At 46.3% G+C, this 121,896-nt stretch overlaps 1 protein-coding gene and 1 non-coding gene across 5 annotated transcripts; one reads left to right on the top strand and one right to left on the bottom strand.

Annotated features, from left to right (window-relative positions):
* Positions 1 to 344: 344 nt before the first annotated feature.
* On the bottom strand, positions 345 to 98,695 carry Ank1 (ankyrin 1). 4 transcript variants are annotated; one of them, XM_076853808.1, is made up of 44 exons: positions 98,238 to 98,695; positions 91,511 to 91,612; positions 70,968 to 71,066; positions 66,895 to 66,993; positions 66,186 to 66,284; positions 64,569 to 64,754; positions 63,392 to 63,490; positions 62,810 to 62,908; positions 62,418 to 62,516; positions 60,819 to 61,016; positions 59,130 to 59,228; positions 58,613 to 58,711; positions 58,001 to 58,099; positions 56,505 to 56,702; positions 55,662 to 55,760; positions 54,755 to 54,853; positions 50,617 to 50,814; positions 48,365 to 48,463; positions 46,346 to 46,444; positions 45,999 to 46,097; positions 44,836 to 44,928; positions 44,325 to 44,397; positions 43,539 to 43,562; positions 42,627 to 42,723; positions 41,490 to 41,568; positions 39,293 to 39,390; positions 38,979 to 39,203; positions 37,637 to 37,791; positions 37,068 to 37,279; positions 36,371 to 36,575; positions 35,881 to 35,977; positions 35,452 to 35,680; positions 34,804 to 34,929; positions 34,560 to 34,679; positions 33,225 to 33,303; positions 32,762 to 32,836; positions 30,888 to 31,019; positions 29,698 to 29,844; positions 17,012 to 17,570; positions 13,507 to 13,780; positions 8,795 to 8,878; positions 7,783 to 7,848; positions 7,345 to 7,477; positions 345 to 1,495 (listed from the first exon to the last, which is right to left on the bottom strand). In XM_076853808.1, the coding sequence occupies exons 1-43, from the start codon at positions 98,274 to 98,276 to the stop codon at positions 7,379 to 7,381; spliced, it is 5,655 nt and encodes a 1,884-aa protein (XP_076709923.1). In that variant the 5' UTR covers positions 98,277 to 98,695; the 3' UTR covers positions 345 to 1,495; positions 7,345 to 7,378. The 4 variants fall into 4 exon arrangements, with proteins under 4 accessions (XP_076709923.1, XP_076709924.1, XP_076709925.1 ...); XM_076853809.1 differs by lacking the exon at positions 43,539 to 43,562; XM_076853810.1 differs by lacking the exon at positions 43,539 to 43,562 and having other exon boundaries at positions 17,012 to 17,084.
* Positions 7,049 to 7,119, top strand: Trnag-acc (transfer RNA glycine (anticodon ACC)). The gene has a single exon. It is a non-coding gene; the product is annotated as a tRNA-Gly (tRNA).
* Positions 98,696 to 121,896: the final 23,201 nt, after the last annotated feature.

Below are 121,896 nucleotides of genomic sequence, written 5' to 3'. Positions count from 1 at the left end.
CTTGGCCAGCCCGGGGTCTCTTGGTGGTCAGCAGCTCCATCCTCCTTCGGCTCTCCTCCCACTGGGCACGTGGTCAGGAGCCTTGCGAAGGGGAGGCATTGGGGCTGGCCAGCCTGGAACCTAGAGCCTGTACCCCCAGCCTGCGGGCTGCCTGGACTTCGAGCACCAAGTTGGCTCTGGGAGACCTTAGGGTGGTCCTGACATCTAGAACTGGCAGATACATTCACTAGCCCTACTTCCTTCCTTCCTCTTTCACTGAAAGACAGCCTGTAGCTCCTTCTCCCGCAGCCTGGAGAAGTCCTCAGGAGCTGAGCTGTTAGTGCTTGGTACATACTGCTAAAGTGTTTCTATTGGTTTGCATAGTATTTATTGTTTTTCATATACACAAGGCTGATTACTGTACAGTTTACACTTTGAACACAGACTATGATAGAAGTGCTTGAAGATATAGAAAACCTCTTCTTTATTGGACATGCTGGTGCGACCCTGGGGCAGCCACTGGCCCTTCCCCAGCTGAGACCTTTAGGATGGGTCACTGGCTCCCTTTGAGCCCTATAGCTAAGCCTGGGGTCCTCGCCTCCAATTCTTAAGTCCTTAACACAAGGAACCCTGAATGCACTCTCAAGGTGATGATTTTCCATTGGAAGATGATTAATATTGAAACTGGCAGAAGAGAGAGAGAGAGAGAGAGAGAGAGAGAGAGAGAGAGAGAGAGAGAGAGAACATAAAAAAAATCCAGTTTATCCACAGGAGATTCTATACAGCTTCAGAGGTCACAGTAAAATCAGTATGTAGACAGAGTGAAGAGGAGGTGTGTGTGTGTGTGTGTGTGTGTGTGTGTGTGTCCTCTGAATGTCATGGAGAGCATTCTGGAAGGAGCAATCCACTGGGGAGTAGAGGGGTTGTCACGAATGGAATGGAGTTGGTGTGTGCAGGTGGGGATGGTTAGCAGATGAGGCCATGGGATGAAGATACTAAACTGATTTCATGCCTAGTTTTCTTTTTCTTCTTTTTTTCCCCCCCTCTCTCTCTCTTTTTATTTCCTTTCCAAAAAGCCCACATGGATTTCTCACAGATGAGGTTGGGGGAAAAAAATACCCTGTGCGAAGTCAAAATCAAAACAATTTTTTTAAAAAACAAAAACAAAAACCATCCCCAGCCACAAAAGAGCCCTTATTCACGTTTGCATCCATATGCTCTCTCTCGTACTTGTTTTCTGTCCTCTCTCTCTCTCTCCTCTCCCCTCTTGCTGCTTTTGCCCTGATTCCCGACAGAGATCCGTAGTCGACGGAGGCAGGATTGAAGACTGTAGGTCATGCGTCTACAGTCAGTCAGTCGTTCATGCGAATAGGAGACTAAAGGAAGTCCCTTACAGAGATCGTGCTGTGAGCCTAGAGGAACATGTGCAGCGCTTCTGTAGCCCTCCGGTCCAGCTCTCCTCCTGTGTGCATGGCAGAGTGTGTGGAGTTCAGGGGTTGGGTGTTGAGGTGTGATCCTGAGAGACACAAAGAAAGAAGGAGTCACTTAGAATTTAAAGGTGCAACTCCCAGCAACAACTCCAAACACAGAGTTTTTTGCTGGCTACTCAGATAGGGTCTGATTCAGGGAAAGCAGACTCCCCAAGCAAGGTGATGAGCAGTGAGCTATTGTGCTTAGGGACTTTGAACTTCCCGGAATACTGTCCACCCTTCCCTGGGGAAGGCAGCCTCTCCACACCACCCACGTTTCCACTGTTTTTTTGCACAGTGGGTGAATTTCCTGGGAAATCTGCATAGGGCAGGGAGGGTGCTGTGCTGCGTGCTCCCGAAGAGGTGCCAAGAGGCTCCCATGCCTGTGCAGCCACCTGGGGAGAAATCACTCAGTAGATCAACTCTCTGCTGAAGTTCTGCCCCCGTCCCGAAGACCTGACCTGCACAAAGCCTTCCTGAGAACTTCCTGAGAACTGCAGCTGCTCTGGAAGCTCTCTCTGCTCATACATACTTTTCATTTAAGAGTCTACAAAGTATAGTGATTAGGAGCAGGAACTCCTCAGCCAGATTGCCCAGTTACTTGCTGCCTGACCTTGGTTAAGTTACTTACCTGCTCTGTGACTCAATTTCTTTGGCTGTAAAATGAGGACAGTAATAGAACCTACCTTATTAGATCATTGTGATGTTTAAAAGAACTAATAAATAAATAAATTCCTTAGGACACTGAGCATTCCATGCATGTAAACTGTTATTGGGTTCTCTGGAAATGCTACTGTTATTGTTGTTCTTTGTTTTTTTTTTTTGGGGGGGGGGGGTGGTGGTACCAGAAATTGAACCCAGGGGCGCTGAACCACTGAGCCACATCCCCAGCCTCCCTTTCTTTTCTTTTTTTTTTTTTTAGTTGTTGGTGGACCTTTATTTTACTTATTTATATGTGGTGCTGAGAATTGAACCCAGTGCTTCTCACATGCTAGGCAAGTGCTTTACCTAGCCCTTTTTAATTTTTATTTTGAGATTAAGTCTCACTAAATTTCATAGAGCCTCACTAAGTTGTTGAGGCTGACCTCAAACTTGTGATCCTCCTGTCTCAGTCTCTTGAGCCATTGGGATTACAGGCCACCATGCCCTGCTGTTGACTTTTCTTTTAAACATCTGTGTTATTTCCCTGGCTGGACTATAAACACTTCAGGGGCAGGAGCCTCTACCTAGAGTTTCCTATAGTACGTAAGCACTCTTTGAACAAGAGACAAAGTGAAATCTGGAGCTCAGGAAAGACCCATTTCTGGCTCAGACCCTGGGCAGAGGAGAAAGTTAAAGCCTTGGAGATCACTGTGGTAAAACTACCCTTTTCATTTTTGGGTAAAGTGAGACTCAAGGGGAGCAGAGATAGGGCAGCTGGAGCAAGCAGCAGCCCGGGGTGGGAGAGCACAGGAGCTTCATCTCTGCAGCTGTTCCCCTGGGAAGGAATCACCTTTCAAAACTTAGAAAACAGCTTCCTTCATTCTGTGTGGTTGTGCCAGACTTGTTCCTTCTCTTATTTTCTCTCTGCACCGTAGCACCTGTCCCCACCCCTACCCAGTGCTTGTGGCTCTTTTCTCTCTCCCCTATACCCTAACTCTAATGTCCCTGCAGTGGCTGGCTATGAGGGTAGACTCATACCTCCCGCATACCTCCACTTTACCTCCCCCACTCCTCCTATCCAGACTACTGACTAATTTTAAACTTATTAAACTATTCTACTGTCAGCGTTAATGCAAGTCTTGCAACCACATTGTCTGAATGTAAAAGTATCCCCTAAAAAGAAAAACATCCAAAGGCAGTAGTCTTTTTCCTCCTGCAGCTTTGCAGAGAGCTCTACAAGGGAGAGTCAGGCCTGTACAGAGGGGTGCCAAGAACCACCAGAGCCCTGCTCAGGTTCCTGGTAATGCAGAGGCTATAGAGTTGCTTCTACTCTACTCCTTCCAGCTATCTGGCTCCACACTGTCCCTACAGCAGGACTGAAAACACTAATACTTGGACCTAAATACTTGGGCACAAAGAAAAACCCACTACCTGCTATGCTACTCTCTGCCCCAAACAATCATGCCTTGACTAAACAGCAATTTTTCAGCTTCTACACACTGCCAGGAAACTCCCTCACCCTGCTAGGCCTCCAACGCAAAAGCCTTCCCAAGGTTGGGAGTGGTGTGGGGGAATCAGAATGAGTGGCTTAGTCCATTAATTTCTACCCTTTGAGGGAGGGGGTTCCACATTTTTAATTGAACTAAAACCATAATTTGTCTGAGATCACATTTTAGACACGAAGTTACAACAGTCCACTTCACTTCTAGGAAGTTTGCAAAGAGAATTTTAAAAAGAGTCATCATAATTTAATATTCAATATAAATCAAAAATCACTTGAGCAACTTGAGGGACAGAATCCTGAGTTCTAGAATTATAATTCACCAATATTGGGTGGGGCAGGACTCACAGATATCTTTTTTTTTTTTTTTTTGGTTGCAGCTGGGCTTAGTACCCAGGGTCTCATACATGTCAGACCAGTGTTCTACCACTGAGCTACACCCCCAACCCCAAAATATATGTTTTAACAAGATTCTTGGATGACTGTAATACAGGGAAGCGGATGGCACTTTGAGAAAGAGCATAGTAAAACTTGCCAATTTATAAAGCCCTTTCATAAACATGAACTCATTGATCACCATAGACATCCTGGGAGGAAAAATATTGGCATTATTGCTTCTTTATAGATAAAGAACCTGAGGCTTAGAAAGGTCAATTGATTTGCCCTGAGGCATATTACAAATAAAATCCGCCATTGATTGAGTGCCAGAGTATGTTCTTATTTACTCTTTACATAGCTTTCTTTCCCCCTTATTTGTAAACCTTTGTATGTTATTGTTGTTTCATTTTATTGTTTTTTTTTTTTTTTTTGCAGGGGGTGTCTGGGGATCAAACCTAGGACCTTGTGCATGATAAGCATATTCTACCACTCAACTGCATTTCCATCCCTGGAAATTTCCTCTTCTTCTTTTTTTTTTTTTTTAAATTGAAGTGTAACTCATTTTCAGAAGGGACTATTTTCATCTTCTTTTGAGGAGTCTGAAACTCCAGGCAGTTAAATGACCTGTTTAAGGTAAACAGGAGGAGCTAGGCCTTGAATCTAGACTCCGAAACTCCAGTTTTCACTCTCTGAAACAAACAGAGCTGATTCACTATTCACTATTCACATGTAGTCATATTCTACAAAGTGTTTGTAATCACTGAATTAGTGAATGCTGAACCACCGTTCTTTAAGGGAAATACAAGGCTAGGTTCCTGTGAGCCTCTGGTCACATTTTCATTGACCAATAAACATATAACCCTATTTTATGTGGGATCTGTTCAAAGACACCTTATTTAATATATATGGCTAATGCATTCACATTGACCTCACCATCAATGGCACTATAACTGGTTTCTTCACGAAGCTTCTTACTCTCCTTCTGGTACAGGGGATTCAACCCAGGGGAGCTCTACCACTGAGCTATATCCTCATCCCTTTTTTATTTTTTATTTTGAGATAGATAGGGTCTTGCTAAGTTGCCCAGGCAGGCCTTCACCTTGTGATCTTTCTGCCTCAGCTTCCCAGGTCCCTGGGATTATAGGTATGTGCCACTGCACCGGCTCCTGAAGCTTCTCTAAAATGTATTCTCTCTGGAAGGCACATCACAGCCTCTTTGCATTTACAAACACTAGAAAGCCTTTTAGCACTGCCCTGGAAGAATATTTTAAACAGGAAAGTCACCAAAAAAACCCACAGAAATGCACAAAACATGGCACCAAATAGACCAATAAAAGGATGCTTGTTTGAACCGTGAGAGCTGAAATAAGGCAGAATTCTCCTTGCTCAGCCTCATCTGGGAATATGCATTGTCAGGCATCTCAAACTTTTCTCCCTTCTGTGCCTTCCTGTGAATGACCACAGAAGTACAGTGAGAACTGGATTTGGGTTACAAGTGAATTTTAGCAAGTAGGGGAATTTGAAAATGAACAAGGAGGATCTCCTGTACATCCTTGTGAGTGGGTGGTAGTAAATGTTAAGAATTAGAGTGCCTGCAGCCCCTTCACTATCTTCTCTGCAGCCTTTGCTCTCATTAGAAGGGTTCAGTATTTTATGTTGCTCCTTAGGCCCTTTGAGACACAGCCAGGAGCCTGCCTCCAAGCTCCCTCCCTTATCACTGTCACCCCTTATCCCAGGTATCCCCTTTGCCTTTTATTGGAAGAAGGCCCAGCACCGTCCTGGAGTCAGGCCGTTCCATGTTCCTGACACCCATGCACATGTGGTCTGATCCTTAATCACCTGTGACGGTGTTGGGTGTTGGTAGTTAGTGGGTTCAACCTCTTTGCAGATCATCTGTGGCAAATTAAACAATAAAAAATAATACTAGATTCCCTCCATCCCCCTAGCCCTCTTTCTGGGTTGCTTGCCTCCTGTTTAGGAACATTGGTAAAATCTGAGCCAAACAGAAGCTCAAATTCAAAGTCATTACTGCAGCTACTATAAGAAAAATAAGGCAGAAGAGTGTACTTTTCCCCTTCACTCTCCTTTTAAAAAATTTGTGCACCTTTGGATTAGTTCCAAGTCTGAATCTCAGCTAACCTCAGCCTTCGAAGCCAGGAGTGGGTGGGACCCCCCCAGCACCCCCCAGCAGTGCTGGGGTTAATGCTGTGACCTCCTTAAGCTGCTGAGGAGTCAGATCTAATTTTATCCTCTCACTGGATCCGCCAGTCCTCTTTTTTGCCCAAGTGCTGAGATATGTCAGGAAGCCCCAAGTCAGCATTTCTGGTGGCTCAGGACGCAGAGGGCCCCGCTTTTTGCAGAATGCAGAAAGCCAGCGCCTGCTTGCTACTTGGCCCCAGAGCCAGGCGTTGGGGATTTGGATGGCAACAACCCAGTTAGTGCTGTGCTGGGGCCTCAATGCTTCCTCGCTCCCGGCCGACTCCCACCCCGATGCATCCTGTACTGAGCTGCCCCGAGCTGGGCACAATGAAGGGCCTCGGGGCAGCTCAGTACAGGATCCCTCAGGGAGGGCAGATCATCAGAGCTGGCCGCTGAAGCCCCCAGCACTGCACAGGCCCACTGGAGACCCTCCCTGCACAGCACAGCACACACCCCTCCTTAGCGCCATTGCCCCATGCTCACACTCACCATGCACCAGCACCCTTCTCCCAACCCCATGACCCTCCTGACTTTCCAGGGAGAACACCGTCCACCCCTTGGGTCTGTTAACTTCAGCCCCTTCCTAGAAAGCAAGGGAGCAGCTTGGTTCATGAAACATCAAGGAGAACTGAAGCCCGGGTCCTGAAAGAACTTCAGTTAGGTTCCAGGTCCTAGAGACATCCCATCTCCAAGCCTTGGGGCTCTTTTGGGGAAAGTGTGTTGAAATATCACCGCCCAGAGTGTTTTTCCTGCACTCTCCACTGTCCTTGCCACCAACCCCTGGAGCCCATTGCTTGGTTTCTAAGATAGTGTGACTACCTTAGATGGACAGAGTGCTTTTCACTCATGAAAGAGTCCTTTTGAAACTGTATAGGGGTTAGGGGTGTAGCTCAGTGGTAGAGCACTTGCCTACCATGCAGGAGGCCCTGGGTTTGATTTCCAGCACCACCAAAACCAAAACCAAATTCTAAAAACCGCATTTGTACACTTCCTGAGAAATAGGTGCCTCTGTTTCCTTGAAGAGGAAACTGAGACTCAGAGACACAGTCACTAGGTTGGACCTCGAGAGAGGCTGGGTAGAGTGAGTACCCTAGGAGAAAGGGATGCAGGCAAAAAATGAGTAGCAACTCCACTGAGGGCCAGGCCATGCAGAAAGGACGAGAAGGCTTCTGTTACCTCCCAAGAGGCTACTCCGAGGAGAGACTGGAGATCACTGTTTGCCCCTTTTCAGGCTGGCCCGCTTCACTATCTGAGCCCCCTTTCTGCCCTCTATAAGGTCCGGGTGCAGGCCACTCCCTCTCAGCTCCACCTGGAGACAGCAGCAGAGACAGAAAGCAAGACAGATCACACAGACAGATGAAAAAGGAAAACAAAAGCTAAGGAAGGAAAAGGGACAGTATGGAGCTGGTGGAACACCATCAGGAAGAAGGTGACTGGAGGGACAGACGGTGCAGACTAGGCTGTGGCCGAGAGGCAGGCATCAGAGGAATTCCCTGGGGCTGCTCCGAAGAGTGAGGGAGCCCAAAGCCCCCTCAGTACCTTGGCATGCTTTATAAAGTACTCAATATCGGCTTCCAGCTCACTAGGGTCCTCCAGGGGCCCCTCAACAATCACCTCCTGGTGCTCCTGGGTGTCATCAGCACCAGACGAGTCTATCTGCCGGACAACTTTGCGAACGATCTGGAAAAAAGAGGTAAGGGGGAAAGGGCTGGTCAAACCATGAAGACAAAGTGTGAGAAAAGACTCAGGAGAGAGATCTGAGGAATAAGGGGCCCTACCCAGAGGGGACAAGAAAAGGGAGTGGCCTCTTGCTGCCATTACTTTATGGAAAAACCCACCCTGGACAATGTCAGAAAGGCTAGAATTTGTGGAGGGCTCTTGGCAGGTTTTGTTTAATGATCAAAGTCTGACCACATGTAAAGTCTGTCTCAAGCCTACTGTGCTTCATTCTGCCTTTTGGCATCCGTAGAAGCCAAAAGCTGCCCATCCTCCTGTCAGTGCCCAAGGGAGGAGAACATTTTCTTTTTATCTACAATAATTCCATTCCACCCAGTCCCTATTTGTTCATCCATCCAAACATTCAAATACCATTTACTCTGCATCTACTATGTGATCAGAGCAGGAGATGAAAACATAAAAGAACACGGACCCCGCCCAAAGGAAGGAGGAAAGACGGGGCAAGAGGTCTTGCTCCACCATAGTGCAAGCAGCGATCCTGAGATGCACATGCAAAATCCTCCCTGTTTTCTCTCTCCGGTTTCCCCTAGCTAGCATGGGGCCTGACACCCGACAGACAAAACCATGTCTAGTGAGTTAATATATGCTACCTACTTAGTGAATCTCCAGGTCCTTCTTATTAGAGGGGATGCCTGGTAGGCTGGGGACAGCACACTGCTCTATTTTAGAGGCTAAACATCAGGGACTAGGTTTGGACACAGAGGCTGTGAGAAAAGCCACATCCAAACTGCTGGAGACCAAGAACACACACCTAAACCGCTCCTCCCGAGCGCTGGGGTGGCCCATAGCCATGCCTACCCTGTTGGTGTGGCCCGAGTTATGCTCTTTTGCCATTTAGCTCCTAGCCCCAACCAGCCTCTCCCCAGCTAAAAGTATTCTCTGCACCCACCTTCTTGGTGACAATGTTGCCCTGCTCATCTGTGAATTGTTCCTCTGTCACCTGCTCCCCTGGAATATTCTGAAGCTCATTTCCCTGGAATAAGAGAAAGGGAAAATATATAAGATTGATAAATGGAGGTTGAGGACATAAAAGAGCTGTGGCAGCAACAACCACATCCAATAAATCCCCACCCTGGCAGGAAACTCCAGATCAGCAAGTAGCCGCAGCCAAACAGAGGACTCCTAGCACAGGGGCGGTGCCCCCGTGGGGCCACAAGGCCTGAAAACAGGATGGGCCCAGAGCTTGCAAGAGGTTGGTGTGCTTGATCTTTACAACAGCCCAGGAAGCCAGCAAAATAGGGATGATTATGCAAGTTGGATGGAGGAAACCCTGAGGGAAGAAGTGGGTAAGGCACTGTTTTATAATTTTTCCAGCACTCCACAGTCCAGAAGCCCTGCCACAGATCGCTAGCTACCCTGAGAGTGACTTGCCCGCAATTCCAAAGCTGGTTGGCAACAAGAACTGGATGAGAGAGAGAAGGCCCGAATCCCAGAGCTTTCTGGGCTGTCACCCCATGCTGGGTGCTGAGGAGAAGCCACACACAACTCTGGCTCCCAGTGTAGAATCCGATTCCCGGAGGCCTTCCTGGTCCTTCTCTTCCAACACATTTCCTGGTGCTTTCCCCCAGCTCCACACCATGCACAGCACAACAGTGTCCCCTCAGCCCTGGCCTCTGGTGCTCCCCTCAAGCTCCCATCCTGCCGCCTGCCTGGCCATTACCTGCAGGAGGACCCGCCGCCGGACCACCCTGGTAGAGATGGTCTCCTCGTCGTCACTCAGGCCCTCGCTCTCCCCCAGCTCCTTGTCCAGCTCCTGGTGGATGTGCTTCAGCACAAAGCACAGGGAGCCCTTGACAATGTGCATCACATTCTGACAGCTGACCAGGAAAAAGCCCAGGAGCACTAGGGTGACCAGGAGTTGGGTGATGAAAGTCCACATCCTCACCTCCTCTCACCAGCCTGACCCTCCAGGGACCAGGGAAACCGGGGCCCGACTGCTGCAGGGATCCAGTCTCTCATTCTCCTCTTGGACTCACGAGTCCCCCAGCGACCCCTTCCATCCTCTCTCTCTCTTTCTCTCTCTCTCTCTTGTTTTCTCTTTGTCTCTTTCTATCTCTCCAAGCAGGAGACAGAATGGGCCTTCTCCTGCTACACAGCCGGCCTGAGTGCCTCTCCTGTGAGCAGCCCCGGGATCTGCCCTAATTCCACGGTGACGTCAGGCTTCTATAATTTTAGCTTCCCAAACCAGCTGCTGGAGCTGTCCAACTGGGCTAGAAGGAATCCGGCAGGTGCTGTGTCCTGGACACAGAAAGCACATGTCAAAGTCACTGAAGACCTGGAAGGGGGGCCTGCCCACTAGCCTTTCCAGCCTGCCTGTCCCTATGGAAAACAGAGGGAGTTCTGCCCTAGGAAAATTTCTCATTCAAGGATTCTACAAAATAAAATGTTCCAAGAATGTGGTTGCTCATGTGTCTCCCTGGGCTGCTACTGCAGACATCAGAATGATGTTTGCCTGTGCTGGAGGCTGAGACCAGCTAATACCCTGGATAGTGAAGAGTTTATTTTAAAAATAGCCTCAAGGGGGAGTGATTTGCTCAGGCCCAGCCCAATGAGCAGGGCAGCAGTCCAGTACAGGTGGTGGGGCCACCTGGAAGCCGATCTGTAATTCCTATGAGCCCCACAAGCCCTCAGTCCCCTCCTTTACAGGGCATGACAACCCTGAACTCCAGTATGGAACTGGTGTGTCTATTTAAGGCCTGTCCTTAAAGGCTCTTCCCGTGCTAGGACACTGACGCCCACTGAGCAGGAACCACGCGTATTACACTTGCGTGCACAGAGCTGATTCACAAATGAAGCCGCAGCAGCTGGGGCTGGAAGGAATTTCACTTTCTGGGTCAGGTTGTTCCCCTTTTAAGTAGCAGCCTGTTGGCAGAAAAAATAAAGACCTGGGACACCCTGCACTCACTTACTGTGGGGTCTTGGGAAAGCGGGGCATCTTCTCAGTGCCTAATTTTCCTTATTCATAAGCTGGAAATTAATGTGCTTTTCTTACCCCTTCTTAAAATTGCTGTGAGGACCACAGAGTTTATGAAGACTGCAACTCTGGATAATAGTGGCATAGATGTACCTCACTGTGCACTGCTTTGCAGGCATTGTTCTATGTGTTTCACACATTAACTCAGTTAAACCTTACAAACAGCCTATAGATATGTGCTATAATTTCCCCATTTTGTATAAAAGAAACAGGCAAAGAGAATTTAAGTAACTTGCCTAAGTGAAAAAGTAAGTAAATGACAGAGTCAGATTTAAAACTCCTATCACCCCAAATATGACCTCATTTCAACAAGATAACGTCTGGAAAAACAAAAGCCCTTACTTAGCACATGCAAAGGAGCGGGTCATGGCCCATCATGTAGTTTTAACAAGGCTAAGACAAATCCAGGAACTGGGGTTGGGGGGGGGGGGCGGAATGTGGTAGAGACCTTGCCTGGGATGTGCGAGACTCTGGGTTCCATCCCTAACACCACATGCCAAAAAAGAGTCCACTTTCAGATATTTCCACTCAGATCCCAGAAGAATCAGCCAGGTTATATTCATTGCAGGCCCAACTCCCAAGCCCCATGTGACATGGCATCTCTCTCTCTCTCTCTCTCTCTCTCTCTCTCTCTCTCTCTCTCGTTTCTAGAAATTCAATGGTAATACTAGTAAATGGGGGGGAGCTTTACAAATCATTGTCTTCAATGGACCTCATTATCCTCTCTTGGGGTCTTGTCAGCTGATTACTGACACCTGATTACTGACTGGTCCACACATCCAGTCACTCTGAGGCTAGGGAGGTGATGGGGTTCTCCATTTTCAGGTTGGGCATGGTGGCCCTGATCACTCCTTCTGGTCATAAGAATGTGGAACTAGGAACCAAGTGATTGGGAGTCTCCTGTCCCTGATGTTGGTTCACTGGGTGACCCTGGACAAAGCCCTGGGCCTCCAAGGTCTTCAATTTCTTTCTCTGTAATCCAGGGACTTGGGTGGACAACCTGGAAGCATTCTCTCTGTGATTCCCTGGGGCTGTCCTGCTTTCTCCTCTGCTCCCCAATTTTCCTCTCACTAAGGGATAACTGCAGAGGGGCAGTGGAAAAGAACACCCCGACACCTTTCTCTTTTCCTGGGGATCCAGAACAGACCCAATCAGGATCACCTGTGCTCTGGGACAGCACTTCTTCCTGGGAGGAGCAGGGGTAGATGCCAAGGAACAGCCTGATGGAAAAGAATGCACTGGGGTGGATTGAGGTTAAAAATGAACACAACTGTCTGTCCTGCCCGAGTGCACATACTTGGCAGACAAGCTTTCTAAATAAAACCCTATTTAATTCCTAGCAGTTCTTTACAGCCAGTTGCTCCCAACCATTGTAGAGTCAACCTAGTCCTGGAGTCCTCAAAGGTTTTCTGCCAAGGCTAAGGTTCAGGGAGTAAAAAGGGGAGAGAAGGATAGAAATAGGAAGGACAGGCTGAGAAAACGGTTCCTGGATTAGGGAGTGGTGCTGGGTGAAAAGAGAAAGTGACCAAGATGCTCAGCACATAGCAGCTATATCCATATTAAAAATGCATACGTACAGAATGGCAATGCAGTTTTATAAGGATATATAAATCAAAAAGACACATATTAGTAAGATGTCTCAGATTTGCTTCAAAATAATGTGTGGGGGGAGAGGATTGCGGTTCCGGTAAAATAAGATTGGCCATGAGTGAGTAACCATGGAAGGTGGGAAGAGGGAGGGAGGATTGGAGAAAAGAAAGGGAGAAAAATGCAGGGAAAATCCAAAGAGAGGATGAGAAGCACAAGAAAGGAAGGGAAGGAAGGAGGGAAGGAAGGAGGGAGGGAGACACCCAAGAAAGCAGGAGGAGCAGAGAAGTGAACCATCTCTACCTGACCACCTCCCAACCCATAAGCCACCCCTAAAAGACACGGGATTCCAGAGCTGGATGAGCTCTGTGATATTCCAATCAAGTCCTCATTTACCCAAGAGGACATGGAGGTGCTGAGAAGAGAATGGCTTGCACATGGTCATACAGACCAGTCAGCCTAATGCCCAGTTCTCCCGTTTGGCTCTAAGCCCTTTCTAAAACACAATGGGCAACAAAAGCAGAGTAGAGTATAGGAAGGGGGCCAAGGGGAAGGAGGAAGGGAAAGAAAGAGGAGACACTGAGGGAAAAAATAGACCAAATTCTGTTACATGCACGTGCAAGTTCATAACAACCAATTCCCCTGTTACGTATCATTATATACCAATTAAAACAACTTAGCATGACCAACAAAGACAACTAACAAAACCCAAGGTATTGGGGTCACTAAAGGCTTAGCTCAAGCCCTCCTGGGCAAGTGAGGCCTTGGGCAAGCTTCCCAGCCATTCTGATCATCATTGGCCAAATGGGAATGAGCACCAGGCTGCCATGTTGTTGAGATGGATGACAACTACTCTGTGAGGCCACCCTTCCTCCAGCAGAGGTCAAGGAGGCAGAGAGGTGGACTGTGACCTTGAGTCCTTACTCTTAGAGAACGCAAGGTCTCCACTGCAACTTTTAAAGAAAGGACACAGCTTGCCTCAGGGTTTCTTTTCTGATGCTGGAAAAGAACAAGGGGAGGAGGCTCCCTGTGGGCCTCACCTGCATCACCTGGGAGAAGATGCTCCCCGCCGCCTGCGACCACTCCGTGTGGCCCTGTCGGCTCTGTTCCCTGTCTGCCTGGGAGCTCCCCGCCTCTGGCTGTTCCATCCGCATGTGTTCATACTCCTGAGACCCGCTGGGCTCCAGCCCTCGGACAGTGGTGATGGTTCTCTGGAGTGAGTGTGGGCCTTGCGTGACCTCCTCTTGCCAGGAGCTTTGGGCAGCATCTTGCAGGTATGTGACTATGGAGCCTTCTTTTTCCCAGTCGTGTGGTCTGGGGTCAAGGCCAGATGATTGATGTTCAGGGAGAAAGAAAGGACAACGGTCATCTTTCGGTCTGTACTCTCTCAGATGATCCCCATCCCCATCTAAGGCTCATCCAGGGCACAGCCTGTACTGTCTTCTACCTCTATGGAGAGCATGAGCAAGTCACTGAGCTGACCACTCTGGGGAGGAGGCACATGTGGCCTATTCCTGCCATCAGGTACAGAGGGCCACGGACACCAGAGCAGTGGTCCCTCCTCTTAAGTGCTCTCTTCTCTGGGCTCCTGAGGCACCTTGCTCGATGATGGTTCAGTTCCTGGGGTCTCCACAGCCATCATCTTGCATCCCCAGACTGTCTCCCACTCCACCCTCTAAGTCACTGGATAGTCCTTATCTGAAGGGTGATCACTCTCTCCCCTTCAAACATATCTTATGGCTTCCAGAATATCACATTTGCCTGGTCTCCCCCTCCCTCTAGCCTTTGCTGGGTCCCCCTAACTTCCAGGACTTCTGAGCACTGGAAGCATGGGGTTCCATTTGCAGATCTCACGGCTAGCTCCCTCTTTAAGGGAGCTTCTCCCGCTCATGGTGGGAAACCCTGTTCAGATGCTCATCATGCTCAGCTTGGAACCCTTTCTTGAACTTCAGATGCGTATTTGCGCGTTCCTTCCCCACATCTCTACTCTGGCTCTCCAACAGGATCACAAGGACAGCGGGATGGGATCCGCGCATTGAGGATCCAGCTCCACACCCGGTCCACCCAGTTGTCCTCACTACAGTCCTGAGGTTATGAAGGACGAAGTCACCTTCATCCTTGCAGTTGCCAGTTGGAGGGAACCTGCCCTCCTTGCCTCCTTTCTCCCACACTCCACATCATATTAATCAGCGAGTCTTTGGAGTTCAACTCTCAAAATATAACCTAAACCCAACCATTTCTCACCACACCCTGATGCCTCTTGGTCCACGTCACCATCAACTCCTGTCTCCTAACTCTCCTCCCTGCCCTCACCCTGGTCACATCAAGCTCTTCAAGGCAAGAGCCGGGGCATGCCACTCCTTCTGCTCAACGCCCTTCAGGGGCTCCCCATCCTACCCTGGAAAGGCCACTTTTCTTAGGACCTCAAGGCCCCACATGTTTGGCCTCATCACCCTGTTCACTCGGCCCTGAGGCTCTATGACCTTCTCAGTGTCCCCTGCATCTTACCCGGCATGCTCCAGGTCACAGCATGAGCACTAGCCAGGCCTTCTTCTGGGCCTAAGACACACTCCCTTATTTCCTTTAAGTCTTAACTAAATGTCCCTCCCAAGGGGCTCCCTGGCCACCCTATCTATAATTTCAACCCTCTGCCTCTCCATACAGATACCTATTCTCCTAATTCCCTTCTCTTATTTTTCCTTTTAGCACTTTCAGTATCCAACATTTCTATTTTCATTAAAGTCACCTTGATATCCAAGAAATCCATGAATGTTCAATGTTAGATAAAATGGCATAGTATTCAAATAGAACTTACACATATCCCTTTGCACATTTTAAATCATCTCAAGAATACTTATACTACCTAATACAATGTAAATGTTATGTAAATAGTTGCTATGCTATATTGTTTAGGGAATGATTATAAGAAAAAAGTCTGCACATGTTCAGTACAGACGCATTTTTCCCTAATATATTTGATCCATGATTGATTAAAACTATGGACTTGGAACCCATGAATATGAAGGCCAGTGGTACTTCTAATTTTATTTCCTTTTATCTTGTTTCTTGTCAATTTCCCCACTAGAACATAAGCTTCTTGCACAGACTTTTGTCTGATTTGTTCAATGCCATCTCATCAGAACTTAGCCACTTTTTACAGGTGCCTGGTACATAGTAGGTGCTCTATAAACATTGTTAGTTTGAGTGAATGAAATTCACGTGTTGAAGTGGATGGATGACCAAAGTCACAGAACCTGGCAGTGATATAACAAGGCCTAGAATCCAGGTCTTCTGACTCCCTGTTCAGTACTCCTGTTGTTACAACAGGAAGTGGCCAGCACACAGCAAGTGTTCCATAAATGTGCGTGGAAAGAATGGCCATCCAAAATGCCAGCATTTTACTCTGAACACTCGGGCTCAGTCTATCCAATTCTCCACTCTCATGGAAGGATCAGTTTAGGAGACAAAATGAATTCTTTGCTGTCTCATCTTTTAAATGGCTTTCTTTTCCCTCCCACTTGGGATGTGGTCAAGCCTACCTGAGTCTCTGAGGGGCCATGGAACAAGGTGGTGGGAAAAGGAAGTGAGAACAGTTTTCCCGTGCTCTCGCTATTCCTGAGCTCACTGGGTGGCCACAGCCTTCTTCTGGAAGCACGGGAACCATCTCCTTGCTTTAGGGAAAACTTATGGAGCAAAGCAACATGGAGGAAAGGGCCTTCATCCTTCTCTTCCTGTTCCAGTCCAGGGAGGCCAAAGCGATACCCAGATCATGCCTGCCTCATCTCTCTCTGGCACCGCAAGGAACTCTCTCACCTCTGAGCCCTTTTCTGTACTCGGCAAAGTTGGGGGTTCCACTGCTAGGACAGCGGGAGTTCAAAGGTACACTGGCTCCCAGTGTCCGGAGGGCACGAGTTCTCTTGCCTGAACTACTATGCTGCTTCCTTGCCCCTGGCACAGTGTCCTGCCTTCCCAGCACAGGATGCTTGGCAAGGAGAACCACCATTGCAGAGCCGTTGAAAGCTCTGTCCTGTTTAGATAAACCCATCAGACTCTTTCAGAGGGGATAAGTAGAAAGGCCACCATTATCAGTGGAATCACATGCAGGCTGTGTGACTGCACACAAATAACTTCCCTGGGCCCCAGGGCTTCGAGGTGTCTAAATATGGCCTTCAACAGCAAACCCGCAGTGGTGAGAGGCATCCAGAACACTGAGCTCCAGCAGCACCCTGCAGTCATGGGTCTTCCCAAGTCTTAGGATCCACCTCCCCGTCTCCCTCGTCCTGACACCTTTCAGGGTCTCTCCTTCTGGCCACACCCAGGGAGTGTCTTGGCAAGGAAGTGGCCTTTGCAGATCACAGCTTGATTCTCATGGACAGGGGCTTTGGGAAGCAAGCTGGTGCCCTGCTAAATGCACCAGGGCATTTGAACACAGGGTCCAGGATAGTAGCAGCACTTAAGCATTCCCTCTGGGCTCGCCGCCATGCACAACCTTACCCAGAAGCCCAGGAAGATGAAAGGGACCTCCGCCACCGCAGCGGCCCTTACCTGTCCTGGCTCCTCTCCAGCACCTGACTCACATGGGGCGAGTCTGTGATTCGGGCTTGCACCCTCTGCTGGCCTGAAACAAGAGACACTTCATTCTCTGAATCCTGCCCTGCACCTGTCGAGTCCTCCTGCCTCTTATAACCTGGCAGCTTCTCTTCTGACCTCTGACCTTCCTCCTGGTCAAGAATATCGATAAGGCCATTTGTGGCATCTGAATCCACTGTGTCGTCCTCCACAAGGTCCAGAGAGCCCAGCTCCGGGCCCCGCGGTTCCTCTGAGAGCGCCCCCTCCAACTTCCACTCGTGGCCGGTGGCATCAGAGTCCTCGGCCTTGCTGCACTCCAGAGAGGAGTCCTCAGCAGTGACCAGGGAGGGCGTGAGGCCCGCGGACCACACCTGCATGTCAGACATCTCCAACATGGTGTCATGCTCCGTGGCCGCCAAGGGGATGGCGTCTATGACGGCCACCTCGTTCCAGTACTGGTCTGCACGCAGCGGAGAGGGGAGCGCGTAGTGCAGGGAGGCAGGGGACAGCAGCTCGTCCTGCAGCGAGGAGTAACCTGGATGGGCAGACAGAGGGCAACATGCTCCAGAAGCGATTTTGGTCACACTCGCTTTCGTGCAAATCCACACACACGCGCACACACAGGCACGGCCACGGAGATGCATGCGCGGGGCAGGGGGCTTTCCAAGCTCCAAGTCCAATGCTCAGGCCTTGTGGCTGATGCTTGGGACACTGGCAAGAGAAACAAGGCTCTGAGCTGGGTAGGGGGCAGCCAGGGATTGAGGACAGAAGGCGTGGCAGGCTCCTTTGCTGGATGGCAAAGAAAAGATATTGGAATTCTTTCATATCCAATTCAGAGCACTAGATAAAGAAGGCTTTATCCAAAGGACTTGTGCTCCCATCTGTTTCTGATCAGATGAAAAGGCCACTTCTCCTTGGCTGGGCAGGAGTTAATGTTGTTCTTTGCTCAAAACTTCACGTTAGCACAGTCCTTAGGGTCCTGTTAGAAATGTACCTTAAAGGGAGGGTACAGCCCACCCAGGACCAGGGCCAGGAACCAGGCTGCCTTGGAGGGGTCTAACAGGGTACACTGAACATCCACAGACCTCAGTGCGGTGGTGAAATGGGAAACAGGCTTCTGGTTTGGCATGAAGTGACTTTTCCTCAAGATGCATATTGGTTCCAGAAACTCTGATCTACAGTGGCACAGGTGAGGGTTCTAAGGGTTCAAAAATGGGGGCAAGGTCAGAGGGCACCATGAGGCACCAGGTGCATCTGCCCCTAAGCTCCTCCTCTGCAGGCCCTGAGCTGCCCATCTAGTTCTGGGTCAGCAGTGACCTGGTGGGACTAGAACCAGCTAGCTCAGGCCCCCAAGTGCATGGCTCTGTAGTCACTACAGCTACTTCCCACACCTGTTTCTCACTGCCTGGCCTGGACATGAGTCTTTGACAGCATTCTGGCTGGCTTTGATAATGGCTCCTGATGTTCAGAAGTGACTACAAAACACAGTAAGCAGTGCATCTACATGTGCAGGGAATTTGTTTGGGGGGGGGTGGGATGTCAGTGCTCTTTCAGGGGGGTCTACAGCGCTCCTCTATCCAAGGGTCAAAAGGACCTTGATTTCCCTTCAGAGCAGCTGCCAGTCATCTGGGAGTCGGAGAAGAGACTAGAAGACAAGACTCTCCATTTGTCTCAGCTCATCCAGAAAGCCAGGGAGCAGGCGTGTGCCCAGAACCACTCAAGATGCAGCAGAACTGAAGGAGGTCCCTGCAGTGGGGAGAGATAAGCCTTGCAGAGTGTCTAGGGGACCTTCCTTGTTGGTCAAAGTGACACTCCAGCCAAGCTTCCAAATCTTCAATCTGCCAGCCACTCCTCCCAAACCCACAACCAACAATCTTCAGGTTAGACCTCTGTTCTATCTATCCTAACCAAGCGGGCTCCTGTCGTTTGCTCCGCCTCTGCTCTGGGTCACAGTGCCTGCCCTCCCCTTGCCTCTACTCTGACAGTACTACCTTTATTCATCTGCCTGCTCAACCCAACCATTCACCAATGTCCAATTACATGTGAGGCGCTAAGCTAGAGGCTTGAGGATTACAAACACAAACTCACACACATTGACAGGTTTTCTTTAACATATTTTCCCAACATCTATAGTTCATCTTGGTTCTCCCATCTTTGAACCTATCCTGTGGCCCCTCACTGAGTTGGCCAAAGGAACTGTTAACCTATGAAAACAGGGATGATGTCTATCCTTTCCTCCCACTTGCCCAGAACAGGGTTGCGAAGCCACTGGTCCCATGATAATTGGAGAGTTCTCTGGATTTGTGAGGGGACCCTGCAGCCAGAACAGAAAGACCTCACTGCTGTTGAGTGAACCACCACTGCTAACATTTACCTGTGTGTCCAGTGTGACATGAGCCAGGCCATGTGCTTGACATGCTTTAATTCTCTTAAAATTCCCAGGACAGTTTTCTTCCTGACTTATTTCTATGAAGCTAGGTGGCTTCAAGTCCCAAAACTAAGGGAAAGGGGAGAGACCATAAGGGGTGGCTGGGGGTCAGTTGCACGGTGGCTCTGGCCAAACTGGGAGGAACAAAAACTTGGCAGTAGAGTAGGTGAAACAGGTAGGTCAAATCTTACCCTGTTATTAACTCCAGGTCACCATTTGTGAAACTGTGACCTAAGGAGTTGGGAAACCAGGAGCAACAGCTTTCTGACACTCTGCAAACATGAGCAGAAAATTCTAGAGTTGTGTGATTGCTATTTTTCTTTTCTTTCTCACTAACATTATTATTCTAATCCTATAATCTATTGTGCATTTCTTTAGTACAAACATATATAACATTATTTCTAACTATTACAACTCTACAAGGGAAGTAATAGCATTTCTGCTTTATAGATGAGGAAACCAGAGGTTTTGCAACTTGCTTAAGATTACACAGCTAGTAAGTGCAAGGGGCTTCCAGTAGATTTTGCCATTAATCTCTTTTCAACATAGCTTTACTGAGGTTATAGTTGAATGTCATAAATGCCTATGTTTGAAGTGGATACATTCTAACACGTGAATGTGTCCATGAAGCCATCACCACAGTGAACAAAGAGGATGTACCATCCCAGAAGTCTTCCCATGCATCTCTCTAATCTCACCCTCCCTGGCTCCACCCATTCATTCCCTGGCAATCGCCAATCTGTTTTCCATCACCATTTGTTAGTTTGCTTCTCCTAGGATTTTATATAAATGGAATAAGAACAGTTCATACTCTTTTTTTGGGGGGGTCTGATTTCTTTCATTCAGTCTAATCATTTGGGTTTCATCCATGCAGTTGTATCAATAATTCATCCATATTTGTTGCTGAGCCATAGCCCATTGGACGGATATACCAGAGTTTGTATATCCTGCTAATGGACACTTGGGTTGCTTCCAGTTTAGGATATTACAAATAAAGCTGATAGTCTGTATAAATATATGACTTTCTTTTCTTTTGGATAAATACCTCAGAGTAGAATGGCTGGATTATAAGGTATGTATATGTTTAAAGTTTTAAAGAAAGAACCAATGTGTTTTTCAAAGTAGTTGTGTCATTTTATATTCCCAACAGCAGTATAAGAAAATTCTGGTTTCTCCATGTTGTCATTAACACTTGGCATGATCAGACTTTTTTTTATTTTAATCATCCTTATAGGCGTACAATGGCATTTCATTGCAGTTAGTTTTCTTTCTTCTTTCCTTCATCTCTCCCCTCTCTCCTTCCCTCCATTCTCCTTCCTTCCTTCCTCTCTCCTCCCCTTCCCCTCTTCTTTCTTTTTGGGGTGCTGGGACATTTCTTGGTGGTGCTGGAGAATTTGTAGTGCCGGGGAAGTTAGGAAAGCATTCTATCACTGAGCTACATCCCTGATCTTCCTTCTAGTTTTGTTTTCCCCAATGATTAATTATATTTAGCATCTTCTCATGTGCTTCTTTGCCATCTCTTTACATTCTGGGTTAAGTGTTCAAATCTTTCGTCCGTTCTAAAACTTTGGTTGTTTTCTTATTAATGTGATTTTTTTGAGGGGGAGGATGGGCATAGAGATTGAACACAGGGACACTTTACTACTGAACTACATCTCCAGCCCTTTTTATTTTGGGGACAGGGTCTTGCTAAGCTGCTGATGGTCTTGCTAAGTTGCTAAGGCTGGTCTCAAACTTAAGGTCTTCCTGCTTCAGCTGCTGAGGAGCTGGGATTACAGGTATGTCCTAGCAGGCCTGGTTTATTATTGAGTTTTGAAAATTCTTTATGTGTTCTGGATACACGCTATTTAATTACTTGCCAATATTTTTTCCTAGTCTGTACCTTGTCTTTTCATTTTTTTTACTAGTGTAGTTTGAAAAGAACAACATTTTAATCTTGATGAAATACAATTTGCCAACTTTTTTCTTCTATGGATTATACTTCTGGTGTCTTTATTTAAGAATTCTTTCACTTACCCACGATTCCTAGTTTTTTCTTATGTTTTCTTTAGTAAGTTTTATAGTTTTAGTTTTAATCTATGATCCATTTTGAGTTAATTTGTAAGGTATAAACCTAATTTTTGCATAAATGTTCATAAAGGTTATTGGCCTGTAATTTCTTTTTCTTGGAATGTCTTTTGTTTTTTTTCAATATCAGGGTAATGCTTACGTCACAGAATTAGCTGCAAAGTACTATTTCCTTTTCAATTTTCTAAGTTATTTCTTCCTAAAATGTTTGGTAAAATTTACCAGAGAAGCCACAGGGGCTTGGAATTTTCTTCATGGAAATGTTTTAAACCATAAATTTAATTTCTTTCATTTATATAAGGCTACTGAGATGATTCATTTCTTCCCAGAGAAGTTTTGATAATCTGTATCTTTGAAGGAATTTATCAATTTCATCTGGGTTTTCAAATTTATGACACAAAACTGTCATAAGCCCTTTACTAATCCTTTTGCTACCCATAGAATCTGTAATAACATCATCTCTCTTATTCTAGGTATTGGAAAATTTTGTCTTCTCTTTTTTTTCTGATCAGTTTGGCTGGAAGTTTATCAATTTTACTGATCTTTTCAAAGCACCAGGTTTTGGTGTCATAGATTTTCTCTGGAGTTTTCCTTTGGATTTCACTGATTTCCACATCTTAATTATTCCCTGCCTTCTCCTTACTTTAGGTTTAATTTGCTCTTCTTTTCTCATTTCTTAAGGTGGAAGGTGAGGTCATTAATTAGAGAACTTTTCTCTTTCCTAATGTGGACATTTAGTTACATAAATTTCCCCCTAAGCACTATTTTTGTGATATCCCATACATTTTGATATCTTGTGCTTTTATTTTCATTTGACTCAAAATATTTTCTAATTTCCCTTTTGCTTTATTCTTTGATTTATGGATTATTTAGATATATGTTATTTAGTCTACAATTAAAAGCATAAAAAAAAAGAGCCCACAGAATGAGTGCAAATCTTTGCCAGCCACTCTTCTGACAATGAATTAACATCCAGAATACATAAAGAACTCAAAAAACTTAATACTAAGTTGGGCACAGTGGTGCACGCCTGTAATCCCAGAGGCTCAGGAAGCTGAGGGAAGAGGATAGAAACTTGAAGGCCAGCCCTTGCAATTTAGCAAGGCTGTAACCAATTTGGTTAGACCCCTGTCTCTAAATAAAATACAAAAAAGGGCTGAGGATGTGGCTTAGTGTTTAAGTGCCCCTGGGTTCAATCCCCAGTACCCAAACAAACAAACACACAACAACAACAACAAAAATCAAAAAACTTAAATCCAACAAACAAACAAATAACCCGATCAATAAATGGGCAAATGAACTAAACAGTTCTCAAAAGCAATAATGCAAATGGCCAAAAAATGTATGAAAAAATGTTCAGTATTCTTAGCAATCAGAAACAAGTAAATCAAACTACCCTGAAACTTCATCTCTCCCTAGTCGAATGGCAGTCATCAAGAATACAAATAATAAGAAATGCTGGCGAGGACATGGGGAGAAAGGAACGATTACACATTATTGTTGGGATTGCAACTTAGTACAATCAAAAGATTGTACTAATTCCTCAAAAGAACTAAGAATGGAACCATCACATGACCCAGCGATTACATTCCTTGATATTTATCTAAAAGAACTGAAGTCAGCATATTATAGTGATATCTCCATTCCAATATTTATAGCAGTTCAATTCACAATAGCCAAGTTACAGAACTAGCCTAGATAGCCGCCAGCAAATGAACAGATAAAGAAAATGTGGTATGTATACAGAATGAAGTTCTACTCAGCCATTAAGAAGAATGAAATTATATCATTTGCTGGTAAATGGGTAGAACTGGAGAACATCACGATAAATGAAATGAGCCAGACTCAAGAAGTCAAGGGTCGAATGTTTTCTCTCATATGTGGAACATAGAAATAGGAGTTTAAAAAAGGGGATCTCACAAAAATAGAAGGGGTAATAGTAGAATAGAGGAAGGGGACCATGGGGAGGGAGGAGGAGAGGAAAAACGGGAAGTACTGGGGAATGAAATGGAGCAAACTGTCATGTGCACACATGAATATGTCAAAATGAAACTCAATATGCACTAATAAAAATTTTAATAAAGTATATTATTTAGTTTCTAAATGTTTTTTTATGATTCTAAATGATTTTCTAAGTAGAATTGTATTGTTGATTTCTAATTTAATTACATGCTGATCAAAAACACTGTGTTTGACTTGAATTCTTTTAGATGCATTAACACATATTTTATCTATTTTGATGTACTTATTAGCTATAACTCTTTGTAATATTACTTAAATACATCACAGTCTGCCTGGAGTGATAGTAAAACAGTTGGAATACAGCATAAGAACTTTATCAGAGTACCTTTCAGTTTTCCTGTCCTGACTTTTGTGTTACTGTTTTTGACATTTGGCTTTTACATGTGTTATAAACCCAGTGTTGTGCTTTTGTTATTTTTTTGTTCAGTGGGTTATTTTTAGAGATTTAAATAATGGGAAAATAAACCTTATGTATTTATCCTTGCAGTTAACATTTTTGGGACCTGTTCATTTCTTCATGTAATCAATATTTCTGTCTGATATCATTTTCCTTTGGCCTGAAGGACTTTTTTTTTAAAAAAAAAAAAAACATAGCATAGATCTCCTTGTGATCAACTATTTCGTTTTTTTTAATGTCTAGAAAAGTGTTTACCTTCATTTTGAAAGTTACTTTTGCTGGGTATAGAAGTCAAGGCTATTTCCTTCTCCGTGTGTGTGTGTGTGTGTGTGTATGTGTGTGTGTTGCTGGGGATCGAAACCAGGGTTTTGCACATACTAGGCAAATACTCTGCTACCTATCACCTCCAGAACTAATCTTTTCTTCTTTAAATATGTGGTCTATTTTGAATCCACCATCTTTTTGTTTGTATTGTTTCCAGTAAGACATCTGCTGTCATCCTTATTTTTGCTTCCTGTACCAAAACACCTTTCATTCTCTGTTCTTAAGGCTTTCTCTTTATCATTGGCTTTGACTAGTTTATTTACAGTGTGTCTCAGTATTAAGACACACTGTAAATAAACAGTGCCTGCATGTTTCTTGTGCATGGGTTTATTTATTTACACACTGTAAATTAACAGTGCCTGCATGTTTCTCAGTTGCCTGCATGTTTCTTGTGCATGGGTTTCATTATACTGCTTGAATCTATGTATCATTTTCATCAAATTTGGAAAAATTTCAGCCATGAATACTCTTCCTCTTTTCTTCACTGTTGGGAACTCTAATATCTTGGGTCTCTTGAAATTGCCCCATAACTCACTGATGCATTTTTAAAAATTCCTTTTCTTTATGTATTTCATTTTGGAGAGTTTCTGTCGCTATGTTGTGAAGTTCACTTATCTTTTCTTCTGCAAGGTCTAGGGCCGAATCCTATCCAGCATAGCTTTCATACATTCTAGTTTTATCTCGAGAAGGACAGTTTGTGTCTTTTAAAAATATCCTTGGTGTCTCTTCTGTTTTTTTTGTGAATTTCCATTATAATAAATATTTAGCATCCTTCTCTGCTCATTTTAACATCTATCAGTTCTGGGTCAGTTTCAATTGATTGCTTTTTCTCCTCATTATGGATTGTTTTCCTGCCTCTTTATATTTCTGATAATCTTTAATTGGATGCCAGACATTATGAATTTTACCTTTTTGGGAGATGGATCTTTTTCTAGTCATATAAATATTCTTGAGCTTTGTTTTGTTATGCAGTTAATTGGAAGCAGTTTGAACCTTTTGTGTTTTCTTTCAAGATTTATTAGATGGGGGCTAGGGATGCAGCTCAGAGGCAGAGCACTTGCCTAGCACTCTTGAGGCCCGGGGTTCTATCACTAGCACCAAAGAATTTATTAGGTGGAGATTTTTTCAACTATGGTTTAATTATTCCCCATTTCTGAGGCAGTGTTTCTTGGCTCCCTACCAATGTCTGTGAATTATCAGTTTGACTGCACAGAACAGCTGGTTAATACTCAAATGAAACTTTTGGGGGACTTTGTGCAGATCGCCAGAGTTTTCTACCTGGGTAGCTAGTATACCACTCTAGGCCTCTGTCTTGGGAGTTCTTGTTGCTGTGGTCTCCCTGATCTTAGGGGCATCTCAGCTCAGGGAGTCTCCCGGTTTTCCCCGGAAACCCTTTCAAGGCAATTGGAGGACTCACCTTATTTACTTCCTATGCCTCATGAGTCTCTGTCCTTGGCTGCCTGGTATCCAATGCCTTGAAAATGATGGTTGCCTACATTTATTTTTGTGGCTTTAAGAAGGAGGGTACGCCCAGTTCCTGTTATTCCATCTTGGCAAGAAGTGTAAACAGCACCTCAGATACTGCCAGATGGCATCTTGTCACTCCCAGGAATGTCAGAAAAACTCAGGAAGAAGGAGGAGAATGTAGCTTTGCTGGCCACAGAACACTGGAGGCTCTTCTTGGGTACCTTTTGTGAATTTTCCACCTTGAAACTTTTATAACATTCACTTAAATGGAATTTCACCAAATGAAAATATGTGAGTGAGGAGAGCACATGCAGCCTCTGCCAGGAATCCCTGCTTGCCAGCACCCCAGAGCTTCTCTCCCCCGTGACCAGTCTTAAGGTGTATGCCTGGTTCTCCCTCTGTTTCCACAGGACCCCATCCACCTACACAGACTTAGATTTGAGGCTCGTGGGCATGACTGTCAGGTTGGAGTGATGTTCAGTATGGCCCCATGCATTTCCTGTGAGGAACACCTCACAAGGTCAGGGTGGATCTGACTACCATCTGAGTAGAAATGTCTGTCTTGAGTTTTAGAAATGTCTGTCTCCCTAGGATTCTCTTGTAGCCCTAACTCACTTGGGTCACCAGTCCATCTCTCAGTCTAAAGGCTTCTCATTTGGGGTTAAATGTTGGTGACCCCAGGTAAAAGGCCACCATACATATTGCTTAGGGCAGAGTATGGTCGGGTGACTTCTCTCAAATCATTATCCTGGTCTCTCTAACTTAGATGTAATAATTATCTTGTTAGTTTAGTGTTAATAGCAAACTCTATTAACAGGCAACCTGGCCTCAGACAGGGGCCACACTTCTCTAGTCATGTTAAGAGTTGTTATTCATAAAACGTATTTTATTTTCAAGTAGATATTAATAGTTGTCCAATTCATCAAATCAAAAGGAGTTGACATGGGTGTGAATTGCCCCATTTTTTCCCTTTCATATAAATCTGATTTTCAGGAGCATGTTATTTATTTTTTAATAGGTAATTTTTACCCATGTCTAGTCCATGGGCCTGGGGTAGCTCCTTCCTCTGTAGAAGAAATTAACTAGCCTTTTGACTCCTCCTCCAGCCAATGCAGGTGTATATGGCTGGCAGAGTCACTAGGCCAGGGGGATTTCTCCTCAGTGGGTTTCCTGCTTTCCTGATTCACCTGATGTTCTCAGACTCACAGGAATACATGCAACCCATTGCTGCCCTGAGTTCCTATGGCTTCCGAAGGAGGCTCAGACAAGTAGAGAAATAAGGTGTCAAGGTGATGGTAGTGACCATTAGTACACAGAGCTGGGCTGGTACCAGAACAAGCTGTCACATGGTCCTGCCTGGGAGAGAGCCAGAGACCATGCAGAAGGGTGCTGCTTCTGCACCCTGTACCTTTGATCCCACTTGCTTTATCTTTTCCAGACCAGAAGGGCACCCAGGTGGGAAGAGCCTTCCTGGGACAAGGGTAGGAAAAACATATAGAAGCCAATTCTTGTGCCTAGAAGGTGGAATGGACCATGCCAGGCATCTGTTTATGAGCTTGGGCTGAGGGGAGGGCCCATGCAGGGCAGAGAGCCCAGGCCTGTCAGGACACCTGCTGGAGCAGTGGGGACAGAGGGGCTGTGAGGCACTCAGGGGAGCCCAGAAGCACAGAAGCTTTGATTTGTGACCATTTAAAATCAACATAGCAGGAAAAGCAATCCTTTAAAAATGTTGTTAGATCATGTCACTCTTTTGCTTCAAACCCACTGGACAAAATCCAGTGTCCTGATGGTAGTCTCCAGGGCTGCTCCCCTGCTGCCCCTCAGCCTCATGCCTGTCCTCTGTCTTTCTCTTTCTCTCCTGATACTTCTGTATGACATAATTCCCTCACGTTATGACATCATTTGGTTCTCCCGACGGAAGACTGTGGATTTCATGAAGGTAGAGGTTTTTTTACTTGTCTATTCAAGAATTGATTTATCTCCCCTGCCTGGAACAAGGCCTGGCATGTAGTTGATGCTTGAAAAATATTAGCCAAATGGGCTGAATAACTGCAATAGAGCTCCTTCCACCAGACACAGGACGTGCAGAGACCCAGGCCACACAATGCTGCTTGGGCACTGAGGTCTCTAGGCCTGAGTCTTGTGGCCAATGGAGACTTTCCTTATTCAGACTCATGGAATTCTAATGTTCCATTGATCCTTTAAGTAATTAACTAGGGCACAGAAAAACCAAACTCTTGCAGATTTGACTTGACTAAAGTAAAATAGCACAAGGGATATTAAGAAGCCCACTCAGGGACCAGTACCTTGTCACTTGGATTTTCTGAAATTTGCAAGATTTCTCAATTACTCTCTATTTATCTCTTTGTGGAAGAGAGCTGACCTACTTGGGAGGCCCTGCAATATTCTGGCTGAGTCTACTGCTGTGGGGGCTAGTCGAAATCCCTGTAGGTGTGGACCATTGTCTTGGAGCATCTGAAGAGTGAGTGGAGCACACACAGTTGGCAGCCACTATGATGCATCACAGACAACACGCCATGCACACACGCACACACAGTATGTCCAGAGAGACAGCCATGAGACGCGTGGGGGTGGGCACTGGGAGTCCTTTGTGACATGCATCTCTGGAGGTTGACGGCTCTCATACACCTGGCCCAGGTGGAGACAGTGGAGACAGGAAGTGCGAGAGAATGAGTGAACCAGAGGTTAGGATGAGGTCAGAGGTAGAAGAGAAAGGTGTCAGGACATGATCAATAGAAGATGAACTCTACACCTGGTGGCCCTAGATGGCATGTTTCACAGACACAGAACATGGAGAGAGAATGGGGAAGGGCTTGGCATGCACAGGCTCTGCCTGGCAGAAGAAGGCCCTGGGTTCGGCTCAGCCCAAACTCTCTGGCCATCACTGCCAGCATGATCATTTTTTTTGCCCTTAAAACTAGGATCTTAGGGAGCATTAACATTGCCATACAGCTGCACAGGGTGACATATCTGATACTGGAAGAAGATATTTCATAGAGCTAAAAATGTTTTCAAGTTCTGTAAAGAATCTTAGGGATCTAACCCATCTGGTTTTAAAGGCAAGGAGACAGCTTGGCCACACAGGGAGTTGGCAGGAAGGATGGGACAGAACCCAGGCCTCCTGAAACACACCACACAGGGCTGAGGTTGAAGTGGCTCTTCTATTCGTTGCCCACTGGCTACAGAGGGCAGGTGAAAGGAAGGCATGGGAGCCCCCAGGCTCTGTGCCTTGGAGCTGTGCTGGTGGCTATTTTCACTGCTGCTTCAAAAAGAAGCAGCTGCGGGGTCCTGGGGCAAAGGCTGGACCTCCAGGGCTGCCTCTCCTTGGGCTAGATCTCACTAGGGCTCCCTGCCATGTTGAACCACACCAAATTGAGTGAAGGGAAACAGATGGAATGAGGAAAACAGAAAAGAAAGAGTTAAGGAAAGAGATAGGACTCAAACTAAAGGAAACCACTTAGCCTCCCCATGTGGCCACAGTGGGATTTCTTAAACAACATCCAGCTAATGCACACTGGGCCTCGAACCAGAACCTTTGCTTTCCAACCACAGAACGTTCTAAAATAGGGACACCAATATCCCAGAGAGAGCCCATGCCTTGTGACGAGTGACACAGAAAGTTCATGGACTGTGGAGCAAGGGTATAACCAGGTGCTTCCCAGACTCAAGCTCTTTCCCACCACATCCAGCCTTGCTGGGACCTCTGTGCTAGTGGTGAGGCCTGGGAGACACCCCACATGTGGTTACAGAGGCAGGTGGCATGGGGGGGTATGCCCACCTGCACAAGTGTATGCCACCTGTCTCTCTCGCTTGTCTCTGTTCTCCCCAGGGGGGGGGGGGAATGGTTTGGAGGGAAAAGAGTCCTGGGAAGGGGCCTTGAGAGCTGGTGCCTGGAAGGTCCAGGCCAGCCGCTGCCTCATACCAGAGGAAACTCACCATTCATCTGGGAGGGTGACAACGAGTAGTCCCGGTCCGCGTGCCGGCGGTCTGGCTTCAGATTGCGGCTCTGTCTGCCTGAGCCCTCCAACATGTTCACTATCTCACTGCGGTCAATGTTCCGCAAAGCTGTGTACAGATTCTCCACTGTCATAAGAAAGAAGAGTAAAGGCGCCTGAGGAGCAAATTCTAATGATTCTAGAGCAGCCAGGGATTGTTTTGCAGGCCTGAAAACTGGGCCAGGAGGATGATAGGAGAAGGGAGATGATCATTTTTTTTTCAGAAGGTGGAGGGACCCTTCTTTTGTCAGAATCAACCCAAAATGTTTCTTTTTCTTTTTTTTTATTTTAATGCTACAATAGATCTTTTCCAAAAACTAGCAGTGCCCAGTGCCCATCACATCCTTTTTTTTTTTTTTTTTTTTTGCAGGGCTAGTGACAACCTCATGAATGCTAGGCAGATGTTCTGCCACTGAACTACACCTCCAACTCTTCAGCAAAGCATACAAAGACTGGTGTTTTGTAATCTAAGAGGAGTACAACAAGAAAATGAGGGTACGAATGATTGGATTCTGTCCTTTTGAAATTTTGAGTTCTTGCCTGTTGATTTGAGATGCAAATGGAAACATTCAAATTTCTCTTAGTGTTGTTGAGGACAGGAATTTGGTTGAGGATACTCTGAAAAGAGTGAGTCAAATCTTCCCTCCAGGTTGGACAAAGATGTGTCTGGGGACAGAACTGCTCCTTCTGGGATTTGGCCCACCCACACTCTGCTCTAAGCCAACACTCATTTGGATGAGAAGGCCAACAGGAAGACTGAAGATGAGTCGACATATACGCTGTCATCAGGGGTCCTGGGGAAATTTTTCTCTTTTATCAGGGTAGGAGAAAGACTGAGGCCAAGATTCACTGGCAATGTGCTCTAGCAGGATTGCCTGGAAGACCTTTTGCTGTGAGTGGTGTGTTGAGTGTGTGTGTACGTGTGTATGTATGTGTGTGTGTGTGTGTGAGAGAGAGAGAGAGAGAGAGAGAGAGAGACAGAGAGAGACAGAGAGACAGAGACAGAGAGGCAGAAAGACAGAGATCACAAGGACCAGCATTAGGGGTGGAATTGGAAGGAAGAGCTACTTGGGCAAGAAGTAGGTCCTAGCAAGTCTGTGGATGGAGGCCTCCTCAGCTTGGGATACTGACTTTTTGCGTTTTCGCCTTCACGGACGATCCAGAGGTTCAATAAGGCTGTGCTCTGCTCCAACAAGGAGTTAGGGTTTTCTACACGGATCCTGTTGATGTCCTCCACACTGAACTGCAGCTCTCGGGCCAACTCTGCAAGCAAACACCAAGAGCAGATGTGAGCACAGGGAGTCAGAGCACTTTCCCTTTAGATTGGTTGTTTCTCTTCACCAGGGACCTGGTTGACACACAGGAATCTACAGCTTTGTATGACTAGAAAACAGGGCAGGAGAGGGGTGCTCTGGAAACAGGTGTTGAAAGAATGATCAAGCAAGTAAATGAACAATGCCCTGCCTTTCAGGACTTCAAATACGAGATGATGAGAATGAGCCTCTTAGCAAGGTTAGCAGCTTCTCTGGGCACACAAGACAAGTTAGTTTTGGAACCAAGAGGGAGCTGAGGCTGCTGGCCCTACCGCAGTACTGCCTGGCCAAACTGGGAGGCCGCCCACTTTCCTTCTGGGTCCAATGGTGGCAGAAAGGCAATTCTGGAGTTACATGTCTTTGGGAAAAGGTATTACTTATGTTTATAATGAAAATAGAAGTTTTCATCTAAATGCATAGCAGTGATGCAGAATTGTAGCTCCCCCACCCTCTGATTATTTTTACTATTATCACTCATAGTATTTATGAGGGAAAAGTGCCTCAGAGTCTGATTTCAAAGATGAGGAAGATCATAGGAAGAGTAATAATGTAAATCAGAACACATGTACACAACACACTCACACACGTATGCATACAGGTGCACTCATTAATGCACACACTTATACACACATGGGCACAGTGCAATATACATATGCTTGCACACAAGACATGTCACACACACATATGTGCAAATGCATGGAAAAACATGGACACACATACATACACACATGCTCAAAGCAGCAGGAGTGTGACTTAAAGAATGAGCAGTCCCTGAACTTCTGAGTTCCCATGACACTGCCTTTCACCAAGTTATTGCTGAGGCTCTGGGTTTGTCTAAAGCACTGTGTAGGCATGTAAGGTGAGGGAGGGAGTCTAGGAGTCCATTCACATAAAAGTTTTTAAAAAGTGGTGGGGAGGGAGAATCAGATTATAGGCCTATGGCTGTATAAAACACAGTTTGAGGGTTGACTTCTTTTGTCCACCTTCCTCCCTTCAAATCAGATCTGTCACTGCTGTTGGCAGGTTGAAGCTATGGCCAATTGTCAATGAGACCTGCTGAGACTAGGGGCCTCCCCCGACCTCCCTCAGCTGAGCTGGCCTCAAAGGAAAGGCCATGCATCATGTGGAGGAGGCCATGCACAGGCCTTTGGGGGATGTTTTGTTTGTGCATTTCTTTTGTTTATTTGATTTTTCTGGGTTCTGTCACTAGCTAATTACACAGCTCTATTGAACTGGATCCCGGTTTTCCCATCTATAAAGTAAGGTGAACTAGATACATTGTGAGATTTTAAAAAAATACTTTCTTTTTAGTTGTGGATGGACACAATACCTTTATTTTTATTTATTTATCTTTATGTGATGCTGAGGATCCAATCCAGTGCCTCACACATGCTAGGCAAGTGCTCTACCATTTAGCTACAATCCCAGCCCCATGATGAGATCATGTAAAGTCAAGAGTTGCTTCTTTTTTTCAAAGGAAAACCAGACAGAAAGGGAGGAGGAAGAGAGCACCCTGCTTTTCAATGGAACTCAGTGGTATGGCTTGGCAAAGGAATCTACCCAGATACCCAAATCAGATTCACAATGGGTAATGGAGACCAGGGTTGAAAATGCTTTATCTATTGCTCAGTAAAGAGAAGGGGATGTAGGGGTGAGACAAAGTCCTCTTCTGCCCCCAATTTCCCAACTCACCTGCCCAGCTGAGGCCGAGGTGTTCTGATATAATAGCCATCTTCATATCTGCTCGGTCTGTCCCACTGAGAAAACCTAAAGAGATGCATTAGATTTTATTTAGCAGCCTAAGCAGGACACAGAACTGACAGGCATGTGTATACAGTCTCTGATGGATGCCCAGGTCCCACTGTGAACCTCCGTATACACCCGTCAAAGGCTCTGCATGATGTTGGCAGAACAGGCTGAGGAAGCAGCATGGAGGGTAGAGGCGTCACAAGCAGCCAGACACAATGGTGTGTGCCTGTAATCCTGGCTACTTGGGAGGCCAAGGCAGGAGGATCTTAGTGAGACCTTGCTTCAAAATTTAAAAAAGTAAAAAAATTTTGGGCTGGGATGTTACTCAGTACCACTCAATTGCCAGTACTGAAAAAAAAAAATAGTTAGGGGGAGCAAAAATACATCATCACAAAGAGGTTGATACCTGGTGTTGATTCACTGAGAATGCTGTATCTCAGGGACAGGGGCGTCAAGGTCCTTCGCCTATCTTCTGCTCCGCTCCCCTGCAGAAGAAAGTCAAAGAAAGGATGCTTTGGGTTTTGGGTATACCCCCTTCTCAGAGGAGGTGACTTGAGCCTTGAGGCTGTGGTCCTGGCAGGAGTAAGTAGCTCCATTCCGTTAGAGGCTCAACAGAGTAGACGGAAGAGGTGCGAGTAAAAGAAGTTGATGAAACTTGAATACTTTATTAGGAATAATGGCAAACTTATGTAGCCCTTGTCATGCACAAGGCTATATTTAATGCTCACACCAACCACAAACACCTATGAGATAGGTATTATTACTAACCCCATTTCACCGATGAGAAAACTGAGGCATAGAGAGGTTAAGCAGTTTTCCCAAGGCACCCAGCTTATGGGCCATGGAACCGAAGTTTGACCTTAAAACTCAGTTTTTCTTTTTGGATTCCTTTAGGTTCAACAGATCAGCTTCTGACACTGGCTTCAGGCTTAACAATAAGAACTTGTTTGCTTAAAGATGTAGGAATTCTCTCTGGAGAGAGAGGTATTGGTTTACCCTCATCCCCAGAAAGAAAAGAGAAATGGATTCATGGACATATGAATGGGACCTTGCTTCTTTCTAGTTTAGCATGGAAGGCTAATGATGAAAACAACACCAAACAACAGCAACGAGGAACAAGACATTCTGAGGACATGATCACTCCGAAGTCCCTAGCATAGGTGGTGACCGTGGTGCTCTGACAGATATGGATAAATGAACATACTTGCTGAAGACTACTTTGTTGAGCTCAAAACCCTGGGTGTTTGCAGTGGCTGAGGACACCAGGATCCCCTTCTTTGAGGGCCTAGCACCCTGGGGAAGATAAGTGAGTAAATGAAAAAGAGGCTGGAGAACAGATGTCCAGTGGCTGGGTAACCTTGAACATCTAATTCAAAATGCATTTCAAAACCTCAGAAGCCGCAGAAAGGGAAGTTGAGGAGGACACTTGACCTTCATATCCCAGAGGGCTCAGGGCTCACAAAGTGAATAATCCTATCGCCATCTGACACATTTGTTCCTCATGTCACATGACCAGAGCTGGACTGAGCTTTGCAGAGAGAGCCAGAGGGCATGCTTCCCCTGCCAGGTCATAGAACAAATGTCCAGAGGAGAGTAAAGGGCCCATGTGTGCCTCAGGGAATTCAAAGGCTGCGTTTCAATAGGAAGAAGCCCTAAGGAAGTGTTTATCCTGGGGTCTGTTCGGGAACTTCCTTAGGGTAACCCGTCTTTGGCTAAAGGTCCTCCCCAGGTAGTGGCTCACCTTGGTACACGGGGGCATGGTGATGTTCAAGTGGCAGAGGATGTGCTGGGTGTCCTCATATTTCATCGCCTTGCGCAGAAATGACAAGAACCCTCCTGGTTCTCGACTGCTGTCCCTCACCTAAGTTCAAACATAAAAGAAGATTCAGCAGGCCCTTTGGTGGCCACCAGGTGGCTGGTTTAGAGATTTTTCACCTCCCAGCTTTCTAGATCCAGAGGAGAGGCCAGCAAGAGGAGGCCAGCACCTTTACAGGTATGGCCAAACGGTTCTCCCGAAATGACTGGAAGTGGAAGCTCCGCTGTTGGGCAGCTTTCTTTACAGGTACCAGGTTTCCAGAAAGTTCTGCGAAAAGGGGCATTCCTTCCAAAACCTGTAGGAAAGGAAAAGCAAATACAGCTTGTCAGGTAGAAATGCTCAAATGTCCTGCCTTGACGCTCTGGTCTTTCTCACCCCACCCAGGTGGATACACAGGGGGACAGCAGGCCACACAGGAGTGTGTTCTGAGAAACACCACTGTTCGTTTTGGAAAAGGCTTTATTTATAAGGTTCTGATGAATGAGTCATGCTTCCTTGCCCCAAAAGATTTTACACTCTGTAGGAATTTTCTTATGCCCCTAGGCAATTGATGTAGAACATTCCAGAACTAGGACATCACAATACAGTTTCTGAAAAAATCCTGGGTCTGTTTTTCTACCTGTCCAAAGGTGTTGAGCTCATGAGAAGTGCCAGAAAAACCTTGCTATATTTTAATTTCACCTATGATAATAATCCTTTCTGTATACATAATACTCTCACCTGCCATTCTCATTTGAACCCATTTGAGAGTTGCCCTGGCTCCAGAGCTTTATCTTCTTATGAGAAGAGTTAGAGGCCTTCGAGGACCCAGGCATACCTCTATGTCCCTGCTCCGGGCCACCTCCACAAAGTTCTCATGCTGCTCCAGGGTCTTGTCCACTTTGTCGTCTGTCATGCAGTAGCAACGCAGCCGCCCTTCCCGGGGGTCATTCATTTTGGCAAAGATGACAAACTTGGCCATGTAGGGCACTGCGGTAAGCTCTTTGTATAACAGAGTGGCAAAGTTCACGGCCTCAGCAGTCCGAGGACAGTCCGACAGCCAAAACCTTAAAAGAGAGGGCAAGTCATGACTGCCTTCCTCAATGCCTGAGGAAAACAAAGCTCCATCTCCATCTGGTCAGGCACAACCTGCAAGCCACACAGTGGTAACTCTGCCACGTCTGGCGGTTGGGGGCGCTTCTGTGTGGAGGGGTAATGAAAGAACCTCAAGATCAAGCCTGAGACGCTGGGCTGGGCCTCGTCTCACCTGGCAGAGACATTGGTGGTAAAGTTGGCACACTCGTTGGCATACACGAGCTTGGTTGTTCCCGTTATGTCTTCCCACTGGGCTTGGTCAGTTCCGCCTGCAACACCAGCAGAAGTGGGGCTGGGGACACTCTTTTGGATGTGAACATGGTGCTAAGGTCCTAGTGTGCGAGGGCAGAGGTGGACTTCGGGGTGACACTTGCTTGGTCTGCAGCATTGAGCACACCTATTTTCTCACACTCTGCCCCTTTTCCTTGTGACCTGCAGAACCCGCATCTCCTAGGGCTCAGAGGGCACTTCCACTGGGCAATAGACTTTAATTCAGATGCCTCATCCCACCCAAGTTTTGGAAGAGCACACCTTCCCCAGGAAAAGTCAACAAAACCCACCACCGCAGTTGCTGGCTTTGCATTCTCCCATCTCCCTCTCCCTTCCAGTGTGTTTCAGAAGGAGCTAGTGCTGCTAGACAGGGGCAAAGGGGAACCTCTCACCAATGACGCTGCAGAGCAGGCGCAGGCTGGTGGTGTCTCCCTCCCCACTGTCCCTTGGGTTGTCAGTCCAAGAAGGAGGGAGTGGGATCCGAAGCCCAATGGGACGATGGAACTTGCGGCGTCTTGGCTCCACCGTGACAATGGGGCTGAAGGTGGCCTGGTTGCCCAGGAGCTTGGTGACTAGCTCGTCTGGGACAGGCTGGGCCTGTGAAGTGCCAAAGGCAAGATACTCAGCCCCAGGCAGGAGAGGGGCAGGTATGACGGGAGACGGCATGGTGCCCTCTATGCATAGGGCAAAGACTCCTGGTGAGAGAGGTTGCCCACCGCTGCTGGACCACCATCTTCATTTTTCTGAGCACAGGGCCTGTCCCAGCTCTGATGTCACTGATTAGCTCTCCTTTCTGAACCCTTTTTCCTTCTGCCCCTCCTTCCCAGAGATGGCACATCTTTGCAGGAACTCTCTCCTGCTGAGCATAGGCGGCCTTGCAGTTTAATGTGTGATGTGGGACTTTCTGCGACTTGACAGGCTGTGTCTGCCTCATCCCTCCCGCCCAACTTTCTAAGCTTTTAGGTCAAAAACCTAATTCTAATGGTATTGGCCCAAAGCGTGGGATGTCCCAGGGAAGAAAGTGGTTTTCCCAGGGCCTTGCACTCCTTCCACCCTCCAGGACCTGTCCAGGAGGGCCTGTATCATCACCTGCAGAGCCAGCTTCACTTTCTTGGTGACAGCATTTGCTGGGAACGTTGCCTGCACCAGGGGCACCAGCTTGCTCTTCAGAGAGCCCCCTTCAGGGCCAATGGTGTCATAGTCCTGGCAGAGCCGCGACATGATCACGAAGTACAAGGGGAAGTCCGTGGTGATGATGCGGCAGACCCTCTTCTTCTCCAGCTCCTCCAGGCTCCCCAGCTCTGGAATTATACAGCCCAGGGCCACCAGCTTGTCACACTGAGCTCAAGATCAGCCATTAACCCGTGGCCTGAGCCTCCTTATCTCCAGGACACAGGGCGCACACCCTCCCTATGACAGGCAGAGAGGTGTCCTGGAGGGAGAAGCGCCCAGGCCCAGAGGCCCAGCAGAAGAGGTGTGGCTACAAGCAGGGCACCACTCCCATGACCTGGGGACCCAGAGCTTGACTACGTGGGGCCAATTCCTAATCTTGTGTTGCTGCCCAAATTCCAGGCAGCCGTGATAGCCCACCCCAAACGTGCAGTCTCAAATTTTATCTCCCAAAGGTGAGAGATCTGGCATCCCTGGGGCTCTGTTACCTTCATCCATCCCATTGAGGATCTGTTGCAGGTAGCTTTCTCCAGAGCGGCTCTTGTGTTCCTTCCACAGAGAGCCATTTTCACTCCTCAGAACCACAAGCTCACGGTCCCCACGACCATGGGAGGCAAAGTGGGGAATCTCCACAATCACAGGGCTGAGACAGGGACAGAGCAGAGGGTAGGCAAGTTGTTTTCCTGCATGTACAGGTGGCCCGGGGGCGGGGGGAAGGAAAGGGGCAGTTCACTCCTGCCCAGAAGGAAAAAGGGGTTCTGCAGCCACAGTGGAGGCCCCCTCTGGGAAGTTCTCTGGAGTGGACTAGACCTGCCTCAGGCTCCTGAGGCTCCCCATGAGTCTGGAGTGACAGGTAGGGCAGGCACAGATGCAGGGACAGCAACTCTCCTGGCCTGTGTGCATGGCTGAGGCTCAGCCAAATGATCTCACCCTCAGACCTGATTATGAAAACCCATGTGAACGCCAGGCATTATGGCACACACCAGTAATCCCAGCAGCTAAGGAGATTGTGAGTTCAAAGCCAGTCTCAGTGAGTCCCTAAGCAACTCAGTGAGACCTTGTCTCTAAATAAAATATAAAAAGGGCTGGGGATGTGGCTCAGTGGTCTAGTGCCCCTGAGTTTGATCCCTGGTACCAACAAAACAAAACAAAACCAACCAAACAAAATCCCCACAACAAACAACAAAAAACATGGGATATCCCTAGACAGTCTCTGAGCCTTTGAATTCTCATCTATTAAATGGCCATAATGATATTTCCTTTAGAGGTAGGATTTTTGGCTTATATTTAAAGAGAAAATCAATAAGAAAGCTTTGCAAATGACGATTGACAGGAGAGTGGATGGAGACGGGAAGGCCAAACCTCTCCCAACATTACAACCCTGGATGTTGTTGTATGAGGGACAAGAAAGCTCCAAGCAGACCCTGCTTCAGAGAAGGTGAGGAATAGGCACCTGAAGTCCATTCATCCTATGGTCCTGAGGGACGAGGCTGCAGGAGCTGCCTTCTAGTGCCACCATTTCAGTGCATACATAATTAAATCCTGGAGGTCCCCCAAGTAGCCCCATCTCCATTCCCTTCTCTAGTGTCCCAGTAGGATGTGAGAGTAGGAAGCTCCACCAGGGCTATGGACTCCTTAGAGTACCTGAGAAAAATCAAAGCAAGGGGGCGAGGCTCCCGCTTCTGCTTCTCTGTCATGAGTTCCCACAGCTCTGCCCTGTGGCAGGGTTGCTCTAGGTGGCTGCTGCTGAGGTGGTGGCCGTGGGGTGATCAGGACGGGAATGGATTAGGGACACATGTGGCCCACATGTCCTGCAAAGCAGCGTCTCACCTCAGGAACTGGGCCCCTGTGGGCCCCAGCGCGATGATCCTGCTGGCCAGCCCCTCCTCCTCACCCAGCGGGGGTGGCGTGCTCAACTTCTGGGGCTTGACCAGGCGACAGGTAATACGTGTGGGTGCTGCACAGGTCCGCGGAGGGATCACCACCCTCAGGCCGTTGTGGCGACTTCCTCTCATGGAGCCTCCCCGGGCATCGACCATGAAGCTCACCAGAAACCTGGAGGCACAGGCAGATCCATGTTGGGCACCCTTGCCCCCACCCCCACCGCACGGCCAGAGTGGGTGCCAGAGTCCTGTGTCACTCACCCTGTGTGGACGGGGCTGGCCACTGGGCTGATGTTGTCTGAGGTCTCTGTGGCAGGGCTGCTGGGGATGAGTGAGTCTTCATCATATTCTTTAGATGCCTAAAGAGGAGAAAAGGGCCCCCTGTCTCCCCTGAGCCACCTGAACACTGCTCCAGGCCACAACAGCTGTGGAGTGGCGCCATGGAGAACCTGCTTTCACAGGCTCACCTACTCACTCCTTGGGGACAAGGCATTCCTGGGGTCTAAAGGGAAGCACTGGCTTCCTCCCCTCTTGCTGGCCTTAGCTTGGCTCCAGACCCCGGAGCAGAGTGCGGGAACAGATGGAATGAGTCCTCGCTCTTCAGTCTGGTTCTAGGTCCCCTGCCAGCTGCATACATTGCCCACCTGCCCACAGCTCCCTCCCACAGTGCCCCCGTGGAGAAGCTCTGTCCAGGCAGACTGGCTTTTCCTCTAGAGTTGGCCCTGGACCCTGCAACCATCCCCTCCTACCTACTTGGCTAGTAGGCACCTGAGGTATGGGAAGTGAACACACTAAGCCTTTGGGGCTTCCTGTTGTTTTCTTCTGTGGGAGGGGGACATTCTTTGCAACCAAAGGGGCCATTTGGCTGCCTTGTAACGGGTCCTTGAATACCACACTGACTCTGGAGAACAGCAGGGTCTGCATTGGCCTCAGTGGCCTCTGGATGGATTCTCAACTCTGCTTTTATTCATCCTCCCCCTGGTCCAGAACATCCTCACCCCCGACCTTCCCCGCTCCCATCACCTATTTTTCTGCCTTTTCTCCTCTCTGGAGCCGTCCTGTTGACCCCAGCCTGCCTTCTCCGCACTCTGGAAGGGCTCATTCACAGCACGCCATTAAGCACTTCACTGTTTACCCTTCCTGCACTCTGTGCTACCTGCTCCCACATGTGTAAGTCCTCTCTTCCCAGCTGGACAGCGACTCCTAGGAGGCAGATGTTCGTGGTCCTCCTCTACAGGGTATATAGAGCCCTGGACAGGGCACCTAGTGGGAATCCAGGAAACCTCCCCTGATGAGTTATGACTCAAGCAGAGTTAAAGAGAAATGCTGGGGGTGTGGCTCAGTGGTAGGCCCTGGGTCTGAACCTTAGTACCACACACACACACACACACACACACAGATTTTAAGGGAATGAAGTGGTCAGGAAACAACAGAACCCAGGTCTACTCAGTTGGTTCTCACTGCTATCTTTAGCGGCATCCAGGGAATATGCCACTGCAGTTCTGGGGGTCATATTTGACCATTTCTCTCAAATGCCACCCAGTTATACTCATGTTGCTTCACTGTGATATATAACCTGCTGCTCAACAGCCACGTGGCGGGCTTATCCCTATGCACCACTTTTGGTCCAGGGCTATGGCTGCTGCTGTGAGACAGACACCACTTAGGGAACAGAGAAAGAAATCAACTTCAGCTAGATTCTAACAGCCATGACTGACTCAGCTATCAGGCCTTGGGACAGTGACATCCAACCTTAAACAGTGCACTATTTTCATTTCTCCTCAGGAAGTCCCCCTGTCCTTAAAAAAAAAAAGTGCCAATAAAATTAAACTTCCTCCCATCCGTGCTTTTTTGGATAAATTCAGGTGGCAATCTCGGAAGTCATAAAACAGGGTACCAAAATGAATAAGACCCTATACCCAAAGCCGCTCTCTGGCATGTCTTTTCTGTCTGTATTGGTGTCTCTGGCTCCCAGGATTCTTTGGAGGAAGAGGAGATGGAAGCTGTCCCCTCTTATGAAAGTGAGAGGAGCACAGAATTCTGTGACTCTCCCAGAGCTTTGTGAGATGTGCAAGCTGCACTCCACCTGCCACAGGTTCCCTTCCCTGCCTGCTGCCCCAAATGCAGAGAATATGTGCACAGAGGTTTGGCCATTCACATGGTCTTGGGAGCCAGAACTGCTGGTGTCAGTTCTCACCCTCACTCATCATTAGACTATTCTGATGGTGTTTCCTACACCCTGGAGCTCCCTGAGCCTGACGGGGTTCACATCTGGGATAATGAGAATGCCAAGAACACGGGGCTACACAGAGCACACAAAAATCACAGATCTTTGGAAGCACAACCAGTTTTTCCATGCTAGCTCTTTTTGCCCTCCAGGTCATCTCAAAATAAGCATTGTCCTGGGGTCATATCCTCACTCTGCAAATGGGAATACAAGAGAAATGGTGCTTCTTACCTGTTCTGGCTCTTCAGATCTGATCACCACTGTCTCAGGTGTGACACAAGGAATCCTCGGGATGGCTGGAGATTCCACCCTGTGTACCAGGAACATTGGGAAATCAAAGGGCGGAACTTTTGAAGTCAACCCCTATCTCTCCCAAGAGACTTAAGTGAAAGACCTCAGTACCTTTGTAATGACTTAGCAACCCACCCCCTCACCTCAGCCTCAGTACCCCCTTGCATGTGCAATAAGATGATTCCACAGGTTGAACAGACTTGAAGCTGTCTCCTCCCTTGTGCCTCTGCAGAGCCTAGCTGCCCTTCATATCTCTCAGAAGGACCCTCCAGCCCCAACTCATCTGCCCTTTCTGCAGCTCTCTCTTGCCTGCTAACAGAACCCTTACTCTGACCTCATTCATACATCAATCTAAATTGCGCTTGGTGTGGGTTTTGATCCCACTAAATGAATCTACATAAGGGTCCAAGTTCTGTATTTTTTTTCTAACAGGTATTTAGTAAACACCAACAGATTAAACTTCTTTACACTTTCCCTTCCTACTGTCCTGCTGTCTGGTTTTGTATAAGCCATGGGAAACACCCTGGTGTTTCTAAAAACTGGTTGATTGTAGATTTATTTGCAAAACATCTCTGTGGAAAAATGGATCTGTGGTGGCATAAGTCACAGCAGACAGAGGGAGGGCTGAGAAATGGGTTCCCGGTAGATACAGAACCTCCGTGGGCTTTCTCTAAGATACCTCACCAACAGAGGGATGTGGTCAGTGTTTGATATTAGCTTAGCAAGTTTCTAACGTGAACCTTTCTCCAAGATTACTCTGAGGAGAAGGTGAGTGTGCATGAAAGGGAGAAGGAGTGTGATTGTGAAGCTGTGAGTATCGGGGGAGGAAAGGTGCATGGCGGGGATGCTGGAAGTGAAGAGACCCAACTGACAGCGCACTGTGAGGGAGGCCTCTGAGTACGCTCTTGGTGGTCAAGGTGCTGGTGCCGCAGCCTGGCCTGCCAGCCTTCCATCTATACTGGCAGCACACCCAGGGCCTGTCCTTGTGACTTCTCCTTGATTTGCAATCCTACTCTGAGCTGCAGGGCTGTACCTTGACCATGCATGGTGTGACCCCTCCAGTGAGCCCTTTCTTACACTTGGTCGAACTTCGGCACAAAATCCAACAGCTCTTTCTCTTCATCCAAGTCCCTGGAATCCGGCTTCTCAGCCTTGGAGCCAACAAGTTCTTCCCCTGAAAGAACACAAGCTCAAGTGAGTGACAGGGTGGAGACCTCCTGAAAAAGTGCTTCTCCTTGTCCACCTCTTAATGCTTGTTCCTGAGGGCACAGGGAAGTCTCTGATGCTTCAGAGGACCAGTGGCTGTGATTCTGCTCAGTCTTATTCCCTCCAGCCCTGATGTAGAGTGTGCGGTGGTCAGTTCCTAACTCAGTCTATGCCAGACTTTGTAGGAAAGACAACACAGCCAGAAAGAACTTCCTTAGCTGGTCATTTCCCACTGCAGATCAGACCATTTATTTTGAAGGGCTGTAGGTTGGTTTGTGTGTGTGTGTGTGTGTGTGTGTGTGTGTGTGTGTGTGTGTTTATAACATGGTCCCTAAAATTTCATTATTTCTAAAGCTTTATTACAAAGAAGTTCAAGCTACTGGTGAATTAGCTGCCCACACCCCACCCTGCCTCTTTGTTTCCTTCTCTTGCTTAAAGTGGACTTGGAGCCAGGGTCCTTGTCCTTGCATGTCATTGACTATCCTTAGCAGTGAGTGCCCTGGCCTTGTGATCTGAAACTGACAGGATGGAACCACAACCGCTCATGCAGTGATGACCACAAACACGGTGGTATGGGCACAGACACAGAGATGGACAGGCAGGAGTTGCCCCCTTGAGGATGGAATTCCTGGGTGTAAATGTCCTGTTTTAGTCAAGCTCTGGGCTCGGACTGTGAGCCACCAGAGGATGGAAAGCAGGAATGGATTAGTGGGAACTTGGGTTGCTGAGGATGAAATGCACTCTGGTGAGAAAAGACCACATGGAACAGAAAGTGTTTCATACCCATTATAGATATGTGAGCGGTTCCTGAAAAGCAAAGAAGAGCCAAGGTGAAGGAAGGACAGCATTGAAGTCAGGTAAAGCAAGAGGCATGCTATTAAGGGGCACACAGGGAAAGATCCAGCTGTCTAACTGACAAGGTTTGTACAACCACTGAATTACAGATGGGAGGGTCTACAGAGTGAACCCAGTCCAACCCCACTATTCTGCTTCATGGGGGTTCTCTCACACTCAAGCAAGGATACAAGGCTTATCTGGGGAAGGAATAATAGTAAAAGCACTGGGTAGTTCATAAAGTTGAAATGTAGTAACTTCACAGTAATGAACAGAACATGAACCCTCCTGACCCGCTATGTGATCAGAAGAGCAGCTTATTAAAATGCATTCTCATGGATTTTAAACAACTCACTTGTTATTTGTTCAAAGCACCAGGAAAGTTCCTCACAGCCCTAGAGTTGAGCTGAGTAGAATCACACTCGATTTGATACACATTCATCATATACGCAAACACACACGTACTTGTGAAGCTTCACAAAATTTTAAATGTTAATCTCTGAGATGTCAATTTTCCTCCACCTAAGACTATAGGAAAGCAGTTGTTTTGATAATAGACAACCTTTGTAAAAAGTGGGCCTCCTCAGTATCAATGCACATCTGCAGAACCCTGGGTGGCTGCAGGGGACCGTTGCCTCCTGGCCGGGGCAGGAGGCTTCCTGAGTGGCTACTCAGGGTGCTCAGCGCCCCTCTGCTCCCATTGGTCAGAGCTCACCGACCCCTCCCTGACTTTACCTTCATCTTCAGAGACATCCAGGATCTCATCCACTGTCTCAGGGTAACTCATGCGGTGCTTGTCACTGACTAACTGAAAGGAGAAGGCGGCGAGAATTCAACCCAAACAGAGCACCACCACCCTTTCACCAGCCCAGCAGTGATCTGGTCACCATGAGGGGAAGAAGAGGAGGTGATAAGGGAAGTTTGTTCCCCCAAAAGAAAACCAGACCTAGGAAGCTGAGGCCTGGTGGCATCCCAGAGAGGATAACAGGGGACCTTGCCGCGTCATCCCTTCCCAAGCCGGATTCACCTCACAGTGACTCCCTTAGGTCTGGCCACAGCTCTAATTCCTCAGGCCACTAGGTGGCAGTATAGCCCTGCTCAACTGAGGATGGAGCCTACTCGGCTACCCTTTTGGCAGGGTGCTTCCTACTGGAGGCTTTGGAGAGTCACCCACAGGGCGCCCTGCCTGTCAGGCTGTGGTGGGGGGTGGAGTGGGGATGGGCAGTGCGGGGAGGAGCACACATACCGCTGCACTGGTTTCGTCGGTGACAACTTTGAGCACATCTGTTACGGAAATGTAGCCCAAACGCTTGGCTATTGCCAGAGGTGTGGTTCCATTCTAGAAAAAAATGGCAGCAAGAGGGTGAGATCAGATAAGGGAGCAAGAGAGGAAGGACACTCTGCCACCTGTACAGAGTCCAAGTTCACCTCTGACTATTCAGAAGAGCTTGAGTGGCAGACTCTGCCTTGGAGCCCAAAGCAAGATGGCTGCACCAGTGGGAGAGCCGGGATGCCTACTCAGACTAGGGCAGGGAGAGAGGAGGGCGCTGACACCTCACGTTGTAGTACTGTGTGGGGGCTTGAAATGACAGCAAGGCAAGACTGCCAGGAGGGAACCCTCTAGGGGGAAGGGTGTCAGAAGTCACCATGTGTGATTCTGAATCAGGAGGGTACAGAGTAACACTCACTGCTCCAAAGTCTGTTCTCTGGGTGTCAATAACAGCATCGAAACAATGAAAACAATCCAGGTACTTCAGTGAACCAGGCAGGCCAATCAGAAATTACAGGTCACCAGAAATAGGATAGGGACCATATTTTCTACTTTGATTTTAAGAGAAAGAGCTAAGTGAAAATCAATCGAGACTATTTTTCTTCTACGTTTTCTAGTTTCAGGACATGGCCCAGGATCCATCCAGATTTGGCCCCATCTCCAGTTACAATTTCAGGACCCACATCTGTAGTCAAAGGTCCACATGCTTTCAGAGTTGGGAGAAGCCATGGAGGGAATCTAATAAAACCTCACAGTGTCAGATGATAAGTTCATACTGAGCCCTGATCACTGAAGTTGCTAAGGATAACCCAAGACCCTGAAAGATCAGACACTCCACAAGACCTTTAATTTGATTCACTCGTACCACACCGAATATAGCCTCACATACTTCGGAAGAGGCATCCACAAAAATGTTTAATCAAATATAAAAGGGGGAAGTAACTGTTATTTACAAGGATGAAGTTCAATCACCAGAAGAGAAACTGATCATAATACCTTATCCCCTGGGATACCCAAAGTGCTGCAGCTCTGTCTGGGTCCCAGATGTGCACACCAACCTCTATGGCTCTGGGATGTCTCCCAGGGCTGCTGCCCAGGGAAGAACAGTTTTCTGAAATCAGGCCGGGGTGGGTACTCACCGAGCTGACCTCGTTTGGGGAAGCGCCATTTTTCAGTAGCAAAGTCACAATGTCAGTATGTCCTTGTTGGGCCGCCTGGTGCAAGGGGCTGTATCCTAGCTATAAAGTGAGGTAGACATTTTGGCAGGATCAGCTAGCAAGTAGAGAAAGAACCACCCACATACCACGGAATCCATTCACCTTCTACTTGTGACAAAAAAAGAAAAAAGATTTTTCCCCATTGCCTCCTTCAGGATCCAAGTCCAAAACTGGCAGAACCCCAAGTGTGCTCAGAGTAGGTCTGGCTCCGTTCTAATTGGGCACTTAAGAAGTGCCCTTTTAGGAGTGGGGCCTAAGGCACCCTGTACCTTGGTCTTGGCATTGACATCTGCCTGGTGTTGTAGCAGAAACTTCACCAGCTTGATATTTCCATAATGACTGGCCACGTGCAGTGGAGTGTAACCCATCTGAAATGCAAGAAGTTGAGCACAGGTGACCTTCAGGGCTTCTGGGCAGACCTTAAGCCACCATGAACTGTGCATTTAATCAAATCCTTTTAAAAAGCAGGTGATTTAAAGAGATAATGGATGGGGAACCCTTTGGGAGGCTAACAGCTGCTACACGGTGTCCTGCTATTGCCAGCCAGATACCACTGGCCTGGGAAGGAGCAGGGTTCATTGTCAGACAAGTGAAGTCTGAGATGTTTGGAGGTGAGCCAGGCAGAGATGTCAAGTAGGAGACAGGAGGGTGGACACTGAACCCTGCCGTGAAGGCTGGGCTAGGAGTCATCCTCAGCCTATGGGAGAGCTGATAGCTTTGGAGATGAATGAGTGCATCTAAGATGAGGTGGAAGGAGAACAGAGAGGGGCCTAAGGACTGCGGCAACACCCAGAGGGAAAGTCGGAAGGGAGGCTGGAGGCACAATTCAGAGAGCTGTGCTCCAGAGTCTAAGAGGAGTCATTTTAAGAAGACAGGAACAGCAATGGGGTCCTCTGCTGAGAAGAGTGTGAAGAGCAGGACAAATGGACACATGGAGTCCTGGCTGACCCCAGTGAGAGCAGACTTATTTCATCAGAAAGGTGAACTCCCATTGTAAGATCCCCAAAGGCTGCTTGGAGTCACTGAGTTTAGTGTAATGGAATTTATAGGAAGTGCTCATTTCTTGAAATAGTGGGAGTTTGGTCTAAGAAGGAGCTTATTTTCAAGGAATCTGTCCTGATGAATATTTTTTTGTTTGTTTTTAGGGCTGAGAATTGAACCTAGGTTCTCATGCCTGCCAAGCACATGCTCTACCATAGAGCTCCATCCCCAGCCCCCATTGAATATTTTGGTGCCGCCTCTGAGCCAAGGACCTCTGAACTCTCTGTTCCCAAATGTACCCAGGGAGCCAGAGCCAGACTGCAGAGATCATCTTAATACAGATGCTGTGGGCAAGACCCTCATGTAGCGGCCTGGCTTGGGACCCCTGAGGCAGTTCTAACCCAAAGAATAGGGGTCTCAGGGAAGGAACCTAGAAGACTAAACTGGGCACACAAGAGAAGCCCCAAAGATCCAGAACATTCTTGGCTTTTTAAAAACAGATTCTTGTTGATGCAGGCAGGTGGGGACAAAGAGGCGGTTCCAGTTTTTTCTCAGGATGACCTCATGTTGCCTAGTGCTCCAGGAGATCTCTGGAAGGGGTGGGGCTGGTGGTGGCGTCACTCTGTCCCTTCCTTTTAATACAACTGCCTTGTGATGAAAGGAGCAAAATGCACTTCTTCCAGGAAGCCTCCTCCTTCCCACCAGCTGGAAGCACCCTGGGCCCGAGGGCTCCCGGCTATTCCCTCCCACCAATATCATATTTCCAGTTCCTTCCTGTCTCTTGCAATCATCTCCACACTAAACCACAAATGCCTGCAGCCCAGCTTCCAAACCGCATGTGCCTCGCTCACACCATCTCACTGAGCTCCTTACACACAAAAGAGGTTCAAAGCGAGTTGAGCTGAATTCAACTAACAGCTGGAATAGAAGGGGCTGCATTTTTGAGTGACTCCAAGGAAGCCCCCCGCCTCTTTGACCTTCCTCTGCAACTCACACGAGGCAGATCACAATTCAACATTCCTTGCAATTCTTGCTGCAGAAGCTCAAAGCTCCAACAAACTTTTTAAAATTCCCAAGGGGAATGTGAGATCATTAGGATGGTGTCCTTGAATTCTACTGCCTTGAATTCTACTTCCCTGCCAGAAAGTGGCAGGGAAGAAAGTTCCACCAGATGCTTAGGATTCTGTCCCCCAGGGGAAGAGATGATTCTGAGGCATGGGGGAGGCACCCTGGGCCTGGGTCAGAGCACACAGGCTCCGCAGGGGGAGCCATGAGGACAGAAGCTAGCTCAGGGCTGCCTGCCTTACCCGGGTAGTGGAATCCACGGTGACACCGTGTTTGATGAGCACATCTGCCACTGGAACGTGACCTTCTTGTGCTACGAGATGGAGAGGAGTGAGTCCACTCTGGAAAAAGAAAGATATTCATCAGCTTTGAGGCAGGAAACAATTCCAGGCTGCTGTGACAGAGCACTGAGGTCTGGAAGCCTGGTTTGCAGCCATAGCCTGCTATTTGACCACCTGTTTAGCAAAACTCTTCCTGTTCTGAGCCTCAATATCCCTACCTTAAAAAATGAGATGGTTAAATGAAATTGGGAAGTGTCAATTTTTTCTGTTCAGGGTAAGACTGTCAATATTTTAAATCTGTGTCTTTGTAGCAAGTACCCAACTTTGTCCCTTATGGTAACAAAGTGGCTCTAGACCAACACAGAAATGAATGGGCATGGCTGTGTTCCAATAAAGCTTTATTTACAACAAGTGGTGGGCTGGATTTGGCTCACAGGTCATAAATGAACTTTAGAGTACCTTCCAATGGCAACACTTTCTATTTCCATGGTAAATGTTCAGAGCCTTGGTTTCCTAATTTAGAAAATAGGGATTCTATCACTGACCTATCTAGAGGGAATGAAAGGAGCATTTGAGAAAGCACAGTTCATGTAAAATCACTTTGAAAAGCACAATGTGCTCTTTAAATATAGCGTACTATTATGGGATCACAGCCAGTGCAGCACCGTAAAGAGCAGGGAGGATCTGTAAAGAGCTGGGAGTGAAAAGACCACGTTCATGGACTTTTTATCCCAACTTTCTCAGGAGGGTAGTAATGAATCAGAGCTCTTGTTGAACAAAAATGTCAGAAGTCTTCTCCTCCTTGCACCATACCTCAATACACTCTGCTAACAGTGGGACCAACAGCTGATTCCTCTGAAGTCACAGGCAGTGGCCCCATTAGTGACTCCACCTGTCCTCCTCTGCCTTCTGCACTCCCCAGTGCTGACCAGAAGCCAATGAACAGTGGCCCTCCTTGGCTGCAGGTGCCTGTGCCAATGTCACTGTGTCAACTGCTAGCCCCTCAGGCGGGTGACTGGCTCAGTTCTCGGGGTAACACCAGGAATCTGCCTTGGGAGGGTGGCAGGGGTGAGAGTGTCTCCTGAACAAAAACACACTGCCACCATTATTGTCTTCTTATGTAGCTCACTTTACATGGGACAAGGAAGACACCCAGAATGCCATGACTACAATGGTTCCCTTGTTGGAGGTCACCTATCCAAACCTATATGAAAAGAACCATCGGATCAGAGGTTTAGGAAATCTGAAATCATCCTTAAAATGCTTGCCTTTCTGAAACTGTTAATTTATCATCTAAAGAACTGGCTCTTCATATTGTTTGATTCCATTTAAATGCAATTTCCAGAATAGGAAAATTCAGAGTCAGGTAGGTGGTGGTCAGTGACGGGGGGTTTTGTGGGGAATCAGAAATGGTTGCTAACAGAGATGGAATTTCCTTTTCGGGTCATGAAAATGTCCTAAGTTAGGTAATGATAGTTTTCCAATTCTTTAAATGTACTAAAATCCACTGAATTGTATAGGTGACAGGATAAATTTTATATGAATTATATTTCAATAAATCAGTTATTTAAAAAAGAACTGATTCTTTAGTCTCTTTTGGGTCATGAATTCCTTTGAGAAGCTGAGGGAATCTAGGAACACCTCAGCCAGAAAGGCATTCATGTGCCCATAAACCCCAAGTGTTGTATACAATTTTAGTAGATATCATGCTCATACACCTATACTCGTAAATTAAGAATGGCTAGTCTAATGTATAGATCAGTATTTAAAAAAAAATCTTCCTCCACAGAAAGTGGATATTTAGTACCAAATTACTGAATATACTCTTGAAGTTACACACTGGCCTATATTCAGGAAAGTATACTCTGGATTTTCACTTTGAACTTCTTGCACATCGTAAATCTGTTGAGAAAGACAGCATGGTAGGAGAAAAGGCAAAGCTTTTGTTCAGTGACCTGCAACCTTGAGAACAAGCAATCTTTCTGACTCTATTGATTCATTCACAAACCGAGACAAAATTTACACAGGGCTGTTTGTTGTAGGGACCTCACACACACACACACACACACACACACACACACACACACACACACACCACCTGACTCAGAAGCTGAGCCCGTGCTTGGTGCTCCACATGTAGATTTATATCTGATGAGCTGACACCAACACATACTATCAGGACTACAGGGCAAATCCAAGGGGGCCACACCTACCTTGTTCCCCAGGTTGCCATTGGCTTGTTTCGAGAAGAGCAGAGCCACCATCTCTGCGTGACCTTCTTGGGCAGCCAGGTGAAGGGGAGTCACACCTTGCACCGACTCTGCATTCGCGGACCCCCCATACTGCAACAGACTGCGGGCCACCTCCATCTGGTTCTGCTTGGCAGCGATGTGCAAAGGGGTGTAGCCATTCTGAAAGAGAGGAAGCCACCCAGAGTTTGGTGACAGGAAGGCTGAGCTGGCAATATGAGTGCCTGAGGGAAGGCTGGGCATGGCTCTAGGCCTGCTGAACAACCACTGAGCAGGGCTGGTGTCACCCAGGAGAGCAATTGAAGTAAACAAACAAACAAAAAGCCATTTGATTTGGAGATGGCTCTCCAGGCTCCCATAGCCAGGAAACGTCTGTCCCTTTTTTTCACCATCTATTTTGTGTTATTCTGCTCAGATAGATAAACTGCTGGGCAGGAAAAGCTCTGTCAAGGAACAAAGCTGGGATTCAATTAGGTGGGCTACAGAACAACTAGAAGGCTAGGTGGGCAAGAAAACAAGAATAACCCCAAACCCCAACATTTCATAAAAGAAAGAAACAGCAGCCTTTCTCCTGTCCCTGCACAGTTGGGGCAAGTGCTGCCTTTTGGGCCTGCTGGCATCAGGCAGGTGATGGAATGGGACACGCACCAGGCAATGGGCGCCAGTCTTCGTTCGTGACCCGAGCAAGTATTCTACCTTCTGGACTTCCTTTTGTATTTCTTTTAAGCCATTAAAAGAGGGTTAGAGCAACTACCTTTTTCATTTCTCAAAGTTGTTGGGTAGATCAAATATGATAATGTACAGAAAGAATCTTTCCAAAATAAAGATACAAAAGGAAATAAAACTAATGTGGGTTTGTGATGCATTGATTCATAAGGCATTGTAAGTACAAGGCGAGACAAAGGAGTTTGGGTGAGTAAGTCAATTATGCCATTGTCTTCTATTCATTCTGCTATTTTTTTTTTTAAACGAAACTTTCTCCATGAAGGAAGCAGTGCATGGGTTTACATCTGGAACACACCTCTTATCCAACTGCGGATAGTTGACAGTCTATAGATCGGCTCCTGGGCATCGTTTTTAGAAACCACTTTTACCTCCATTATCTCTTTTGAGCTTCACCCACACCATGCAAGGTACTAAATGCAGGTATTTTTATTGCTATCCTATATTGTGGATAAAGAAGCCAACCCCCTGAGGGGTGAGAGCTTTATCTAGACAAATAATAAAATGACAGACTTGAACTCAGATATGCATCTCTTGAGACCTTGTTCAAATGTAGATTGTAATTAAGAAGGTGTAGGATGGTAATAATGCTCCCAGATGATGTTGCCGTTCCAGGGATCACACTTGAGTAGCAAGACCCTCAAGCACTCATGGCAAAGAGGGATGCCAGGCCCAAGGACTTCTTTCCCCAGGGCAGGTGGGTACCTGCTATTGTTTCAAGGAACTTCTTCCCACCTTGGCCAGCCTCCCCTAGCTGTTCTTGAGGACTGCATTCCCCTCTGCCAGCCACTGTTTTCTTGTGGCAACCAACATTTTTCACTCTTTCAGGATCACTGGTGAGGAAAAGGAAGGGAATAGAAGGGGCTGACCAACAGAGTAAAATCCCAGTTATATAGTACTGGGGACATGGAATAGGATAGCTAGGTTGGTCTGTAAAGTGGCTTTCATTGGGGAAATTAAAAATTTGTAATTTACTTCCCAAATTAAATTGAATTAAAAATCATTCTCTTGGCAAAATTATGTAAGATAATTCTTTCTAGTATTTCTCCTTTTTAATTGGATTCCATTATGAGAAAACATGACATTGTTCTTTGGGGGTTGTGTTCATAAAACAAGATCAGCATTTTGATTGTAATAAAATTAATTAAGCAGAATGTTTTTTTTTTTTTTGTTCTGTATCAAAAGAGAGCAAAAAAGAAATGTGGCTCAGTGGTCAATCCTGAGACATGGAGCCATTTCCAAATACAGATTATCTTCTCTGAGACCACTGTAGAATGTTTCCTCCCCAGCAGGGCAGACACCATCAGATGAGATGCACCCTCTGCCAGTGCTGGCCCAGAGAAGGCATTTGCTATAAGAAAGTAAGGATTATTAGGACTTCTTTTAAAGTACAAAGGAAAGTCACTGACACAATTTGAAGTACGTTCAGGGACACATCACCAGGAGTTCCAGACCACTTAGGCAACTGTGGGTGTCGGTGTTGGCAACAGCGCCCTCTCCTGGCCAAAGGAGAGCTTGCTCTGGAGATGTCTAAGGCTGCTAGGTCACCTTGGGTTAAAACAGAGATGATACAAGAGCCACTGACGATTTCTGAACATGGGCTATTCCACTGGAACTTCCTCCAAACCAGGACTAATGATGACAAGCCAGGTAATGATGACCTTCTACAGGTGACAAGGACAAGAGGCAATTGGGCTAGCGAGTCAGGGAGCAGTTAGGGAGGGATGTGTGCCAGGCAAAGACTCTTCTTTCCTAAGGAAATGAGCTCATCTGGAGGACTGAATGCGTGAGAGGGCTCTGCCTGAATGTTGCAACATTAGCATCAAATTAGGAAGGGGAGAGTTTGGTTTGGGTGCAGAGGGATTTGCATGTGAAATTCTACAAAATTGCCAGACTACTTTGGAAACTATTTTTTGCCATGGAAACAAAACCCATCTGTACAGCGTTTGCACTTGCATTTAGCTCTCTTTAAATATCATGAACCTGGCTCCAGTTCCTTTTATATAAGTAGGAGAGTGAGGAGGAGGAGGAGGAGGAGGGGAGTCCAGCTTTTTATTTTTAGAAGCAGGAGTAAGTCGACATCTCAGCAGGGCCGCGAGCTCCCTCTGCACAGTAACGTGAGGTTCACTATGACAATAGCAGGGACAGAAGCCTGAGGAGACAGGGGCATCTGGGAGATGCTGTGTCTGCAGGAAAGGGATGCTGTAAGGTTGAGATAAGCATCCGTGCTGAGCAGGGGAAAACAACTGAAGCCTTGCACTGATTTTTTCTCCTGCCTGGGCCACTGCGGCTCCAAAGTCTGCAGGTGTCAGCTGGAATCACACAGGGACCATCCTGTGGCTCCCTCCCAGGCAGCTCTGACACTCCCTCCACATGACAGTTCTGCCATAAATTGTCATCTGATGGTGTTTCTCATGCTTTGGGCAGCCCTGTCAGATTACGAACTTCTGGGCCCAGAGACTGCATGTGTCTCTTGTATGCCTAGTCCTGTCCCTCTCCTTTCCCTGCCACCAGCCCTCAGAGTCCTGGCCCTCACAGACACAAACCCACAGAGTCCTCACCTTTCCACAGAGTGGGGGCATCACCGCAAAATGCTCCTTCCTTGCTGTGGCTTTGTCCTTGTGTTACCCCCTCCCCCATGCTAGCCCTACAATGTTCCTTTGACTCTGCTTCCCTGAGGGTCAAGGACAGGACTGTTCCCAACAGCAGTAACAGCTAATTTCAGAGGCTGGCTTGCTGAATGTACGTCTAATGTCTAATATTATATATATATTCCACATCATATATATCATACTTCAAAGAAAGCCACAATCTAAATGTCTGAACTCATGAGAGAAATAAATTTTGGGGTGATCATTCACTCAGAAAAGGCTTCTTCCTTCAAGGTTCCAGAAAGTGCCCCCAGCAGTCTTGGATGTTTCTCCAAGTGTCAGCATCTTGCCCCAGCATCAGAGCACCTGGAGGGCAGGTGGGAAATTGGATTCCTGGGCCATCCCACAGTCCCACTGAGTAGGGATCTCTGAGAACAAGGCTTATGGCTCCCCAGAGATCCTTATCCAAGCTGATCTTTGATAGCCAGTTTACAAAATTCAGCTGGCAGGCGGCTGCTTGGGGCATACATTTGGTGTGTAAAGCAAATTCCATCTCTGCCAGGGAGCCTGTTGCGGAGGAGTGTTGCTGCTTCCCACCTCATTCCTGGTCTCCAAATAGTGGCAATTATATTGCAGGTAACATATGTGAAAGCGGGGTGAGGTGTCTGAGGTAAAAAATAAAAGCAAAACACCAGACCCCTTGGACTGCTTTCAAAACAACCCTCTGTGGGCTGTAGACTCGGCGTCCACGGCTGGGCACTCCTGGTCTGCCCAGGGAGGCATCTTACCCAGGCGGGACTGTGTGGGGAGCCACCCCGGGGCAGCAGTAGCTTGACGATCTCCAGGTTATTGTGATGAACGGCCACATGTAGGGGAGTCAAGCCATTCTGCAAAGGGACAAAACAGAGAAATGAGAACAGCTTCACTCCAGTGGGTTTTCCACTTGGGAGCCCTTTATGAGATTCACAGCACTTATTTTAAACAGGTAAAATCTGCTTAAAAATTTATAAAGTCTGTAATAATCTGGTTAAAATTTTATTGAAGGATGGGCTGTGGGTGTAGCTCAGTGGTGGAGGATCTGTCCAGCGTGCATGAGGCCCTGGGTTTGATCCCCAGCACTGCAAAATAAATTTTAAAAATATCTGGGTGCAGTGGCACACACCTATAATCCCAGTGGCTCAGGAGGCTGAGGCAGGAGGATCCCAAGTTCCAAGCCAGCCTCAGCAATGGTGAGGTGCTAAGCAATTCAGTGAGACCCTGTCTCTAAGTAAAATGCAAAATAGGGCTGGGGATGTGGCTCAGTGGTAAATGCCTCTGAGTTCTATTCCTAGTACCCCACCACAAAATTAATTAATTAAGAAAATAAAGTTACTGTTAAAAAAATAAATAAACGTGTTCCCAGCCAATCTTGACTCGGAGTCACTAGGGGACATACCCAGCAGGACCCAGGGCCAAGTACTATCCCTGTGGGGGCAGCAGGGGATGCAGAACAGTGAAATCACACTTGCTCAGAGAAGGCCTTCTAACCTTCTAACACCACTAGGCCTTTCACGGAAAGATCACTCTTTTCAAAGGCCATTCTCCCTAGATGGCTGCCCAAAGGGTGGGCAAAACAGGTGAGAGATGGAATCCAGAAGTAGTGACGTTTGTCCTGTTTTGTTTCCTCTGACCCCAGAAGGAGACGGACAAACTCACCTTCCCGGCAGCGTTGGGGTGTGCGTCTCGTTCCAGCAGCAGCTCTGCCACCCTCACCTTCCCGTACTTAGCCGCCACGTGGAGAGGGGTAAATCCTTTCTGAGGAGAAACACAGGCTGTCAGGACCACAGGAAGCCAGAGCCATCTCCTGGGAGAAAGGGCCCACGGCAATGGAGGCTTCCCGGCACCCCAAGTTTTGATCCCTCAGGAACCCAAGCTTCCTCCACCAGGCACCTCTGCACTCCTCCCATGCCTGGTGTGGTCATTAGATGCTCACTCCCTGGGAGAAGAAAGGGACTTATTCCTTCTTCTTCTTCTTCTTTTTTTTTTGGTGGTGCTGGGGATTAAACCCAGGGCCCTGTGAGTGCTAGGTAAGCCAGCACTCTACCAACTGAGCTATATCCCAAGCCCCTTATTCCTTCTCGAATCTCCAAAAATCTCCCTGTCATGGGTTAGAGCAGGTGCCTGAGAAATTATTGGTCTGTGATAAATGGATGAATGGTGAATGAAAGAGAGAATGGCTCACTGCCCTTTCTGGGAAAGTACAACAACACACCAGGCTCACAGATGGTGGCCAGTCCTATGGGTGTCCACCCTTCCAGCTGCCTACATTGTCATTAAAACTTCAAAGGCCATCAGGCAGGAATCCCCCTTGGAGCCCCAGTCTGTTTTTTATGGCTTTTCTTTTCTTTTTCTTTCTTTTTTTTTTTTTTGTGACAAGTTCTTGCCCAGGCTGGCCTTGAACTTGAACTGGGCACAAATGATCCTCCTGCCCTAGCTTTCCTAGGATTTATGACTACAGGTGCCTGTCACTTTTTAAGAACAAGAAAAGAAGAGCTGTACCTTGGTCATGCAGGCCTGGGATGCCTCCTTTTCCAGAAGGGCCAGGGCTGTATCCACATGGCCCTCTCGGGCCGCAGTGTGCAGGGGCGTGTGCCCGGCAGTGGTGGCCAGGTTGGGGTTGGCATTATTTTCTAAGAGGAGCTTCACCATGTTTGAGTGGCCGATGCGAGCTGCACAGTGAAGTGGGGTCTGGTCATCCTGAACCCCAAAGGGAAAACAAAGATTGGGAAATGTTAACATTATCAACCCAACACTTCATTTTACAAACAAGAAAGGTAAGGCCCCGAAAGGTTAAATGATTTTCTCAAGGACACAGCGAAGCGGATAAAGAGCTGGAATTTGAGTCAAGCCTTTGAGTTATAGAAACTGATATGTTCTATCTTATTTTCTATCTTTATAACTCTTCAAGTAAGCTGTTATTTCCACTTAATTGTCCAAAGGCTCAGCCCTCCCATCTGTAAAATGAGAATGATAATATTGACAGTTAATGTACAGAAAGGTCCTCATGTAGTGTTGGGTACATAATAAACACTCAATAAACTTGTTATTACCATCTCCCCAGACCTTTCCAAGTGGATATGCTCATCTTTCTGTTTGAACTTTACTTTCAGTTTCTCTACACCGGGGGTCATCGGAGAGTTAAATTGCTGAAAGGGAAGGACGTAGTCTTGTCCCACCCCTGCCCAACTTCCTGTTTATGGCTATGGTGTAGGGTTCCACAGACAAGGTCTCTCTGTCACTGGGCTCATGCCAAGTTATGGCCCAGACACAAATCTCAGGTCCTAATGCTAAGGGGCATCTTCAACCATCTATGGGTAGGAAAGCATGATCTTTGCCCATCGACTTGCAGAATCAGCAGCAATCCTAGGTCACTCACCCAACATTTCAAAAATGTGCATACAACAAGGGGAAATTCTCCACTTTTGTTTTTTAATTAGTTAATTTGATATACGTATTTTTGTGGTACTGGGGATTGAATCCAGGGGTGCTCTATCACTGAGCTACATCCCCAGTCCTTTTTAGTTTCTATTTGAGACAGGGCCTCACTAAGTTGCCCAGGCTGACCTTGAACTTGAGATCCTCCTGCCTCAGCCTCCAGAGCTGTTGGATTACAGGTGTGCATCCATGTGCTCTGGAAATCCTCCACTTTTACATCAAGTGATTCTTGGCTGATTTTCACTGATGGCATTATGTTTAAAAAGCTGCTTTCCTCTTTAAACCACGACTAACCACTGGCCCAATAAACACTGCTGGCCAGCCACATTCCTCAGGCTTTCATTATTCTAGAGTAACAGCTTTAACACAAAAAATATCTCTGGCCTTCTCAAAAGCCCTGCAAAGCAGAATCAGAGCTTTTCATGTGACCTAAATGGGAATGACAAGTGATCACTGAGCCAAAAATACTGCTGCCTGGCCTCTAATGAGGATGGATTCCCCTTATTGTGCTTGAGCTGCCTCCACCCCAGGATCCTTCCCTTCCTGCCTCTGGAACTCACCTTGGCCTTAGCATTGACTTTGGCTTTATTCTGGAGCAGGTATTTGGCCACTTCTGTGTGCCCTGCTCTGGCTGCCATGTGCAGTGGGGTTTCAACTTTCTGTAAAATAACAAAATTATAGAACTGTTAATACATGCTGGGTTTGCAAAAGGACACACACAGAGCTCCCAAGTGCCAGCCTGGAGTAGCTTGATGGGGTGTTATCCAAGAGGTGGAGTTGCCCCAGCAAAAGATTCTTTGGCCTGTTGGTGTGTGTATGTGTGTGTGTGTGTGTGTGTGTGTGTGTGTGTGTACGCGCGCGGGTACACATGCACTCTAGGTATTCTTAAAAATAAACCCCAGAGCTAATGAATATTTAAAAATATAAATGATTTCCAGACTACACAGAAGTTCCAAAATATTATCCAAAATAAAATCCTGTAGATTTACAGATGTGGGGCAAATCTAATTGAGAGAGCATCAATAGACAGGAAGGCTCTCCCATATCTGAAGCCTTCGCTACCCTGAGAATTCCACCTCCAGGCCCAGAGCAGAGACTTCAGTAGTGCACACAAGGTTCCCCTCAGAGCCCTCCACCCAGAGCAATGAATCTTGCTGTGGCCAAGGTCTTACCACGTTGGAGACATTGGGTGATGCCCCTCGCTGCAGGAGGTTCTTCACTATGGGAAGGTGCCCCATGAAGGAAGCCACGTGGAGGGGTGTCAGGCCAGACTAGGACAGACAAGAGTGGAGAGAGCTGAGTGGTTGTCTTCCCCGCAAAGAAGAGAGAACCAGATGGCATCTAATGTGTTCTTACAGCTAGGTCCTTCATGAACGGTTTTCCAAGAAGAGAGAGTTAAATGAGGTGGGTTTACTTTCAGGACAATGGCCAGAGGAACAAAATCACTGGAGGGAAAGTTCTGCCCACTTTTATAACTTGAAATATTGCTTCAGATCTTGGAAAGCTCCCTGAGACTTGACACAAGCCCGCTCATCTCAGTCACCCCTGGTTCATTCCTTTGAACAGGTCTTGCACACACACACACACGCAACCCTGCAGCCACAGCCACAAAGAACAATCAACTCCCAGAGAGGGCTAGTGGAGGAAGATCAGGGCAGAACCAGGGCCCATCCGCAGAGTCTCTCCTACCTCGGTGACCGCATCAATGGAGGCTCCTGTCTTCAACAGCAGCTCCATAACACGGATGTGGTTCTTCTTGCAGGCGATGTGTAAGGGGGTAAAGCCATTCTGCAGCCCCACACAAAGGGAGACAGACATCAGGAGCTTACACACTAGCCAAGGAGCGCATGCAGGACTGCACACCCACCCCAGCCCACCAGTGGGTGCCCATAGAACAATGAATAAAAGCACATGAATTGATTAATCTTAGTGTGAATCGTGAGATAACAAGGCCCTCAGTTTATGCATCAAACATGTTTCTAAACATGTTATTCAGAAACCTTTAAAAAAATTTCACTGTATTTCTGGAAACTACAAGAGCCTTGTGTAACGTCCCCTTAAGGGTAAACTGATGATAAAGAGTACTTTGGGGGAAGCAAATCATGTTCCTTCTGCCCTGAAACCATGGATCAGTATGAGAGAAATGGATTTTTGTTTTTAAGTGTGATTGATACACTGGAAAGCAAGTTCCACAGGGCAGGGATTTTCATTTTTGTCTGCCTATCCTTTTAGTGCTTTATCCCCTTAGGGCAGTGGTTCTCAAACTAGGGGAAGGGGTGGGAAGAGGAGAGGGGTTTTCACTCTTTCTCTACATGTGGCCATGTCCGGAGACACTTTTTTTTTTTTTTTTTTGGTACTGGGGATTGAACTCAGGGGCACTCAACCACTGAGCAACATCCTCAGCCCTATTTTTGTATTTTATTTAGAGACAGGGTCTCACTGAGTTGCTTAGCGCCTTGCTTTTGCTGAGGCTGCTTTGAACTCCCGATCCTCCTGCCTCAGCCTCCTGAGCCACTGGGATTACAGTGCACCACCACGCCCGGCTCTGGAGACACTTTTGATTGTCATAACTAGGGGAGGAGAGCTGTTGCTACCTAATGGGTTGAGGCCAGGGATGATGCTGATCATCCTACAATGCTCAGAACCACAAACATCAGCTCCAAATGTCAACAGTCCAAGGTTGAGAAGCCTCCAGTACCCTAGTGCATGGCTGAGGTCAATGCTTAATGAAAGCATTTTCAAATGAATGAATGAGCCATCCTCTGCTGCCCTTGAAAGATGCCTTGCCCCACTCAGTTCTCCTCCTCTGGGAATAGACAGGAGGGAGAAGGAGACAATGAGTTATAGCCCCACTAGTTTCCTGGACCAACCTGGGAACCCTTGACCTAGGGAGGAGAGAGAAAAACCATGGCCACAGGAAGAATCTGCTTTAGGCCTAAACTCATGCCTGTAGCAGTGTCATGTTAAGCCCCTCTGCAGAAGAAGATTACTCAGCTCAGGCCACTGCTGCCATTGCCGGGAAAGCCCGGCAGTCTCTGAGACTTCATTGTTCTTCAGCCTGGGCTTGGTTGGAGCTGAAGTGGTTCCTCAACCCATGTGCACACCATGAACGCTGCTTCTGGAGTCAGGACTCCTGGGCACAAACCCACCCTGGACCACAGCCCGCTGCAGGGGCTGTGCTAACAGTGCAGGAGTGAAGGATGAGCACACACCAAGTGCACTTGTCTCCCAGGCTTTGGCAGCCACCCACACTGCACACACCCTGAATCTTAGGATCCTCTCAAGACACCTGCTCTGGTCCTGCCCAGGTCAGGCTCTGGTTCTACCTCCCTCTGTCCTTGTCCCCTCCAGCACCTTCTTCAATAGCTGCCCACTCACCAGGGCTCTGGAGTTTGGTTTGGCTCCTTTATCCAAAAGGACCTTGGCCACCCTGTGATGGCCACAGTGGGCTGCGACGTGGAGTGGGGTCAGGTGGTCCAGGGTGATGTCGTCTATCTCTGCATTGTATTGCAATAGAAGTCGGACACAGTCGAGGTGGTCTCCCTGAGCCGCCATGTGAATTGGGGACAAGCCATTCTAGGTAAAGAAAACAACACAAACAATTGCAAGGCTTTCTGGGAATGGAACATGGAAATTCAGGACAATGATACCAAGATCACTTCCCTTTTCTGGCCTATGTGATGCTTTGAAGTGAGTCCTGAGTGAGCTTGGTTCAATCAGGCCTCCCTGCTCCTGCTGGCTCCAGCTACATTCTCCTTTCCACCCAAATACTCCAAGCCTTTACCCAGGCCCACTTTTTCCACAAACCCTTCCCTGACTACCCTGGACCCCTGTGGGCTTTCCTGATGTGTGCCATTCACTTAGACCTTATTCTTATATTTGTCAAATCATGGTTAACTTTTCAGATGTGTGTATTACTTCTCCTTACAGGCATCTTAAGATCAGTGGCTCTGCCTAATGCTTCTTTCTCTTCCTCCCTCCTTCCCTTCTTTATATACACTGGGATAGAATTCAGGGCCTTGCACCTGCTAGGCAAGCATTCTACCACTGAGCTATATTCCAGCCTTATTCTAAATTTTATTTTGAGAGGGTCTCAACAAGTTGCTCAGGCTGGCCTTAAACTTGCAGTCCTCCTGCCTCAAACAATGACAGGCTGCACCATGGCACCCAGCTCAAATGTTTCTTAAATGCCTCCCAGTGCCAAATAAATGTGTGTATCATACTTAGTGGTCCTTAATTAATGTGGTTTTCAGTGAATAAAGTGACAAAGTAGATCTGGATCTGGATCCTTCTGTTCCTGGCTCCTGACAAATGCACTTCAGTGATTGAGTAGGGGCCTGGTTTTCTACTTTGACACATCTTCTAAATTCACCCCAAGGAACAGGGCAGAAGGCCTGGAGGAGGTAGAGGCAGAACTTCCCTCCTGGAAGACTCAAGTCCTCACATTAGAAACTAGAGATGGACCTTTGCTCTGGCCTCTAATGGAGCTTGAGAAGGACAGTTTCATTTTCTTTTTAAAACTTCACTCCCATTTGCCCTAGGCTCTGAAGACTTTAAAAGTCTTAGCTTCTATTGCTTCTGGAGCTAGGATCAAAGAGATAGGGATTGATTTAGAGTCTGTGGGCCAGATCTGGCTTGCAGATTTACCTAGCTTTGTAAACAAAGTTTTGTTGGAACATGGCCACTAGTTTGCCCATGTTTACTTTTTCATTCCATTGGCAGTTTAATCATTGCATCAGAGACTGAAGCCTGTAAAGCCTAAATATTTACTACCTGGTCCTTTAGATAAAATGTTTTCAGTCCTTGATCCAGAATAATTAGAACTTCCTATGTGACAGGTGTTGCAATAAATGTCACACACACTATTGCATTCAGTTGTATTGACATCTCTCTTTTACAGAAATGGGATTTGATCCCAGGTCTGTCTGATCTGGATCCCTGCCTGGAAGATTCCCCCAACAGGAAGGAGGTACACACCTTGGTTTTGGCTTGGATGGGTGCCCCGTGGTCCAACAGGATCTCTGAGATTCGCACGTGCCCATTTCGAGCTGCACAGTGGAGAGGTGTCAATTCGTCCTTTAAAAGACAGAGTGAAAAACAGAAAGCCCAAAAGGCACCCATCAGAGGCCATTTGGAGAGAAGACTGCCTGCAGCATTGTTCTCAGCTGCAGAAGTGCTGATGTTTCCTTTGGGGCCAGTTTGACTCCAGCTTATGATCTTCTCCCGCTGCACCAGGCAGACATGGCAAGATGCTCTGGGAGGCGAGTGGTGTGTCACTAACGGGGTCACCAGGCGCTTACCACTCCAGGTGAGGCTCTCGAGGGCAGAACCCCTCCCCTGACCTGGCCATGAAGGTTGCTGGCACCCACCTTGGTCCTTGTTTCTATCTGGGCTCCCCGGTCCAGCAGGAGTCGCACCATGATCACGTTCCCCCTGCGGGAGGCGATGTGTAGTGGTGTGATACCGTTCTGGAGGGAAAGAAGGAGGGGACAGTCAGGAATAGGCATCCTCTTGAATGCAGCTGGTGCACCCCACTCCCCAGCCCCCCAGCCCTGCAACTGCTACAGCACTGTAGCCATTTTAAACCTACTGTTAGGGCATTTCTCACTGAAGAAAGGTTTTAAAACCTGAGAGGACCTATTTACACTGTTGTTGGCCAAGCCATGTCCCCCAGAGTCACCCTATCAGACAGAAAGCAAGCTGACTATTTGAAAACTGGCCCCTGCCTCTATGTTTCCCATGTTGAGAATCATCAAATGTGGTTTAGAGTTTCTCAAGACAAAACAGGCAGAAAATGAGGGATGGCTGTTTAGGAACCAGTCAGCAAGGGGTTTTATGCCCATAGGCATTTTTGCAGTATGGATGAATTCCATGGTGTCAGGGCAAGAGGCAGGGACACCCAGATTCTAGAAACCCCTAGACTCCCAGACAGCATGCAGAAGACAGGTTACCTGCGGCGTGAAGTTGACACTGGCTCCCCTGTTGAGGAGTAACTGGGCCACGTTGAGGTTCTCGTAGTGAGCTGCGATGTGGAGGGGGGTAAATCCCGTCTGGGGTACAACAGAGGGGGAGAAAACCTGTCATGTGTCTCCACAAGAGAGGGAGAAAACCTGGCATCTCTAACCAAGAATCAGTCTGGGGATCTTGGAAAAGTTGGTAGATCCAGAGGACCTAATACATGAAGCAGATTTTGATGGATGGCCACATCGCAGAATGGGTCAAGGGACATCCTGTAACATGTTGTATTAAAAAACCAGGCACCTGAGTGACCAGTCTCTGCTTTGTGCCCATGGACAAGCCATAGACTAGGATTGCCTCAACTCTGCAGGGCCACTCATCGGAAAGATTCTTAGGAGGAGATTTTAATTCATGGATGGCAAGTGTTATGGGGGTTCCTGATCTTAATTCTAGGGATAGTTTCAGCTTCCTAAAATAGTCTGATGACTCATTTGCTTGACCAAAGGCAGACCTCTGGCCCCTTGGTGGGTCCATTGTTGCCACCCTGTCTTATAACCTCAGACACATCTATCCCTTGGCAGCTGTTTTGGAGACAAAACCCAGTGGCCATGGGTTAGAGTGGAGTGGGGTGAGGGGGCCATGTGAACAATTCGGCCCAAATCCACTCCCACTGAAAGAAAACCGAGAGTCTAAATGTTCAGACAGTGGATCCAACAGTGTAGATGACTAACAAATGAGGCCCCTGGGGGAACCCCTCTTTCTACACTCCAGCCCCCCAAGACTGGGATACCTCCTGCCTCGAGCAGGGGACAGCTGGGGTAAAAACAAAAAGGGGGAAGAAAAGCCCAGAATGTCACTCCTGGACCCAGCTTCACTCTGGCTGGAGACTCATCCCCCGCCACCTGGACATTCCCTGCTCCCTGCTAAGAACAATTTTCTCTGTATTCACGGGGCAGGGGGGCACCTAAAGCGGAGCTGTCTACTGACTGCTGTCTGTGTTGTTACTGGGAACCTGAAGGCCCTGTGGAGCTGGTGCCCAGTATGACAGCTGGTCCGTCTAGGGCTTGGCTCATTCTTGGGAAATGGCTGGGTGTTTGTGGTGACTCTAACCCATAGGCCTCCATGGTTGTGGCCTGGTGTCCCCCAGGTGCTCCTCCTGGCCACCCTCACCTTGGAAAGGACATCTGGGTTGGGGTCATTCTGCAGAAGCACCGCAGCTGTCCGTGTGTCATCGTTGCGGGCTGCGATGTGCAGGGCCGGGAGGCGCACTTTCCCTTTCGTCCCATAGTTGATGAGGTGTGCCACCACATTCTCATGGCCCTGCTGCAGAGCCACGGCTAGAGGAGTGAAGCCATCCTGGCCAGAGGAGAGGAAAGATGGATTTACTCGGACTGTTATGGTATGGATACAGGATGTCCTTCGAAAGCTTACGTGTGAGACGATGCGAAAACATTTAGGGGTGAAACAATTAGGTTATGAGAGGTGAAACATGATCACTGGCTCAGTTCACTGGTATGGATTAGCTGGGTGGCAACTAGGCAGGTAGAGTGTGGCTGGAGGAGGTGGGTCACTGGGGGTGTGTCTTTGGGGTTTATGCTTTGTCCCTCGTGAACACAGCTCTCTCTGCTTCCTGATCGCCATGTCCTGAGCTGCTTTCCTCCTCCACACCTTTCCGCCATCATGTCCTGCCTCATCTGGGCCCTCAGCAATGGAACTGGCTATGTGTGGACTGAGATCTCTCTGAAAGTGTGAGCCCAAACAAACTTCCTCTCCTCTAATTGTTCTTGTCAGGTCTTTTAGTCACAGCAACAAAAAAGCTGAGTAAAACACTGACTATTGGACACTTGCTGTCCTCAAGATGGGACACATACTCTTGCCTCAGGGCTTTTGTCCCTGATGGGCCCCAGCCTGAAGTGACCTTCCTCTGATGTGCTGCTTCTCAAAGCTCTCTTCATCCTCCAAGCTTAGCTTTTAAATGCCACCTATCTTCTCCCTAAAGATTTTCTTGTACCACTTCCTTGCTCTGCAGCCTCACAGGGCCTGTGGCAATCATTTTTAAGCATTTACTTAATTTTCCTTTATCATTTGTTTCTAGTCTGACTGTGTGCTATGAGACATTTTACTGTTCTTTGATTCTTTACCTACCCTCCCTCTCACCCCATCCATCAGTGCCAGAATCATGCCTTAAACATGGCAGAATATTACTGAATACCTACCATATGCTAGAAACCAAGGCAGGCATTTGATGTGAATTACTAATATTGATTCCTTTGGCTGCATACTGAGGGGAACAGGATCCCGTGAAGTGCTGAGGCAGGATACGGCAAAGTCATTGAGTCAAGAGTCAAGAACAGCCTCGGCTCCAGTTAATCCAACTACTAGCCTCAGGATCAGAGCTAAAGTGACTTGTTCAAGGTTGTACCATGGGTTCACGACAAGAGCCTTTCTCATTAGGCCAAGGTAGGCAGACTCGTCAATCAGACATTCACACACCAGCCCCACCCACTAGCCCTCAGCGTTGGTTATCAGCAGGATGACATCTTCAAGTCTGATGTCATTTCTTTCATCTACGTCTGGGCATTGCTCAAGACTCATGACTTTGTCTCTTACTCCCTTGAAGAACCTCGGGACACTCAGGATCGGTGCAAGTGACATGAAGGTCAGGAACACTCAGTGACGCTCTATGTCAGTTGAGATCTCAGATGTAGTCAGGATCCTTCCCAGGAAGATCCCATATCATACGCCCAGGGCACTCTGGTGATGAGGGCATTTTCCCAGAGTACTTACTTCTGTGGCTACATTCTGATTAGCTCCATTTTCCAGTAAAAACTTCACCACTTCCAAATGATTTTCTTGTGCTGCCATGTACAGGGGTGTAAAGCCTTTCTGCAAGCCAAAAGAAGAGGCCATTAGAACTCACCTGCAATGAGGAGAGAGGCAGACGCAGGCGGAAAACTCTCGAAAAGAGGACAGCTCTCTCTTCATTTCATTTTCACACATCCTCCAGGGAGATACCTCCCATCTGTGAAGACTCACTGTCTCTTTGAAACAGCATAATGAATTATTACCAAAGGCCATAAGGTGGGGACGACTCTCCAGGAAGTTTGGGTTTTGCCCCTCACCACTGTCAGTCTGCCCCACTGGATCACGTGTACCCCTTCCATTTCTACTCCTTTCCTTGTTAACCCCCAAGCCTCATCCCCTTCCCCCTCCACACACAGTTTCTCTCCCTAAATGAACCATAACTAAATATTATTAATCAGTTGGTTTACTGGATAGAGATGGGCCTGCAATGCTTAGAACATGTAGTCTAATCATGAAAAAAATAACAAAGAATGCACTCATCCCTGCTTGGATACAAGTTGCTAATAAATCTAGGCTCGGCTACAGTGTGTGTGTGTGTGTGTGTGTGTGTGTGTGTGTCTTGATGCAATAGCTAATGTGTCCACTGTGTAACAGAAAAGAAGAGTGATCTGGGACCAGAGAAAGCCATTACCTGTGACTGAGCGTTGACATTGGCGCCATAGTTGACCAGCTCCCGGACCACCTCATCCTGACCCGCGAGGGCAGCGATGTGCAGAGCTGTGTTTCCTTTCTGAAATGCACAGACAGAGGGACAGAGGAGAATTTGCACTGGACTTGCATAAATGACTATCATAGGTAGCTGAACACGAGTGCTGGTTGGGAGGTCTAGGGGCCTTCTCTTGGGTCAAAAGAGGTAGAAAATGCACATGTGTGTGCTTGGCCTGACATATCTTAAAATAGTATTGTAAACACCAGGAGGAAAATTCTTCTTGCATTTTTTTAATAAAAAATTATGCTGACAGTACACACACAATGTAACTTCTCAACAGCTAATCTTGCTGCATGCAGGCACAGTGCCTTGTCACTGGCTGACAGTGCCCCTTGGCACACACACCATGAGATCTGCAAGCAAACTGGCCTGTGTGGTGTGCTTCCACTACGTCTGGGAGTTCTGGGGAAAGGGAGGCAGCAGATGCCCTGGCTTGATACCCTCAATGCTGTTAAAGGGACACCCACAAACCAAAAGCTGGTCTGAAGGGGACAAAGGTGATGAAAGGATAAGAACATAACAAAATATCAAAAAAAAAAAAAAAAAAAAGGAAAGGGTAAAATGCACTCTATAGTGTATGTAGGGAAGAGAAGAAAAATATGAAAATAAATGGGGGAGTGCCTTCATAGAATACAATCTGGCAAAGGAAAATACAAAGAGAATATTTAAAATATTATTAAGTAAAACATAATGACAAAGTTCTCACCAAACAAGAAAGGAGGGAAAGCCAAAGAGAAAAAAACCCTAAGATAAAATGAGGCACACAAGTGTCTTAAACCTCTTAAAAGATAAGAGCTAGTAGCAGAAGGAAATGAGGCAGGTTGCCAGGATGTGAGTTTAACGTTCAGGTTTTCTGGTCCGCGGCTATCCTAGATACTGAACCACAGTTCACAGAGGAAGTGCAGGACCAGCTGTGTCCATCTGTGTCTAGCATGCTGAAGTTCCCTGGCCGGCCAACCCTTCTGCCAGGTTCCTCCTGACTCCCAGGAGTCCTGGGCCCAAAAGCTACCACTGTCTCTCCCAAGGGATCCTCTGCATATCATGCACTGGCACCCCTGTTCAGGGACATTCTGGGGGACAGGCTCCAGTCAGCATGTCTGTCAAGTAAAGTGGAGAAAGCAGGACTACAGCCAGACCCATCTGTCTCTGTGATACTTAAGTAGCAGAAATGATAAACAGCCTATTTTTTTATAATTCATCTGGCCCTTTGTATCCCCGGTTCCATAGCCGCAGATTCAACCAACCTTACGTTGAAAATATTAGGAAAAAAAATTGCATTTGTACCGAATATGTACAGACTTTTCTTGTCATGATTCCCTATACAATACAGTATAACAACTCCTTACCTAGCATTTACATTGTATTAGGTATTATAGAGGTGATGTGAAGTCTGTGCGAGGATGTGCTTAGGTTATGGGCAAATACTGTAGCATTCCATGTCAGAGACTTGAGCCTCTGTAGATTTTTTGGTGTCTGTGGGAGTCCTAGAATCTGGATACTGAGGGACGACTGCATATAGTTTTTAAACTAAACTCCATAATCATATACTAATCCATTTCTGAAAATAAGAACTGATGAGAAGCAGGACTTCAAACCTAGCCCTTGCACTGCAGCCACCTGTCACCTGCAGGCAAAGCTTCCTCACTGAGGTGGGCTTGAGCAGCTCAGGACCCAGCTCCACAGACACATAACCACTGTTGTCCAAGTGTTCCCAGGTAGGTCCCCTGTGGGGACCTGGGAGCTGGAAGTTTAGATATTCATTTCTTCTGCTTTATTTAAGTATCAAAGTTTGCATCAGGCAGGAGATTTTTTGTTTGTTTGTTGCCTCCCAAAGTCCCATTTGATAAGCAGAAGGATTCTTTCTCCAGGATCCATCAGGGAATAAATGCCAGAAGCGAATGTATAGATGCTAATTAATAATTTTTCATAGAAGTCCAAAGAGATTATGTTAAAGGCTTTGGCACTTGGGTCCTTTTCATTTGCTGTACTAAATGAAACAGGGCTGCTGGCACCAGGAACTTTTCTAGAAACCAGGACTCAGAGCTCCAAGTGGAGCATCCCTGCCTCCCGTGAAGAAGGACGTGTGTTCTATCCCTTCATTACTGAGAACCCACGTATCAGGCCCTGGGCCAGGCAGGGTAGAAACACAGGGGTGACTGAGACTCAGGTTCTCTGTCCTGAAGAGGCAGACCTCAAATGTTTCTTTCCTGCCTTTTCTGAGGAGAGCAGAACTTTCTTTCTACCCATGAGGAAGAGAAGATAGTCAGCTGTGGAACCTGGCTGTGAGTCTTGGTTCATGTTGTGTGGGCGGAGGGCAGCATTGATAAGGAATAACACCAAAGGGAAGTCCCTTCCATCCCATCTGCACACACGCACACACACACTCAAGAAGGCTTCTGGCCCTGGGCTGTGGGGGGCAGGAGGAAGGAGGTTGCCATCCTCTACATTCTCCCTCAGCATGAAAGAATATGACCGTGAAGGCACGGGAAAAAATATTTAGCTCTATTTTGATCCACAAATATCTAATTTCTCCATTTTCAGGGACTCAGAGCTCATAGAGGGGAGGATGGTTGAAACAGTGCTGAGTGAATTCAAGTGGATGGAGAGACAGAAGCACAGTGAGGGAGAAGGCTTTTGTCCGTGGAGATGAAAGCTTTCTCGGTTCATTAATAGCTAAGGTGCTGAGCTCTGGCCTCTAAGGGATGGAGATGGGAGGGTGGGAAAGCAGTGCATTTGCTTTATGCTTTTGAATTTCTAAGCATAGCTTAGGAGTCTAGATTGGTTTTGGCTTCTTGCTTATTTTTTTTTTTTAAATCTTTCTCAGGCTTGGGAGATCCATTACAATTCCTCAATCTGTTACGAGTCTTCCTTAGCCCACAGTTTGAGTTTTACCATTTTTTTTTTCCTCCTCCCTCTGCATGGCATTCCAAAACCATGCTGGCTCATAAAATTTCTATAAATAAAAGAGACACACCAAGTGTTCATTGCAAAATAACAATCAAAGGGGGGAATTTGGAAAGAGCAAAAGTGCTGAAGCATAATGTTTTCACAGCTCTTGGGGAAATGCCAGGGAAGAGCGGCTGCCCCGGCCCACACAGAGCTGGTCAGATGGTACAGTGCTTGCAGCCAGGTATGTGAGAGCATCAAACAAACAAACAAATATATAAAAATAATTACATCCTTTCATACTTAAGAGCAGAGTGGAAACAATTGCCACTTGTCCTGGGGTTACCAAAAAAATGCCCATATATAGTCAGAAAGAGCAACTCAGTTTATTTTATCAGAGAGATCCTTTCACATTGGAAAGATGACATGAAAATTACAGAATTTTACCTTGAGATCTGATTCTACTTTCATAATATTTTGGTAGTTCACGTCATACCCATAAATTATATCTGTTCTCTACACATTGTTCTTCTGTGTTCTCTGCCTGAGAGGCAGCAAAATGTGTGCTGCACAGAGCAGAAACTGAGGCTGTGTGTGAGAGCCCATCTAATAAATAACAAATGGGAAATGAGCTGGGGAGAAAACTCAAGCATAAAACATGAGAAAGTAGCGAGAGAAGAGAAAGGGGAATTGAGGAGATGGTACTTGAGCCAGTAAAAGGAGATTTTTTTTTGTTTAGTTTTGTTTTTTAAAATACTGTCTATATCCTGATTAATAAACAAGATGCCTGTATATAAGAAACAAAACTTATCTGGGGGGCTGAGAGTGTAGCTCAGTGGTAGAGCACATGCTTAGCATGCATCTAGGTTCAATCTGATTCCCAGCACCATCAAAAAAAAGTAAAGGCTCATTGAATCTTTCTGGAAACAGGGTCCTGTGTTTTCAGGTGAACTCAGAGAACTGAAAAGTGATCAGGATAAGACAAATTCAGAAGTGCATTTAGGATTGTTTCATGAAGGGCTGGTTTCTAAGACAGTTTGGGACCATATTAAGGGACCAAGAGATTTGAATTTTTGATGACAAGTGCCCCCACTCCCCATGAGACATACCTTGGTTGTCGTTTCTAGAATGATTTCTTTGTGCAGAAGTTCAACCACCATTTTCACATGACCTTCTTTAGAGGCCAGATGCAAGCCATTCAACCCATTCTGAAAAGAGCAGAGAGGTAGGAAGGTGTGGTTAGCGGGAATGTATATTCTGTACCCTGGAAAGAGGCCCCACCCCAGTCATGAGGTATACGAAGGAGGAGCAGGACAGAACTGGAGGAACACAGAGCAGAAATGCCCCAGACTCCCTTAGTACCTCTTGAGTAGGAGTATCAGGAGCAGGAGAGCAAAGAAAGAAAGATCACCACTCCCCAGACAGAAATTGAGTTTTGTAAAGTTCTCCCCAAACCAATGGCAGAAGCTTCAAAATAAGATTACTGGCAGTCTTTAGGCATTGGTATGTTTTGGAAGTGTTCCCCAAATACCTATGTATCAAAGGCTTCGTTGCCAGCCTGTGGTGCTATTGGGAGGTGGTAGAAACTTTAATAGGAGGTGGGGCTAGTGGAAAAAGGTTAGGTCACTAGGGGCATGTCCTTGAAGGGCATATTGGGATACAGGTCTCTTCCTTTTTCTCTTTCACTTTCCAGCTGCCCAGAGATGAGCAATCCTCACTACCATATGTTCACACCATGATGAATTGTGCTGCCACAGGCCCAAAGCAATAGGGCCAAGTGACATGGACTGAAACCTCTGAAACCATGAAGTAAAATAAACCTTTTCTTTTATTAAGTTGACTTTTTTCAGGCATTTTGTCACCGAGACAGAAGGCTGACTAACACAAGCAACCGGTTTAATGGAAATGGTTGATACAGCATCAGTTCCCCGGTTAATTTTCATAGCAGCAACCAGAAAAAACAAAGAGGTAATACCACTATGCATCAGTCAGCTTTGCATCACTGTGATTGAAAAACCTGAAAGAACAACTTACATGAGGAAAAGTATATTTTGGGCTCACAGATTCAGAGATCTCAGTCTATCATCAAGTAACTCTATTCCTTTGGGTCCAAGATGAGGTAGAATCCCATGGCAGAGGATAGCTGCTCAGCTCATGACAGCTGGGGAGCAGAGAGAGTGGGGTGAGGGAGAGAGATGAAGCGGCAGGGAAGATGAACCCTGCCAGGGCACACCTCCATGACCCATCTCCTCCAGTCAAGTCCCGCATGCCTACAGTCAATCACCCAGTTCGTCCATTCCAAGTAGGATGAACTGATTAGAGCTCTCATAATCTAATCATTTCCCTCTGAATATTCCTCCATCAACACCAGAGCTTTTGGGGGGGGGCACCTCATACCCAAACCATAATACAGTGTGTCCTCCATATTTGCAGAGACATGCTTGCATTACTAAATGATCAACTTTGAAATAAGGTCTCATATGAGAACATGTATTGCCACCCACCTAGTTGTATGACTTCCTTGATAGAAAAATTGGTATTAAAATAGCCCTTTTCACAATCTGCCATTTCAAATATGACCAAAAAAAGCCTGCTTGCTAGTTTAGTTGTAGGAAAAACAAAACAAAATACATTTTTCATGCCCAATCGTCAGCTCACAAAAGCAGACCTCTTGCTAACCAGTGAAAGTTCTATCCTGTCTTGTGGAGCTACCACTGTGCTCTAGGGAGAGTAGCCGGGCTCAGGATGTATTCCTCACTCTCCTGCTTCCTAGTCTTCTGATCCTTCTTTCACTTAAAGGTCTTGAAACTTTCTGGCAACAGCTGACATCAAAGAGTGCTACTGAGAGCCACAGATAATTCCCACAACACATTGGAATGAAATTTCAATTCCAGTGGATGAGTAGATCATGGCTGGGTTCAGAAAATGATTTTAGTCAGTGAGCAATCTCCATCCCCTGCTTTTATTTTGTTTTGCTCCTCGCCTCCTCCTTCCCTGCCAATAATTCTCCTCTCCCCTCCCACTCCTTCCTGGCTTCCGTTTTGATCAATTTTGTTCTAGCACCTTCTTTTCCCGGGGATACCCCTGAGTCACTGCAAACTTTCAGCTAATAAAAACACGCCCACCAACACAATGGGGGCTTGATTCCTGACAGTGTGATGTGAGGGATCTCTGACTCACTGTCTCTGGACATTTCTGTAGTGTCACCTGAATTTCTTAAGTTCCACTCCTCTTGGGACAGGGCATCATTTCCAGAGATTCCTGTTAAAGCAGAGATTTGCTACTTGGAGGTGGTTGGGCCTCAGTCCATTAATGGACTAGCCATATTGCTTTGCTTATCAGCCTAGGAAACGCCATTGGGAATAAAGCCCTGATGGGAAAAAGGAAGGAGAACTAAATTGACTTCATGCAAAAGCCTTCGACGGGGGCAAATTCAACAGGTGCCTAGCTGGGTGTGGTGGCACATGCCTGTAATCCCAGCTATTCATGAGGTCAATACAGGAGGATTGCAAGTTTGAGTCTGGGCTGGACAACTTAGTAAGACCCTGACTTGAATTAAAAATAAAAATTAAAAAATGGATGGGGCTATGTAGCTCAGTGGTAAAGCACCCGGGGTTCAATCCCCAGTACTGCAAAAACAAACAAAACCAAAAGCAGCGACAACAACCAAACAGGTGCCTTGAGTGTCAGACAAGAGGGGAGGCTGCAAAGGGAACCTTTACCTTTGTCCTGTTTAGATCAGGTCTGACCGCACCTGGAGCAACCAGTGAGTGCGGATGGCCACATCTTCGCCCAGTAATACAACTGGTTTTCCCAGGATGTGTCTGTGTGTGTATGTGCACAGGTAGGAGGTAGATGTGTAGGGCTGATGGGAGGGACCCTTCATTAAACACTGCCTAGTGGAAATGCCCTTCAGTTGCCACTAGATTTCCTTCTCCCGCAGATTCTCTAAACTATACAAGGTAGGGTCCAAAGCTGTGTGAATTCCTCACACCCCAGTGTGAATGAGTTTATCAGATCAAAGATAGGTCAGAGCTAGTTTTCCTAACAAAGGGAGAGAGTGCTGGAAGGCAAGCAGCAGTTTGTTAGAACAGGAAGCTGGGGGAAATGAAAGAATGCTGGACAGATGCTAACCCGTTCCTCTCAACTCAATTTGCAAGATACAGTTCACAGAAGAGCAATCTGCCAAGTGAGGGGTTCTCTGGGAGGCCAAAGCCTCCCATTTAGCCACTCCCTGCAACTCTGCCACTTGCAACTGTTTCCTGGGATAGGGCTCATGAGAGGAGTTGCTCCTTATTAGAGCACAGCTCCCTCTGTGCGGTAGCCTCTAGCCTAGAAGGTTCCAGCACTGAAAGCAGGCGCCCTGGGATTACATGGGAATTGGCGGTGGGGTTTGTGGACGCTGGAGCAGCTGCTGCAGTCTGCATACTGCAGGAGACAACTCTAGCTGGGGAAGCGGCCAACGTAGCCTTGGTGCTGACGGCTGGGGTTTCGGTGCCTACTTGGGCAGCACAGTCACAGTGATGGGCATTTGTTGGTCCTGAATGCCTTAAAACTGGAGAGTTGGCAAGCCAGGGAGAAAATACCTCATGTTTACCACTAATGCTCTGGGGTGGCTTTCCCCGCTCTTTGGAGCCAGTGTCCAAATCTCAATCCAGAGGGATTCTAGATTCTGTCTGAGCAGAGACTATTAGAATCCCAAGGAATACCAGAGATCCATGAATTCTACCCTTTCATGCAGCTGAAGAAATTGAGGCACAGGACAGTCAAATGATTAGCTGAAGTCACACAGTCTTTCTAGGCACAGCCATATATAGAACTAGTCTGGGTTTTCCAGAGAGAAAGGGTTTTTTTTTTTCTCCCCCAGGAGCTACTGTGCTCCCTTCTATCAGATGATGACAGCTTACCTTCCCTTTCTGAGCTATCAAGAAGCTTAGAGCAAACATTCAGTTACAGCAATCATCCCCATGGACCTGACTGAGAGCTCTGCAATCCATCTCTAGGATTTTGTTCATTGCCCAGGTCCACGGAAAGCCCCTTTTCTTTCCTCCCTGGATCACAAGCCTTCTCCTGGCAGACAGTGGCCATCTTCCACCCAAAAGGACTCATGTGATTGGGTCTGCATCTCTCCTAGTTTGACTTACCCTCCATCCCAGATCCTGGGTCAATGATGTCTTCTCCTTTATGACTCTTTCTTTATCTTTCTTACTTTATTTTTAACTTTTTTTGTGTTCCACATAGTCTCCCTAAGTTACTTCCATGTCTCTTCCACGTGGTGATCTGAATTCACCATCCTCATCTGAGCCAGGAAGGTGGTTGGGCATGAGTCCATTAATGGACTACCTGGCACAGTTAACGAGGGTGTGCAACAAGGCCCAGGAATTTAATGCATAATAAAACCCACTTGTGCAATAGGCCCATAATGATCATTTGTCTCAATCTCATTTATATCCACTGCTCCACCTAACATCGAGACATTTACTCAATCCAGTTCAACAAACACATGAGACCCCATTGTGCCTGACAGTGTGCTACAGATGAATAAAATACAACTCTTTTCTCTTGAAGAATTTGGCTTTGAAAGACAAACAGATGCATACAAAATAAATGCAGAATCATAAAAAAAGCTCCAAAAATGGCACGTGTAAGATTAGCAGTAACACAAAGGAGTAAGAAGCTCCTCTGTCAAGGAGGCCAGAGCTTCACCAAGACTGTTTCAAGGCCCAGGAGCCAGCCTGCAAACACTAGGGTTGCAAGTTCATGAACAACAGCAAGATGAGAAGCCATGTCTGATTTTAAAATCTAAACCCATGAGCTAAGATTTTATAAACTGTTCTCAGTGGTTCTCATCCAGTGCATCTGAATTCAACAGATGCACAAATACCAGACTTAAAGTGGCAAGTTTTCACCAGCAACAGGCCTCCTTAGGTATATGACTGGTCAATAGATATAAGTTATCATTGTCCAGAAGCTGGAGTTGCTGAATGCCTGCAAACTGATTTTCCTATATCACTGTCTTATTCAATGCATAGCTGCCCCACACAGAGACCACTTCCCCAAAGAATGTTCACTGATAAATAGTACATTTAATGCTTTCCTTTTCTTAAACAGATTTTTTAAATTGCTGAAATGAGAATGGGAAGAGTGCAAATTATGTGAAGCATTTGTTCTTAGCTATGACTATGGACAGAGATGAACTGTAATTTACCACCCCTTCAAAACCAGGAACCATATGTTTTATTTTAGTTAAGTCAAGTGTAAGTTGATTGCCAAAAGGAAAAGGCAGACTGCTGAATCTTGCCTTGCATCTTTTCAGCTACTCCATCCAACCCTCATAGCCATTTCTGATGCCAAACGGCAGGCAGGCTGTTGAAGGGGATTACAAGAAGGATAAATCACACGTTTCTCAAATAACAGGGCATAGAAGATAAGCAAAAATGAAGTGGAGAAATATGAGAGTATGTGCTTGGGCTAAATTAGAAGCTAGGGGGAGGCAATATCCACTGTGGCTGTTTTTCACCCACACAGGTTTCCCTGGAAGAAATCATTAGCTTGCTAGATTCTTCTTCCAGGCTCCTCCTTCTGGGACTCCAATTGCACATGTGTTAGACCCTGGACTTTGTCCTGTAGCTCTCAGCTGCTCTTTTCTGTTTTTCTTTCCTCATTCTTTCTCCTTTTTTTTTTTGTTTCAATCTGAACAATTTCTCTTGCCTTAACTTCAAGTTCTTTGATTCTCTCCTTAGCTATGTCCAGTCCAGATGAACCTATTGAAGAAATTCTTCATCACTGAGAAAGAGGTTTTGTTTTGTTTCGTTTCTTTACTTTCTAGGATTCCTTTTGACTTTCTTAGCATTTCTGTCTCTCTGCTACAATTCTCTATCACCTCATGAATGTGATCCTCTTTCCCTACTAGATTCTGGAACATCTTAATCATAGTTACTTGAAAGTCCATCTGATAGTTCTAGCATCTTGGTCATCTCTGAGTCTAGTTCTGTTCATTGCTTTGTCTCTTGACAATGGCTTGTTGTTTTCTTTATCACCCCCCCCTTACTTGTGTTTTATAATTTTTAACTGAATGCCAGATAGCATATGTAGAAGAGTATGAGAGATGAAAGTAAATAGGATTTACAGCTGAAGATGGACAGATTTCTTCATCTGTGACATTGTTAGAATGGGGTGGGAAGGGCGAATATCATTATTACCTTTGGCATATCACAACCTTCACATTCTTTTAGAAATAGGCTGCTGTTACACCCTGCGCTTTGCCAGAGGGGTTTCTGTGTATCTGATTTCCTTCAGCTCTTAGCTTTCCGATATGCCTGTGCCTCTCTGAACAGTTCTTCTTAATATGAGGTGCCCTTACCCCTCTCTGAACAGTTCTTCTTAATATGAGGTATGCTCTTTCCTAATCTGGTGGCTGCAGGTTAGTTTCCTTTTGTCCTAGTTCGGCTTCAATCTTGGTAGGCTCTATGCACTGGACCTCAAAGGTGTGGCTTAAAAAACAAAAACAAAAAAAAAAGGGGGGAGCATCCCTTCCTCTCTTCTCTGAAGCAACAAAACCTACCTTGTCTACATTGGTCTTAGGTGGGAATTTCTTGTGCAGCCTTGAGCAGAAGCAAACCTCTGCTCGTTACTGATGAGGGATCCTGGGCCTATAATAGTTCCAGGCCCTCCCTCAGGAGTACAGGGCCTTTGTTCTATGGTTCTTGTAGCAGCAATGGACCTTTGGCAGGAATTTTCCTATCCCTCCCCAAAAGCCAGGGTAGTCAGTTTTTATTCCTCCCTTAAGAGATTGGACTTTGGGGCCTGTTCTGAAAGCAGGGGGGTCTGTTTTTGCTGCACAGGACAGATGAGCCTTGGAAAGTGTGCAAAGCTTTGTGTCTGTTCCTCCCTCCACCTGGCCTCCACAGCCACACATCACCCCCTGCACACCTGAGTCTCTCTCTGGTCTCTGATACTTCTCATGAGCATCCAGTGAAGGCCTGGGGTCAAAAGCCTGTTCCAGACACATTGGTCTACATGTGGTCTTTCAGAGTTTTCAAGGTTTTTTATGGTGCTCTCTTGCTCCTGTGCTCTGCCAAAGTCAAAATAATTTGGAATTAATTCCCAATTCTTTGGAATTCAGTTTACTTGGTTACCTTGCTACCTTAGTCCTCAGATGGGTCAGGAAAAATCATAATCTGTATATTATGCAGATCTTTTTTTCTAGTTTGTAAGGTGGGAGCAATGATATTCCACATCCTATGTGCTCTCTATACAGTTAAGCCTCTGAAGCCACTTATCTCCACATGATCTTGTGCCACCTGGTCCTAAATTAGCAGACAACCCTTTTTGGGCTCCTTTTTATGGGGGGTGGGGTAAAAATATTCAAGGCAAGCACTCACACCCTGAGTCTTTCATCTACTTTTGCTCTTTTTCAGGTAAAATGTCAATTTAGAGGATTCTTCTGAGAAGCAATCTGTCTGATGGGAGGGGAAGGAGATCTCAGCCAGGCTGTGTTTCTTTTAACATTTTTTAAGAAGAAGAAAAAGTCACATTCAGCCTGAATGATTTAATTCGAAGGGTTTTTTTTTTTTTTTTTTTTTGCACCAACTGTGAGAAATTCCATTGGCAAAATATACAATTCCAGACATTTGTTCTCAGTAAATTATTCCTCTGCTTAGCTCTTCTGATTGCCCCAATTACACTAACTGATTTCTAAATGTGTGAATACAGTAGTCATGTCATAGGAACTTAACTCTTGTCCTGTCAAGGGCAGAGGAAGGGTTTAAAACCTCAGGACCTTGTTGTCCTGAGGTCCCACATCTCACTGAAGATTCAAGAACATCTCAAAAGCAGCTGCCGGCATTCTCATGAGAACACACAGCTCACAGTTTCTTTTCTCATGGTTGTTTATTTCCCCTGCCTCTGAGGAGCAGGCAGCCTCAAGCTCTGTCCTGTGACCAAGAACCTCAAGGTCCACCCAGTCCTCCCACCTCACTTCTCCTAAAACTAAGTTTTTCAACCCCCTCACTCCTTTTCTTTGAGGTAAGCAGTGGGTTTGGGCCAACAAGCTAATATAGTATCTAGGAAGCATAATCTTCTCATTCACCAACATTTACTATCATATTATTGGTCCAGCTCATGAGATTAGTTGCTTGCCATTCAGCCAGACACACAGGCAAGGGGACTCTGGTCAAGAAAGTTCTCAATGGGAAGGAAAGGTCTGGCACCCTGAGAAGAACAGCTTCATAGCCACAGAAGAGAAGCCAAAGAGACTAAGGATATCAGAATGGTGGAAGAGAAACTTCTGGATAAATTGATCTTGGGGTGACACTCCCTTTTACCCAAGTGGTCAGAAGCAGTCAGAAGATCTTTCCCATGATAAGGGCAAGGGTATCTACACAGAGGGTTCTATACCAAGGTTTCTGAATTTAATATCCTATTTTCCTGTTCAATCTGGATTCTTCATGAGAACCAGGAGTAATGAGCACTTCAAGTGAGCAGACTTTGGTGTCTAACTACCATCCTTCACCAACAGGATCCAGAGTTCCTTGGAGAAATAGCTGATCCAGGCAGAATAGGCCCAGGGACAATACAAAATAAGCCTGGGACAACCATGCCAGAAAGTAAGGAAATACTTGAAGAATGATGAGGACATATCAAAGAACAAAATTCCCAATGTATTAAAAGAGTTCTTACTGCCCTAATTTAGAGTTGAACATTAAATCATGAGAGGATCAGGTTAAAATCCATTTAATGGGATCAGAATCCATGAATCCAAACAGATATAAATAAAAGAGGAAATGATGATGAAAACAGACAGTCACTCTTTGGAACCATCAGAGTGGTAGCTGATACAGGCCAAAGTCATTCAGGAATGGCCATGGCTGATGGCTGAAAGTCTAATAGGGAAAAGATTCTGACATTATCATATCAGAATATTTCCCTCCCCCACGAAAATACAGATGAACTATCAGGGAAACATTGATGATTTTCTAATAGAAAAATCTAGCAACACCAACTTTACCTAGTAATCAAGGTTAAAATCTCCAGGGGTGGGTAGGAAACACAATTTCCACAGTATTCCTGTCAATAACACAATACCTTAGTCCTGCCACAAGAGAACATCAGCAAGACACAGCTGAGGTTCAAATCTCAGAATGGAATATAGTCAAAAGCATGAGAGGCAGGCAAAGACTGAGGAACTATTTCAAATTGAAGGAAACTGATGACACAGGTAACCTAAGAATGTTCTTGGAGAGAATCCTGTAACAGAGAAAGGGAGAGAGTGAAGAGGGTAGGTCAGGGCAGGAAGAGACTGAAGGGGAAGGAGAAGGAAAGAGAGAGAGAATAAGACAGAGGGGAAAGGGGGAGGAACAGAGAAGGAGAGGAAGAAATTATTGGCAAAAGTGTCATGAAGTCTGTGGGCTGGATGATGGTACTGTGTTGATGCAGATTTGGTGATTGGGAGGCATGCAGAGTGATTGTGTGGAAACCATCCTTCATTGTAGGTGGTGTGCACTGAAATGTCTAAGAGTGACAGAGAATTATGTCATACATGTTATATGTTATAGATGGATGGATGGATAGACAGGTGGATAGATAGACAGAAAGAGTGCCATAAACACCATAAAGTGGTCACAGTGGTGGGGGATAATTTGTAATGCTCTTGCCATAGTTGGAAACTACCAAAAAATTGAAAAAAGAAAATAGGAAACAGGGAGTAACAGTGGCAAGGAGTGAAAGAGGCTGTTGAAGAAGAGGAGGCAGAGCTGTGGGGTGACTCTGGGCTCTGGTAATGATGAGGAAGGATGGGTGGGTTGGGTGGGTTTCTGTGGTTCCAGGGACTCTGAGCTGGTGGATATCTGACTGTATCCATTCATCTCATTTCCAAAGAACCAGTGAGGCGCCATCTTGACCTGAGTTCTCACATTATTCCAGGAAGGATATAAACCATCCACCCTAAGAGAGCAACCCTCAGAATCCTGTGGACACTTTTGACAGGGGATACCTCTTCCACAGGACATGCCACATGTGCTGCAAGGCCAGCCCACCTTCATCTCTTTCTACTCCTGGTAGTTGACAGATCCCCAGAGACCAGCATGGTGGGAAAGGTCTGCTAAAAATATATGATCTTGGAGTCTAATGAATCAGAAGCCCAGCAGAGCCAAAGCAACTGTCCTAACCCTGGTGGGAAAACACCCTAAGGTGTAAGCCTCCTTTGCAAGACTGTCTTTCCTGTAGGAACAGGGAAAATAGCACAAGAGAAGGACCCAAGGGGAACACACAAACTCAGAAAGGAACAAACCAGCTTTCAGCATTTTCCCTTTGCTTTATTACAATCTAAATTTAGTTCTCTACCCAGATAGCTTTTAAGATTCATAGTTTACTAGACACTCACGAGGAGGAAAAACACTCTCATTCTTTTCATTATCTAAAAAGAAAAAGAAGAAACCCACGATTTCAGAACTCTGCCAGGAGACAAATCAACCTCAGATCACCTTCCCTCTACTCTCTGACTGTACAAAGCTTGCAGCTGCCCTGTGCTCTGAAATCCTGTGGCTCAGCAGCAAAGCCACTGCAGAGGTTGTAGGGCCCTTGGGAGTAGAGCAGGAGGAAGTGTGAGTTCAAGTTAATGAGAGAATGGGGCTCTGAAATTAAGCTCAGCAGCTAAGAATATCTCCTATGGACTAGAAAGATTCTCTATCTGAGATCTTGGCACTCCTTTAAAAAAATAAAAAGAACCAGACCTTCTGAAGAAGAGCAATGGGGTTTAGAGAAAGAATATTGGGTGAGAGTTGAGGCCTCTAAGCTATCATCCTATGAGCCACCTCCCAGGGTCTCAATCTATACATCTGCACAATGACCAACCTGCTCTGATCTCTTGGCTTCCTTCTAATTCCACACCCCAGGGATGGGTGGGTTGGGAGGAGAAGAGAAAACAATACAGCAGATTTCAGAAAACAGTTAAGATATGTGTTCTGCATGTACAAAAAAAAAAAGTATGACAAGATTTCACTGAATCATTAACAGTGATTTGTGGAGTGGCAGAGAGTTGCAGAGAACAATCAGACTTTATATATTTCTGCATAGTTTGGATTTTTAAGCAAAAAAATGTATTAATTTTGTTAACTTAAAAAATGATGGCTCAGGAGGCTGAGGCAGGAGGATTGTGAGTTCAAAGCCCATCCTCAGCAAAAGTAAGGTGTTAAGCAACTCAGTAAGACCTTGTCTCTAATTAAATAAAATACAAAATAGGGCTGGGGCTTTAGCTGAGTGGCAGAGCACTTGCCTAGCACATGTAAGGCACTGGGTTCAATCCTCAGCACCACATAGAAATAAATAAGTAAAAATTTTTAAAAAAGAGAAAAAGTTTATAACAAAGAATTTATGGTCAATAGAACCAACATTTTAAGCCAATTCACATTCAATCTATTCCTGTCAGGAATGGGATTGCATTCAGCATTTCCTCTGCCAGACAGGCTAGACTCCCTCAGGATCGGATCAAGGCTCACTTTTCTTGGTCACTCTCTCTGGTCCTCTTTGCCACATTATACCCTATTTCTAGCCTCCCCAAATTGAATTTCCTTCTTGACCATGTTTCCATGGGACTCAGTTGATAACTCTCAAGGCCCCAATCACATAATATTGCATTTATCTGCTCGTGTTCATCTGCCCCAAAGGCCTGGATTTTTTGAGATCCCTTGTTTTCCGTTGTAATCAGGCCCTAGCATAGAGTCTGGAGCATAGAGTGTTTTGCACAAGAGTCTGCAGAACTGAACGCACATTCGTGCAACCTGCCACATACATAGAGCTCTTTTTTCTTAGTCTCTCATGAGTAAGAGGATCACATCTGGTCTTCATACTGTAAATTCACAGCTATCAAGCCATAAAGTGGAGTTTGGAGGGAGTACTTTCCTTGCAATATGTTCCAGATTGTTCCTGACAATACTAGTCACTCTTTTCTTAGTTCCTAGGATCCCAGAGATGTCCCTGTTGTTGCTACAAATGGACATCTTTATGTAACTGAACTGGTCAGTTAACTCTTTCTGCACTGCAAAGGAAGAATAAAAATGAACCCAGTCCAGGGGCAGATGGCCCAGAGGAATGACAATCTCTGCTGCTCAGTTTCTAATCCATCTGTGCAGTGCAGTACAGAGCAGGGACTTGGGCTGGTGGGTGCAGGGATCTGCTTCAGGAAGATTCTTCACCTCTCTGAGCCTTCCTTGTCCACCACCTGCTCTGCCCACCTCATGAAGGTAAAGTGAATATTCAAAGGTCATGGCTGAGGAAGGGCTTTGGATAGCAAAACTTGGCAAAATTGCAATCTGGGATGGCGAAACATGGTGGGTCATTCTGACTTGTGATAAGGAATCACTTACTTTACAATTGCCATTTGGTCTCAGAATTAGCAAGAGGAACATCAAATAGCTCAGTTCCTGCCCAGATACAAAAGAAATGTCCTTACTTAAAATAATTCAGGGGTAGAGGTTCCCAAGTTCTATCTTTATTGCTAATTCCTTTCCTAGTGGAAATCAGAACTTCAGAAGGATCCAGAGCACCAGCTCACGGGCATCAAGCTGCTTGTCTTATTTAACTACACACCACAGAATAAATATCACTGTCCCAGGTGGGGACTGCAGGGATTTATTTTTCTCTCTACCTCATCACTATTCCAGGGCTGTACCAAGGCAGTGAGTTTTATGAAGGCTTAAAATGTGACCCCATTATCATATTAAGAAGGTTTTCTGAGTGCCTGTGGGGTGCAGGTAGAATTTAGGAACCATGTGGTTTAATACCATTTCTATGACTGTCAATAGTTCCTAAGAAAAAAAATGACAGAGAGAAGTTACAGGCTCTATATTTAAACTGATCTAGATGGAACCTCCCCAGCTTGGTTGACCACCACTCTGTCATTTCGTGTACCCCAACCTCACCAAGTTCCCACTACCCCTTGCCTTTCCCCACTCCTGCCTATGTCTAGAGCTTACTCCTTCTCACTGCAACTCCCACTTCCTGATTCTGTCCTGGAACAGAGACCAGAGGCTTCCAGTCTTCCTTTGGGCTGTTTCTCTGACTCATGAAATGTTAGCCACCACCCTCAGATCAGAAACAACAGGAGAGCGGGCCCTGGGACTCACTCACCAGCAGCTGACCAGCACTTGGCATATTACAGCAGCTCAATGAACATGTGTGTCAAGCATGAAAACTTCCTCTGGGCTTTCTCTGCATGTCACTTAAAACATTGAATTTGCAACCTTCTACCTTTAAATAAACCAGAGTTTTCTCTTTGCCTCTTGGGTCTTTGAGAGCATGGAATGTGTTTATTTATCTTTGTTAATCCTGGTCTCCAGCATTGGCACTGCTCAATAAATGTCTGTGGAATAAATGAATGAGCTCAGAAACATCATGTGCACCTTCCTATATCCATCTCACCAAATCCAAAGTCACAAAGTTTGTGAGATTTTCAGAGGTAACCTCTAGACCTCGGTTTCCAGCATTATAAAATGAGAGTCAAAAACACCATGATCTCTCCCAAGGGCTAAGATTCTACCACTTGAAAAGGTCATAATTACCACAATCACCAGACCCCAACAACTCATGGTCAAAAGACTTGGCATTTGGCTGCTGAAGAAAAGTATATTCTGTAGCAGTAATTATTGTTATGTATGCCCCATGTATCTAAAATGCCTACAACTCTTCACCTTCCAGCTCAACAAGTACCCAGCCACCACAGGGCTGCCTAAGGCACACATGGATATCTAAGCAGTGTCAGTGGAACTGGTGTGGTTTTGCATGTTTTCATTGGCTGTGTTAGCAAAGAAATCTGTTATGCTTTTGGGATTGTTCAGATGGTTGAGCTCCTGGAGACAGCAGCAAATATTGCCACATACTCGACCAGTGGGGTCAATGCCAGCATCTGAGCCGTGGTTAACCCAGCAGAGTCATTATCCCAAGAGCTCATCACTGAACAAGGCTCTTACAAAGTAGTAGGCTTAGTCTAGTACTGATGTGGACTGAGGAGAAGCTTTAAGATCATTAGTGGTCCCCAAAATCTTTGCAGCACATCCCTGCAGCTTTTCATTCAATCCACTAATGATTATATAAGCACCTACTAGCACCAAGCAGGATCCTGATACAGAGCACTGAGTAAGACAAAGCTCTTTCCCCCTTGAGGTGTCTACATTTTATTAAAGCCGAGAAAGAAAAATAAGTAGACATACAAATGCATAAACCAGGCAGTAACAAGTATATGGAGAAGAGTTAGACAAAGGTAGCCAAGAGCACTGTCAGGATGTCCCAGAAGCCCTCTCTGTCTGTCTCACACCAGAGCTGTAGATGGCAAGGCCACTCTTTCTGGTGGGAAATGTTCTGCTGAGGTCTTTAATACTTTCTTTCCTATCAGGAAGGCCAAGCCAGGCCACATTTGTTAGCATTATAAGAATAAAACAGAAAATTAAACTAGCGAGGCTTTTGGACCTCCAGGGCAAAAAGTTAGAGCTCATGGTTCCTGGGGAGCAGCTGTATTGACCCAACTAATCTAGGAAGTGAACAGAAAAATGGTTCTAGTTCTCTTTTTATCTGGCTAACTGATAAGAGCATAAAACCAATTACCTTATCCTAGGAAGTAGTTTTTAATTGCTCCAGTCTCTATAAAAAAATATTACGATTTGATAGAAATGATTTAGCAATAACCCTGTAAATTAAACACGTGAACCTAAGATTGGCACAAGCCTAATTAAGTAACCATTCATTCACATAAATATCAGAACCTCTATTAGGTGTCATATCCAATGCTGGGTGCTGTGGGGAGACGGTGTGACTTTGCCTTTGTGTGGCTTAGAGTCGGCCAGGAGCCACAGATGTGCTTGATCTCACCATGCTGCATGGTGGGACTCCACTGAGCTGTAAAAGAGGGTCTGATAGATATAAAGGTGAAGGTTACTTCATGCTGGGGGCGGTCAAGGATGTCTTCACAGTGGCTTTTGGGCTGAGATTGAAGTCAACCAGCCCATTGCTGTGTGGTGACAAGAATGACACAGTCCTGCTGTATAAGGGACCTGCATTTTATATGCTTGAGACCACCACAGCAGGGGCAGCAACACCTCAAGCCCAGGAGGCAAATCTTCAGGTTTCTCACTGTCACGGTCTCCTCCTCATTCCAAGCCACTGTGGGGTTCTACCTGGTACACCGCACCTGCCTCCCAATCAGCCTTCCTGCTCTGTACCTGGGTCCAAGGTCTACTCTGCAGATCACACAGCAGCCAGGTGATTGTTTAAAAACCTAAGTCAGATAGAGCACCTCTTAGGGCACAGAGATGACCTTCCAGTGCCTCCACATCATTACCCTTGGAACAAAGTCCATGTCCTCACTACTGCCTGTAAGCCCTTCCTGATCTGGCCCTGTCTCGTTTCCCCCATCTCCTTGCCTAACCACTTTTCCCTTGGGTCTTTCACTCCACTCCATGGCTCTTGTTGCTGCTCTCCAAACAAACCAAGCTTATTCAGCCCCAGGGCCTTTGCATATGTTTCCCCCTCTTTCAGGAATGCTGTTCCCCAGAAACCACACAGTCCTCTTCCTTACTTCTTTTTTTTTTTTTTTTTTGAAGAGAGAGTGAGAGAGGAAGAGAGAGAGAGGGAGAATTTTAATATTTATTTTTAGTTCTCGGCAGACACAACATCTTTGTTTGTATGTGGTGCTGAAGATCGAACCCGGGCCACACGCGTGCCAGGCGAGCGCACTACCACTTGAGCCACATCCCCAGCCCCTTCCTTACTTTTTTCTCTTCCATGGTAATTTCTCATCAGCTGACATTACCTATTTGTCCATTTTCTTGATGAGTGTCTGTCTTCTACACCCACAGACAAATGTCAAGAGCACAGACTGTCTATTCTGTCTAGCTTGTTCAATGTCTAGAATAGAATCTGGCATACAGTAGGTACTTAATAAATATATGTGAAATTACCCCACAAAGACACTAGTGGGATTATATTTTACATGCCTCTCATCTCTGTTTGCACCAGCCAATGCCAGCATTTGACTTCCTTGAATGCTGAGTGACTTCCAAATACTATCTTTGGGCTGGACCTCTTATCTGAGTTCCCGGCTCAAATGTCCAATTACTTACTATATGTCTCCATTGAGATTCCACAGATCTACTCACCAGGATCTCCACGCTGTTCATTTCCTGACCCTTCACTCTGTTTCCATGTTTCTGTCTGCATCCAGCATTCCTTTTCTCAGTAGCTGGTGACACCATCCACCCACTGCACAAACCAGACCCTGAGGATCATTCTGGGATTTCCTTCCCTGTTCTCCCCGAGCCAGTTCATTGCCCAGACCTGCTGGCTTTGCTCCATCTCTACAGCCACAGTTCATATCCAAGCTACCAACATTTTCCTCCTGGGCTACTGCAATAGTCTCATGACTGGCCTCCCTACGGTCACCTTGCACTCTCCATCTGTCTTCTATACTGTAGCCTGTGCGAATCTTTAAAGCACACTTCTGAGCCTGGCACTCCCCTGCTGGAATCCACCATTCACTTTCCACTGCTCCCAGGATAAAGACCAGAATCCTTAACATGGCTTCTGAAAGCTGGGGAGATAGTTAAACAGGACACACTAACAGGGTTGCAAGGATTGTTCACGGCTGAAATGCCTCCCTTCCGTTTAGCCTGCAGCCACTGCCTCAAGCTCTTAGGTACCTCTCCCATCTGCTGCTCTGGCCACTCTGACCCCTTCTTCAAATCCCTTCCCCTCCATGACCAACTCCAGGGTTTTATCTGGAGTAGTATGTAAACACACACACACACACACACACAATGCGTATATACGTGTGTGCACACATACCATTCGGGCCTAGGGCATGCTGTCCCAGTTGCTGAATGTTGCACTCTAACCCTGGCCTGTTAAGTTCCAGCTCCATCCCAGCTTTACCTCACCTGGGACCTCCTGCTCTCTGCACTTGCCCTATCTGGCGTTCCTTAAGCACTCCACTCTTTTTTCTGCCTCCAGGACTTTGCTCAGGCTCTTCTCCATGACTGGAGTGTTCTTCCCTTCCTTCACCTCATAAAGCCCTGCTCATCCTTCAGTTCCACTGCGTCTTGCTCATGGTAGCTTTCCCTGATCTCCAGGCCAGACCTCTTATCTATTCTCAGAATATTCTAGGGTTTTCTTTCATGACAATAGTTTGGGGGTCACACGTCTATTTCTATTTATTTGATGAACAGCTCTTACTGCCACTAGCCTAGAGTTCAGAGAGGCTGAGGCCTATGATTTATTTTGCTCTTATATACCTACAGCCCAGCACTCCTTGTACACCTGGAGATGAACAGGAAGACATTGGATGCAGGGGCCTGAAGCTTGAATGATGCTTAAATACATTCAAACAAACAAACAAACAAAAAAAAACCAGGCATCCACATAAATGCTCTGGTGTGTGTGTGTGTGTACATGTGTGTGTGTTCTTAGGTCTGAATTTGTTCTGTTCCATAAACAGAATAGTGATGATAATGGTAAAAATTAACAGATATAATCCCTGCAATAAGGAAGCTGCCCTGAATATTCCAATGCCTCTTATATAAGCCCAGAGCTCCTCTCCTACCCTCCTTAGAGTAATTACTTCCTCTGACGGCAAGCAGCACTCATTCTTCCCCACCGCGTACTATCTGGAAGCGAGTTGCTTACATAAGGAGGAGTGCAGGTTGTGCCCCTGCTCCGCGGCCCATCAGCTCAAAAGACTCCAGCAGAAAGCAAATTCCCAAGCCATGACCCCAGGACAAGAGCCTGTTTTTATCTTCTCAAAACAATGAATGCATGTTTTACAGAGGAGAAAGCTCTAGTACCATTAGGAGGCCAGCCCTGTGAACATTAAAAAGAAGCGAAGCGGTATGGTCCCCATGGGGGCCCTAATGTGCCCAATGAGGGCACAAATTCGGAAACAGCCCTTCCCCCCACTGCCTGTCCTCTCCCTTCTAAAGCACAAACCAAATCATCCTCTACACAACCAGGGCGAGCTCAGGCAACATGACCAGCTCCTTTCCAGGTGCAGCCCATCTGCAGCTGCCTGTCACTGCACAGTCATGGACCTAAGACACAAGCCACTAGGGCCCAAAGGTGGGGAGCAGGGGACGAAAGCCTCAGGAACAAGCCCACAGCCAGGGGCTTAGCCCTGGGGTGGGTCTTCCTTTGACTCCTCTCTCTGCCATCCATTTCCTTTCTTGCAGCAGCATCTTCTTTGAAAGAAAGAGGCTTGTCATAGCCAAGACTGCGGTCTTGAGGCTGAAGTCCTCCCCCGCCCCTATCAGTGTCTAGCAGGGAGAATTGCAACTTGTCACTGGCGCTGAGCCCATCAGAAATTGTGTCAATAAAGTGCAAATAACGCCTCGGTGCCTGCTGCTCTCTGAGCCTGAAATGAACCAAGGAGGTCCTCTGAGGAGAGAAGACAGAGGGATGAGGCAGTTACACCCAATAGGAGACCAATCAGGACAAAGCCATTCCCCGGATGTCATCAAAATCTACCAATTTCACACAGAAAATGAGCCCTGGCTCAAGTTTTATGAACGTTCAGTTGTCCCCATTTCGGCTAAATGGATTCCTTTGAGAGCTGGAATCTTAACCCTTGGAAGGCCTCCGAAGGACTGAGTCGCTTCCACCAGGAACTGCACTGCAGAGAAACATCCAGCTGCATCTCTCTGGCCACAGCATGGAAAACCTCAGAACCCACACAGCCCGGCCCAGCAACGCAGGCCACAGGAGAGCAGCCCTCACCTGGGCTGGGGGTGGGGGGTGCTGGGAACAACATGAATGGGCTTGTGCGCCCGTTTCTGGGGGTGTGGTGTTAAGAGGTGTCTAAGCCCCCTCTCCTGAGCCACTCTCCTCCAGGACTCTCAGCCTGTCCTGTTACTTTCCTTCTTCCACCTCTTTCCACCAAAGCAATGAGTTCAGAGTTCCCTTCTGCCACCCAAGAGCCAACCTTCAACTCGGGGTCTGGTGTTTGATTAGAATCACCAACATCCGTCGGTCTGGGATGTGTAGGTATAGGTGTTCTGGGTGGAGGAATGAAAGGAGAGGAGGAGGGCTGCCTTCTCCTCATCCAGTTTGCATCCTCTTCTGCTCCCCTCTGAAGTTCACTGCCATGGGTTTTGCATTTCCCTCTGTTTCCTGGTTTTCTGTCATGTACCTCACCCACTCTGTTCTCTCTGATTTTTTTGAGGGAAGGGATACCAGGGATTGAACCCAGGGGCACTATACCACTGAGCCACATACCCAGCCCTTTTTAATATTTTCTTTAGAAACAGGGTCTCACTGAGTTGCTTAAGGTCTCCTTAAGTTGCTGAGGCTATCTTTAATTTGAGATCCTCCTGTCTCGGCCTCCTGAGCCACTAGGATTATAGGCATGCGCCACCGTGCCCAGCTCCTCTCTGATCTTTTAGCTATGAAATTGTGCCATCAAGCAACTCCAAATGGGGTCTTGGCCCTGGGAGAGAGCGCAAGCAGTATATTGCATTTGCAGCAGAGCTTGGAGTGGCAGGGAAGTAAGGAGAGGAGGGCAGGGGACAGAGGAATGTAGCCCATGGAAAACTTAACCTGCCTTGGGCAGAAAATTTGTCCTCGCTGGCTTGTAGAAGTCAAGCAGCCTCTACAACACAGATGCACCAGAGGACACTGTGCAAGGTAAAGCAGCAGGTCACAAAAGGACAATGCTGTAGCATTCTGTTCCTCCAAGGTCCCTAGATTTCTCAAATTCATAGGGTCTGAGAGTAGAAGGGGCTGGGGAGTCAAGAAATGAGGAGCTGCTTAACGGGGGCACAATTTCAATTTGGCAAGGTGCGAAGGGTTCTATGAAGGAATGCTAGTGGTGGCCCAGAACACTGTGAATGCACTCAACATGACCCAACTGTACTAAGAGGGTAAACTCTTTTAAAGCAAGTTTTAAAAGAATGACTATGGTAAAAATAAGAGGAGTCGCAGTTGGCCAATGTGTTCTAAACGAGAAACTGGATTTGCATGCAAACCTGAGTCACTCAGTTGCCTGACAAGCACCAACAAACCAAAAACCAAAACAAGTCACCAATCCATGAGCCCAAATCCCTCACCTGTCCTCTTTCCAGAAGCTTCTTTCTTCTCTGTTCAGTTAGCTCCTAGATTTTTGGCCCAGCACCTGACTCCTTTGCCCTGCAGTCCATCCTGAACACACTGTTTCCTTCCCAGCCCTTTCCTGGGACCAATCTCCTGTCACAAGCTCAGGAGCCATGAAGAGCAAGGTGTTGGAGTCCTCCTTAGATGTGCCTTCCTCACACCTGACAGAGTCCTCCCTCACCTTTCTTCTCGGCCCAGCTGAAAACCCATAAAGGTGGCTGGTGAGCGAAGCGATTTAACCTTCCCACTAATACAACCTCCTTCAAAGGCCACATATTTTAAGACAACAGCAGGAATCAGCTTCTAAGGAAAGAGGCCCCAGGGGGTCCGGGGTGGGTCTCACTCCCACCTGTCAGGAAGCAGCCCTTCTCACTGGGGCTCAGCCTCAGTAGCCAGAGATGTCTCCACAAGATTAGGGGCTACAGCATGCAGAGCCCTTGCGGGTTTTTGAGATCTCAAAAGCTTTCAAGAACAACACCAGGGAAGAGTGACCCTTCAGAGGCAACATGCCTGCCTCCATCTCACTTACCTGGTTACAGGTGTTAATATCCACCCCATTCCGCAGATGATCCAAAGCTTTGTCCAAGTTACCTGATCGTGCTGCCCTCAGAAAGCTGGTAGCAGCATCAGCCTGTAGGGAAAACAACAGGCTGTGAGTGGAGCGTGCCCTGTGTCTTGCTGCAACAATCCCATCTGAGTCCACCTCACCCTCCTGTCAGGTCCTCAGGTGGATGAAGGTACCCTTGGGCTCCTGGCTGCACTGTTCTTAGAACCAGAATATAAGGCTGCCTTAGACACCATGCCTCCCACCCTTTGTGTATTTTCGTAAGCAAACGTCTTGGCTGGGCAGCAGGCTTTGAGAGGGATCCTATTCCAACAGTGGATGCTTAGTATGGCCTGGGGTTTACTCCTTTGATTTTTCAAGGGCTCCACATTCTTGCTAAGGAACCTGTAATATCACATAGGTCTCCAGCTCCAGTGATTCATGAGTACAGGCATAGAAGGAAGAGCCATATGCTCTGTGGGGCTGTTTTTGTTTTTGTTTTTGCAAGCAAACAGCACATAGTACTACTTACTCGGTGCTAAGAACCATTATCGGCATTTTACATATATATCGCCACACATGGGCACACACGGAGATATGCACCTGACTCCCATTTAAAAAATCCAAGAAGGAAATACCACTATGGTCCCCATTTTACAGATAAGGTCACTGAGGCACAGAGAGCTGAAGTGGCTTGTTCAGGGTCCCACAGGAAGTAAGGGGCACAACCAGGACTAAGGCAGGTGGTGGCTCTGAAATTCACGAGCTTCACCTCCTAGCTCTGCTAGTGGTTTCATCTGGCCTTAGACACTCAGGTGCCCCAAAACCCCTGTCCAATTTCTTGAATGACATTAAAGCCTTCTGTTCCTGGGCTGTTGCTCAGATGCTTACCCCATGCACAGGAAGACTGTACTGCTGGGAGCACTGGTTTGCATTAAAGATGAATGATAGCCAGAGAGTGAATGCTGGGGACAACAAAAGAAAGTCTGCTAATGCAGACAAATGGAATAAAAGGACTGAAGAGGCTCAGAGCAGGTCCCCTGAGTCCAGGCTGAGTACTGTAGGTACTTAGCCACCCTATGTGAAAGCTGTGGAGAAGAAACTCTTCCTCATACTCTTGTGGTGCTTTGAGAAAATAATTATGTGAGCACAATGCTTGGCACACCAGACATACACAAGCTGAGTTTAACAGGTAAGAGTGGCTGTGTGGACTAGTCACAGGTGAAAGTGTGTGATGCCACTCATCCAGAACACATGTCTGGTGGGGCCCTCTCCACTGAGGGCTAGGTCTGTCTCCTTCCTCTACGCTGCATCTTCAGAGAACATGCTGGATGATGGCCCCCAAAGATTCTTCCACACTCTGATCTCTGCAGACTACCAGTGTGCCCTCATTTGTAAACAGAGTCCTTGCCGATGTAATTAAGTTGTGGCTCCTGAGATGAGATCATTTTAGACTCCTTAGGTTGGCCCTATATCCACTGCTGTGTGTCCTCAGAAAAGACAGAAGAGGAGACACACGCACAGGGGAGAAAGCTATGTAAAGAAGGAGGCAGACGTTGGAGTGATGGTAGCCCCAAGCCAAGGCAGCAGGCAAGCACAGAGGTGAAAGGGGCCAAGATCAGATCCTTCGCCAGAGCCTTTGGGAGGGAGTGTGGCCCTGCTCACTACTTCATTTCAGACCTCAGGCCTCCGGACTGGGAGAGAATACATTTCTGTTGTTTTTAAGCCACCCAGTTTGTGGTAGTTCGACTTAGCAGCCACAGGAAACTAATATACACATGCTAATGCCAACATCCCTAAACAAGGAAGACACAAAATGTACAGCCCCACAATCCCCAAACAATATTCTACAATGAAATTCTGATCACCCCTTCCCCAAAACAGGGATACACACTTTGCCATTTAACAGTGACCCCGTGATGAAACAAACATCCTTAGTATCAGGATTCTCCCCAAAGGCTGATTTTTGGCCATTCCTGCCTCCTCCAGGTCCCATTTGAGCCCCTTTGATATAGGTTCCAATACAAGCTCTGTGACCGTCCTCCCATGGCACATGCTGCCCCATGAGCAGGAAGACCCCTTCTCTCTTTATGTCTCCCTGTGGTATTCCTGTTTTTTGCCCCCTCCTGGCCTGTCCCCTCACCACTCCCTGAGCCCTGAAGCTCATCTGTCCATTCCAATCTCTCCTTCCTCCAGGGTCTCCCTGGGTTCCTACTCCCTGTGTGATTCTGCCCTTCAATACTCAATATTTACCATCTTCAAAAAGTTGAAGTCATAGGATAGGAGCTTGATTTTAAATCAAGCATTTTAAATACAACTTTCTCTAGTTATTTAATTTATGTAAATCTTATCTCCCCAGCCAAATAGTTTGCTTCCTGAGGCAGGGACCAAATCTTGTATCTCTTTTAAGTCCTTCAAAGAATTAATGTCTGCAAGGTCAAGGCCTCATTTGACCTGAAACACATGGTTCCCATGTCCCCAGGTTCCTCAGCAAGCCATCTGTGATGAAGGAAATATTTCAGAAACAAGAATCAGTCTATTGGTTCTCCATGCATGAGCTGGAGTCCCAGAGAAATCAGACTCAAGGTATATCTCCCAGCTAAATGACTAGGCCTGCTGATTGAGAAAGCCTATCTGTGTTCAACTAGAAGGAAAAACACAACATTATTCCCCAAGAATAAAGGTGTTGGTTGGGGTTGTGGCTCAGTGGTACAGTACTTGTCTAGTACGCGTGAGGCACTGGGTTCAATCCCCAGCACCAGATAAAAATAAATAAACAAAGATGTTTAAAATGACATCATTTTTTTTTTTTTTAAAAAAAGAAGAAAGGTATTATGGAGACATTTCTCCCACCAATTGAGTATATTTTCCAGCACAATAATAGGATTCAGGATAAAAACCTGAGAATAGATGGATAAAAACAGATGCAATATCAATGAGCAACTCTATTTGACTATTCAAAGCACTGACTCTAGGAAGCAAAGCAGAATATTAATGACAGACAAGGAGATAAATAGAGGCCAAGGGAAGCCAATCTAGACTAGAATGAGAAGGCTAAATGGTGTCTGTAATTTTTATAATATAAACATAAAAGTATAATAGCAGTCAATGGGCTAAGTGAGTTATACCTTTTTTTCCTTTTCTATGTTGCTGTGGATTGAACCCAGAGCCTTGTGCATGCAAGGCAAATGTTCCACCACTGAGTTACACCCCCAGCCCCTAACAGTATATCTTTTAATCCTTATCACAACTAGTGAGGTGAATATAATTATTATCCCCATTTTAGAGCTGGTGAAATTAAGGTTTGCAGAAGCTAATCATTTGCCCAAGTTCTGCAGCTAGTTAATGTTCAAGGACTCAACCCAAGTGTGCCTGACCAAAGTCCATGGCACCATGGGCCATTCTCAGCCATAGAAGCCTGAGAGTATCCTTTCAGACAGCCCTGACAGATGTAGGAGCTAAGCGAGGACTAGAGTTTATCCATGGAAAAGTGAAGTTTCTGGACAGATCCAGAAGGTCCCACCTCTGTCACTAAGCACTGTGTTAAGGCCAACACAGTTCTCTAGAAAGGAGTCATCTAGTTCTACAAATCTGTTTCCTGATGATAAAATCGAGACCCAGAGAAGTGACGTGACTAAGGTTGCCTAGAAATGAAGTTCACTCATTAAGGCTTTGTCGGGTTTTTGTTGTTGTTGCGTGGTGGGGGAGGTGAGTTTCTATGGGCAGTGAGTAGGCAGGACATAAGCAAGATCATCAGGGTCTCTTAGAGGTGAATTTCAAATAATGATGTCACTCCCACTGGCATCGCTCAGTTTAATTCTATAATGTATTTATTGAGACCCTATTTCAAGTCCAGTATCCTGCTAAGGTAAAGAGAGAGAATAAAAAATCAGAATGTAAGTCCTCGCCTTCAAGATTTGAAAATTAAAGTGGCTGAGTTATAAAGGGGTCATTCATGCTCACAGGCATCTATGGATTCATTTCACAAGTATTCACTGAGTACCTTCAAGATGCCAGGTAATTTACAAACTACAGAGCAAATGGTCCTAGTTGGTCTATGAGACTGGTGTTTACCATCTTGTGCTTCTGAGCCCCTACTACCCATTTAGTTAAACTACTCCAATTTAATTGCCTATGCTTTAGTGTTCTGTGCACCCAGGAAGACGCTATGTCATCTAACAGGGTGGGAAGATTCAGAAGAATCCAATAAGTTCCATAAAAAATATTTATCTGAGTAAATACTAACCAGGAAAACAACAACAAAATACTAACCAGACATTCTCTAGGCTATGATAAGTTGGAGAAAAATTGCTGGTCCTCTCTGAGTCCTATCCATCCCCTTCTAGGCAGCCTCAAGAAAGCTATTACGTGGAAAGAAACTAGGGAACCCAAAAGGGCCTGCTGTTGTGTACAATCAGTAGGCCCACAGCTCCCATAAGCCCTGGATGGATGCCCTCAAGGTGCTCACATCCCTGTGCACCCCATCAAGGCGGCTCTCTTGTGTCTCTGTCCCTTCTTTATCTTGAGCTCCATTTTAATTTAATTACACGTGTGTGCGCATGTGTGGTTTTGGAGGAATGGAGGGGTTCCACAACGTACATTTTGTTTCACCCCTAGGCCACATCCCTGCAGGTCAGTCCTGAACTTTCTTTCAAAACAAAGTAAGTTTACTTTTATAAAGTTCTTACTATGTTTTAAGCACTCTAAATGAGATCATTTGTTTGTTTCCCCCCAAGAATCCCATGAGGCAGGTATTTTTATTATCTCCTTTTTCACAGATGAGGTTATAGAAAAATTAAGCAATTTGCTCAAAATCCCACAGTTAATTGGCCAGGTTTGGATCTAGGTAGTGTATCTCTAAGGTCTTTCTTTTAACCACTGTGCTGTCACTTTTGAAGGCTCATAAAGTTCCTCTCAAGTTCAGCTTTGGCTAGAGGAAGCCTTCCGCCTGCCTTCAGGAGGAAGGAAATGGAAGAGCAAGGAAGAGATTGAAATTCCTCCTGGAACTCAAGCTCTCATCAGGGCTGCTCTGAAAGGGGTGAACCCTGGTTACCTGAGACACCCAGACTATTATTAAACTTGTACTTCCTGAGTAGAGTGATACTATTATAGTGATAAATGGGTAGCTGGAGGGGCCTCCAGTATCCTGGGAGGGAGGAGCCGGAAGCATGTTGCTGAATGTCAGCATGTTTCTAACACATGAGCAGTGCAGCCTTCCAAACCACCAGAGGCCAGGCAAAGTTTAATTTCAGACAGAGTAAGAGGATCTCAGGTCTCTTTATACCTTCTTTGGGGCTTGAGGGGGCCCAAGTTTTCCCTAGCACAGATTGCAACTCTGTCTCAAGGTTTTGAGGACACAGTTTCCTTCCAAAATGATGAATGGAAAACTAATCCAATAACAAGTGTCTGTAAACAGAAAGCAACATGGCAATCTCTCTTTCCCAAAGCATCTTGTTTGGGCAGAATGTGCTTGGACACAGCCATTGTCAAAACTAGGGGAAAGACGGTCTTGATAGTTTCCTGGGGGAACTGCAGCTCAGTCAGGTGACTGAGACAGGCTGCATTCCCTATGTGACACTCCATGTGTGGGGGTGATGGTGATACTGGTGGTGGTGGTGGTGGTGGTGGTGAGGGCCCTAGGTCTGTTCTTCCAGGTCCAGGTAAGTCCTCACAGAAAAGACAGCTCCAGCCTGAGTATCTGCGTGGCCCTTGACTTTGACTATGCAGAAACAGAAGTGAACTCTGGGCCACCGTGCATCTTTTCATTAGGTTTCTTTCCAGAAAGTTGGGCTATTCCTGCTTCACAAACTGTCTCCAGCACCTTAATCTGACTACTATCGGCAAAGATGAAATGAACAAATGAGAGGTGTCACTAAAGCAACAAGATGTACAAACCAGAGCCCTGGGTTCCCTTTCCATCCCCAACACAAATGCGGGGCCTTTCGAAGATCCCTATCCACTCTCTGTGCCATCAGCATGGTGCCTTATGGGCTGTGTCTTACTTGGGGTGGTCTGTGAAAAGCCAGGGTGAGCCTGGCTTGGAGCACCCTGCCTGTGAATTCCTGCTCGTCCCTTGATGCTGTGTGCCTTCCAAGTTGGCCAACCTCAATTTCCCCAGATCTAAAATGAGGATAATCCACAGCTGGGCTCTGGCGCACAACAGGTCTGATTCCCTCTCGCCCCCATTCTTTTCCCGCTTCCTAGGGACCGCGGGACAACTGGCGTTTCTAAGGTTTCTCGTCAGGCCGCCGGCTAGGCGCAGCTGCTCCAGCCAGGACCCGAGGTTGTGGCATCCCCCATAGCTGTACCCACTGGGCTGGACTCTCCTCCCCAGGGTGAGGGGACATGGTCTCTGCGAGCGTTCGACGCGCCCCTCGGGGAATCCCCGCGGCGACTCTGAGCTCCCGCGCGTGGCACCTCGCCCCCACCGGCCACAGTTCGCGCCGCCTCCCGGCACCAGCCCCTTGGCGGCCGCGGCCTCCAGGCCAAAGGAATTTTCCTCTGGATCCTGCTAGAAGCCTCGGCGCCCGGCATGAGGCAGCAGAAGGGCAGCCCAGCGCGCGTCCCCGCACCCGCCCGGGAAAGTTGGCGCCGGGCGCCGGCGGGCAGCCGCAGCCCGAAGTAGGGGCGCTGAGGCCCGCACCCCGCACAGCGACGGCCCCGCGCCACCCCGCGCCCGGCCGGAGCGGCCGCCAGCAGCTCGTCCACTCACCGCAGGGTCTGGCCCGGACCTGCCCTGTCTCGCTGCCATCGTCCGGCGCCCGCGCTGAAATCCGAGCTCCCCCTCCCTCGTTATCTGCTGGGCGGCGCGGGGAGCGCCAGCAAGTTACGCGGCATCTGGCTAAAAATACAGGCTCCCTCCGCTCCGCTCCGGCGCGCGGGGACCCTGCGCTCGCTCCTCGCTTTCCCGGCCGCCCGCCTGCCAGCCAGCCGCTAATGGAATCTCTTCATTTTCTCTCCATTATTATTATGTCAGATGGGAAAGTTAATGCGAAGCGATCTCCCAAGAGAAGGCACCTGCTGCCAAGCCCAGCGGAGGGGGTGCGTGAAGGGTGCGGGTGGGGGTGCGGCCCGAGCTGCAGGTGCCGGCCGGCCCCGGCGGGCGCAGAGCGAGCGTCCTGCTGCTGCAGAAGGGAGGCACACACGTCCAATGGAGGTGAGGAGCTCCAAGCTGCATGGCGCTCCCGCCCTGCCTCCTGCTACCCCGGCTGCCCTAGTGAATGGGCCCCGGAGCCTGCAGAGACGGCCAGGGTGAGCTCAGCAAAGTCTATTTATGCCCCACAACCAATTTGCATGTTTTGAGCTCTTACATCGTGTCCTGAGATACCGGTTAATCACCCTATTCCAGATTCTGCCGGAGAGCCGCCACGCGAAATGAAGCTGAGGAGCAAAAGGCAGATCTGTTACTACCGCCTCACTCCTCCAGTGTGAGGGTGTTACCGAAATACCACCCAGGGCACGCTCCCAGTTTTCTGCTCTGGGACCATCCCACCATTTCTGAGCTCATTTCAGGAGTGGATGTGAAAAGCATGTCAGGGGCTGGCAAAGTCTTAGGGGTGACATCAGGGATTGTTGAAAGCAGGCTCAACTCTGAACAGGGAGAAATGATCAGCAAAAGCCATGTCAGGTGAGAGGGCCCCTCACAGTATTGCTTGTTCAGGTCATAGATGTTCTGTATCATGGGTCTGGCCTCAAATAACAGTGGAGATGCAATACGAATATTCTTTCCCCCACTTTGCTGCCTGACTTACAGTACAGTATAGCTGTGTGTCTGTGAGGAATAAAGGCATGAGCACCTATTAGCTGCTGGACATTACCTCATTTAACCCTCACAGGCACCAGAAAGATAGACAATACTATTATGGTTGCATGGATGAAGAAACAGCCCAGAGAGTCAGGACCAAGGAGACCACTGGTAAAGAGTGGCTCCTACTGGCTCACAGCCTAATTGACCCCAAATCCCAGATTCTTCCACTTCCTAACAAAAGTTCACTCAGTGCTAGGAAGAGATAGATGGTATGGCAGGTGCCCTCGAAAATTAGGAAAAAACCCTGAGTCTGTGTTACAAAATAAGGTGTTCATAGAGCCATGCTGCAATGGGGGTGGGGGAGGGGTGTCCCAAAGAAGTGAGATAAGTAAAGATCAAGAAAAGTTAGGATGTGGCCAAAAAGATCAATCTGAAGTGTACTAATACAATTAACTCCTTGCTATGTGAAAAAAAATGATTTGAAGACAGCAACATCAGAATTCTCTGGGTCTTCAGCCCTTGACACTGTTGGAGATTGAACTTGAGGACAGGCAAGCTCTGGAAGGAGATGGAAAATGCCCACTTTTTGTACCAAACAGCAGATGTTGGTCTAGAGGGGGCAGTCACTGGAGCTCATTCTCCCACCTTGAACACATTGCCTAAACACTCGCCCCATGCCTCTTCAAAATGCCTCCCAAATTTGCTAAAATCCTCTATACAGAGAGTTTCCATTAATAAATTATGGTTACTGGAACAGCCCTGATTCCAGCCCTGGAGAATATCTCAAGGGATTCTAAAGCACTGTTCCAACATTAATATTTAGTGTGAGAGAAAGTGCCCTACTCAAATGGAAAATGAATAATATGTATAATACTTTCAAAAATACAAATGCAATGGACTTACACAATGAACTGGAAATTTTTCAACTATTTGAGGTACAACTGACTTTATGAGTTGCATATTTAAGATTCACAATTTGCTATTTTGATATACATATACTTCTATGAAACCATCACCACAATTGATATAAACACATCAATCACCTCCAGTTTCTTCATGCCTCTTGGTAATGCATCCCTGCTTCCTACTAGCTGGTTTATATCCTTGTCAACACTTGGTATGGTCAATCTTAATTTAGACATCCTAACAGATACATAGTAGTATTTCACTGTGGTTCTAATCCACATTTCCCTAACAATTAGTAACATCTTTTCAGATGCTCATTTGCAGTCCATATATTTTCTTCTGAGTATCTGTGTATTCTTTGGCCCATTTTTTAATTGGATTGTTTGCTTTCATATTATTGAGTTTTGAGAAGTCCTTATATACAGAGTATCTGTCTTAAAGGTGAGACAAACTGAAATACTAAAAGCAAAATTTTAAAGTTCAATAGCAAAAAATGCCCTGTCCATTTTTGGTACCCAGTTCTTCTAACTCCTAAACCCAATTTTTAAAATATTATACAATGGAATAGATTATATACAATCACAAAGAAAAAGATGAGGTAGTCACAATGGACCAGAAGCTGAAGACAACCCATAGCACTACGAATGTAATGGGAAAGATGTATTATCAAAAGACATTAGTACACAGGACTGCCAAGAATCCTTGACATTAGCCATGACATTAGCCTCATTCAGGCTGAGGCTCTGAAACTTGGATATGTCAAGAAAGGCCAAGAGGAGAAGAAATGAGACAACTGTAGACTTGTTGCTCAGGAAGGCCTGAGATTAAAGGAATGAGATGATCAACATGAAAGAATAGAAGGCTAAAGAATATAGCCCTTAAGAGGAACACTTTCCCAGCACTAGAGCTGGGATCCCCAGAGTAGACTTAATTACATGGTGCCCTCTCCCAGGTAAAGTCACTGGCACCAGGACTTTTATCAGCTACACACCAGCAGAAGCAGTTTGGCTATTAGGCTCTTTATTCCAGTTCCTTCCTCCTGGCCTTTCCCGACCACTCCCCTAAGTGACCAGCACAGTGTGGGGCAGCACCAGTCCCAACACTTGCTAGCTGATGTTTGAAAGATGGCACACCAGCCATTTATGCTAGTCATAAGGAAACTATGTCTAAGAATTGAATTGATATAGAAAAGATTTAGATTGAATGGAAAGAATTTTCCAGCTATAAGGAATATAGGACTTAACAGAACTCATTATTCAGAAAGGAGTGATTCTTTGCTAGAGAGACTTCAGGATAGCAGAGGAAGATAACTCACCAATTGATATGGCAAATAGGAGCACTAGATAAATTAAATGAATTTGAAGTTTCTCTTTGGAACCTGGGGATTCAGAAAGATAAACCCCATAACGGACTGCCCCCTCAACCCATCATTACCATATCCTCAGACACCAATAATCATCCTACTTCTTCTCCATCTCCTCCCCCCACCCCATACTTCAAGGCTGCACTTTTCAATGCAGGTATTACGTGTGCTCAGTGGATCTACCAATGAGAGTCACCAGAATCACATCAGAACAACAGAACAAAATTGATGAGCTAAAGAAAAAGCTAGAGGTTCTTATAAAGACACACCAGGCCTCTTGTTCTATCCTACAGCTTCATGGACTCTGCAGGATTTTTCCAAGCTTGCTAAATACCATACCAACTGCCTCTCTGCAGCTCCCTCAGCACGCAAGCGTAATGATGTGCTGGACGCTTCAGCTGTGGCACTCTGTCCTCTAACCTGCATTAAGCTTTGTCAGGAGGGGGCCCTGTAGGGAAGAAAAGGGGAAGAAACTCACTGGGCAACACTTAAAACTTCTGGCTTCCTTCTGGTTTGATGAGGCGGGTTGTCACCAGGATGGCGGGAACCTGGGATGGTTGATGGGTACCTGCAGTGAATCCCTACATGGCTGAATCACTCTGCTTTTCCATAAAAACTGTTGGGCTTTATTTGTGTGTGTGTGTGTGTGTGTGTGTGTGTTTCCAAGCCTGGAACAAAGAATCCTAAGCAAGTAGGGTTCTCAGATGATTCTGCCCCCCCAGGATACTTTGACGGGGGAGGTGGGAAGAAGCAGGCTGATTTAAACAGTAACCAGCCAGGTATTCAAGGTGACTCTTCGCCAAAGGGACAGCAGAGCTGAGATTTGGGGCAGACTCAGAGTTCCAAAGAAGGGCATCCTGGCTCCTCAGCTCTATGGCAATGGCCATCCTGTTATACCCACCTATGGGATCAACTCAAACCTGGAACTAAATGCAAAAAACACACAAGTTGTTTCTCAGCTTCTAAAAATACTTGATGTTAATCGATCTGCAATTGAGCTGTGTATGTTTTGATAAGAGAAATTATTTTTCTCAGCTTTGGTGTCCACATCAGGAATATGAAAGCAGCTTCACCTACCTCTCCAAGTATTGTGAGAATCTAATGTGAAAATACCTAGCACTACTTCTGACACACAGTAGGTGCTCAATAAATGACAGTTGACCTTTCCACCCCCACTGTCCTTCTTCTCAACTAAAGCTTTTGCTAAACTTCTTCCCCAGAGTTATAAAGTGTTACTGATCTTGCTTCTATCCTGTAAAATTAGGGCCTTATTATTATTTAACCAGGGTCTAATACCCATGGCCAAGAAGAGGACCCCTAGTTGCCATAGCAACTAGATCTCTGGGGCTTCCTACACACTGTCTTCAATTTCCACATTCTCTGCATGGAAGACAATGATTCTCCAGTTGCATATCCAACTGAAGCTGTGCTCCCAATCCCTTTCTGCCAGCTCCTCTCACAGTATTCCTGCCACACTGTGGCCTGCCGACTCTATCTATTCTGTCCCTCACCCACACAGGGAGTCACCCCAGTCCTTAGAGGCTCTGGGTACCACTGATAAGGGTGGATACCAGGAGCTCCACCCTTTACTGAGAAAGGCCAGTTTATCAACACTTGAGAACCACCCTGGGGGGTTTGAAAACCATCAAGAACATCACTATTGGGAAACTTATTTCTCACATACACATTGCAGTTTCCCTCACTACCCTACTCCCCAATTAATTAGAAAGCATCTTTATGGAATGTTCCATGAAAAGTTCCTTTGAGGGTCTTGGGGGTGTAGCTCAGTGGTGGAGCCTCTGCTTAATCATGTGCGAGGTTCTGGATTCAATCCCCAATACCATAAATAAATAAATAACATTCAAATCCAATAAGAAATTGAGTCCAACTCCTTTAAAACTTTGTTATTTCTTTTTAACATTTATAGGAGGGTGGGGAGAGAACAGAGAGCCTTCGTTGTTTTTCTATTTAACATTGTGTAGTACATTTCCAGTGGCCAATTAGGTAACCCTGGGCATCTGCCTTTCTGGACGAAGAGATGGCAAGTATGGGGGTATATTTAGGGAGGTGACCAGAGCCGGGTATCAGGTCCCACTGTGTTGGCACTCTTCTCCATAGTGTTCCTTTTAAAAGGGTTGGCAGCCCTTGAGTCTATTTTTAGACCCATGAGAAAGGTGCTACATGGATTCCAGAGAAGACCAAATTAAACCTGGATTACTGCAGGAGGGATGGAGGGAGGGGGAGAGAGTGCAGCTGAATCTAGGATTTTTCTCTTCACTTACATACAGGGTTCCCCTCATTCCTGGGATCAGATATTGACCATCTTTCCAAAGGGATCAACTTTAGTCACATGCCCACTTTGGGGAACTGTCACATGGGATTTGATTCCTAGTGAACATTGGTTGAAAAACTTTTTTCTATGGTCTATTTCTCATTATTGAAGTTTTTTGTTTTCTGGGGTTTTTCTGTGTGTGTGGGGGCAAGTGTTATGTGTGTTTGTGGTGGTTGTTTTTGACACTGCTGGTCCTAGTATGAAAAATCAATATGAATTGTATATCTGTCAAATCATATATTCTGGAATGACCACCCTATTCAGCAAGGCAGAGCTCACAGCCTGGAGTTTGCCAATAGAAGCAGCCAAGCCAAGTCTGAGCTCCCAGATAGTCATTGTGCTCGTACCCTGAAACCTGGTCCCTTGCGCTAAAAAGAAGGGTGGGGAGTGGACCCAAATGACAAGTCTGTGGGAAACAGGACTATTTTCAAAACAGTGAGAAATAAACAGGCATCCAACACCACGGTCTCATCAAATAGCCAGATGAAGAGAACAGAATGTTTTATGTTCAATAACAAATCTCAGCTTCACTATCCATTTCTCAGGATAAGAGAGAGAACTGGATTTTCTGAAGAATGAAATGCTTTGAAAACAAGCGAATGCTTCTGCAGAGAGGTGCTGGGACTTCCAGGGAGGTGAATAAAGGCAAGGTATCTTTTCATATCCATTCATCTGGAGTCCCCATGGCACAGAAGCGCGCCACACTGGTTTCTGGAGTTAAACAGGGTTGAGTTGAGGAATTCCAAGTTGGTTCTAGAGTAACAGGAACTCACAAAATAGGAGTTTCTGAGCAGCTTGGTCAAAACAACAGACGTGAATCTTAGCACGGTACTGGCCGCACCCCAGAGACTATAAATATTAACTGAATTGGAATCTCACTGAATCCAATTGCTTTCAATTTTAAAATGAGCCACATCAGTGAAAAACAAAAACAATCAGATGTCCAGGCTGGTTGACTAATCTGTTCATTTTCCCACAAGCTGTTATGGGTCCTGTGGAAACAGTCTGGGAACCACTGTCCTTTCCTAGGTGGGGAAGTTACAGTGGCTTTCCATCAAGCCCTGGGCCATGCCACAGAGAAAGGGCCCTGCCCCTCAATCCACACCTCTCTGTTCTTTTTTCCTATAATCTCCATTCCCAGTCTATCAGATCCATTCTGCTTCTTCCCTCTCAGGCAAAGAGGCACAGAGTTCTTCAATCACTCTTACCTCCCTGCGAGGGGGTAAGAAGTGGGATGTCATCAAGGTGCACCATCAGAATTCTAAGAGAAACTGCCATCATCCAGTATACTAGCCCATGCCGCCTAGCTATGCTTCATTCTCTCCACAGTTTGAGGAATGGGTTGCATTTAGAACTGACACTTCAGAACATATTGCTGATTGGGGAACCCAGACTACAGGGGAAATGACACATTCTGCAAAACATGTATGAACTGCATTGCCAGAATGGTCTCATTTACTAAAACTACCTCTGGAGTTTCCAACATCATGGAAGCCTTCCTCTGCAGCCTGCTGTATGGGAAGAGGAAGAGTATACATTAGAGAAATTGCAAAATTAAACTCACTTTGATGGTGCTACATGGAAACTTTTTTTTTTTTTTTGTAAATGGGCTTGAGTACTCAGTGAGCCCCATGGTTCCAGAGTTTCTGAAGGATGCCCCAGGTCTGCTCAGACAATCCTGTATGGCATACTCACCTGGAGCAAGCCAGAGTCCTACCCTTAGAAATGCAACCCTGTCTTATAGGAACCATCATCCAGGTCTGGAAAGGCTGCCCAGTGATCTACTCAGGATGATCCACTCATGTCTCCCCTATATCAACTTGCAGGGAAAGAGTCAGAATGGGTGACCCATTGCCAGCCACAGGAATACCTGCCTAAAGATTCCAGTAGGGCCTGTTTCTGAATAAGGCCAAAGAAGTTCCAGAAAGCAGATGCTAAGCCTTCTAAGGTAGTTCTGGATCTTCAGCCCAAGATGTGCAGTTTGACCAGCCTCTGGAGCATAGCTTTTCCATCTTGGGGAGGCAGCCTGGGGTCATCCACTAGGAAATTGGCCTGGAAGGATCATGCTTTGGGATCCCTTCCATGGCTTCTGGCCCATGAAAATTCACTGTAGTGACAATGAGATAGATGGAGAAGCAGGAAGGGGAAAGGGCTTTGCAAAGAATAATAGCTAAAATTTATAAGACAGGCATTCTTCTAATCCCTTTCGACCTCTTAACACTTTTAATCATCACCATCCTCCAGTGCAGTGGCTACTATTATTGTCCCCATTTTACAGAAGCAGCAGCTTAGGCACCTTAAGTCCTTTTCTCAAAGGCACCCAAAGGTAAGATGATGCTCTGTGCTCTGGTGCTGAAGTAGAGAGCTGCTCTACATTTTGCCCTTTTCTATGGGCCTAAGAAGGTTTTCTTGGGGGCAAGTGAGAAAGTGAATTTTAACATTCTCCATTAGGAATTTCTCAGTCTTGGAAATTTGGGAATAATATAGGCATCTTTATTAGTTTGACCTTTTTATACTGAAAAGACCCCAGCTACTGGTCAGATGCATATTCAGTTCGGAAATGTCAGGCCACTGTTGACATGAAGCTTGACCCTCCAGGACTTGATAAGAGGTGATTGACCAGAGTTTGTCCTTCCTGAGAGCAATAGGGAAACAAAGGCTCTTGGGACAGTATGGTTGATTTTAACCTGTGCATTCTGAATTCTCTGGAATAGAACAGTAACACCAATCCTGTCTTCTCAGCCACACACCTTCTGAACAAGGTGAAAGAAACTCCAGAAAGCAGATACTAAGTCTTCCCAGGCAGCCTTGGACCTTCAACCCAACAAGTGCAGATGAAGTAGAAGGAACCACAGGACCCTCTGCAAAGGAACCCACCTCTTCCCCTTCCTTCAGACCCTGGTGACCAGGGGTTGATCTGTTGGCCAAATGCTGATTTCCAAGGTTTCTTCTCTCCTTCCAGAGTCAAAACATTGTGAAGCCATTGAATAAAATTAAAACACTAACAGCCTACTGACTGGCTCTAGATTTTGCCATTTTCACAACTTACCAGCCAGACAAGTTCTTTCTTCCAAGAATCTCATAATCTCCTTTCAACAGGGTGCTTAACAGCTACCCCTGGAAAAGAGCTTGGCATCTGCCTTCCACATCCTAGACCTATTTTCTCTTTACTACCAAGGCAACAAGAGCAGGTGCCACATGTAAATATGTCACATGGGAAGCATCATATTATTCTTAATAATTGAATCGAGACCATTATCTTTCTATTTAATCCTCTTGTGAATTCTGGCTGGCTCCTCTCTTGGCTATCTTTTCATACAGTATTTATATCACCCCTTTTATAATTACTTAAATAAAAGAGGAGCGAATAAGCCATACATCATCAGCTACATCTTCACTTCTCTCCCAATTCACACTTATCTGCGGAAAACCCCTCCCACACTGGGTGAATCCTAAGGGATGTTGTTAAATTGGACAGTTCTAACCTGCACAATAATGAAGAGAGTCTACATGGTCTGTTTTTTAGACTTTGGCTTCTCATCTTTTAAAAGAAATAAAATGTTGAAGCTGTATTGATGTTCTTCCATCTCTAAAGTTCTATGACTTTATGAAGTGAAAACCTTATTTCTACTCCAAAATCAATCTTGAAATTCACTTCCATAAGCTGCTTTTTAAAATGGCCTTGCTCAGCACCCTTGACCTTGAACTTCTAAGTAATGTCACATACTAGAGAGAGAATAGGAGAAATGGGCAGTGAATCAAGTATCACTAAAATAAAACAAAACTCCCAAACAATTATCATTTTTGGAATGACTGGGCTGGTTCTTAGGCTCCACAATGAAACAGTTCCAGGATTTCTGAAATAAGATGCTAAGATGCCCATTAATGATTTCAAAGGAAACAGTCTTTAGTGATTTTAGGATGAGGGTAACAGAGATAAATTACCAATACAAGAACCTGGGGATATTCAATAGATATGCTTGTCCCTATTCATATATTCTTTGATTCACATGTGAGCTATTAAACTGCCATGTACAATCTGAGAGCCTGGTGGCAAACAGAGATATGGGTTTTCTATGGTCCCTGCTCTTGGGAAGATCACAAACTGGCAAAGGTTAAAGCTGTAACTAATGGAAAATAAATAGGAAAAGGGTCAAATACCCAGTAAGACAATAGTTCAGGAGATGCCCACGATAGTGTTGCAATTAAATACCAAATGAGAGGTTACAACAAGGAGCCCTGGGAGTTCAAAGGAAGGATTGATATCGGGGGAGTCCTGGTACTTAAGAGAGATCTTGTATGCAGCACTGAGATTTGAACAGAATCTTAAAGGACTGCCAGGTTTCAGGAAATTGTGTGGATCAATTTCAACACCACCCATGCTTGTTTGGAGTCTAGGTGGGGTCTAGGTGTTTGGTTCTAGAAGAGAATCCAAGAGAATGCATGCTTCCTGATCTCCCAGATAGAACAAATGGATCCAGAAACAAATACTTGTAAATTAAAATACATATGCTATGTAACAAAATTAATGGACCTACCCTTGGGAACAGTGTGAATATTATGCAAAAGGATAATTCATGCCTAACAACAACATCACTTTCAAAATTTCATATGTCTCCTGTCCTGAGATTAAAGGGCATTTCCATCCCATACAAAAACTTTACGTGAAGAGAAAACAAAATAATTTTCAGATTCATTCATTCATTTAAAAATATGTGTGTGCCTGCCAGGTGCCAGGCACTGTGGAGGATCTAACAATGAACAGACAAAATCCTGCTCTCAGACACATACATTCTAACATGAGGAAGGGGAGGTAGATGGATGAGCAGTGAGACCTACATTCTATCAGGAAGTAGTAGATGCCAAAAGGGAAATCAAACAGGAAAAGGGATGGAGAGCCATCCATGGTGTTAGATAGCATTAGATATGGGAGACCTGGGGGTGGGGTGTGGTGGGGTGTGGTGGGGTGGGCTGAACACAGGCAGGGAATGGTCATTTTGTACCTGGACAGGCAAACTTGTGAGAGGTAATGATAGTTGTAGAACATTCTAGTGCTCACTCCCACCATCACCAAGATATGGTCCTTAATCTGGAAGGCTCTCTTCTGTACCTGTAGATTCTATGCAACTTTTGATGCCCTAAGATAAGAAGCTAGAGATGCTGGTGGAGGAACCCAAAGAAAGAAAAGATAGTAATAGGTAACATATTGGGGGTGCTAGGCACTTTTCTATGCACTTTAAAAGTGGTAACTCAGCTAACCGGTTAATACACAGCGACTTTATAAATTAGGTGCTCTAACTATCCTTCTTTTACAAGTAGAAAGCAGAGGCACAGAGAAGTTAAAAAATCTTGCTCACTGTCACACAGCACAATTGGAGCCAAGTCTGCAGTTGTAAGCATTCTGCTCTAGTGCCTTAAAGATGTGGACTGCAAGACCACAGAAGAACAGAAAACTCAGGAACTCTGAAGAAGTAATGGTAAGAGACTCGACATCTGGCTGCAGTGGAGATGAGAGATGGCCTTGAGAAGTCTCTGTTCTCTGCCAGCAGCCTGCCAGGTTGCTCAGCAGTACTCTGTCCAGGCCACTTATTGAGATTGCTATTCAACATCACCCAGCACCTACCCTGCACTGGGGCCAATTGGGGACACTGAGGTCAAAACAGCTGAAGCTGTATCCTCCCGGGCCCCCCATTGTCCGGTTCTCCCTGGACACACCTGAGTGTGTCCAGCCGATCCTAGCAGATAGGAGACCCAAGTTTACCTCCTCTGAATTTTTAACCAATAACTTTCAATTATTTCCTCTTAGACTCCCATTGAATTCATAAATAGCATTAACATTTTTCAAAGGCCTGTAGGAGTTTGTTGAGTTAACCCCAGTGACTCATTATTACAGCATCCAGCTCATTTTCCTCTCCTCCAGGGAATGAGACATCCTCCTACATCCCGCCCAGGAAAGGGAGGGGAGCAGACTCTCCTCTGAGTAGATTTGTCCCCCGTCCCTCCCTGCCAAAATGGGCTGATGCTTCTTGGACCCACAGGGTGATGGTTTTCCCCAGTCTGAGGCCTGAATAGCTCCAGTAGTTTTCCAGACCACCCACTTGAAAGGAATGTGTGTCTACATACGTGTGTGTGTGTGTGTGTGTGTGTGTGTGTGATCAGTGAGACCAACAGTAGATTAGAGGGTTAGGCTCTGGAGGCTGAAGCTGGGGGTAGGGAAGGATGGTGAGGAGGATAGACAGCTGTTAGACTCACTGTCCTTTCCGTGGGCAAATGTATTTATAGTTTACTAGACAAATTACTTAAAGGGGATATAGGCAGATGGTAGTGGGGAGAGAAACACTACTGAAAAAAAAAAAGAAAGAATGTGTGGTTTTGGCATTGAGCTTCTAATCTCATCTCACTAGAAAGCAGGTGAAATCCCTAACCAGAAGTGCAAAAGAGAAATGTTCATGCTCTGTTCTACATTTCTGGAAAGCCTCCCTCTCTGGAAAAAAATATTGCCATTTTCTGTTTTAATTGGGGACTCCATTTGGAAGGTAGCAGAGAGGCAATCAAAATGATGGGAGGGGAGTTCACTTGAGGTCTGTGCACCCTCAAAGTCTCTTTAGCAGCCTCAATCTTCCCCTGCCCTCTGCAGTTTCCTAGAATGTCAGCAAGCTCTGGACCATGTACCTACCTGCCAGGACTCCCTGCCTAGCAGCCCTTCCTTAATTGGAAAGGCCACCATGTCAGGCAATTCCAAGTGACTCCTCTTAGGCAGTGTGCCACATGAAGCCATTCCCCTCACCCAGCAGAGTTGTGCAAGGCACTGGTTGTTTGGGCACCACATCCCAAGGATCCCAGGCATAGAAGCACTTTGAGGACCCCCTGTCCAGCCTCTGAGCCCAAAGTGCAGTGCAGGTTTCAGCACTCCCTACCTCCCCACCTTCCTGTCTATGCCCACCCCCACCCTCTGCACCTGGCCTCTGCCGAGGAAAACACACAGTAATTGCCCACTCAAACAAATGTCAAGGTCATGCAAAAGGTGGCACCAGAGACCAAGGCTTCTGTCTCCTGGTCCAGCACAGTCCATGACACTCCTAGAGTCTGCACAGATGGCCCCTGTCCCTGACCTGAATGGATGGGAACTGAACTGAGGACACAGAGACCAAGAACCAAAGGAACAAGGTGGGGACACAAATCCTGCCCCAGTTTGGAGCCCCTCAGGCCTGAGAAGGGAGAGCAGAGGGTCCTGAAGGCCAAACGGGGTGGGAACAGATGTCAGTGTCAGGGTCCATTCCAGAATCCAGGACTGGGAGGTGAGAACAAGTGCTGGGGGTAAGAACAAATAGGATGGGGGCTGTGGGGACATGGCTGATGACAGAGCTAAGGTCTATGTTAGCACCAGGGTCAGAGTGGTAAGAAACTACTCTGTCAAATTGGGAATGGAGCTAAGTAAACCCAAGGATTTAAATATTTTGGATTTTAAATACCTAGGAGCTCAGTAACTACTCCACGAGCCCTCAGCACTCACCGGCACCAGCCTCAGGGCCTCAGGAGCCCTTCAGCAAGGAGCCCTGCCCTTCCCCATGTGCCCTCTAAGCTCAGACATTAACCCCTCTCCCCTGCACCCAACTTATTCTGGGAAAGTCCACCCTCACTACTGGATTTTCCAATGAAAGAAAGAACTATGCATTTCCATAGAGAACTACTCGACCAAACCTGCAAACACTCAAGGCCAAAATGCAGGGCCATAGTGTAGAGAAGCCCACCTCTATCAGGTGAGGATGTGGCTGGCATTTCTTGGGTAGGTATTTCAAACTGGGAGAGCAAAGCTGGTATCTTTCAGGGCCCTCACGGTCACCCCATCACAGGCCCCACTAACCAGCAAGTCACTGAACCCTTCTTATCCCAGTTTCCACCTCTGCAAAATGAGATTTTATTTCCCAGTGAGAACATTATGTGACTCGGTCCTGCATCCAGCAGGCCTGTCTCCTGAGCATCTGTAAGGCTCTCCCTGCTGGCAGGTATTTCCCTAAAACTCAGGAGGGACAGGGATGGCCTGTTGAGAACCATCTCAGGTGATCTCAGATTCCTGGTGAATCAAGCTCTAAGCATTTTATCTGAATCAAAATCAACTAAATTGCATAAATTGATTTTTATTTCATCTTACACATTTGGAGTTAGAACCGCTCTAATCACCTACACAAATCTAAGCAAACAACGTACAAATTTGGATCCCAAATGAGAAGAAAGATTCTATCTGACTTAACTTATAAAATTTCAAGTATTTCATTGACTTGATCATTAGGCACCAACTGATCAGAAAGTCCCAAGATTTCTAACTACTGTATCCAAATCAAATATGCATTTCTAAAATATCCACACTGAAAAAAGCTTCTTTGCTCATTCCAAATCCATTTCACCTGATTGAATGATTTTTCTCATTTCCACTGAGAGCTGTTAAACCAACCATGCAAACTATCAAAACCCCACAGGCACAGGAGGAAAAAAAAAATTGACAACATTTGGATAAGTCAGTCCTTAGCAAACAAAAGTGTACCTGATTGAATGTAGCACATGAAGTTTTTGTTAATCAAACCCTATTTCCTCTTGAACTTTTCTATCTGATAATCAAGTCATTAAAGGGGATCATTTTGAAGAATCCTATTCCTGGTCCATGTACCTGTTCCTCTTTTCAAATGCTTGACAGGACTCTCCCCATTGGAGAATCCAATTTGCTGGAAAGTTCTTTCTTACCTACAATCAAAATCTGCTTTCCTGTGACTTCTACCCACCCCTTTCTCTGGCCCTTGTCTTGGAACACACCAGGATAAGTCTCTGCTTTTGCTGATGGCAACCTGGTACAATTGGGGACTTTTCTTCAGCCTCTTGAATCTTATTTCTCCTCTGTTCCTTCAAATTTCTCCCAGCCATGGTTCCAGACCTTTTCCCTTGCTGATTACCCGCTGCCTACATGATGTTCCAATGATCAAAGTCTCTCTAAAATCAAAACCTGAACATAGTCTTTGCAATGGAACCTGACATTGTGTTTCCCAAAGTGTTTCCCCAGGAATACTAGTCCTGGGCAATGTCACCTACTCCAGCACAAAAGATGTGCAGGACAGTGTATGTGGAAAGTGTGAACCCTGTCTTTAGAGTCTCAAAATGAAGAAGCTTTTTAAAGCTCAGAGTGATTGTGGAGAAATCTGATTAATAGCATTTATTTTATTTTTTTAAAATATTTTTAGTTGTAGATGGACACAGTACCTTTATTTTGTTTATTTAGTTTTTTTATGTGGTGCTGGGGATCGAACCCAGGGCCTCATGCATGCTGGGCAAGTGCTTTACTGCTGAGCTACAAGCCCAGCCCTGATTAATAGCATTTAAGCTAATGTTTCTCAAAAGTAATTAATAATAAATCTTTATTTGCCTCTTGCTTTGTGGGAGGTTGGTCACCTTCACTCTGACTGTTCTCCAACTGGTGAAGTCTTATAACCCTTCAGTATATTCCTCTACCTCTCTTTTTCACCCTACCCCCATCCACACCTGCAGCCCCCAGCTTTTCTGACGCCCAGGAATTAACAACATAAAAATAAAGAACTTATATAATAGCTAACTTGTATTTTATAGATTCCTTCTTAAAGCAAAGCATCCTTTTGGGATATAATTAATAAATGCCTCAATTTTTCTAATTTGTGCATGTGAACTTAAGCATAATAAAATTGCATCTCTTCAGTAGGTACCATAATGCAATCCAAAACTGCCACCTACCACAAGGATATTTTTTAGATGATGGATGTCTGTCATTAAATCCACTGACACATATGAGAAGCAGGCTGAGAACTGGAAACATTTTCAGATCCTTTTAGCATGTGAGTGTATCTGGATCTATTCTGTTGAGGCATTTTTGTGCCTCCCACAAAAATTTTTATGTATGATATTTTTTCACATGCACTTGGGAGATAACTCCTTAAAGAAACCCCATGATGAAACTTTTGCAAAGTAAATAAACATGCTGTAATGCAGCTTTTTTTTTTTTTTTCTCTGTTTTAGTACTGGGGATTGAACCCTGGGGTGCTGAGCTGCATCTCCAGCCCTTTTTATTTTTTTCATTTTGAGACAGAGTTTCACTAAGTTGTTTAGGGACTTGCTAAGCTGCTAAGACTGGTCTTGAACTTTTGATCCTCCTGCCTCAGCCTCCTGAGTCACTGGGATTACAGGTGTGCACCATCATACAGCTGTTTTCTGTTTATTTGTTTTAACTTACATAGGTATTGAGGTGGTTTTGGTTTTGGTTTTTGTGGATCCCATAAGGGTTCGTGGAAGGAATGGGCAGAGTAGGTGATATGAAAAGCCCCAAAGCAGGCCCTGTCATGCCACACCCTTCTGCAGGACCAAACTCTCTCACCCTTGGAGTCAGCATTTGGCGTGTAGGCTTCCAGGACTTCCAGGTGAAATGCCCTGTATGACCCCGGAAGAGTGATGCTGGCGTCTTCCAGCCCTCACCAGCCTCTGCCTCTTTTTTCTCATTCCTATTTCTGCCACTCACGTGAAAGCAGAATAAGATTCTGGTTAAGACCCAGGCTCTGGCCAGGCACAGTGGTGCACGCCTGTAATCCCAGCAGTTCACACCTGTGTAGAGCTGAGAACGGGGCCTGGCTCAGGTCTCCTCACTTTTCTTGCTCACCTCCTGAACAACTGCTTTCTGTTTTAACTGCTAATACCTAAGACTCAATTATCCATGATTCTCCCCTGGATCATTTGGCATCTCCCTCCTACCTGACCTCTCTTCCCCTGGGTTCCCCTCCATTCAGCTCACACTGGGCCAGGTTCAATATCTGATCCACAGCCAGGATCCTTAGGCCCAGAGCCCTCCATTGCTCCTCGCTGCTCTCAGGTTCTTCAAACACCCTGGCCCTTGAACTTCCACTTTCCAGTCAAATTCCTGCCCCATCTCATCCCTCTTCTCTTTCCAAGCCTTGAACTACTCTGAAATGCCTGGCCTGCTCTGGGTTCTCCTGCTGTTGTCTCCTCAGATTCCCCTCTACTCTCACAAGGCTGCACCAGACCTGTCTCTCAGAACTAACCTGGTGCTGCTCTCTATCTGGGACTTCCCTTGATTGCCTCAATTGGCAATAGTCTCATCCTCCTCTGACTCTCTAAAGCATGTTATCCCTTGTGACAGGTCCCTTCTTCATTCTGGACTATTGTTGTTTCGGTCCCTGCCTCATAGCCCCTTGCAGGTTTTAAGCACTTTAAGAGCCACCAAGATACTTTCTATCTGCGTCTTCCCAAAGCCTTACCCATCTGGGGTTTTCAGTGATTGCTTATCAGCTCTAAAAATGCCACAGAGCAAGACGCTAAAGGAACAGTAAAGGAAACAAGTCAGGACAGGGCATCAGGAACAGGGACCCCCCCAGCGAGGGATAGGCAGGACAAAGGGGGCATCTCAGACAGCCCTTCATGTTGTCCCTGAGCCCCAAAAGAACTGCCTGGAAAGGAGACTCACTGAACTGGGGACCATTAAGACAGGCTCCACCTACTTCACAGTTATCAGTAATGTCCCTGAGCAGGATGCAACCTTACCACTAAACAAACAAACTTAGTTGCCAACAAGCAAAACCAAGACCCTAAGCAACAAGTTGAAGCTGCCCTGGTCACCACTTGCTCTAAATTTACATCCCATTTTTTTTCAAAAAAGCTAGAGATGAAGTGCCCAATGGCCATGATTCAAATGAGTGGAGCAGAGAGAAGGGGCTCCTTACAGCTATCCCAATTCTAGATCATCTAGATACCACTTTGCACCAGGTAAATCCAGAACAATCTGTGAACACTGCTCAGTGCTGAACACTGGACCCCTCTGTGGGAGTCAATGTCATGTACTAAGATCACTGTTTTTCACATAGAGAAACAAGGACATTGAAAATGAAGTGATATTTCAAAATTCCACTGGAAGACAGTCTAGATGGAGACTAAAAATTGAAACCTCCCAACTTAGTTCATTATTCCATCTGCAGATGTTTTTTTGAAACCAAATCTGAGAAAGATTGCTGTTCTAATAAAAGGCTCTTTCCATGGGGGATTCCATAAAGGGAAGAAGAAAAGTGATGGGGGAACAAGTCCTACTTAATGAACCATTCAGGGCAACAACCCCAACACATTTTCACACATTTCACACAAACAAAGTCAAGTTCAGTTTATTGGTCATTCATTTTTAAAAAACTACATGTATTTATTTATTGCAAAAGATATCTCAAAGCAGTGATGGGTTAGCCAGCTACTGATAGAGGCCACTGCCCTGAAGGGGACCAGAGGCTGAGGAGAGGTGGAAGGCCAGGAGAGCTGGGGGTGGTGCCTGCTCTGGTCCAAAGTTGGGGCAGCATTCAAATTGGGGCAGAGAAACAGGGAGGAAGAGTCAGGCTCAGACTGGAGGGGAAGGGTCTGGTCTGCTGGTGATTCTATCAGAAGTTTGAAAAAGTTGGATTGGAAAGTTCCATGCCAGCTGATGATCCTGAATGGCAATTCACACGCATTTGACAACGAGATGTGATGGCTTCAGTATGAGAGAATGAGCTGGACTTTGTACCTGCACAGGCCTCAGACAGAATAGGGGCCCTGGTACTCTGAGCTCTAGTTAATCCTCATCCTCAACCTGATGGTGGTAGCTGGGAGAGGTGAGGAAATGGGACTCTTTGATATAACATTATCTTTCAGGTGGTAAACCACCAAATCAACACAGAAAGCATGATGTGAGTTAGCATCAGACATCCTGGAAAGGCAGGATATCTCCCAAATAAACAGCAGTCAGAACATGGCTTATTTGATTAAGGAGAACTCAAAGAAGAAAAGGAAAAATAATAATGGCCCAAAAATGACAAGTCTGCCAAGACATCAATGCCGAACCATCTGGTACCCCCAGTGGAGGTGGCTCAGTTGCCACAATGCTCTGGCCCAATAAGCCTAAAAGTGGCTTCAGAATCTTTATCAAAACAGCATCCCAGCAGCTGCTATCAAATAGGCTAGCATTGACATCAGGCAATGAGACTCATTTTCTATTCTGATGTTGTTGAATCAGCAATTTGTAACAAATGTGATGCTCCCGGCTATGAGCATGAATGATTCATCAGGCCTTTCCAAGTCTTGATGACATATTCTTCAAGATTATTTCCCCTCCTGTTTCTCTGATTGCACACTTACCAGGACCCTGGCTCTAACTGATTGGACATTTAGATTTTCTTAATGGAACAGAATTCACTGACCAGAGAACACTGATGAACAAGAACACAAAAGAAGACCAAAGGACCAAGGGAGTCATATTTCTCATTGTGAAGTTCACATGCTGATGTGAACACAAGACATCTGTGAGTTGTGCTGGCATTAGGTCAGTGCCCAGACCCACCATCCTCTAGTTATGCCTCAAAATCAAGTCATGGGGGCTGGGCTCAGTGATAGAGTACTTGCTTAGGTGTTCGATCCTCAGCACCACATAAAAACTAATTAAAGGTATTGTGTCCATCTACAATGAAAAACATTTTTAAAAACTCAAGTGCCTGGGGCTAGATTTGAGACCATTGGTCATCAGTATGAGCAGCTGCTTAATGTCCCCAGACACTGACCTTATCTTATCAACCTTGCTAATTGCAATAAGACTCAGTTTCCTCATTTGTAATGTGGGTGGTGACTCTATATGTGATTGTTTTAAATATTAAATGAGTTGAGATAATTAATCACAGAACATCGTGGCTGGAACATTAGCAGCTTCCCAGTAAAATTAACTATCTCCCGTTCCTCTTGACTCTGGACCACATCAATTCTCACTTGGAGACTGGCAATATTCTCCTAACTGGTTTTCCCTCCAGTGGTCCCAGCCAGAGTAAGTCGTCTTCTGAAGTACAAATTGAATCTTGACACTTTACTACTCAAAAACCCTTGCCGGCTTCCCCAAAACTTACAGAATAAAGTCGAAAGTCTTAGGCTAATGTTCAGAAACTCACAATCTAGCCCTGCCTAGCTCTTGAGCTTCTTCTCCTGATGCTCTCCATCACCTCTGTCCCTAGTGACCTGGATCATGCACCTTTACAAAACATGCCAGATGCATCTACCCTTTCCATTGTGCTTTCTCTGTTTTGTGAAATTGTGCTGATTCTCAAAACCCAATCAGAGTTCTCTTCCTCTAAGAAGTTTCCCTCATGAACTTCCCTGTTTCTTGGTCAGAATAATTAGTTTTCCTTCCTTTTAGGCTTCCACCCTACCTGTTTCAATCCACTAATAGAGCATTTCCCACTTGCTGTGGGTCAGGGAGTTATTTATTGATGTTGTTTATTGATGTTTCCTACTCAAAAAATTCTGTTGACCTCTATCAAAGGTATGTAAAACTATTGATCCAGAGAAGAACTTGTGATCCCTCCCAAAAAGTTATAACATTCCTGAAATGGAAGGCACCGATCTGATGTATTCCTACCAACAAAACTAAGGCAGTCACTATAGCCTCCAGCTGACAGATGGAGGCATGGAGGAGTATACATCTGGCCCCAGGGTAAGTTCTAGAAAGTGACTAAGTGTTCTGGCTGCAGAGCCCACAGGCTGGACCATCTGCTGCGCTGCTGGACTACCACACTCAAACACCAGTCTTTAGGTCCTGCTTGGGCAAGGCCACCTACACCACCATACACCCCGGGCACTGGAGGCTGGGGGGGGGGGCAGAAGACACAGGCATATAAAACAATAGTTTCAGCATGCTCCGGAGAAGTGAAGAAAATATGTCCAGTGAGCATCAGTCTGGAGAGCATAAGGAACATACACAGGCTGGACCCAGCTGCCAGACTTGAGCCAGGTGATTATCTGCTCATCTTCCTCTCCTCAAATGGAAAGTAAGGATAATAACACAGATCTCACGAGGTAGTTTCAATACCACGTTAAGATGAAGGCTGTAAAGAAAGTGCAGTTCTTGTTATATTGTAAAACAACAGCATTCCATGCACAGCATTTGAAAGGCTAGTGGTGGGGGAAAGGAGTAAAGCCCCAGGGAATTCAGGCCAAGAAGTCTAGCTGATTCCTGGGTTGACCCCATGGTCACCTGGATGCCATGCACATGTGAAGAGCATTCGTTATCCACAGAACTCCCGCCACTGACCCCTATTTCCATTTTAAGTTCACCCATCCCCCATCAAATTGTGTGTTCTATATCATGGCTGACCAGACCACTGGGGACCCAAGAACTCAGGATAAATGAATGTCTAGGAAGAAATATGAATTCCAGTGTTGCTGTCCCATGTAGGGAAACAAGCTGTTCCTGCCCATGACCCTGGTCCTAGCACCTCCTCTTCCCTATCTGTTCATGAACCTGCCCTGAACTCCACTCCTCACTGTTAACTTAATCCTCTAAAAATCCCAGTAAGAATTAGTCCCTTGCATCTGTATAACTCAAGATCCTCTTAGAAAGATGTCAATGTATGCAATTAATGGAAAATTTCTAGAGATAAGCCCCCTTTAAGGAAGAATCTCCAGTGATGGACCTGTAGGCTTCATGGCAGATAGGTGGCTAAGGTGTTTCAGGACTTGGACATTCGGCTGGCACTTTTCAAATTATATCATGGAGACAGAAACATTGGGACTCAGGACAGATCTGACATGTTCCACAGATGTTGGATAAATGGTCCCCAGTCATTTCCTCCTTCTGGAGCAAAAAGAAACCACAAACACACACCAAGACCCACCCTAGCTCATCCCAGCTGCAGGAGGCAGCCTGCTCAGCTGCTAATGGGTTTTCTGGGGAGCTGGAATCTGTTCCATTGTTCGCAAACCTTCATCACCCATGATCAACAGCTCAGCCACCAGGGAACTAAGGAGAACAGCTAGACCAAAGCCAGCTTATTTCCAGCTTTGATAGGCACTAGCTTTCCAAAGGAAATTGAAACCAGGTGCTCTTTCTTCCAAAATATTGCTTCTTGTCCCACTTTTGGAGAGAGCAGGACAGTTTTCTGACTAATGTCACCCCTTCACCCCCTCCCCCAAGGAGGGTTAGAGAATTTTCCCACTATCTTCCAAAGACAACTGGGTCCAGAGGAGCTGGGGGCAGGGGCTGCTTGCTTGTTCTGTTTTTACTGCTCTGTCCACAAACAAGTTTTGTCTTCAGGCAACACACGCTGTCTCCATTCCTGTACCTCCTACCACTGCTCGCTAATAGGTTTTAGCAGCTGGTTGGTCAGGCCCATTAGCAATGGGACCGCTTCCTCCCTTAATGTGTTTTCCTTCCTGTGCTGGGACAGTAAATTCAGGAGATAAATCAGCCTCTACTCTGATAGCGAGCCACAAAGGGAGGACGGTGGTCAAGGGTGAGCGGGAGGTGAGGGGCAAGGCAATTCCACTTCTCACTCGACCTCTAATTGGTTGTCAGTGCCTGCCCGAGAATGATGACAAGCTTTGCACTTGCCTAGAGCAGGTTCACCAGGGCTGGAGTCCAGATCAGGGGTGCCTTAGAAGCTGGAATATCAAGCCAGCTGGGACCTTGGGCCATTAGGCTCTGACCACCTGCTTCTGCACAGGGCCTGCCTAGAGAATTGCTTTCCAAGTTAATAGCCCAACCAACATATTCCTAGCAGTCGATGCTCACAATTTGGGCAAGTGAAAGGAAAACAAGAGCTCACACTCATTCATGGTTTTAAATCAATTCATCTAACAAATATTTTTTCCATCCCACATTCAAGACTTCAGGGGATGCTGGGGGAAAATAAGAGGAAGTGACTCAAAGATGAGTCAGGTGTGGGTGCTGCCCTCCTCCTACCCCAAGCCCGTAGGAGAGCTGACATAGAAGTAAATAAATGTAAAGGTGTGGAAAATGAGAAGGGCCCTCAGGGAGGTTCCCGTAAGGTGCAATGAGAGTTCAGAAAAAATTATCTTAGGATTATTATTTTTTTAAATCCCAAGAGCAAAGTAAGAAATCTTCTATGCAAACCGTTAGAGCGATCGCTTTCAATTGCAGGTTTGCAACCAGACTGGCAAAGAGTAATCAGTCATGAAGTGTTTTGCAAGCAATTTTATTGTTCATTTGTTAGTGTCACCAATATTTAATGAGCACCTACTACATGCCGGACACTACAGTAAATGTCAAGGATGTAATAATGGATCACAGCACAAATCTCACCCATGTGAAGCCTATAAATATAATATAAAAATGTCTACAGGCAGCCTGCCGAGGGAGCTAACAGTGTGCCTGAAGCCATGATCCAGGGAAAACTGAGTATGAAGCAAGGCTGGAAAGATGACAGAACCAGGGCTAAAGATGCCAGATGAAGGAGACTGGACCCTGTCCTCATAACACTGTGAAGAAGATTTAAAACACAGGGTGACAGGGTGAGATTGCCCTTTCTCAAATAGTGCTTTGGTTGCAGCCCTGGGTCCAATCCCTAGCTCTACAAAAGAAAAGAAAAAGTGTCAAAGGGAAGGAAGACCTTGCTCCTTTTTATATCAGAGCAAATTTGAGGTTCCCCTCTAGCAGCTCCACTCTCACGTGCTTATGCCCAATGAGCATTCTTGAGAGCTAGCATTCCTCAACACTCATCTGCTTCACCCACACCAGGGTTCAAAGAAGACCAGGGATCATTAGCAGCTGTGATTACAAATTACCATACTGGGTACTAATTGTGTTTTGATGGTGACTTCTGTCTCCTTTTTAATTTTATTGATGGTGATTTTTTTTTTTTTACATAAGGAGCACCTGTGGCCCCACTTATTTTCTCATTACATTTTGAAAGTGTAAAGGAGAAGAGGTGTATCAATATACCACCAGATTATAACCATGGAAATACCATGCATAACTACATTAACAACCAGCCCTGCTATTCCAGAGGGAGAAAAAAAAAAAGTTGAGAACAATTGCACTAGAATTCAGTGAGAGCAGTGTGGATTGATTTGGTTTCAAAGGTGTCAGGAAGTGGCAGGCACAGGTAGAATTCAAATCATACTGGTTTTTATTTGTCTCATACTAAAACCGCCTAAAGCCTCCTGTCTCAAGATAAAAATAAAATCCTCACAATGATGTA

The sequence above is a fragment of the Callospermophilus lateralis genome, chromosome 4, assembly GCF_048772815.1.
Source record: "Callospermophilus lateralis isolate mCalLat2 chromosome 4, mCalLat2.hap1, whole genome shotgun sequence".
NCBI lineage: Eukaryota > Metazoa > Chordata > Mammalia > Rodentia > Sciuridae > Callospermophilus > Callospermophilus lateralis.
This window is presented reverse-complemented; position numbering and strand designations above follow the sequence as displayed.

What these genes read in the sequence shown, in the direction of transcription:
- Ank1 (XM_076853808.1), bottom strand. Translation starts at nt 98,276, where the DNA reads ATGGCAGCGAGACAGGGCAGGTCCGGGCCAGACCCTGCG. An exon ending in CCATTGATGCGGTCACCGAG is followed by an intron (nt 58,712 to 59,129) that starts GTAGGAGAGACT and finishes TGTCTGTCCTAG; the next exon opens with TCTGGCCTGACACCCCTCCA. An exon ending in CCATGCCCCCGTGTACCAAG is followed by an intron (nt 33,304 to 34,559) that starts GTGAGCCACTAC and finishes TTTCTTCTGCAG; the next exon opens with GGGAGCGGAGCAGAAGATAG.